Source organism: Oryctolagus cuniculus, chromosome 15, assembly GCF_051225735.1.
Source record: "Oryctolagus cuniculus isolate XC-2025 breed Fujian yellow rabbit chromosome 15, ASM5122573v1, whole genome shotgun sequence".
Taxonomy (NCBI): Eukaryota; Metazoa; Chordata; class Mammalia; order Lagomorpha; family Leporidae; genus Oryctolagus; species Oryctolagus cuniculus.
The window spans coordinates 9210387-9352915 of record NC_142881.1 but is presented as its reverse complement, the minus strand read 5'-3'; the positions used below and the strand labels follow the sequence as shown (position 1 = coordinate 9352915).

The 142529-nt window shown below is 54.8% G+C and overlaps 1 protein-coding gene across 19 annotated transcripts; it reads right to left on the bottom strand.

Moving 5' to 3' along the window:
• Positions 1 to 28836: 28836 nt before the first annotated feature.
• On the bottom strand, positions 28837 to 133397 carry FGFR2 (fibroblast growth factor receptor 2). 19 transcript variants are annotated; one of them, XM_070056997.2, is made up of 18 exons: positions 132891 to 133389; positions 129092 to 129378; positions 109137 to 109403; positions 108242 to 108319; positions 96724 to 96893; positions 84729 to 84852; positions 66814 to 67004; positions 65336 to 65483; positions 61954 to 62156; positions 52262 to 52413; positions 49165 to 49286; positions 47163 to 47273; positions 44123 to 44313; positions 37501 to 37623; positions 36566 to 36636; positions 35583 to 35720; positions 33783 to 33888; positions 28837 to 30419 (listed from the first exon to the last, which is right to left on the bottom strand). In XM_070056997.2, the coding sequence occupies exons 2-18, from the start codon at positions 129255 to 129257 to the stop codon at positions 30255 to 30257; spliced, it is 2526 nt and encodes an 841-aa protein (XP_069913098.1). In that variant the 5' UTR covers positions 129258 to 129378; positions 132891 to 133389; the 3' UTR covers positions 28837 to 30254.
• Between the last annotated feature and the right edge of the window lie 9132 nt (positions 133398 to 142529).

Genomic DNA, 142529 nt, shown 5'->3' with positions numbered 1-142529 from the left:
TTTTTTATAAAGATGAACATTTATTCAGCACCGTCAAAAGACATTTGGTGCACGGCAGTGTTCATGGATTCCTTATTTATAATAGCCAAAATACTATTGAAAAACTCCAGTGTCCACAGCAAATGAAAGGACTAACAAGATGTGGTCTATCCATGCATTGGAACAGCACTCACTCATAAAAAGCAGTGGGATTCTGACACCTGCTACAACGCAAATGAACTTTCAAAGCCTGATGCTAAGTGAAACAAGCCAGAAAGACATTATTTGAGATTCCAGTTATACAAAGGACCCAGAATAAGCCAATTCAGAGATGGGAGGCACAATGGTGGTTCCCAGGGTCCGGGAAGGGGGATGGAAGTTACCAGCTAATGGGTTCAGAGTGTCTACTGAGGATGAGCTGCCAGGTCTGGGCATGGATGGGGCGACGGTTACGCAACATCGTGGACATGTTTAGCAGCTCCGAGTTGTACACGGAAAAGATGCTAACAATAGTCAACTTATGCTGTGTACCTTCTATCACAGGAACAGACACGCGGAGAAGACACGCGGCGACTATGGGAGAGTAAGCCAGACATTTAGGTCCCTGCACATGCCGCAAGAGAGAGATGACGCGGTAACTCCCCTGAGACTTTCTGGTACCTTCCTCCCAGACTGGATGGCAGACTTCAGGGTAATGGAAGGCTCCAGTTGGTCAGAGCTTCTGTATGCTTTATGCTTTGCTCATTTTTCCTGGGGGAGGGATGCACGGCTGCACCCTGGCATGGTGGGGACACAATAGCCCTGCACGGTGGCAGTCACTCACTGGGGCATGCGGAGGTACAGGCTGCCCTGTTGGGGACACGCATTCCCCACCTGTGACAGGCCAGTGCCCCATTTCTCTAGTCACAGCCTATTGTGGGCGGAGTATCTAACCAGAGTGAATGAACCAGCTCCCTTTCTGGTTTGTTTCCAACTCTGTGTCCCAGAACCAGGCTCCCTCCTCCCTTGGAATATAAGATCCAAAGAAGCCATCCGAAAGGGCCCGGCAACCTTGCCTTCCCCAGGGTGGATCAGGTGCTGAGGCTGCCAGGAGTCGTCCCAGGCAGCTGGGTCTGTGGGGCTTCTGCCCCTAACACCCTGTAGCTCTCTGGCCTCAGAAACCAAATCTGCAGGTCTCGGGGGGGGGGGGGGGGCGGTGTGGGGTGCAGGGGTGCCAATCTATCCTCTCCATAAGGTCACTCTTTTCCCTGAGAAGGATTTCCAACACCTGTGACACAAGGAATTCTATCTGCTATAACTAAGATTTCTTCTGATTTTGATTTTGTCAAGATTTGTTTTATTCATTTGAAAGGCAGAGTGACGGAGAGAGGAAGAGAGAGAAATCTTCTGTCTGCTGGTTCACTCCCCCCAATGGCCATGACAACTGAGGCCAGGCCAAACCCAGGAGCCTGGAACTCCATCTGGGTCTCCCATGTGGGCGGCAGGGGTCTAGGTACTGGGGGCATCTTCCGCTGCTTCTCCAGGCACGTCAGCAGGGAGCTGGATCAGAAATGGAGTGGCTGGATTTGGAACCAGCATTCACATGGGATGCTGGTGTCGCAGGTGGCAGCTTAACCTGCTGCACCGTGGCCCTGGCCCCTTCTTCTATTTTTTAAAAAAATAAAAACAGGGGCCATCGTCATGCTGCAGCAGGAAAGCCACCACCTGGGACACCGGCATCCCATGTGAGTGTCAGTTCAAGCTCTGCTCATCCACTTCCTTTTTTTTTTTTTTTAAGATTTATTATTTATTTGAAAGTCAGAGTTACACACAGAGAGAAGCAGAGGAAGAGAAAGAGAGAGGTCCTCCATTCGCTGGTTCACTCCCCAGATGGCTGCATTGGCTGGAGCTGCGCCAATCCAAAGCCAGGAGTCAGGAGTTTCTTGCGGGTCTCCTATGTGGGTGCAGGGGCTCAAGGACTTGGGCCATCCTCCACCGCTTTCCCATAGCAGAGAGCTCGACTGGAAGTGGAGTGATGTGGTGGAATGAGAAGGCCATGCCAAGATGGCCACTGGCAAGCGAGAGTCAGTTACTCAGGAATGGCTTTGAAACCCACCTGGCAATGGAGCCTGCCTGGCAACAGGCTGTGATTGGTTAGGGCATAAACCGCCCCTTGACCGGATTGGCTGTCTTGGCAGGCTGCTTGCCTCAAACCCGCTTTCAGCTTTCACCTGGCTCCCGGGGTCTGTGTGGTGACTCCGCGCCTCTTGCCCCCACCACGCTCCTCCTCTCAGAAATGAATCCACTGCAACATTGTTGAGAATCAACTACAACAGAGTGGCCAGGAATTGAACCAGTGCCCGTATGGGATGCCGGCACCTCATCTACTTCCAACCTACCTCCTTCCTCGTGCACCTGGGAAAGTGGAGGAAGATGGCGTGAGTGCTTGGACCCCTGCCAAGTGGGAGAGTCAGATAAAGGTCCAGGCTCCTGGCATCCGCCTGGTTCAGCTCCGGCCATTAGGAGTGAAACAGCAAATGGAAACTCTCTTTCTCTTTCTCTCTCTGCAACTCTACCTTTCAAATAAATATTTTTAAAAATTGTTTCCAAAATTTAAAAATGCCAAATTCAAATCTGCTCATCCTGAAAGAGTTGCTCCCTTCCAATCGGACCAAGCAAAAAGTCTTCCTCTGAAAACGAAACGTCCTCTCTGAGACAAGGCTGGGCCCCTTTACGGCTGTGGAATCCTCCCATCCAGAGACCAGATGAGAACGGAAGATAGAGGACCGCGGGATAACTCAGAGTACTCAATGCATGCTTTAAATTTGGCTCGAGGAGTTATTTAAGGGCATTTTCTCCTCCTCTGTGTTTTTCTAGATGATTTGTATCTTCAAGGAAAATGCGATTGCATCGCCCAGATCAAAGATATCCCGAAGCAGGATGTCTATAAAAGAAGATCTCGGGCACACACAGGGTGTGGTGTGTGCGCTTCTGCTGGGAAAACGCGATCTGCCCCGAGAAAGGAGGCGAGTGAGACGCTCCTGCCCACGCCCGGCCCTGAGCTCCAGCAGAAGGAGCAAGGACACAGCGTGCCGGCCGGCCCCGTGGGTCCCATGGCTGGGAGCCTCTGATCACAGTGGACAAGGCGGGGAGGGACATTCACCTGTGGCAGAACAGGAGCCAGCTCATTTCCCACCACCATGCAGGGCAGAAGTGAGTCACAGCAGCTCTCCTGGGGCCCCCCCTCGAGCAAGGCCCCCCGAGAAAGCAGCAGGACTGGAGCATGCGTTAGAGAAATTTCACATTTTGTTCTTGTCCTCACTTAATAGTTAACCTGACCCCAGCTCAAGAATCCCGGACGCCGAGTCGGCTAGCATGCACCTGGTGAGAACTCGGCAAACCGTAATGACTGCCGGTCTTGGTTTCAGCAGTTGTCCCAGCCCTGCTGGCCTGACCCTCCCCATCCACAGAGCTTATCGCCAGGAGGAGACGCTCTGGGTTTTATGATTTTAAAACACAGCTTGAACAACCCTCCCTCTTATCTCGCAGCAGAAGCAGCGTCCCTCGCCCGTGCAAATATTCTAGTAAGAGTTCCCCTCTCATTCGGCCGAGGCAGCTGCTCCTCGCAGCTCAGCCAGGCTCCTGGTGAGATAAAAACAGAACTCATTTAGGTCAATGATTAAATTGGAAGTTATAATATTACCAATTAAGTTTGAGCAAAGAGGAAAAAAAAAAGGAAATTCTTTGAGAGGGTCCCAGCACCTCCCCCACACCTGTCACTTAGCATCTCCACTTGCAGTCTCAGAACAACTCCTTATTGTCTCCCAAACACGTTCTTAGCCGAGAGCCCGTGTGCATGCTGGGCTGCGGAAGAACCTTCCAGAGTCAGGTGCCCTACTCAAGCCTGCCAGCCCCAAAGAAGTTGGAAGAGAAGAGGCCCATTGGGTGAAGGCAGTGGGGAGACCACCACGTGGTAAAATCTCAGAGGGTGGTGAGGATGGGGGCCAGCTCGGAAGATTAAAATGGCTGTCAAGGAGTGTGCATTTAGCAGAGCAGTGACGATGCCTGTGTCCCACATGGGAGCACCTGGGTTCGAGTCCCAGCTCCGGCTCCTGCTTCCTGCTTCCTGCTAATGCAGACCCTGGAGCCAGCTGGTCAAGGATTCACTCATGTGGGAGACTGGGACTGAGTTCTGGGCTCCTGGCTCCAGCCTTAGCCCAGCCCCAGCTGAAACAGGAGGTATATTTTCTCTCTCTCTCTCTCTCTCTCTCTCTCTCACACACACACACACACACACACACAGAAAATAATAAATAAATAGCAAGGTAAGACACAAGGTAGGGCAGGGCCAGGAGCAGGGTACACTCGGGATAAGGAGAGAGGGGCACCTTGGGTGGACTCTGCCCTCACCCTCGGGTGCCAACCCCGCACGTGCACAAGCCCGAGTGTGAGCACCTCCTCAAGGTGTGTGTCCCAGCTGCCTCTCATCTCACCCTCGTCCCAGCTCTGGGGCCCCAGACCTCCAAAGATGGCAACAGCAGGTTCCATTCTCCCAGCCTGGCTGTGCTCAGAGCACAACCATGGCAGGGAGATGTCCCAGCACGCCAGAGCTTGTCTGCCCCAGCTGGCAATCAAGGGACAGTCTGCATACCGCGGACTGCTTCTTCCTCTGCCCTCCCCCGTGTCACCAAACACCTTCTTGTGGACTCCCTGACAAAGGAAGCCCCGCGTGGCCTGCACAGAGGAGCTGGGGCGCCCTGCAGGTCCCACAGGGCAGATTCCCCTGCAGAGGAAAATGACTCCCATTATCTCGCTATGAAGGCTGCGAGTTCTCCGTCACTAAACAATCCCCTGATGGCCAGTCTCACGGCCGCAGTGACACCCTCCAAATCCTGGTTTATGCTACTGCAGACTCTGGGGAGCGACAGGCAGTGGGAGCAAGATCCCAAGAAGGCACCTCGACTGGGGGAATGATGTGCAAATGGGGACCGCTCCCCATGGGGCAGCCCAGTGGGCGGTGCAGCAAGGGTTACCCCTGAACCAACCGAGCCACCAAACTGAACAGGCCTCCACCCAGGTCGGGCGGGGGGTTCTTTTTTTTTTTTAAGCAAGGGTGTTTTTAAAGCCGTTTTAGACAAATGATCACACAACACAAGCTTTCCACCCACTCGCTCTCCTTCTGTTACTAAATCTGGCATTAGTGGGGTATGTTTGTTACAACTGATGTGCAATGTTGACCCCAATCCTCAGCTAAACTCCACCATTGGCATGGGGTACACTCTGGACCCTGACATTGCCTGGGATTTGATACATGTATGCTGGCACGTGCCCACCAGTACAGTACCACACAGAGTCACTGCCCCCAGCTGCCCCGAGCCCACTCCTCATCCCTCCTGCCCACCACCAGGCAGGGGTATGTGTATTTCCTATCTGCTACAGAAATACGGAGCACTTTCTCATTTGTCTGCTGAAAACAAGTGGTCTGGATTGATTCAGGTCAAAGGACCACCAAAAATCTAAGCTCATGGCCTCATGGAACCCAATCAGGAACACCCAGTCCTGCCCAGACTCCTGCATGAGAGAGGAACGCTGGGGTACCCCCGGAACCGACAGAGCCTCTCCCCAGACCCCCAGCAGCAGAGTCAAGCCCAGGGGCGCTCTCTTCTCTTCTGCCAAGTGTGGCAGCATCCTCCTCTCGTGTCCACGCCGGCACTGTGGTGTGATGGGTAGAGCCGCCACCTGCAGCACCAGCATCCCATACAGATGCTGGTTCGTGTCCCGGCTGCTCCATGGTCCAGTTCCCTGCTAATGGCTGGAAAAAGCAGCAGAAGATGGCCCAAGTCTTTGGGTGTCCTGGATGAAGTTCCAGGCTCCTGGCTTGGGCCTGGCCCAGCACTGGCTGTTGCAGCCAACTGGGGAGTGAACTAGCAGGTGGAAGATCAATCTCGCTACCTCGAACTCTGACTTTCAAAATAAATAAGTGAATAAAAGTGCTGGACGGCCACGGGAGCTCTGCGAAGGCAGAGCTGAGCCAGGCGGAGCGGCAGCCGCTCCGAAAGAACGGGCGGCACCGCGGGGCCCCAGAGCTTCCCAGGGACCTCAGAGCGACGCGAGCCTCACGGCACCACGGGGAAGTCATCTGCTTTCGCGTTCTCGTCCTCTCAAAAGTCTACGGTGGGCCGGCGCCATGGCTCACTAGGCTAATCCTCCACCTAGCGGCACTGGCACACCGAGTTCTAGTCCCGGTTGGGGCGCCGGATTCTGTCCCGGTTGCCCCTCTTCCAGTCCAGCTCTCTGCTGTGGCCAGGGAGTGCAGTGGAGGATGGCCCAAGTCCTTGGGCCCTGCACCCCATGGGAGACCAGGAGAAGCACCTGGCTCCTGGCTTTGGATCAGCGCAGTGCGCCGACCGTGGTGGCCATTTGGGGTGAACCAATGGAAGGAAGACCTTTCTCTCCGTCTCTCTAACTCTGCCTGTCAAAAATAATAATAATAAAAAAAAGTATACGGTGGATTTTTCTGGAACATACAAGGCACGTGGTATCACAACTGGTAGAACATACAGGCAGATGGGGGAATCCAACCATCTCCTGTTAGGGCAGACAACCAAGAGACTCGCAACACGTGAGAAATGCCACTTCACACTTCTGCTGTTTGGGAAACAGAGTGAATTCTCATTTAAAAGCGACGTGAATGCTGAATACGTGTCGGGCTTGCAATTGTGGTCTTATGTGAACTGCTTGAAAGCTTTTCTGTTGTAACGTCTAACATACTACACGTCAGCGGATACAATCCACGTGACACAAGCTTGGGCACCCTCGGGGATCTTTAGGAATGTTAACCTTGAGAACCGCCGACTTAAGTAGAGGAGCTGGAGTCCAACCCAGTGCTGCCAATCAGGCAAGTGACTTCAGCCTCCCGCCAGGTTCTTAATCTGGTGGTGGTGTTTACGCCACAGGACGGCTGCAAACATTAGTGACCTGCGTGCTCCTGGCCTCGATGCAGCCATCAGTGAACTGGAGGAGGGGGAGGAAGAGAGGAAAAGCTTCAGCTTGGTGCCCACCCCCCAGGACATAAACATGGCGTTCTGTGGGGCACGAAGGGCTACAGGCTTAGGTTTGGGGCCGAAGCTGCCGGGTCTGGAAAGAGGAAGAATTCCCAGGGGCCGTAGGGAAGGGCATCCCTCTGCCGCTTCCTGAGAGCTTGGGCAGGGCTCACGAAGGCTCAGGAGCAGCAGTGAGCAGAGCCTTTTCATAGGGCAGACCCACCAGCCGGGTCACGCACCTGCTCGCACACGCCCACGCGCACAGCACCACGTGGGCCGAGCCTCTCCACATGAAAGCCACCACATCTAAAATCAAGCTCCCCATGCAATCCCGGCGTAGCTGACGGGACTCCGGGGCATCCCAGCCTCATGAACGCACCACTACCATCTTCTCTGACTGATGCGTGTCTGAGCATCTCCGTCCCACACCCCGCCCAGAGATCTGTACACAGCGGTGCCCAAGTTCTAGACATAAAACCGGAGGAGAGCCTTCCAGTCTGCTCTGGGCAGGCACCCGGGAAAGAACCAAGAGTTCCTGCCTTTAGGAGCTCAGCTGTAACACAGTTGGGAAGAAAGGCATGGAGGTGGCCAAGGCATCCCGCCATGATACAGGGCTAAGGGCCGGGGAAGCAGGGTGGACGGAGAAGACACCAGAGGGGAGAGCGACAGCGGAGGAGAGCGCTGTGTGTGAAGCCACCTTCAGCAGCAGGTGGCATCTTTGTGCAGGAACGAGGTGTCATATTTAAGAAGGTTGTGGGTAGCATGAGGCAAACCACAGGGTAGTGCAGGAACGGGGGGTTAACGGCAGCCGAGCCTTTCCCATGCCCAGGTCTGATGGAGCGAAGGAGGATGCAGCTACTGGGCCCCAGGGGAGCCTCAAGTCCTAAGGCCGCCCTGAGAGCAGCAGGGACCTTGGGTCACGTGGTCTGCCAGCCCAGGGTGACCTCACAGGGAGGCAGATAGCCGGGGACAGGGGCGGAAGGAAGACATACCCCAAACTCCTGCTTCCTCTCTTTGACCTGATTATGTCCATACAGGCTAGGGCTGTGGAGCAGAGGTGGGGAGTGGCGATGGTGTCGGGGTAGGGGTGGAATGGGATCTGTCAGCTGGGACATCAGGGACAATTGTAAGCAACTGTCCCTCCTCACCTGACCCCAGAGGAGGCAGCGAGCTGCAGGGCCCACTACAAGGTCTTCTCAGCAACCCGGACCTGTGTGCTGGAGCCGTAGCCCGCTGGGCTGGGCCAGGTCCTCCAGCCCTGGTGACCCAAGCAGCAGAGACTGTGGACACGGTGGCCCTTGAGGCTTGGGAAGCCACGCCCCCTGCCCTAGCAGGTGCAGTTGGAGAGGGGCCAGGCCTGATTCACACCCAGGCCCCGCACACAGCAGCCTGGCTCCGGCCATCCTAGCACGCTGCCTGCTCCCAGGACAGAAGGGGGAATCTGCCAGCCACCAGCCTCCTAAAGTGAAATAACTGAAAGCAATTGTATTCGTCAGGAGAGGTTAAGCGATGAGGCAGCGAGTCACAAACCAGCCGAGTGTTCTAGCGGATTGGCCCTGCCAGGGGACTATGCATCAGCCCAGGTAATGACTTGTCACAGAGGGAGGCAGGGGACTCTGCGCACGGCAGTGACACAGGATGCAGGGACCATGGCAGCGTACGGCAGGGGAGGAGAACCGAGCACACGGTGCTCACACACCCCTGGGGCCCAGTGCAGCTGTCCCAGGCGCCACATCCTAAGGACCTCCATGCCTTCTCTGGGTTCTTATACACTCAGTCAGGGGCCCAGCTGCTCCTTCATCCCTCCTCACTTGAACACCCCACCACCGAGAGCTACGAGGCCTGGTGTGGTTCAGAACTTCGGCGGAGACCACATGGGTAGCAGGAACCCAAGCCGTCGACCACACACCCAGTTGACGCAGCCACTGGTCTCCCATCGTTTGCTGTTTGTTCATTATTTGTGTGGGGCCTGCACAGGAGGAACGCAGGCTTACCACGGAGATGCTAAGGGCCCACATGCCCCGTCCTGGTGGCTTTGTGGGGCGGGGGTTATGGGGTGGCAGAGCACACATTCCTGTGGATTCCATCCATATGAGGTGCTGTAAGGATTTTAACCCCAAAGCTCAAATCTGGGAAAAATGCAAGACTCCAAGCCTAACCGCCCCCAACCCCTATTTAATGGGGGAGTTCTGTCCGCTGCCCCCCTTCTCCTGGCAGCCTCTGGGGGAAGCCCCTTTTCTCTCTGGGGACGCAGGCAGAACCGCCCACCACAACTTCTCTATAACTTCGAGTCCCTGGTCTCCCCAGAATTACTCCTTCTCCTCCTTGGGCCACAGAGAAGTAAGGGGCCCCTACCCATGGCTTCCTCTTTCACGTATTTGGAAAAGATCGCCAAGTTCTCTGGAGAAAGACCAGGTAGGGAGCTGGATCAGAAGCGGAGCAGCCAGGATTTGAACTGGTGCCCATATGGGATGCTGGCATCCGCTCAACCTGCTTTGCCCCAGCCCAGCCCTGGAGTCTCTTTAAAGGGAGGCAAAGGTCCCGGTGCTTCCCAGGCCAGCGACGACACGTGTGCCTGCGCCCTGGCTGCCTCTGGACGCGGTAGCATTCCTGCTTCTCTCCTGTGCCGCAGGCACACCGTGCAGACAACGCCAGGCTCTGCCGAGGGTGGGGGAAGTCACTCCACGAGCCCCGGCACTGAGATTTGAGTTATTCTGCCTTCTGTTTCTTTTTTTTTCCACATGGGTCAGCTCAAGGAGCCATGGAATCGTAACAACTTAGTGTTTGTTTGCCCACCTTGCCGAGGCTTCGCCAGCACTTTTACACCCTTTAGTTAATTCTCACACCCTTCCAGTGAGTGGGCGTCCGTGGTCTCTGCACTTAACAAACCAGTAACCCAAGGCCTAGGGAGGGTCAGCTGCTGGTCCAGTGTTACACAAGCTTTATATGAGAGAGCTGGGGCTTGACCTTCAAGTTCAAACCCACCATGCCGCCATTGCCACCACGCGCTTGCCAGGTTCCACTTTAATGCAGCAGGATCCCCACTTTCGATGATTCTAGAATGGAACCAAGGTGCTCGCTCAGCATGTGTTTACAGTGTCTGGGAGGGGGCAGTAGCCAGCAGAGGGAAATCAGGCTGGTATGCCCTGGGGGTCCTGCAGAAGGCAGGAGGGGTTCCCCTTATCAAGAGCTTGCTGGATCTTTGCTGCCTGCAAAGGGGCCCTGCTAATGCGCCGACCCCAGGCACTTTGGCCCCCATCTGCAAAGAGAGGGCCCCCAGGACAGAGGAGTGAGGGAAAGGCTACAGGAGGAGCAGGTGAAGAGGACCTCCGGGCAGGGAGATGAGGGTGAGGGTGGGCACGAGGGGAGGTGATGGGCAGAGAGGCAGCCAAGGCCCGGGCGGGAATGCACCGCGAGGGAATGTCTAAATTCACTCTTTAAATTCAAGCCAAGAACACGAGAACACACATGACCCCAGGCAGCACCCTGAACATCTACCACCCCCTGCCCATCACACCTGACAGGAAGACAAAGGACCTCAGCCACGCCTGCTTACACACCTGCACACACTCACCTGCACATGCACACACCTGTGCACACACACAAACTCTCCCCAACCCTCTACTGCAGCTCCTGTTTCAGCGTCCGTAGCTTATCCCTCTAATATTCCCGTTCCCTATTCTCAGGATGCAGCTACAAGTCCTGGGTCCTTCCAAAGCCAGAGAGGGAAAGAGGTACCAGTCTGAGTCCCCAAAGTAAAGACACTTCAGCCACAATCGTTAACTGTGGGTATTTGTCTCCTTATTTTCCCCAATAGCCATAAACTTCCTGAGTATAGGGGTGTTCCATGAGTCCTAATGTGGCTCCAGAGCCATGCATACAGTAGGTGCTTAATAAATGGTGGTTCCTAGACTGCATGGAAGGGTGGGTGGCAAACAAGGGCAGGTCAGGGAGCCTGGCGACCCTGGGTCCCCACCCCCAGTTCCATCATCAGTTCATGGTACAACCTTGGGCCCTGCCTCCCCTTCTCCATCCTCATGGGTCACCTCTCAGACACAGCTCAGCTCAGACCCTTGAGACCCTCAGGGTTTCCTTGCCCCCTCTCCATCCCAGGAGCGTTTCTCGGCAGGCCACATGCAGCCCCACTCATCACGGGTTCCCCTTCCCTGCCCAGAGCTTCTAAGCTTGGGGAGCAAGCAAGGGAGTCCCCATAATGGGTGTGAGCGGATCCCCCACCCTGGCCCTGGCTGGCACTGCTGACCCATAGGTTGCAGGGTTGCAGGGTGGCAGGGAGGCCTGGAGGGGGCTGGACTCTGAAGGCGGTAGCAGAGAGCTCAGCACGGTTTCTGTGTCTCGGCCCAGTGATCAGAACTGGCCCGTGGTCACCTTTGAGGATGGCTGGGCAGCCCCAGGAGACCCCTGCCATCAGGCGGCCTGCATCCAAGAGCACCGCTGGCCCACAGGTGCTGGGGGAGGAGGAAGGGCTCACCCACAGCCTCCAGACCAGCACCCAGGGCCCTGCGCTCTCCTGGCTTTCCGGCCTCTCGCCCAAACATCCCCTCTCCTCCCCTTCTCTTCTAGGTAGCCCCCCCGATTTCCTTTCCTCTTCCCTCTTGCAGTCAGCCCGATGGGACCACCTTTCAAGAGGCTCCGCCCCCGACCCCCACCCCCAGGGCGAGAGGGGAGGCTGAGCCCCACACAGCCGACTGCACGCGTGGCCCCTACCTCTGCAGCGTGTTGGACAGCCAGGCAGGAAGTGGCGCACGTGCCTTGTCCCAGCAGCACCAAGGAGTGGCTTTCACATCAGCGTCCCCCAAGGGGCCCTCAGGGCAGCCAGGGCCCCGTCCTTGTTGTCACACCTCCTCTGCCTTTCTCTGATGCGTCCAGCTGCTGCCTCACTGTCAACTCCCTACACTGTGGCTCACAACCCAGAAGCCCTAACTCATTCATCCTCCAAAATCCGGTCATGGGAGGCAGTGCAGTGTCTGTCCCTCCCCGTGTGCCTTCCTGGGAGTCGGGACGGCACTGCGGCACAGTCACCACCTTCCACACTCGATTTCTCTGAGCCTCAGTTTTCTCATCTCTAGAATGGGAGTGTTCACCTTGCCCTTGGCTCTGGGCTATGGGCTAAGAAAAGTGCACACTGGCATGGGGCGGGGAACGATCGCTGCCGTCATCGTCTCTCTCGTGGGAAACCTCCTGGTATCCGAGGACCCTGGTCTGAGTGTCCACCAGCTCCTGGCCGGCTCGGGGCCCGGCCGTTGTCGCACAGCTTCTCGGGTAGAGGAAAAATCCAGTGGCCAAGAGAAGCCTCCCCAAGCCCGCCTGGAGGAAGGACTCCTTTTTCTGACTCGAAACAAGGAGTCTGTTGCCAAACTGCAACAGCACGTAAACCTTAGAACCCACAGATTTGAGTGAATTCTAATCTTGGCCCAAACTGGCAGGAGTCAGGGTGTGGGGGGAGGGGAAGATGAGTCAGAGATTCCACCCTCCGGAGGGGGCAGCCTAATAAGGCACTGGGGAGCCACAAGAGCCGACTTAGGTATGCCTGGACTTCCAGACTGGAGCCACGACGCTGGCCAGCAGCCAGCCGGCTCCTGCACGCGCGGAGCAGAGCTTTGGGGTGGCAAACCAAAACTGGGGCTCAGATCAAGTCGTGAGGAGCCGGCTGAGACCGGCAGCTCAACCCCCCGAAATGATGGCAACCCGCCTTCCCCCAGCGCACCTGGGTCCCGGGTCGCCTGGGGGCCTGCCTCACCAGGCGTGTGTGGTCCTTGCTGGCTCCGAGGTCCCCCCAGTGCCGAGCCTGGGATAAGGCACAGCAGCCTGTGAGTAATGGGGAGCCTTCACCCCGTATAACCTCAGGGCGAGGGAAGCTTATTTTCAGCCCTGGAGACAGGGGCCTGGGGCAGGGGCATCAGAGGCGAGGTATCTGTCGTGAGAACTTCTACAACCTACTGAAGACACAAAGGGGTGGCTCTGTGAGGGCCCCGGGGGAAGCAGAGCCTCCTCCTGGTCCTCCCCCAACCTGGAACTGCAGACGAGTCTCCTTGCTCCGCTGCACCTCCTTCGGGTCACCTGGACTTTGTGAAGTGGGGGCAGTGGTCTTCACACTCAAGCCTGTCTCGGAATCGCCCGGGGACTTGTTTCCGGGGCCCTGGCTCAGAGATTCCGATTCGGTGGCCTGGAGCAAGGCCTAAGAATGTGCATTTCTCACAAGCCCCTGCCCTGCAGGACTGCTTGGGTACAGAAGGGAGAGTCTCATTGCCCTGCATCCCCAGCTGGCATCCCCTCTGATTGGACCGACTTGGGTCCCGAGGCTTACTCCCGACCAATGTGCTGCTGGCTGGGCCTGAGTCCTGGCTCCATCCCTGAAGCCAAAGGGTGAATCAGCTTGTAGAGAATCATATGGGTCATTAAAGCAGGGCGTGGGGCTCTGAAGGAGGGAATTACCCGTCTTGGTGGCAGCCAGTGTTGGAGCCAGCTGAGGTTTGCCCACCCCGCCCCCAGTTTCTGTCCTCTCCAGCGCTCCTGGATATTTCTGTCTGGACTCACAATTTAACAGGCCCACTCCTGGAGGTATTTGCCTCACTCAGATTCCAATGGCTGGCGGAAAGAAAGACCCCATCCGGGTCCCCACTCCCAGGGAAGACAGCACCTAAGCCGTTCCAGATACAGGAATTCCAGCCAGACCCTGCCGGATGGAGACCATTGCCCCTGTTCCCCTGACCGGTGTTCCTGGGGAAACGCGAGGGGCACACGTTGGCTAAGTGGTGTCATTCGTGCACAAACCCCTGCCCTGTGACGCATGTTGAGAAAACTGTGACCCATCTGTGGGCATGCAGGCTGGCGCTGAGTCTATTTCCAACCTCAGAGAGACTCCCAAGTAACTAAGGCAATGAGGATGATGATGATGAAGATGGAGGAGGAGGAGGAGGAGGAGGAGGAGGAAGGTAGGAGGAGGAGGAGAAGGAAGGTAGGAAGGAGGAGGAAGGAGGGAGGGAGGGAGGGAGGGAAGGAAGGAAGGAAGGAAGGAGAAAGCCTTTGTCCCTAAGGCTTTGAGACCCCATGAGCAGTTTCTTGCTAACCCAGATTTCAGGTTTTAGATAATTTTCTCCCAGAAGCAGTTTGCTCTCCCCGCCTGAGCCTGCTGTGGCTCCCGCAGGCCAAAGGGTCAAGGAGGAGAAGGACGCAGAGATAGAACCTGCGGGCCCCAGTCTGAGCTGCAGATCTCAGAGCTAGGGTTGAACTGGCTTCAAGCCCCCACCACGGCCTCCACCCCAAATCCGTGCAGTCTCAGGGTGCTTGAGTTGGGGCTCACTTGCGAGAACACAGAGCCGTGCGCTCAGGCGAGAACACAGAGCCGGGCGCTCAGGCAGCCCTCGTCCGGGTGCGTGGCCTTGAAGGACTCACCTTAGATTTCTGCACCTCTACTTTCTCATCAGCAAATGGAATTCTGGGAGCATTTTGAAAAGTAAGACGTATAAAGCACTTGAAATCTTGCCTGGTATCTGGTGAGCCCTTAACATTAGCAACGACCATTCAGGACGGAGGACATGGACAAAGCACCTCCCATGGGACAGCCACTGCATCGAGTGACAGAAATGCAGAACAATAAAGACCAGGAAACGCTCCTTCAGGGTGTTCAGTCTAGGGGAAGATAAGGCCAAGGAGAGATCAACCACAATGCATTGCGATAAATGCTATCACCGAGCTTTGAGCTTCGATAAAGGGCTAAGCCCACCTGGAAGAGACCAGGGATATAACATTCAACTCAGGCCTTGGATGAGTTTCCAAAGTTGTCAGTTGTCTAGATGCAGAGCGCAGGATGTTTTTGTTATGAAAAGGCCTGGGTGACCTTGGAGTGATGACGTCAGAGCCATGGGCACGCATGGTCCCTGAAGGCGGCTGGGCTGGGACAGGCCTGCAAAGCTGGGTGGGATGTCCTGCTGCAGCTAGGCCATTAGCCTGAAGCAGCAGCAGCCAACAGAAATGTGTAAGCCAGAGAATGGAATAGGACAAGATACAGCTTTTTTGCAACTAAAACTGGTATCAGGCTGCAGGGTGGCTTGGCTGGGGAGAGGTGGAGACAGCAGGGCCAGTTAGGAAGCTGAGGCTAAGGCCAGAGACAGTAGGGAGAGTAGGCAGGCTTTGACAGTGGACTTTGCAAGTGGACAGATCAAGATACTTTGGCCAGGAAGTGGTGGCCAGCTGAATAGTAAGAGGGGAAGGAGTGAGGGACTAGGCCAAGTTTGGAGCCCCTCGCTTGGGAGGCTGGCTGGCTGGTCTTGACCAAGTTAGGCAATATAGGAGGAGAAGCAGACTGGGGCTGGTAGGCATAGATGAAGCCAACGGCCGGGCGCTGGGAGAGTCAAGTTTGTATTCTCTGCAGGCCACCCCTTCGCACTTCTGTAATCTTAGAAAATACACGACAGGGTACATTTTCAAGTTTTTCCCTGAGAATTACATCGAGCTCTGTTTTCTGGTGATTAAAACAGTCTAGACCATTGTAAATTCCTGCAACAGCCAGGTAAAAGCAAGACCAACAGACGAAACACCGCGAAGGGAGTCGTGTCCGCTGGCTCTTTCGGCTGATATGAATTAGTGCCCTTAAGAACCACGTAGTTTAGGATTCTGCCCGTCTGTACCCCAACTGCAAGTGACAGACAAAGTCCCCTTTATGCAGCCCTCTCCTAGGAAAACGGGGAAATAGCGATCTCGACCATGGAAATAAATATAGGAGATGATGGCTTTAAAATTAATGGTTGGAAAAAATGTTATGCAGCAAAATCCAAAACCCCAAACAGGGCCTAGCGAGCCGCAAACCGCACATATTTGCACTTCAAGAGTGAAAGATCTTTTGAAAGAGTCCTTGAAATAAAGATTCCCAGGTTCAGCTGGGGCAGGCCCAATTTTCATCCGAAAAAACATCTTTACGGCTGGCGTTTCAAGCCCAGGAAAGTGTTCCTCATGGAAATGCTGACCAGCCGCTCCGCGAACCACACCGGCAAGACTCTCCCTTGCAATTAGGTCAACCGGGAAGGCAAGCGAGAGCCGCTTCTGGAAAGTTCCCATCTCCCAGCGGTCGCCATTGTGGACGGGGACGTCTCCAGGCTTTCCTGTAGCTGAAACCCAGCAAACTGGTTAGGACGAGGTGGCGGCGGCCAAACGGGAACCAGCTGCAGCCCAGATGTGTCGTCCCCTGAGCTGGGGAGCCCCAAGGCTCAGGTGATGCTGGCCAGGTGGGCGCCACCAGGGGAGCTCGTGTGCCTCGTCTGAACTTAACCGGGGCTGCTCCACCGCACGGACTGTGGTCACGTGGAGGTGTGGGCCAATGTCACAGCATCTGAATAAGAGACGCCCTTGGAGTAGGCATGCCCCTGTGGAACCTTCTCAATTTTAGCATGGAGAACCGATTCCAAAGTATTTCAGACACAACACAGGCCAAACAAAGCAGAACTCCCTGGCACCTTTTGAGTTCTGTGCTCCGCTCCCTCCAAACATCACCAAGGTGGAATTGAGGAATGGACTTTTCCAATGCAGCCCCAGTCCCCCGCAACGCCGGGACGCTCGTGTTCCCGTCCTGGCCCTTTTCCTAAGTCCTCTGTAGATCACTGGAGCCTGGCCTCCTCCTCTGAGCTTTAACTTCCCTGGGTGAAAAGAGGTGGATGGTACAACCACAGCCAATAGAAGCCATTCGCTGAGCAAGCGATGTTTTCCACACAGCTCAGCTGAAAAGCAAATCGGATGCATCTCCTTTCTCTTTGGTGGTGTGTTCTTGCAGAACCCTGGCCATGGGAGAGGAGCAGCACTGCCTAGGGACCGTGGCGGGGGTGGGGGGGGGTGCTCCTGACATCAGCGAGCAGACCTGTGTCTGCAGAGGGACGTTCCGAGAGCACCGGGCTCCTGTCTCCAGACCATGCACTCGGAGCAGCCAGAGGCAGCCCGCAAGCCCTGGTTGCCCACAGCAGGTGCACCGCATCGCAGGACTGGGTGCCCAGTGGCTGAAGCTCAGACATGAACCTGGATTAGGGCAGAAGCACCTTCTTCACGGCCAGGGCTGGCAGATTCTCATTTGCACCAACTTGAAGTCAGCCCTCCGACACATACCGGGGCTTTCCCAGAGTGCCCCGACGGCTTTGCAGGAGGAGCAACTACAATACTGCCCTTGTGTTCGAGATGACAAAGCTGCGGCCCAGGGAGACTCGGGGAGTGGCCCAGGGCCTTCTGACCGCTTAGGGCTGAGCGGAGTTGGAAGTCCAGCTTCTGGGCCCGCCTGGGCTGAGCTGCAGGCTGCAGCCCCTTCTCACCTGCACTTGAAGGTGAGGGGCTCCCTGTGGTCCCCACAGGAGGACAGGCCAGGGCTGCTGGTGCTGGCTTGGAAGCCAAATTCTACACAGAAGATCCCCCTGACCCCCACCCCCACTGTGGCCTGGAGAGGGAATCAGGCCTGTACGTACAGTGGCCATGGCCGAGGGCTGACCGTGGCAAAGGGGAAGGGGGGGGGGTGAGAGGAGGATGGAAAAGGGCTGCGAGGGACTGAATCTTGTCCTGCAGAACTCATGTGCTGAAGTCCTAGTCCCACTGTGACTGTATTTGAAGATGAGGATCTTGGGTAATTATGAGGGCCTAAGGACAGAGTCCCAACCCAACAGGACCGGTGGCTTTCTAACAAGAGGAAGCAAGAGAGCGCACACTCTCCAGGCATTCGCACCCAGGGCAGGCCAAGTGAGGACTCAGTGAGGTGGTACCGCCTGCGAGCCAGGAGGAGGCCTCGCCTACAACCCCCACGCGGGCACCCTGGTCCCGGACTCCCACCCTCCGGCACTGTGGGGAAGTGAGTTCTGTTGTTTAAGCTCCCTGGCATTTCGTTCCAGCAGCCCGAGCACTACAAGGACAAACTCGGACGAGGTGAAAGGAGGGGGACCGGACCCCGCGGGGCACAGCTCCTGCCAGCCCCTTCAGAATCACCTTTGTCCCCACAACGCCACAAGGGAGCGTGTGCCCATTCCACAGCAGCCCACAGCGAGTCCGCACCCGTCAGCTCGGGGAGACAGTTTCCTCCAGGACTTACCGTCACACGGACAGACTGTCTTCTCGTCGTCTCTCTCTCGCACAGCCTCGTCCATGGCTCTCACGAGCTGGAGGGCTTCCTCGGCCCGAGTCCTCCTCTGCCTTCCTCAGCCGGTTCTAGCCGACAAGGAGGCCACAGGTGGGTCCCGTCTCACCTGAGGCTCACCCATCCGGGAGGGGCTGCCGGGCAGGTGTCAGAAGCGCAGGTGTTGAGAGAAATTCCCAGACCTAGAATGGGGCCTAGCTTGGGTCTGTATCCCAGCTCTCCTGCCCGGCCAGCCTGTAGTTACAGAGGCGTTGATTGGCCCCTGCCTGGTCTCGTCTCAGTGCTGTGAGGAAGGCCCATCCCAGGTCAGTCCCCTTCTCATCAGGGTGGGGCAAGAACGGCTCTTACCTCTCCTGTCTAGGATTGATCCGGCACACCGGAAGGCCCCTGGATGAAACGGAAGCCCCTCTTAGTGCCGTGGCTCACTAGGCTAATCCTCCACCTTGCGGCGCCGGCACACTGGGTTCTAGTCCCAGTCGGAGCGCCGGATTCTGTCCCGGTTGCCCCTGTTCCAGGCCAGCTCTCTGCTGTGGCCAGGGAGTGCAGTGGAGGATGGCCCAAGTGCTTGGGCCCTGCACCCCATGGGAGACCAGGATGAGTACCTGGCTCCTGCCATCGGATCAGCGCGGTGCGCCGGCCACAGCGTGCCGGCAGCGGCGACCATTGGAGGGTGAACCAACGGCAAAGGAAGACCTTTCTCTCTGTCTCTCTCTCACTGTCCACTCTGCCTGTCAAAAAAAAAAAAAAAGAAAAGAAACAGAAACCTCTCAGCAAATCAGTTCATGCGTGGCAGCCTTGTTCTCTGGAACGTTGTTTGGGAGAGCCGTCAAGTTTCAAATCTCCCACCCTCTTTTGGAATGGGTTGAACAGTGACCCTAAAAAGGTATGGCCATGATCTCACCCCTGGGACCCATGAATGTGGGCTTTTTGGAAAACAGGGTCTTTGCAGATCTAATTCAGGTAAGGATCTCAAGAGGAGATCATCCTGGATTATGTGAGTCGGCCCCAAAGCCCAAAGTAGCCCTGGAGGACAAAGAAGAGATACGCATGGGGAAGCAGAGAAAACCATGGGAATGGGGCCGGTGCTGTGGCATAGCAGGTAAAGCCACTGCCTGCAGAGCCGGCATCCCATATGGATGCTGGTTCAAGTCTTGGCTGCTCCACTTCTGATCCAGCTCTCTGCTATGGCCTGGGAAAGCAGTGGAAGATGGCCCAAGTGCTTGGGCCCCTGCACCTCATGGGAGACCCAGAAGAAGCTCCTGGCTTTGGATTGGCACAGCTCCAGCTGTTGAAGCCAATTGGGGAGTGAACCAGTGGATGGAAGACCTCTCTCTCTCCCCCTCTCTCCCTCTCTTTCCCCCTCTCTCCCTCTCTTTCCCCTTCTCTCCCTCTCCCTGCCTCTTTGTGTAACTCTGACTTTCAAGTAAATAATATTAACTCTTTAAAAAAAGAAAAGAAAAGAAATCTGTGTGAAGGCAGAAACGGGTTGGAGAGACACAGCCACCAGCCCGGGACACCTGCAGCCCCAGGAACCAGAAGAGGCCGGGAGGGTCCCCCGTCGCGCCTGCAGCAGGAGCACTGTGACTTTGCACTACTGGCCTCCAGTACTACAATAGGTCACATTTCTGTTGTTTCAGGCCACTAAGCTTGTGGCAATTTCTTATAATAGCCCAGGAATGCAGCGTCCCTAAGGATTACTTCAAGAATGATCCATAACTAATACAACTTCCCATCCCTGGTGCCTTGCAGGGCCACGGTGGCTTGCTGGCTACTGGGGGGGAGGAAGAATGAGCCCAGGAACTGTGGCACAATCACAGTGTCACACATTTGCTGTGCGGCAGGCTCAAAGAGCCCTCTCTCAAAGCACTACCCCCTTCTCCTCACCCAGTGCCAGCTCTACCCCAACAGCCTGGGAACCGGATGTACGTGGGCCCTGCCAAGTGGCCAAGCACCTGTCTCAGGGAGCTAAGCGACACCCTCCCCTGGAGCCTCCCTCTACAGAATGATGGCATCTCTGCTGTGTGACATAGCGCAGTTCTTGTTCATGGCAGGGAGCTGTCAGCCAGGGCTCCAAGAGCTCAACAAGTAGGGTTCTTGAAGGGGCTCAGACTGGCAGGGTGGGGGTATCCTGTGTCCCTCCCTGCCTGCCATGCTGGGGGAACAGGGTGGACAGGAGTGGTGAGCACTTCGGTCTGGCCAACCGCTCGGGAGAAGGGCTGGGAGATGCAACCACTTGGGCTAATTAGAGCTTTGAGAAGGTGTGGTGGGGTGGTTTGGGGAAGTTGGGACACTCCCTGTTCAATCTCCAGCCCCTCGAGGTCAACCAAGAAAACCACCTGATCTGCATAATCAAGGCAGTGTGTTTGCTGTGCGAAAGCCGCTCTGAGTCAATTCCCCAGTTCCCAGAGCCCCTTCCCTGCCAACTTCAGACCCTCGGCTCATCCCCTAAGGAAATTCTGGAACCGTCCCCAGTGCCCTGGTCTATGCTGCGGGCACCTTGAATGCTCCCATTGTTCGGGAAAGCTGTGAAAGCCGGGGCTACAAGGGGGCATGTGCACGTGCATCATACAACCCAACCATCGCTTCTCGGGCTCTCGCTGGGTCTACAGGCGCGTGTAGATGAGGGCGTGCTGACAGTGTGCGCAGGAGCACCGTGCCTCCATCCTCACGCCCACCAGGGTCTTTTACAGCCATCTGGGCATTCACCCCAGGACCTTCCAGGAGGCACAGCTCCCCAAAGCAGCTACGGACATCCTGGGTTCCTTTACCCTTCACCTCATGTCTCCTGCACTTGACTAAATTTACCTGCTTTCAGGTAAGAATACCAAGGGCTTAGGGCCTGATGTATTTCAGCCGCGTTTAGAAGACAAGGCAAAGCTGCAACTGTATCCCAGGATTTTCATGAGCAGTCTCCATTCCCTGTTCATGTTTATTGCACATGTAGGTTCTTTCCCCCAGATCTGTTTATGTGGGGGAGTTGCGAGCTGATTTATGGGGCAAGTGGCTCTGTCATCCCAAGCCTTCAGCAATCGGAGCTTTGGAGACATTTCAACTCCAGTTACTGAGAAGCGAGAGAAGTCGCACCTAGCTAGTGTGTCCAGGTGAATCAAGGCAGCTCCGCTGCGAGTCCATCTTCGTGTCTGGAGGAGAGTCAAGAGGGCAGGTGTGCCTGTCTTCTGGGGCAAGACATGAGTGACAGGAAGCCAGCCCCGGCCGCCCCAGGCATGGAGAAGACCACGTGCCCCCTGCACCCAGTGTTCCAGCCCTGCACGGAAGACAGTGGCTGGGACCAAGGTGCCCCTGACCTGGTTCCCTTCCTGCCGAACAAGCGCAGCTCAAGTCTGCGTGTCACCCTCTCGCCTCCCCTCCTGCTGAAGAACCACCTTATTTATTTCACCTTTGGTCTGGAGATCCCTGGGGCAAGCTTGTTTGGAAGAGCAGTGGGCAGGCTGCAGAACCCGTGCCAGGAGAGCGGTTGAGACACAGCACCACCACGGCCCCTCGCTCACTCGAAGGCACCTTGGAACATCCTCCTGGCCCCGGGGCACTTGTCAGGACTCCCCCTGGGGTGTCTTTCAAGCAGCCCCCGCTCTGGAAAGCATCACCAGTTTCAGAGCCTTGCTGTCTGCTCCTGTCCCTGCCCGCAAGCCACCTGCACGGGCCTGAAGCACCAGTAGCTGGTTATCTAAGCCAAGGGCTGGCAAATGTTTTTATAAAAAGCCAGGGATAGTAAATATCTTCTGCTTTGTGGGCCGTCTCTCTTGCAATCATTCCACATTGCCGTGGTAGTGCAAAAGTCGCCACAGGACATGATGTAAATAAGTGGGCCTGGCTGTGTGCCAATAAAACTTTACTTATGGACAGCAAAATCAGAGTTTTACATAATGTGTGCACATCACAAAGTAGATCTGCAAAGTGTTTTTTAGCTCACGGGCAGCATGAAAGTGGGCAGTGAGCTGCATTTGGCTGCAGGCCACGGTTTGTTGACCAAGCTCTCCCACTACCCGTACCCCCTCGGCCCGCGGTGTCGCTGCCGGTTTAGTGGTTTAGTATTTTGACTTTGCTCTTTTTCACTCACGGCTCTGGCTGCTCCTGGGTGACGGCCAGCACAAAGAAGGAACTTCTGCATTTTGGTTAAACCAAAATCCAGCAAGAGGCAACTGAAGGGCTGGTGTCCCGGGGACTGAAGACGATCCCAGGAGGCAGGAGAGGTTTTTGATGTCCTGTCCTGGGGTGATCATCGTGCAGAGATGCACAGGGCCTGTTTCCAGAAGAGGCACAAGCGAGTCCCGGGACGACTGGAGAGGGCAGCTCTAAGTCTCAGCAGATGCTCCAGCCTCCTGCTGCATCACATCTGCGCCAGCAGCAACGAGATGTACCTGCAGGTAGCCGACTGGTGAACTAGAAAGGTCAGAGTTCACTTCAGCCTCTCCAACCCTGCCAAGCACCCACTGAAGATGCAGCAGGGCGGCCCCTGGGCTGCACACAGCTGCAACCCCTGGAGGACACCACATCAAGCCACCTTGGTTTTTTTCCTTTGGTGTTGCCCTTTGTCACGGTACCTATTTTGATTTGCTTGTGCTAACTCTACACCTGGAGCTGGACACAGCTGCCCTAGGGAAAGCCTTCGCAAACTTTTTAATTTGAGAGGTAGAGTTACAGACAGTGAGAGGGAGAGACAGAGAGAAAAGTCTTCCTTCCGTTGGTTCACCGCCCCCCCCCCCCCAAATGGCTGCTACGGCCAGAGCTATGCCGATCTGAAGCCAGGAGCCAGGTGCTTCTTCCTGGTCTCCCACACGGCTGCAGGCGCCCAAGCACTTAGGCCATCCTCCACTGCCTTCCTGGGCCACAGCAGAGAGCTGGACTGGAAGAGGGGCAACCGGGACTAGAACCCAGTGCCCATATGGGATTCTGGTGCCACAGGAGGAGGATTAACCAAGTGAGCCACGGTGCTGGTCCCCCTCCCGAACTTTTGCTCCTGTTCTGGTCTGCTCTCTGTACCATGGTGCTTATAGCATTCACCAGCTTGGTCTGTGCAGCTCCTACAGCATTGCATTGGCCTTTAAGGATCTCACAGGGCGGCCACTGCCGGGCTGGTGTGATAGAGCGAATGCTTGTTCTAACAGGGGGGAGCTGGGTTGAGCATTTGACTTCACGGTTGAGACACGGTCTGGGGTGCTTGCATCCCGTGTGGGAGCGCCTAGTTTAAGTCTCAGCTACACTTTCCATCCTGCTCCCACCCAGTAGATGCCCCAGAAGGCAGCAAATGATGGCTCAAGTACTTGGACCCCTGCCTGCCACCCATGAGGAAGACCGGGATTGGGTAGTGGGCTCCTGGCTTTGCCTGGCCCACCCTGGCTATTGCCAGCAGTGGGAGTAGTCCGTCTGCGTCTCTCTAGCACTGTGCCTTTCAAGTAAGGTGAAAACGGATAAAAGTAAAACAAAAGGGCAGAGGTGGACACAGTCCTGGTGGCATTCACACCTGACTGGCAGTCTCACCAGTGCATCTCCGGTAGCAATGACAATTATGCAGACGTGTTTGCACGGACATATTCCATCTTCATATTTACTTCATTACCTGCAGAGTCTACCGATAGATAAACAGATAGTAGGAGGTAGATCAGCTAATACGTGAGTGACATCCAGCGGCACTGGTGTTTCCCATGTAACATCTCATTTAACTCAGCAGTCACTTCAGCTAGACTCTGTCAGCCTATTTACAGACCAAGGAAACTTTCTCATTTTTTATTTTAATTTTTTTGAGATTTATTTATTTATTTGAAAGGCAGAGTTGAGAGAGAGAGAGAGGGAGAGAGGGAGAGGTATCATCCATCTGCTGATTCACTCTCCAAATGGCCACATTAGCCAGAGCTAAGCCAGTCAAACGCCAGGAGCCAGGAGCTTCTTCCAGGTCTCCCACGTGGTGCAGAGTCCCAACCACTTGGACCGTTCTGTTGCTTTCCTAGGCACTTTAACAGGGAGCTGGATCAGAAGTGGAGCAGCAGGGACTCCATCGGCGCCCATGTGGGATGCCAGCCTCAGGTGGCAGTTTTACCCACTAAGCCACAGCGCAGGCCTCATATCACTGTCTTTAAAAATTGTCAGGAGGGGCTGGTGCTGTGGTGTAGCGGGTAAAGCCACCGCCTGCACTGCCGGCATCCTATATGGGCACCGGTTCTATTCCTAGCTGCTCCACTTCCAATCCAGCTCTCTGCTGTGGCCTGGGAAAGCAGTAGAAGATGGTCCAAGTACTTGGGCCTCTGCACCCACGTGAGAGACTCGGAAGAAGTTCCTGGCTCCTGGCTTCAGATCGGCTCAGCTCCGGCCATTGCAGCCATCTGGGAAGTGAAGCAGTGGATGTAAGACCTCTCTCTCTCTGCCTCTGCCTCTCTGTAACTCTGCCTTTCAAATAAATAAATGTCTTTTTTAAAAAAAAAAAGTTGGCAGGTCTCTGCCAGCACTTATTACAGTGGCCCTGAGAGGACAAAGTTTCCGTGCGGTGGACCCCACTGTCCTCCCTGTCCACTGTCTTCCACAACACTCCGAGCCAGGACTGCACAGCACTTCTGCAGAGCCCATTCAAAACCCCTGGAAACCCCGAGGACAAACAAAGGACATGGGAGGGCCTCGGTCCAGAATGTCACTTAAGACGTGGAAGGCTCAGCTGTCCTTGCCCAGGGTAGACAGCCAAGTCACTTCAAGGCTTCCTGGCATGAAATGTGAGAGAAGATAAACTTTGCTTTCATCTCTAAAAACATCAGAAAATAAACAACATCAAAACACGGGCTGGATCAGGACTCCCGTGTGCATACATAAGTAATGGCGCACTCATCAGTCCCAGTGGATGGCTCCGGCTCCCTAGACTTCATTTGGCATAAAACCGAGGATGGGGGTTAGAGATGCACTCACGGACGGCAGCCACTCTCCGCCCTGGCACCACGTGACAGTGCTTCCTTCCTGTCCCAGCCAAGAGCCAAGGAGTGGGATTGATCCGTGTCTCAGCGCATCCATTCCATGAGAATCCACGGAGGGCTCTGGGCTCTTTTGGCCATTTTGAAGGTGTGAAGTTGATTAATTGAAGACCTTTCTTTTTCTGGAAACCCCAGTAAGGTGTTATGTATCTGTGACCCGAGCAGGACCTCCTCACCTACTAGCTTCTCAGGAGACACTTCACACCCACCAGGATGGCCGTGATCGACAGGACAGTGGCATGTGTCAGGCTAGGATGCACAGATCCTCAGAGGATTGCAAGTGGAAATGCAGAATAGCCCGGCTGCCCTGGGAGAGCCTGGTGGTTCCTAAAGGTTAATCAAGCTGCCGGGGCCAGGCGTCCGGGGCAGCAGTGAAGGCAAGCTCGGGATGCCTGCATCCCCCATCACAGTGCCTGGTCCAAGTCCTGCCTCCAATCCCAGCCTCCTACTAATGCCCCCCCTCCCCCGGAGTCAGCTCCTGTAGTCGTCTCTCTGCCACCCACACGGGAGGCCCTAAAGGGGTTCCCGGCTCCTGGCCCAGCCCCAGCTAGTGCAGACACTTGGGGGATGATTCAGAGACGGGAGATCTCTATGCCTTTCAAATAAAAAGATAAATAAAAATCCATAGTCCCCCAAAATATTTTTAACAAAATAAAATTGCCATGTGATTAGCAATTCTACCCTGAGGTGTATCCCCAAGAGAAATGAAAATATATGACCACACACAGGCTTAGCATGAATGTTTACAGCAGCACTACCCATAGTAGCCAGAAAGTAAAAACAACCAAATGCCCGTTAATGGATGAATGGATAAACAGAATGTAGTCTGTTCATACAATGGACTATGCTTTTGCCATAAAAACAAACGCAGGGGCCAGTGCTGGCCTGGTGTTTAGCACTCTGGGTTGGGACGCCTGCATCCCATAGTGGACAGTGCTTGGGTTCAAGTCCCAGCTCCTCTCCCAATTCCAGCTTCCAGCTAATAAACACCTGGGAGGCAGCAGGCGAAGGCCCAAGCATTGGGAGCCATGTGGGAGACCTGGATTGGGTTCCCAGCTCCCAGTGTTAGGCCTGGCCTGGCCCGGTGAGGGCATCTGGGGATGGACAAGCAGATGGGAGCTGTCTGCTTGCCTACCTGCATCTCAAATAAGTAAAATAAATAAATAAAGGCATGAGGTTCCGGGCTATGCTACATGTGGATGAGTTTTGAAAACATTGTTCAGTGAAGAGGCCCCAAGCTGTACAGCTCCATTTATAGGAAAGGTCTACCAGAAGCAAAGCCACAGGCAGAGGAGACGCGAGCCTGCCAGGGGCCAGGAGGGGGGAATGAGGAGCGGCTGCTGACTGGTGCCTCACTCTTACGGAGTAACGAGAACGTTCTGGGACGAGGGCGGTGGTGGTTGCACAACACTGTGAACATGCTAAACCACTGAAGTGTACAGAAAAGTTCCCAGGAAGAAGAGAACAGCATTGACTGAGCACTGGCTGCCCGGGCTAAGCTCCTCCAGGGACTCCTCGGGGCAGGCGTTTCTGAAGATGGGGAGATGAATGGTGACCGGATCCCTGATTTCCCCAGCATCACCGTCTAAGAAACCCATCGAGCTCAGCAAATAAGCTGCAAACGGCTTGTTTACTGAGTCCATTCTTCCAGCCACATGAGCCTCCAATCCCTCGTCTGCAGTAGCTGGACCCCCGGCCCCTGCCCTCCTGGAGCCGTAACAGTAGCCGCCAGCAGCCTGACTCCTCGTCAGAACGGTGGGGCAGTCCTCGAGCCACAACCGGTTCAGGCTCAGCCACGCTCATGCACTTGTTTTGCCGTTCTCCGTGTGTGGGGTTCAGGGGCTTCCTGCAGCTCTGGCGAGAAGTGTCCCGAGAGGAGGAAGGAGGTAGAGGCAGAGCAGCGGATGTGGGTCTCCTGCTCCCCAGGAATCCACACAGCTCTCCCGAAGGTGTCCCTTCTCCACGCTCCTCCTCGTCCCATCAGTGGCTACCCCCAGCCGGACACTGTGGGCAGCCTCTCGGACACACTCTTTCTTGCTGGAAACAGTGGGCAGGGCCCAGGAACGCCATCCGAGACACCCAGCAGGTAGAGCCACGGCTCGGGACACTCACATCCGTGGAGCAGAGCCGGTTCAAATCCTGGCTGCTCCACGCTTCTGATCCAGCTTCCTAATGTACCTGGGAGGCATACAAGTACTTGGGTTCCTGCTACCCTCATGGGAGACCTGGATGGAGTTCCTGTCTCCTGGCTTTGGACTGGCCCAGCCCTGGCTGTGGTGGGCATTTGGGGAGTGATCCAGCAGATGGAAGATTCTCTCTCTCTTGGCCTTTCAAAGAAATAAATAATAAAATCTTTTCCTAAGACTATAAATGGCCAAAGCTTAGATTCCTTGCCCTCCTATCTCCCTGAAACAAGCAAGAAGTACACAAGTTTTCCTTTCCACTATAACCTCCATGGCCAAAGCCATCAGTCTCCAAAACATGGAGCAGGCACCACTGATCCTCACTGAGAACCTGCACGGACGCCGAGCCTTGCCTGAGATCTGTTGCAGCAAGTCCATTCTCACCTCTGGGTGAGGACATCCTGCAGGTGCGTCACCAGGTGAGCCTCCTCCGGGGCTGTGGCCCCAGGAGGATTTTCTCAATCATGTCCTTTGGGGGGATCGCATCCCTGCTCTACTCAGGACCAGGACTATAGGCCACTCCCGATGCCTAATAAGACCCTCACTCCACCACTCGTGGACTAAAGCATTGGGAGCCCCCAGGGGCGGACCCACTTAACTGCCCATGACCCTGGAGGGTCCTCAGAGGAAGGCAAGTCTGGGAGAAGTTGGCTCTGGCTGGCTCCTTCCTGGCACTGGCAAGGTTGAGATGGCCCAGGAAGGTTCATGCATGCTACGTGACAGGCAGAATTCCATTTCCTGCTTCAGATTCTTGGTGGCATAAAAAAGAAATAATTCTATAATTATTATTTTAAAATTTGACCCAAGTTTGCTGTGGGAAAATGTGAGGCAAAGTCTGCTCTGTGCATCACAAGGAAACCTAAACGCCCAAAAGGTGTCCAGGCGCCCGGGTACCCAGACGTCCCGAGCATCTCCCCTCATCCTCCTGCTGCTCCTCCACCTGCAAAGCTCGCTCCTCTCGGGGAGTAGGCCGGGCCCGGGAAGGAGCAGTGACTCCCCTAAGGCTCCGGGAAGACATGGAGCTGGGGCTTAAACCAAGCATCTGCTTCTCCGTCAGCTCGACCCGCCCGTTACTGCCGGCCACCGCCAACCGCCCTGGCAAGTCACCCCTGCTTGCAAACACCCTTTCCAGCCCTGTGCATTCAACCACAGACAGGGCTGGGGGCCGACGCTGTGGCGCAGTGGGTTAAAGCCCTGGCCTGCAGCACCGGCATCCCATATGGGTGTTGGTTCAAGTCCCAGCTGCTCCACTTCCAATCCAGTTGTTCCCCGCTCATGTGCCTGGGAAATCAGCGGAGGATGGCCCAAGACCTTGGGCCCCTACACCCACACGGGAGACCCGGAAGAAGCTCCTGGCTCCTGGCTTCAGATCAGCTCAGCTCCAGCCATTGCGGCTACTTGGGGAGAGAACCAACAGCTGGAAGATCTTTCTCTCTCTCTCTCTCTCTCTACCTCTCTCTGTAATTCTGTCTTTCAAATAAATCCAATATGATTCTTTAAAAAAAAAATTGCTCAGTCAGCACCTCTGAGCTCACGAAACCATTTGGTAAGACACACGAGTATTAAAAAAATAAGCTGCGTGACATTTATTTTGTCTTGTTAACATTAATATCTGTAGAAACATTTTTATTGTCAGTATAAAAATTAACAGGTTTTATTAAATACTTTCTCCAATTCCGTAACACGTAAAATCAGTGTTAATCCGCATTCGTGTTGCACGGCTGCAGCAAAGTGAGTGGGTGTTTCAGGAGCAGAACCCAACGCTTTCAAACACCATGACGGTGCCGCCGCCGCCGCCGCGTCTCGTCCCCCGCCGCGGAGGGGCCGGAAGTAGACGGAAGCGATCTCTTTCAAAAAGATGGAGGTGTCCCCCAGACTGGCGGCAGAACGACTCACTCTGTTTCAATTCCCCGGGACAAGACCTGAAGATCCCGGCAGGCTTCTTCAATGGCCGTGACCGCACGTGCTGAAGACAGCCGGGCAGCTCGGGGGCGGTCGGCCGGCGGCCAGAGACAGAGGGATGCTGCGCGCTGAGCTCAGGCGAGGACCGTCCTCCAGGCACGGATTAAGGCATCTTTTGGAGAGGACGCTGGCACCATGTGTCTCGGGAAGTCCAGTGGGATGGTGCATTGGCCCCGCGACGGCACCCACGGAAAACACCGTCCTAGGCAGCGCTCTTTAAATACGGGCATTTAGGTCGTTTAAGAACAATCGTCTGACAGCAGAGTTTAAACACAAATAAATCAAAACTTCACTTTCTCCAAATTAGTCATATATTGTAAATATTTCTCTTTTCAAAGGATCTGATAACTAGTCAAGTCCAAGCAGATTAACTAATCCACTGCGCTGTCTGCATAGAAATGCCACTTAAATTACAAAAAAACTATAAATGATTAATTGTTTTGTATATTACCAATTCATTAATAAATTAATGTTATACCATTTTCCCTGAAAGCAAAAGTATTTTTCCACCTCTGCTCATGAAAATTAAGAAATTCTGTGTAAGAACAGCATTTAGCAAATAGCTATTAAAAAAAAAGACCAATTTTCTAGGTGCATTGGGACATCCATTTAAAATCAATACAAAAAATAATTCCTTGTAAATATATAATATATATTTATACATAATTTGAATATATTTACATACATCCAGCACCTATATACTGCATTTGTGCTCTGTAAGTGTGTGCTGACATATATTTTCTCCAATTATTACAAAATTAACAAGGAAGGCAGAAGGCGCATCTGCCTTGAGTCCCAGTGGTCCTCAGCCAGTACCACGGCGGCGCGGAGGGGCTGCGTGGCCGTCCGTGGCCCCCAGGACGCTCTCGTGGCAAAGACCACGCGCTGGCAACCGCGCCGATTACGTTTCCAATGACTCACTCCTCGGATCCACATAGGCTAGCGGAGACAGCAAGCTCTAGGAGGCGTGGCCTCCCTGCTCGGGCCGCCCCGCCTGGGGACGGACAGACGCCTGCCTTCATGTTTGCACACTGCCGTTTACGTGTGGATACTGAGGGAGGCGTGGTTCGTAAGGCATGGGGTCCGGAGAGAACACAGAGTCATCCCCTGAAGAACAAGAACTCCTTGAGTCAGGGTAACTAGGTGAGTACTGTTCGAGAGGCTGGCTGAGGTCCAAGTACTCCTGAAAGAAGGGAAGAGAGACGATTTATTTCATCTTGAGTCAGGCTAACTAGGTGAGTATGGCTCGAGAGGCTGGCTGAGGTCCAAGTACTCCTGAAAGGAGGGAAGAGAAGAGTTTGGTTTCAAAGACAGGCTCTGAGACGTTGGCATTCGCGATGCTGGGATGCAGGGGGCCGCCCCTGGACGGAGCACAGGGGGTGCGGCCCCCTGCTGACTGCCAGAGCCCTCCCCCACCCCCAGACCACCGCCCCCCACCCCAATAACAGACCGCAGGCTGCTCTAGGCTTTCCACTTAGCAACCATCATCGGCTGGCTGAGCTGCAGGTGCCAGGCGGTCACCTCCACTTACATGGGAGGTAAGCGCCCTTCTAGCTAAAGCCAAGTTCAAATTCAAGCCCCGGCAAGAGACGCGCACAACTGGCTGGGGTGGGACCAGGCCTCCTTGCAAGAGTGGAGACCACGAATGTTTACTTGAGCGACTTTTTACTATTGCAGTTCCTAGGGTAATTTAAGGGGACCGCGTCTCCATTCAGGGGGTAATTGAACAGATGTCATTCATTACTCCCCGAGCTCAAAATGTAAACAGGCCCGCACATACTCATGCATGTTAAATCCAACACGGGCTGCTCAAGGGAAGTGCAGTAACCAGAAGGGAAGTTTCACAGCCCCGAAGGTTTGAAATTCAGAGTCTCTCCTGCTCAGGATGCCTTGAACCGTTTGTAAACGGTTGGAAAAAAAAAAAAAAAGTCAAAAGAAAGGTAGTATCTTCTGGCACTAAAGCGTGAAATACAGAGACATAAATTCCAAAATTCTGGAAACTTCCAAGGAGAGGGTCGCCAACATTTTACTACAACAAAATCACATCTATTTACATACTGCCTGGTCTGCCTTCACGCTAGGATGGCCGGGCTGCAGCAGAGCCCGTGTGGCTGTCCAGGTGGGAAATGTGTATTCTCAGGGCCAGCAAGGTGGCACAGGGGGTTAAGCCACCACCTGCAACAGCGGCAAGCCACAAGAGCACGGGTTCCAGTCCCGACTGCTCCACTTCTGATCCAGCTCCTCACTAACGGCGCCTGGGAGAGCAGCAGCACAGATGGCCCGACTGCTTGGGCCCCTGCCACCCTCTTGGGAGACCTGGGTGGAGGTCCAGGCTCCTGGCTTTGGCCTGGCCCAACCCCAACCATGGCGGCATGTGGGGAGTGAACCAGCAGATGGAAGATCTCTCTCTCTCTCTTTCTCTGTCTCTCATGCCTTTCAGATAAATAAAATAAAAGGAAAACATTTACTCCCTGGCCCTGCAGAGAAAGCATCTGCTGACCCTGCCTGAAGCTACGAGTAGATCTCTCCCCTGGGACTGCACACGGTCGGGAGTGGCTCTGCTCCCACACCCGGAAGCCAGCAACTATTCTAGGACATGTGGTTTTGTGGACAGCGGGGCACAAAGCACAGCCCTTGGCACAAACAGCCTCGTGTTATCAGAGCGGAGCCCTCAGAATGTTGGCGACTCGACATCTTAAAAGGCAACCCCCGCCCCCCCTATAATTCATCCCCAGGGCTGGCGGGAGAGAGTCCCCATCCGAGAAGGGAGACGTGTCAGTTCCAACAACATCAGCATTAACCGCACAACCAGAAACAAACACGCCCACCACTTCAAAAGGAGACTTTTTGCTTACAATGATAAAAATGAAATTTTGTCCTAAATGGAACCATTTTTCTCCAGCAGATGGAAGTGATTTTCAGAAGGAAAGAAACTTCGATTTTTATATCCGTTAGACAATATGGCGTTCTGCTTTTTTATTTCAGGACACTAGATATAAATTTCAGTATGAATGAACCCACTTTAAACGTAAATACATAAATACAAAGCACTGAACGTGGACGTGGGCTCATTAAAAAGGAACTTTCGTCCTTTTCCCAGTTTCTAAATGAAGCCATAAACTTGCAGATCTGATAGGAAAACAACAGGGCTATCAGTGGATTCCAAGTCCAGGGTTAAAGGAACTTATGCTAGAAACAACAGTTTTGGCAGGAGAAGAAAGTGGTGTTTTTTCCCCTTGAACTGCTCCTTTGCTTTCAACTTCTGGAGGTCAGCTGTGCTCATTTAAAAGCGCTCTCTGCCTCCATCCGGCACAAGCAGCAGTCAGACGCACAAGACAGAGCGGCTGGGTGAAGCAGCTTCCTATCACGGCGTTTGACGAGTTGCCGGAAAAACCACTCTGAAGCTATTTTCTAACAGAAATGAGTGTGCTGCTTTCCTTCTGAAACGCGTGCCAGTTCTTCACTTGTTGTTGTTGTAGAAAGGACAACCGTGTGACTTGGGATTGTGTGTGTGTGGAGAGACACCGTCCCACACCCTCATCAAACATCGCGCCATTCATTCATGAACAGCGTCTCTCCATCCTGGGGTCTGCCTGGCCTCGCCGGGTTTATCTGTGTCTCCCGCCCACACTATGTTTTGGCCATTATGTCCAAGGCTACCTGATCTACCTGCCGAAGCCATGGTGAGAGCACCGCTCTTGTTGGCAGAGATTGTAAATCCCTCCTGGAAAATCGCTATTTTACCAAAATGCTGGGACAAGAAGCAGCTCACATTTGGATTTTTTTTTTTAATTTTGGAAAAAGGTATCTTGGGGATGGGATCCAAATCTAAGCACCAAATTCATTTATGTTTTACATACACCTTATATGCACAGCTTAAAATATTTCTATCACACCTGCATTTTTGCTGCGACCCAGCGAGGTGTGGAGTTTTCCTCGTGTGGCGTCACAGGAGTGTTTGCAAAGTTTTGTACTTTGGAGCAGTCTGGATTTTTGGATCAGGGATGCTCAACTTACACACGTTTTCACTTAAAAATCGTGTAAATCATTCATTTTAGGAAACTGAGTGTCTGTTTACATACACACAGAGAGACTATAAAGCCACAGGCCATTGCCACACGGACCCCGCAGGACAGGGTGGTGCCACACAGACGCTGGAACTGCAAAACCTCGCTGCATCCGGTCAGGCCGACTGGCCAGAGTCCATCCACAGTCACCCGAGTGACCAGGCCGCGGAATGGAACCAGCACCCCACATCCATCCCGGCTGCTTCCCACACACACCACGTGGCTGCCACGGGACCCCCTCGCCCTCCTCACACCCGGCCACGCCACCACCAGCCACCCTGAGGCCAGCCTCAAAGCGCCCCTTGGTCTTAGGATTCCTGAGTCAGAATCCAGAAAAATGCAGTTCTGAGAAAAGTCCGAATTTGAGAGGAACACGCAGTTTTAACTCTGACCACGTGCACCACAGCCTCCAGTGGGAGCCCACCCTGAATGAGCTGTGTGCCTCTCCCAGGGCCAGGCCTGTGGAAGGAGGGCCTTACCTCGTTGGTTGTCAGAGTGAGAATGCGATCCAAGTCTTCCACCAACTGCTTGAACGTGGGTCTCTGTGAGGGCACCGCGTGCCAGCAGTCTCTCATCATCATATACCTGGAAGAGGTGGATTTCCTTAAGTACTAGGAGCAGGGTGACAGCCACTTTAGTAAGCTACGTGGAGAGGTGCCCTAATGATGAAAATGTTCTAGAACTTTCCAAGCAGCTACATTAGCAGGTGGTCACTCGCGTCCCCTGAAGAGTTGGTCACTGTGCTTTCTGTGTAACGCACTGTGATGTACAAAACCATCACTCTTGCCCAAAATGCTTTAGGAAGGTGTCCAGGTCATCAGAAAGACATCTGTGAGAGCTGGCGCCGTGGCGTGGCAGGTAAAGCTGCCCCCTGCGGTACTGGCATCCCAAATGGGCACTGGTTCAAGTCCCGGCTGCTCCACTTCCAACCCAGCTCCCTGCTAATGCACCTGGGAAAGCAGCAGAAGATGGACCAAGTACTTGGGCCCCTGCACCCACGTTGGGGACCCGCAAGAAGCTCCTGGTTCTTCGGATTGGTCCAGCCCTGGCCACTGCGGCCATTTGTGGGGTGAGCCAGAGGATTGAAGACTTCTCTCTCTGAATAAATAAAATCTTTAAAAAAAAAAAAAAGACACCTGTGTTGCCACGTGACCCCAGTGTGACACGTCACAATGGCACTACGCTTTGAAGACTCTTTGGGGGCCAAGGGAAGGGACACATTGGCTTGTCAGCCTCAGGTCTTCCCTCCACAAACACTTCTGCCTAGACAAAAGCAGCTCCTCCATGATCCACACGACAACCTGGGTTTGTTTTCCAAGATTTTCAATTGACAAAGGTGCCTTGGTTAAAAAAAAAAAAAAAAAAAAACCTTTGAACATCAGAACTGTGTCAGGTTTTCATGAATTAATCTGCTGCCCCTGGGCTGCGCACTAACTTCCTGATTAACTCTTAGGTAGGCCCAGCTCCTGGACTTATCTCGATTGTGGGTTTCCACAGATCCTCCACGTTAGAAAAAGTCACAGGCGCACAATTGGTGCTTTTATTCAACTAGCTAAAAAAATGGGGCCATTCACCACACGCCTACCGTACACCAAACAGCACCCCCGAGGATTACTGACAGAAAATCCCCATGGCTCCCCCACGGGCTGCGGTTCCGGGACAGCCGCTCTTCCTGGCTAATCCTGGGGCCAAGGGGCAGACTTGGCGTCAACGCGGTGATTCAACTGCACAAGACACACATCACTAACAGCACCGTTCCACATGAAGCGTGGCGTGGAATTCTCTAGAAACTTGCTCCTGGTTCAGTAGCCAGGTCTGGTACTCCGAGGAGGGCATCTGGAGACCTTTATAATCCTTTGTGCTAAATCCGGGGTGCCAAGTGGACACCCAGACACCGGCCCATGCACTCTGGGGACATGTGGCAGGGGCCAACCAGCTCCGGAAACACCCATCCTGCTCCCGCCACGCTGGGGCCAGGTGCAGCACGGGGCCTCAACCCCACCGTGCAGGGCGGCCCATGGCCTTCCAGCCTCTTCCTGCACGCAGAGAGCAGACGATGGCCAGCACAGCCCAGCGGCCCTGGGAGAGCAGCCCTGCACCCCTGTGATGCCCTCAGAAGGGACAAGCAAGGGCTCTCAGTGTGGCTATCTGTCTCAGTGCTAGTGACTCCTCTCCTCCAGACAAGTCTAGAAAACTCGGGGCCCCAGAGAACCGAGACCCGTCAGGAGACACCTCCGTGCACCCCAGAGGCCCGGCGGGGCGGGGATGGGGGCCCTTACAGCTCGTTGGTGCAGTTGGCCGGCTTGTCCATCCTATGTCCTTCCTTGAGCAGCTTGAAGAGTTCCTCCACGGGAATGCCTGGGTAGGGCGAGCCCCCTAACGTGAAGATCTCCCACATCAACACCCCGAAAGACCAGCTGCAAAGACAGGACAAGGCACACATCACCGTCACCGAACCCTGGAGGGGCAGGAGCCCACACCGCCCACTTAGGACAATCAGCGCCCTGCTGGGCGTGACGAGGGCACCCACTGCGGGAGCACAGAGTCCAGGCTCGCCCCTTCCAGAAAGCTTCCTGCTCATGTGAACAAGAACAGCCCCTCTGGGTTTCTTTCCAAACCTTTTCCTTTGGGCTAATGAGCGACTCACAGGAGCCTGCAAAAATGGGACCTTCCCCTGCCTTGTCCCTGTGGTGAGAGCTTCTAACTCCAGATCCAGACTGCTAAGGTCGGTGGGAGCCTGACCCTGACAGCATTTCAAGTGCACAGTAACGGAAATACTGCGTCCTTTCTACGACCATTCCAGAGTGTTCCCAGGGATGCTGAGACACGCCCAGGATGCTTGTTGAGGGAACCCCTCGGGGCGACTGCATCCCACTCAGCTGCCCCCGTCAAGAACAAACCCAGGTTAGGGGACACAGGACAAGCCACCTTTGAGAGAGTGGAGTCCGTGCCAAGGGCTTGGAAACTTGGCAAACTTGAAGGCGGCTTTGCAGCTGCACGTCCATGATTGGGGGGAGGGACTTCCGCCCCAGCGGGGGTGGGGGGCGGGCATCAGTTCCACCTCCTCCGCTCTTTGAAGCCAGGCAGATTAGTAACACAGCGCTGGTTACCAGCCTACCATAAAATCCGCCCTCTCCCAGGCCGCCCACTACATCTCCTGTGAGCGTGTGAAATGCAGCAACACCGGAGAAAGAAGAAAGGGAGCAAACATGCAACCTTCTGGCACTTCTGCCAGGAAAAGCCAGGGTTCGGAGTTACTCACACATCACTCTGGTGAGTGTACACCCGATCGAACAGGGCTTCCGGAGCCATCCACTTGACTGGAAGTCGACCCTGCCGGGACAGGAGAAAATGTTCAAGCCAGCATGCTGAGACAGGCTTACCCTGGCAAACTCCATGGGGCTGTGCCCATCCAGGAGTGGATGTTTTAATGATTGTTACTGGTCAGTCCCTGGGGGGCAATAAGCTACAGTGGACGTATGCGATACACAGATGCGGGCCCCTCCACCAAGGCCAGCTCCTTGGATTCTCATGGTCATGTCTCTGTGGTACAAACACATACCCTGACCAGCCTCTAGGAAAAATTAACTCGGGAATGTCCAAGCTCTATTCTTTTCTATGAAAGCTTCTTTTATTAGAAAGCAAATTTATTCATTTGAAAGGCAGAGAGAGAAGCAGAGGGGAGAGAAAGGTCGTTCACCTGCTGGTTCACTCCCCAAATGGCCACACTGGCTGGGGCTGGACCAGTCTAAATCTGGGGCTCTGGAACTCCACCTGGGTTTCCCAAATGGGTGCAGGGGCCTGAGCACTCAGGCCATCCCCCGCTGCTCTCCAGGTACATTAGCACTGGGCTGCAAGCAGGCAGCTGGGACTGGAACTGGCGCTCTGATATGGGGGGGGGGGCAGCATCATGAGCAGCAGCTTAACCACTGTACAACACCTGCCCCCACGTGAAGGTTCTCAACACGAGCTGTGTGCAGAGTCTAGAGGCTGCGGATCCCTCTGTACATGGAGTATTTTACAGAAATTACCCTAAACACGGCCCCAGTGAGAGTGAGTGACCAGGAAGGCCAAAGAAGGACGAGGAAGGGCTGGGGAAACCCTCACCAGTCTCCTCCTGCCCTGGGCCACGCGTGACCTTCTGTCACAGAAGGTTCTGCACCCCGCCCCTTCCCACCATCACGGCCACACACTTACATTGGTGGTTTTCTTGTAATAGTCGATGTTGTTGATATCTCTGGCCAGTCCGAAGTCTGCTATTTTCATCACATTGTTCTCCGTGACCAAAACGTTTCTGGCTGCTAAATCCCGGTGAATACACTGAAATCAAGAACAAGAACTAACTTCACAATGCTTAGAACAAAAAGACAATACCGCCATTGCTTAAAGTGCAGGCAGAGGCCCATCTGAGGTCAAACACAGGTTGTAGTGAGTTACCCAAAAGACAGGACGGGGATGTAAGACTGAGCTGGGAGGCCGACACCACCTGAGACCCCCACATGTGGCACTGGCACTTTCGAATTAAAAATAAACAAAGCGAGGTGCCAATCATCTCAAAGAGCCGAGGGCAAGACAGTAACCGCGTTCTCCCTCTGCAGTTCTGAACCCTCACAGCTGCGCCCAAGTTCTTTTTTTAAAAGATTTTATTTATTTGAGAGGTAGAGCTACACAGAGAGAGGGAGAGACAGACAGAGAGGTTTTCCATCCGCTGGTTCACTCCCCAGATGGCTGCAATGGCTGGACTGGGCTAATCCGAAGCCAGGAGCCAGGACCTTCTCCTGGTCTCCCGTGCGGGTGCAGGGGCCCAAGGATGTGGGCCACCTCCACTACTTTCCCAGGCCATAACAGCAGAGAGCTGGATCGGAAGTGGAGCAGCCGGGTCTTGAACCGGCACCCAAATGGGATGCAGGTGCCTCGGGCGGAAGACTAGCCTACTGTGCCACAGTAGAAGCCCCTGCACCCAAGTTCTTGATTAGATCATCCTGAAACCGTTCATCACACATTCTCTCTTACTGGCAAATCCCCAGCAGAGGTACGAGACTCCAACCTCACATCTTCTCCATCTCCTGTTCACTCCTGCGCCATTCCGGCCTCTGTCCATCTCTGCTCCTCCCTGTGCCGATGAAGAACCCCATCCTGTGACCTCCTCAGACTCCCAAAATCTTGCTCCCTGCAGCTCGGTTTGAAATCTGTCCCTCTGGAGCCCTCGCTGACCCCCTGTCTCAGCTCAGTCTGTCTCTCCCCTTCCCCGACTTTTGTTGGTCTGCGCATCAGGCCCCCATGGTAGAGATACTGAGCCACGAAGGCTGTGCGTTCCCCTGTGTCCTCGTGGTGACAACTTTCCACGCAAATTCCCATTTCTATCCCGACCTGTTCCCCGAGACCCCTGTCCTGGTTTTCAACCAGTGGTGCAGCACCTCCACAGTGCTGTGCCCTTAGCATTGCAAATTCAAAGTTCCAGGCTCCTAACCCTTCACCTCTCTGGTTCTGAGTACACCAGTACGCTTCACACACTCGGCCTAGGCCTGTCCATTTCAACTCCAAGCACCTCCCCATACGTCCATCGCACTCCCCTCCTGCTGCGAGTCTCTCAGACCGGACAGTCTCCACCGCCCACCCTGCTCCCACGTGACCCCTCCCCTGACCCCCTTCCAGCTTCCACACCTCCCACGACACCAACCACACCCTATCCTGACCCATCTCTCAGCCAACACCACATTCTTTTTTTTTTTTTTTTTGACAGGCAGAGTGGACAGTGAGAGAGAGACAGACAGAGAGAAAGGTCTTCCTTTTGCCGTTGGTTCACCCTCCAATGGCCGCTGCGGCTGGCGAGCTGTGGCTGGCGCACCGCGCTGATCCGATGGCAGGAGCCAGGTGCTTCTCCTGGTCTCCCATGCGGGTGCAGGGCCCAAGCACTTGGGCCATCCTCCACTGCACTCCCGGGCCACAGCAGAGAGCTGGCCTGGAAGAGGGGCAACCGGGACAGAATCCGACGCCCCGACCGGGACTAGAACCCGGTGTGCCGGCGCCGCTAGGCGGAGGATTAGCCTAGTGAGCCGCGGCGCTGGCCCAACACCACATTCTTAGTCCAGTTGACCGGCAAGCTGTCTCTGCCCTGTACATGGGGTCAAAACGCTACAGTGCTTGCCACAAGCCAGCCGAAGATTCAGGCGGATCGACGGTTCTGATCCTAACTCTGGGCTCGGAAAAGCCTGGTTACTCCATCGTCTCCTGTTCCTTTCACCGACGCCGCTCGGGTAAGCTGTTGCACTTCAATGTTCCAAGAATTCATCACGATACAGGATGACCAGGTCCCAAGTCATCACCCCTATTTTTGGAAGCTGCAAGCAAGTGCTTTGACAGTGCTCCTCCTGGAGGCTAACTGTCCTAGGAAGCCCGTCTCTGACCCGCCCGATGAGGCTGTGCCGGGGCCCATCTCAGACAGGCGCCCCGCGAGACGGGCAGTGCAAAACAGAGCAGCTCAACCCCCCTGAAATATAAATAAGGACTGACTTTAATCTCTCCCACGCCCAACTACTTCCTGAGTGCGTTCGCTGCCGGGCCCCATGGGGATGGGCTCCGATCAGGAACGGGAAAGCAGGAAAGCCACCCAAGCCTGCCGGTCCCTGGCCAGACTAGGAGCAGGAAACTCGAGAGCTCCCAGCCGCCCAGAGAGCCGTCTGGGCTGGAGCCGCGTTCCCGGGCTTGGAGGCCTCTTCAAATTGAACTTCCAAGCTCTGGGCCAAACTCCGCCGGTGGTGCGCTCCCGCCGACATGCGCACTCTGCATTTGGCAAGCTGTGTGGTCAGGGAATCTGGCTGCCCCGGCACTCGGCTCCGACCACACATCAGGGCTCCACTTGGACAGAGACGCTGCTGGGGGCTCCCTCCACCATCTTTCCCAGGGTGCTGGGGACCCCCAGCGTCCCCCTCCCCCCGCTGGGTTGAGCAACAGGAGACTTGGAACTAACACCCAAAGCAACAAAAGTGACTAAAGGCGAGCCAAATCCCCATCGTCTGCACAGACCCGAGTGTTCCCCAGCACTGACAGCCGGCCGTTTCGTATCACGTGGGCCCTGGAACCAATCAGCATTCTGTTTTCCCACAGGTGAGGGACAGTGGGTGGCTAAGGAAAGGGAGACTAACATCCCTGTGGTGCAGACAGTGTGCTGGGTGCCTCTGTACGGCTGCCAGCAATTCATTCCCATAGCAACACAGAGGATAGCAGGATTATACCCATTCTACAGATGGGGAAGCCAAGGCTTGCTTTAAATTAACCCAGCCCACTCAGGTTTAACACTTTGGAGGTTTAACTGGGTTGGAGAGATGTGCTAAAAAAGCCAGGGTTTTTTAAATTGTGTAAGGCTCAAATAACCTGTTACCTACTGTATTACAGTGCTTGTTACACACCACAGTGTGTGTTTGTCTGCCTCCCCTGGCTGCCACACACACACACACACACACACACACACACAACTGACCACTCACTGCCTGAGGTCAGGCCCTGCATGCTCATCTCAACATCCCCGCACAAGCCCAGAGCTGGCCCAGAAAGTGTCCACCGAGCCGACATCACAATTGCCCCTGCTCAGTGTTCCGCAGGTCTCTGTCCTTTGCCTCACGCAGCAGGTCTCGAGCAAGCCCATCCCTGCCCGGCGGGGCTGGCTGGGGCAGGAGGCGTCTAGCCCTCCCCTGCTGCTCACTCTCCACCTCCACGAGGATGCTCTGGGTTGAGAAGCAGGCTCCTCCCACAAGCTCCACTCTTAACCTCTCTGTCTCCCACCAGTTTCAACTGATGGCACGGTGCTGTGGAGCCAGGCAATGCCCTAAGGACACATGAGTAGTCACCTCTACCCAGACCCTTCAGCAACGTGAAGGCAAAGAGCCACACTGGGCTATACCAGTCCCAGCACAGGGACCTTCCCTGCTCTCACCTGGGTCCAGGTGGGCAGGATCAGCCGAGAGCACTGGACAGCTGGGTGCAGGACCAGGAGACTGAGGTCTGGGGCCATCCACTCCACCCTGAGGACCTATGTGCCCCAACTCGGAAGCAAGGACAGGGATGCGGCCACACCTGAGCTCAAAGCAAACTGCCACTTTCCAACAGTCCACGGCCTCCTTGGCTACACAACGGGAATCCCGTTCCACCCACGTGAGAGTTCTCGGAGGGGCACGTAAGATGCTGCACGACGCACGCCTGCCCCCGTGCCTGGCCGATGGAGAGCAGGAGCAGCAATGACCGCTCTCGCTCAGCGGGAAGGGCCCTTCCTCCCTCCGCACAGTCATCCTCGGATGCGTCCAGCTGGTCCTCACTTCTCTTTCCACAGCACTGCGGAGCTCCAAGACAAGGAGGATCCCAGAGGGCTGGGGCTGGGCTGGGTTGGGACAGGGCCACCGCTGGCCGTGGCACCAGGCCCGTCCTGCTGCTTCTCCCGTCCTCCAAGCAGAGGGAGGCACTGCGGACTCTCTCGTGGGGGCCTTGCAGACCACATCCTGGGTTCGTCCACCTCGCAGACGGGGCATTCTCCGGCTCCACGTGAGGCCCTGTGCGTTTGGCCAGTCTTTTAGAGTTGTCTCAGGGTCCGACTCCAGGCTTCTTTCCTCCCTGCTCTGGGCTTCCCCCAGGCTACTGTCCACTCCCATTCCCATGGTGTGACAATGCCCCGTCCTTTGCTGGCTCCCGACAGCCGACGTGGCCCTGGAGCTGAGCCTCAGCCTTGTGACACCTCCCCTTGAGTGGCACTCAGACATTCCAAATGAGCTCTGGATTTTCCACGGAAATCTGCCCCAGCCCTGGAGACATCCGATTCCCCGCCCCGGGAAGCTGCACCACTGTCCGATTTCTTGGGCTAGAAATCCAGGAGGCATCTTGATGGCTCTTCCTCTCGTCCATCCCTTATCATCCATGGACTCTGTTGACCGTCTGATACAGAAACTTGTCCAAAATCAACCTACGGACTTCTCTTGGTGTCTTGGGACCCAATAAGCCCTGGCCCTCAACCTCATCACTTTTTTTTTAAAGATTTATTTATTTATTTGAAAGTCAAGAGTTACACAGAGAGAGAAGGAGAGACAGAGAGAGAGAGAGAGAGAGGTCTTCCATCCATTGGTTTACTTCCCAATTGGCTGCAATGGCCAGAGCTGTGCTGATCCGAAGCCAGGAGCCAAGAGCTTCTACAGGGTCTCCCACGTGAGTGCAAGGGCCCAAGGACTTGGACCATCTTCTACTGCTTTCCCAGGCCATAGCAGAGAGCTGGATCGGACGTGGAGCAGCCGGGACTTGAACTGGCACCCATATGGGATGCCAGCACTGCAGGCGGTGGCTTTACCCACTACACCACAGCGCCGGCTCCAATCTCATCACTGTCACAGGGACTCAGCAGCTCAAATCTTTGGAGCAGGGACTGGCTCTTGATACTGCCCTCGATGGCTCCCAGCACCGAGAACCAAGTCCAGGGGCCTTGTCTGGGTCTTCGAGGCCCTGCACGAGCTGTGCCTTATCCCACTGCACACTTCTCAGTCTGCACGCTTCTTATTCCCACACTTGCTGGCAGTCTCTCCTACTGTCACCCATGGTCTCTGCTCCAAGAGGCCAGGGGTTCTATCTGTCCTGACCACCTCACTGGAGGGCCTAGGCAGGGCACGCGACGTTCGGGCTGCCCAGCAGTATTTGTTGCAGGACTGAATGAGTGGTGAGGCCCGGCTCCCACCTCTTTCCAATTAGGAGCAGCTCCTCACTGGGTGCGAAAAATGCTTCCTCCATCTCCCACCCAGGAGGGCACAAAGTGACCAAGAGCAAAGGATCAGAGAGGGCAGTCTGCGGCCAGACCTCCCCTCCCAGCACTCCCTGTGGGAATGCATGAGCTGCAGAAACGGGAAAGACAGCCAGGCCTCTCTCTCCAGGCCTGCCCGACCTGCTCGGCAGTCTGAGTCACCCTCTGTCTCCACGCCCAACCTCCCCGTGCACAGCTGCACACACACCCCACATGCATGCACACCTGAACACACGCACACGCTCCCAGGCACACCCCATACACACTTACGACTGGCGGGCACTCCCGTGGCTGGCAGGCCCTTCAAGCGGCCCAGGCTCAGGTGGTTTGTGTTGGCAGAGGACGTGGCTCGCACCTGCCTGGGGACCTGAGGGACGCAGCTGCGTGTTCAGCTCTACTGCAGGGAGCAGCTGGGCCCACCTCTGCCCCAGGAGGGGCTGCAACCTTGCGGGGCTGAGGAGGGGTCCTCGAAAATGCCCCTGAGGATATCAGGATACCTGTCTGGCTGCTTTTGGAATAACCGGCATAGCTGAAGTTCCACGGGCAGTGGCACGCTTGGAATGCCAGCGATTCACCTCGGGGGACCTGGCCGCCTCCTAACCACAGAGGCTCCCCCGCCAAGTGAGACAAAACAAACCCGGACTCTGGGTCACTAAAATACCCCTTCTGTTTGATCTTCACTCTTCACAATATTTAACGTTATATCCAACTCAAAGCCCGAAACACAACACCCAGAGTCGGTGTCCAAAAACATTAACACCAAAAAGGAGGAAAAAAAAGTCATCAGGATGCCCGGGCACACTCCGCGGAGCGGCCGTTCGTGCTCCAGCCGGCCACGGTGACCAAGTCAAGGCCAGCCCGACATCTCTGCCCATCAGCGGGAGCCGAGACGGGTTCAGGAGGCTGCTTGAGTTGTGAGTAAGGCAGTAAGTATTTTCCAAGGTTGTGCCTGGCATGCCAGGGCTTGATGAGCACCTCCCAACTGCCTGTTCAAAGAGGTTTTGGACCGGCTTCCACCCCCCACCAAGTAGAAGGCAGGGAACTCACCTTCTGGGAAGCCAAGTACTCCATGCCCCTGGCCAGCTGGTAGGTGCACGACACCAGGTCCTTGAAGGTCATCTGTTCTTCGGGCACCCGGTTAATGTCGTAGGAGTACTCCATGCCGGGCGGCCTGCGGGCTCGCAGGTACTCGCGCAGGTTGCCCTTGGAGGCGTACTCAACCAGGACGTACAGCGGCCCTGCGGACAGACCAGAGGAGCCCCCTGAGCCCCCTGAGCCACGGAACCCAGCCCCCACCCCACGATGACCCAACGCAGGCCCTGTAGCTATCACTGCCCAGTGCTCTTTGTTCCTGGAGTTTAACACCTGTACACAACCAGACACCTAAGTTCTCGTCTCTCCCAGCCGGTCATCAATCCTGGGTCCAGACAGCCCCCCAAGGCCCTAAGAAATAAAACGCGGCACGGAGGAAGGTGGCCTTGCAGAAGGCACCAGCCATCACCAATGCACTCCCTCAGCTTCCGGCTCACTACGAGAGTCAGCCTCCTAATCCATGGGCTCCCCACAGGTGGAGTTAGCCAGCCCTGGCCTGAAAATACTCAGAGGGAAACATCGCACAGACTTTACTCTTGTCGTCAGCCCAGAGACAAGACGGCCCCAAGCCACTGACACTGCGTTTGCCTTGTGTTAGGCACTATAATTTACCCAGCGTGCATGGGTTGTATGCAAGCACTATGCCGTTTCATAGCAGGGACTTGAAATCTACACAATTCAGCATTTGCGGGGGCCCTGGGGCCCACCCCCCACCCTGGGACACCAAGGGTTGGATGTACTTTATGTACATATACGTAGCGACAAAATAGATCTCGTTTTTAATCATACAAATGAGTAACAAGGGGTCGGCACTGTGGCATTGAGGGTGAAGCTGCCGCTTGCAGTGCCGGCATCCCATTCGGGCACTGGTTCTGGTCCTGGCTGCTCCCCTTCCAATCCAGCTCTCTGCTAAGGCCTGAGAAAGCAGTGGAGGATGGCCCAAGTCCTTGGGCCCCTGTACCCACGTGGGAGACCTGGAAGAAGCTCCTGGCTCCTGGCTTCGGCTGTTGTAGCCAACTGGGGCGTGAACCAGCAGATGGAAGACTTCTCTCTCTCTGCCTCTCCTTTCTCTGTGTAATTCCAACTTTCAAATAAATAAATAAATCTTAAAAAAAAATGAATAACAAACTTAAAAAAGTTTTTTTTGAGAGGCAGAGACACAGCAAGCTCCCATCCGTTTGTCCACTTTCCAAAATGTCCATAGTAGTTGGAGATGGGCCAGAGCCAGGAGCCAGAAACTCAATCCAGGTCTCCATAGGGGTGGCAGGGACCCAAGTACTTGAGCCATCACTGCTGAGTCGCACGGTCTACACTGGTAGAACTGAACCCAGGTGCTCTGATGTGGCACATGGGTTTCTTTTGTTTTCTTTTCCTTTTTTTAAAGATGTATTTATTTTAAAAGCAGAGTTGGGGCCAGCACTGTGGCGTAGTAGCAGCCCCGGCATCCCATATGGGCACTGGTGGGAGTCATGGCTGCTCCTCTTCTGATCCAGCTCTCTGCTATGGCCTGGGAAAGGAGAAGAAGATGGCCCGAGCGCTTGGGCCCCTGCACCGTGTGGGGACCCGGAAGAAGCTCCTGGCTCCTGGCTTTAGATTGGTCCAGCTCTGGCTGGTGGCCAGTTGGGGAGTGAACCAGCGGATAGAAGACCTTTCTCTCTGTCTCTCCCTCTCTCTAATTCTGCCTCTCAAATAAATAAATAAAATTTTTAAAAAAAAAAAAAAGGAAGGCACAGTTACAGAGAGATGGAGACAGACAGGCACACACACAGAAGGAGAGAGATTGATTGATCTTCCATCTGCTGGTTCACTCCCCAAATGATGGTAACAACTGTGGATGGGCCAGACTGAAGCCAGGAGTCTGGAATTCCACCCAGGGTCTCCCACGTGGGCTCAGGGGCCCAAGGACTTGGGCCATTCTCTGCTGCTTTCCCAGGTGCGTCAGCAGGGAGATGGATGGGAAGTGCAGCAGTCGGTACAAGAACAGCACCCACTCGGGATGCCAGCATTGCAGGCAGCAGCTTCACCCCTGCGCTACGGCCCCAGGTTCCACTCCACCCCTGCACCACGGGTTTCCTACTAGGTTAAATGCCCACTCCCAAAGACAGGGCTTTGAAACAATGTCCGCTCTCTATCACCAAGGAACCAAGTTAGGCTGATAAACATTTCCACAGAAATACACCAGACTTGCTCCGTTCCTCTGTGCTCAAGCACGTGTAGGCTACTTCCGGGTTTTTGCCATAACAAACAGTGGTCAATGAACACTCCTTTAATTTCTCTGTGGTGTAGACTAAGGCATTGGCAAACCACAGCCCACAGGCCAAATCCTGCCCACTGCCCACCGCTCGTTTCTGTACCTAGGTTACTTCATTCCTGCAGGATTCGTGACAACGCGAGGCCCCCAGATCCTCCCATGCCCACCCTCGCCCTGCGATTCCTGGTTAGATCCAACAGAGACAGGCATTTCCAAGTTTGTCCATTACCGTCAAGTTCGTTTGCAAAGTGCCGGGAGCCCCTCAGTGAAGGAGCCCGGCCTCTCTCCGGAAGACCCTGTATTCTTCATTCTTCATTCCCTGTTCTCCTCTCCCAAGCTCTCCTTAGCAACCCAGCCACTGCTGACTGCTGAACTCAGCACAGTGTGGACTCCTCCAGCCTCACTTTAAGGGAGGAACCTCTCAACCAAACAGAGGGTCCTCCACTGCAATCTCTTAGCACTCACAAAACAAAGACGTAAGTGGCCAGCCTTGTCCACAACACTCTCCAGGTAACAGTGGGGCCCTGAGGGCCCCAAGTGCAGTCACCCCACACTCACCGGCCCCCGGCTGCACTACAGGGGCAGTGCTCCCTCGGTGTGGGGGGGGGGGGGGCAGCTTCCTAAGGGTATTTTACAAGCTCCTTAAACACACACTGGAGGTGCCCCGGGAGCAGGACCCAGACGCCTGGTTGCGTCTACGTTAAGCGCGGAGTCTTTAATGAAAGCGTTTTCCCTCCTACTCACCATCCTGCGTACAGGCGCCAAGAAGATTGATGATGTTCTTGTGTTTTCCGATCATCTTCATCATCTCCATCTCCGAGACCAGATCCGAAAGGTCCTTTTCCGTGGCGTCATCTACAGACAGGAAGTCAGTCACAATCGGGCTCACGTCCCCTCACTCGCCAGCCGCCACCAGTAGCTGGGCAGCAGCGGCCAGACACTGAATCTTACAAGCAGACTGCGCTCCACCAGTCAGCTCCTGCGTTTTATCGGGAAGGACCAAAGGCCCGGAAGGGACTGCCCCCGCTCGTGTCCAAGAGCTGGCTGGGATCAGCAGGGGCGGCGGTCAAGGGCACAGGTGCTGTTGCTAAGGCTGACTGTTCTCCAGAAACCTCGCTTGTGTATTTTCACCAATGATGAAATAATCCCACAGCAAACCTGACGGTGCCTGAAACAGCTTTGAGAATAACACCACCGGCAGAGCGGACGTGGGTGGGAACATTCCGGTCGTCACAGATGACCGAAGAGTGTGCGCGCAGACCTAAGAGTGTGTGCACAGCTCACTGTGCTGGGCTAAGGCCCATGCCTGCTACTGGCCCGTTATAAACCTCTTCGTAACGCAAGCAAGACTTGCATACGTGGGATCTGCGTAGGCTCAGCTAGTCTCGCGTAAATGGCAGCCTCTCCTTGTGGGTCCCCCAAACCTGGGTTAACTAACGGCTTTTCAAGGGACTACGTTGCAAAAAAATGCTTTTTAGCTTCCAAAAAGGAAGAACAATGAAGCTGAGCGTGTGGGAAGTCTGCACGGAGGGACACGGAGGAGGGGCCTCCTGCCACGCGGAGGGAGGCGCACCTGTGGGTGCTCAGCTCGGACACTCCCCTCCTTCTCAGCAGGCTCTTGGCCGTCCACCGGCTGGAAAAAGGACTCGCCACAAACAAGGGCTCCAGGACTAACGTCCTTGGACGTCTAAGAGGGAGGGCTTTCAGTTGCGGCGTAACCTGAGAAACGACTCCAGACCTCCTGTAGTGGCCCCATGTCATTCTCAGCCCCATTGACAAAATCAGTTCTGCAGACAGAGATGCAAAGCCGGGCTCCTCCTCGCACCTGGCCCTGGCCCACAGCCCACACCAGTGATGCCAGGACACCCGGGGGACGATGCCCAGGAAGGGAGGAGGCCATCTCAAACCACCCCCGTTGTCCTTGGGAGCCACTCAGACCAAAGGCATAAAAAAATCAGCGTCTTTGTGACTACTTCCAGTCGCCCCTTCCCCTGGGGATGGGAAGTGCTGACCATCCCAAGAGAAACCCCAAAAGGAAGCCAAAGCCCAAGTCACGAGCCACGTGCCTGGCGCCCACAGCCCGAGGACAGACTCTCTGCTGGAGGCTGGGTCTCCTTTGTGCTGTGTGATCCCTGCAGCGGGGTTTGTAACGTGACCGTTCCCCGTGGCTCTCCTCTTAACAGAGTTCTACGAGAGGAAGGAGTTCATGGCTCCGAGTCCTGCCAGCTCCTGGGACATGGGTGCAGCGCAGGGCTGCAGGGCTGCTGCAGAAATGTCACAGCCCCATGCCGACAGCTGGGGGCCCTGCTCCCTCGCACGCCCCCAGCCCATCCTGTCGGTCCTTCCCCCAGCTCCCAATGCCAATTCCCCTTCACTTGTGAGTTAAAGTTTAGACCCCAAAGCCACCGCACTGACCCCATCCACATCATCAGTGATGTGCGGGCTGACACTTTCTAAGCACACGAGAACACAGAGGGGATGAAGAATCAAGTCACCGATAAGGAAACAAGGAGCAACTCCATGGGAGACGACCACTTTCCACCCGGACCGGCTTCTCTCTTTCATAAGCACACACAGCTCAAGATAAACAGCCTGTCCAAGGGGCTGATTTATCCTGAAGACCCCTCAGCCTCGAGGCCAACTATGTGCTCCCTGACCCCGGCCATGATGGAGGTCGCATGCCACAAAAGGAACATTCTTGATAAGACCCCCAGCCCTGCCCCCGCTCTCCCGCCGTCCCACTCACCTTTCAACATTTTCACCGCCACAGTGACTGCCTCCTTGGGCTTGTCTTTGTCAATTCCCACAGCTTCGGCCATGACCACTTGCCCAAAGCAACCTTCTCCCAGGGGTTTGCCCAGCGTCAGCCTGTAGGTGTAAATAGAAGATTAGCACATGGCATCAGGCAGAGGGGCATGGCGAGGGAGATTCCAGAAATATAAAAATCTTGCAGCGGCTCGCAAAGGCGTGGAGCAGCTATCATATGGAACTAATGAGACGCAGGGCACACACGCGCTCGAGTATTTTCTTAGTGACGTTTTTGAGAATGTCAATTACTGGTGGAACAGCTATTAAATTTCACATTTGTATTCGCGATTTATTTTCTTTATGGAAGGGATCCCTGCTCGCGAGGTGGTCAGCTTTCCTAAGTGCCAACAACGAGGAGCTTTTGATCTTGGGCCAATTAAATATTTGTAATTCAGAATGTCTCAAAGAAAAACATGCAAGCCGCTCTGAGTTTTTGTCCCTGTCAAGGAGTGGCTTTAAAATCACTATTATGCAAATACCAATGGATTTTATGGTCATACTCCTTGCCAGCTTCCAGGATACGAATCTGAAATGCATCTCGGGGAATCTCTAATTTTTCACTAAAGAAAAAAAAATTCCAGAAAATGGGGGAAGTTTTTTTCTTTTTAATTAAGTTTAGAGAACCTCGTGACTACCCTCAAACTACCCATGAATAAAATCCAAAGAGAACACCACAAATTAAACTTCCAAGCTTTGGATCAAGGATGGGGAGCCTTCGTCTCCCAAGCACCAGTTGGAGGTTTAGAACATCATCTGCGGGCCACACAAAAGTATCCACTTAGAATTAGTCTGCTATAGATTTACTGCGATTGTCCCGGCAGGGCCAGACCAAACGATTCTGTGGGCCTTCGGCGGCCCGTGAGCCAAATGTTCCCCACGTCTGCTTTGAACGCTCTATGCACGTCACACAAAGGGCCATGCCTTGTCCCTGGGCATTCCAGAAAGCAACAGAATGGAGGGGTCTCTGGGATCCTCCACGACGTGGCTGCTTCTATAACACAGCAAGGACCGCACGGCCACTGGTGATGATGGTATTTACGGTAAGGACGCAACAGTACACAAGGGTTCAGCATGAGTGAGGGCAGCGTGTGCAATGTGAGGTCATTTGCTTTCTACCCAGATCGAAAATTAAATTTAACATCTTGGCAGAAAATAAACATTTGCATTGGAAAAACGGCTAATTTATGTCCTCCTGCCCCTGCTACCACAAGTCCAACAGGCCTGCCTTTGTGTAACTCCCGACTCCATCTAAGAAACTGATTCTAAAGAGCCTTCATTCATCAGAGAGCTGCTCCACCTACGGCCGTGCGGCACGCTATTTGGAAAGGCACAGCACTCAGATTTTCCACACTCAGGGCACCCCCGGGTGGGAGCTAACAGTTTGGCACATACAGACTCCCACTGTTGACTGTGGCGTCACAGCTGGCAAGCCCTACGGTCTGACCCTGCAAGCTACAATTTCCTAACCCAGGATCAAACTCCCCAGTTCAGTCGCACATGCATGGGAGTGTGCAGGGAGCTGCCAGCTTCTAGGAGCACACACGACCAGGGGGCGGGCAGGGCTCCCCGAGAAACAGCCTCCCTCGCTCTGCAGTCTGCAGCTAAAGAAGCCCTTGCCGTTTTCTCCGGTGCCTCACCAGGAGAGGTCCAAAGAGCACACTGCAAAGGATCCTCAAAGAATGAGTGAATGAATGAATGAATAAATGAATGGCCTTTTCCCTCTGGTACACAGATACACTGGACATGACTTCCATTAGCACCCTCATGGATTCCTGGACGATGCCTCAGTTCTAGCTTAGAGTTCCCATTAGAATCTCTGTTGGGTGTCAGGAAGCAAAACCGATGGGAGATTGTGTGACATCGGAACTGCGAGTGCTGGGCCAGCTGCCTCTCCCTTCCAAAGCGAGCTCGTCACGTCCAGCCTCCAGAAGAGCTCATCTCGATGCTTCCAGATGAGCAGATGTACGTACAAGAAGTGTACATTAAACACGAACATGATCTCAAGGGGACAGCACGGACGTCAGACAAACAGAGCCGCTGTTTATAAGTGCATCAAACGCTTATTCTGGTTTATTTGATGCAGAAACAGAGCGAGTATTTCCATCCTGCCTCGCTGCCAGGCTGGTCAGCTTCTACTTACTGCAAGAGGTCCTGGATACAGCCCCAGCCACCAGTGAGCACCACCCCTGGGTTCTGAAGGCGGGGCTGCAGGTTTACCATTGGTCCCGCTGACTGCCTGGCACCCCCATCTCACTGAGGGCTACAGCTCACAGAGCCCAGGTTGCCAAGGCACGAGGGGCAATGAGAGGTAAACTCCCAAAGCCAAGATCGGAGCCGAGTCCCCTGCAGTGTGTACCAGGATGCTCATTGTACGGGAACGAAGTTCACAGAGCAGGTGCCGCAGCCACGGTTGCCTAGCCCCTGCCTAGCAGAGCCCGATTCTATATGGACTGTAAGCTGGCCCAGGACATCCACAGCCCCCAACAATGACTTCAGGGGACAGTGCCTTCCCTGAACACCTATTGAAACACCTCTATACCTGCCAGTAAGAAAATGCTACGCAGCACAGACATCAAATGCCAAGCATATTTGAAGCTTCTTGGCTCCATGTTACATTAATAACCACTGAAAACAGCAACACCGGACAAAGATTTGTAAGGCAATTTATATTCTGCCTCTAATTTCTCCAAAGCAAATTAGCTACAGAAAAGCCATGGTCTAGTGGCCAGAAGCTGGAATGTCAGATCTCTCTGATAGATTGGGTAATTCCACTTTTATTCCATTTGACTGGGTTGGAATCGTATAGAAATTGAAAGAATAACCAGATACCATCATGCTTGGGAACTGGTCAGCTCTTAGTAGCTCTGGTTTAAAGGAGCTACCTTAAAAAAAAATAATTTCTGGCTATTTATAAACAGAATCTCACTCCCACTGACATCATCAGAGCAAGACCTTTGCAGTTAGAGAAAATGTCAAACCAGCACCCCACTGAGACGCGGTCTCCACTCGGGGACATGTGCCGCGGCAGAACTCACTTGTCTCTGGGGAACTCCCATTTGGGGTCCTCCGGCAGCTCGTACTCAGAGACGCCCGCCAGCATGGGGGTGTCCGCGGCGGAGGACAGGCGCGTCGTAATCCTCACCAGCGGGGTGTTGGAGTTCATGGAGGAGCTGGACTCGGCCGAGACCTGGATACAAAATGCAAAGACACACATGTAATCCTGGCTCCACCTGGGAAGGCTGGGAGTCGGCCAGGGCCCAGCCAGCTGGAAGACTGCTCCGTGGAGGGGAAGGCAGTGGGGGCGGGCAGAAGCGAGCCGCGGACCAAAACGAAAACCATCGGAGGCCTTTGCATCCTCTGCCCTCCCTCCCCTCTAGGCAGGCCTAGATTTCGGCCAAATTCTAGGTTCCTGAGATCAGGCTTTCAAATGGAAATTTTATGCAGTGTTTGATTGAAATAGAAGTCTCTTTCCTGCCCTGTTTCCTCGGGATAACCACTTGACGACATGCAGACTTGAGTGGTGTTGTGACCGCCTGTTGCCTCCACCTGCACCGAGCACCAGACAACCAGTCTCCCACACCTGCTCAGACCCTGGTCACTGCTGTGCCCCTGATATTTCACAAATACTTTGAGCAAACCAGCTCTTCCGTACTTCCTGGCTTTTGAAATATAAAGTGGGCTATCCTAAGGAAAACCCTAGGATTTGAATGTGAAAGGTATTCCAGTAGCCCCAAGCCCTTCTGTTCAAGGTCACCCAGAACGTGGGCACTGGGACCCGATTTCTGGTTCTCTCCAGGCCTCCTGGAAACTCACTGGTGCCCAGGCCGTTCGGTGAAAAATGGGCTGGCTTTTGTCAACTTCAGTTCCAGAAACCAATACGCTGAATGTGCGGGATGAAGGATCCGGGAAAAGCAAAGCGCACCCAGTTCACGAGCACGCGGAGAGCTCTCTCCCTCCCCCAGCACCCAGGGCTGCCCCGAGTTTTTTTCTCATTTATCCTCATCCATCTCAGGCTGCATCTGAGAAACGATCACCTCTGGAGTCCATCGTCTTCGGCTGGCTTCGATGGAGGAAGGCTCGGGCAGAGCCCACTGGAAGGCCACTTCGGAGGATCCCTTCCGAACGGGGAACACGACTTTGGCCCACAGGAGTTGGACCGTGAGGTTACAAATAACCCGTCTGAGACGCCCACCTTGGAGTCTGCCTCCTGAACGACTGTACTGTCACAGGACTCCCCGGGGCACTGACAAACACCTTGTAAATCAAGCTGGCAAAAACGCAACCCAGATGAATGAATTCAGCTGGGACGAACTTTCACAAGGTGACCCTGGACTCGCCTCAAAGGGAACCAGAGGACCTGGACTCCCCCAGGAATGTCCTATCTGGACAGGCTCATCCCCCCTTTGTAAACTCTGATGGCCTGTGATGGGGGCTGCAAACTCGAGAAGATGGCCAACAATGGGCTGGAGGTTAAATCCATTGTTTTCAGTATTAAAATCAAATAGAAGGGGTTGATGCTGTGGCACAGTGGGTTAAGCAGCTGTTTACAAGGCCGGCATCCCATATTGGAGTGCAGTTTGAGTCCCAGCTAATCTGATTCTGATCCGGCTCCCTGCTAATGTGCCTGGGAAGGCAGTGCGAAATGATCCAAGCACTCAGGCCCCTGCCACCCACGTGGGAGCCCAGGATGGAGCTTCTGGCTCCTGGCTTTGGCCTGGCCCAGCTCCAGCTGTTGCAGCCATTAAGGAGTGAACCAGCAGATGGAAGATCTCTCTCTCTCTCTCTCTTGCACTTATTTTCTCGTGTGTGTATTTTTCCCTTTCAGATAAATAAAACTTAAAATAAACAAATAAAACCAAGTAAACAGGCCATATTTTAACATGAAACTCCTACTAGCTTTTAAAATGTTCACATCCCTGAGTCTTTTGGCAGGAGGCAATAATTGCTAAATTTCAGGATGTAGGAGCAATCTCCGCATTTGGCACAGTAAACGTTTTATTTATTTATTTATTTGAAAGACAGAATTATAGACAGATAGGGAGAAACAGAGAGAGAGAGAGAATATTTGCAATCCACTGGTTCACTCCCCCATAATGGCCACAATGGCCAGGGCAGGGCCAGCTCAAAGCCAGGAGCCTGGAATCCGTCCGGGTCTCCCATGTGGGTGACAGTGCCCATGACCTTGGGCCACCTTCCTCTACCCAACAGCTGGGACTTGAACCAGTGCTCAAAGAATGACAGCATCGCAGATGGTGGCTCAGTCTACTAAGCCACAACACAGGCCTCCAGCCTGGCCATAAAAAGAAGGAGCTGAAGAATCATGAATTTGGAGCTGAGAGCGTCACACCCGCGTATCCAGTTGCACAGACAAGCAGCAGGCGCAGGCAGGGAAAGACAAGAAGGCAACTGTGTGAGCTCCTGTGGAAGCCACCGCTGCTCCCCAGAAGCAAAGCCACAGATGAGCAGTCAGACAACTCCCAAGCCCCGCCCAGAGCCCCCGCGTGTCCAACCTCACGGCAGTGAGCCGGTCCCCTCTGCAGGACACAGAAGGGACCAGGAGGGCCCTCAGGGAACTTCAAGGTTTCCAGTTTGTGACCACACAAACATCTCGGGTTCCGGCCCAGAGAGATTCAGGACCGGATTTGGTCAAAGATGCTTCCCCAAATCTTTTCATCCACCCAAACTCATTTGGCATCAGGGCCGTGTGCTATGAATGAAAAAGGAGCCTGGTGTTTTCAAAAAATAAAAAGGCCTTCTGGAATGTTCCGCCACACAAACAGGTAAAGCCACCACTCGCCGCAGTGCGGACTCCTACTTGAAGCTCATGGCAGGAAGAGTTGGCACCCAGGCCCTGGACGGCCGACCTCTAGGGGATTCTGCGGCCAGGACACTGCACGGCCAGCACCACTGCCCACCACAAAGAGTTCCCTTATGGGAGAGCGCGGGGTGCTGTGGTCATTGCGGGGGAACCTGCTTAGGTGATACTGCGGGGAGGGGGGAGGCCCGTCCTGGAGGAGGCTCGGGGCTTGCCCTGCCAATCACGGCTCTGTCAGTGAGGCTCACCAAGGACGGTGGGGGAAGCAGCTTTCCCACGCAGGGTGCAAGGACACAGGCATTTACAAGTTCCGGATAGGACACAGGAGACCCAGTCCTGCGGTCACCTTCGCAGAGAGAGAGCAGGTGTCGGGGAGGGGGGAGGAAGTGTCTTCTTCCAGAACTTTCTAGACCATTTGGATTTGATTAATATGTATATGTATGTTTTTAAATGGAAGCAATGTGCTTTAACAAAAATCACTTTTAGAAGGATCTAAACCAAGGCATAAACAGAGGAAGAGAAGGAAGGGCATGAGACTGAGGTGACAGACAGACAGACAGAAACGGTCCCGACAGAGTTAAGGAGGTGAGGGTGCGGGGAGGGACAGCAGTCGGGTGCTCAGGGCTGAGCCTGGCACTCAGGGGCAGCCAGTTCGGTTTGCTCCCAACACAACAACACGGGCTCGGAGCGTCTTTAGGATCGCTTGCTGCCCAGGGCCGAGGGAACCTGCGAGCGCCCGTTTCTCAGGACAGCCGGAGCTCAGGACCCTGGGAATGCTCCTCGTGGGCGGCACTCTGCAAGCGCCTGCAGACAGGAGGAAAACCCGGGGGTGAAAGCAAGACAGGAAGTGCCTCAGCGCGGCTGTGGAGGACAAGGCTCTGCTCAGACCAGGGCGGCTGGGCTCACCAAGCCCAAAATAAAGACACAAGGAGTGAGGGGACAGGCCCAGGGCGGGGACAAGAGTGTAAAGAAGTCCTTCTGACAGCTGTGGCTCAGAGGTGACTCCAGACCAGAAAAACCGACATCCATCTGAAGGGCCTGCTCTGCAGCTCACCTGTGCCCCCCCGCCCCTCCCCAAAGCAACCTGCAATCCCCCAGGTCCCCCAGCTGAGGCCTTAGCCAGGCCTCACCTGGAACGCCTTTGAAATGGAAAGCCTACAGAATAAATACAGAAAGCCTTTATAAACCCGTGCTGTCTTAGCCATCACAATTAGAAATCCTGTTTACAAAAAGGATGCTTGCTGGGATTTTGTTCAAGTGAAACACAGAGATTCTGATTCAACCTATAAATCCAGAAAATACTTCTATAAAAACAGGAAAACAGGTAAGAAAACGGCCCGGTGTAAGCAGCAGGGATCAGAGCGCTCTGTCGGCTGAGGTACATCTTAATTTTACCTCCATGCATTTTTACTATGCTTTTAAAATCCCCGCTGGGGCTGTAAAACACAGGCTGCTTTCTCTGCACTCTCGCTGCTCTGAAAGCGAACTTGTTCTGAGGCTGGGGCGGCCCTGGCAGCTGAAGCCCCCGGGAGACTCCCGGAGGTTTCAGGGGCTCCCTGCCCCCGAGTCCCGCCCCTCCAGGAACCCCCGCCACCACCCCCTCCAGCAGTCGTGGGCTTCCCCACCAGCTCTTCCTCCGTTCTAGAAACTTCAGCTCCAGAACTCTGCTTACCAGTGAGAAGCTACACACACACAGTAAGTGCTAACATCCCAGGAAACCATTTTCCCACCCCCAGAGCCTGGCAGAGGCGCCCCCCCCACCCCCCACCCAGCCTGAGCATGGACGTCCACAGCCTCCAACTCAGCTTCGTTACTTCCCCGAATCTCTTAACCAGGGGCCATAAATCAAGCTTTTAACCAAAAGCGCTCTGTGTCCAGGGGGAGACCTGGGGAGGCAAGGTGCTTTCCTGCTCGTTTTAAAGGGCCACGTCTTTAAAAGACACAGGGTTCTCTCTCCACACCAGGCGAGCCCCAGCTCTTGGAAGGCAGCTCACAGAGATGGGAGCAGCTCAAGGGGACTGATAAGATGCCCTTGAACCTCAGCCTGGCAAATAAACCCTCTGCTTCCTGCGCCGCGGGCCCACCTTCCCACATGAGAGCACACAGCCCCAGGTTCACTCCCTCTGCAGGAGCCCGGGCCGCCCACCCACCATAGCCAGGAGAGACGCTTTGTCCACCTACATCAGGCAGAAACAAACTTCAAAGCTTGGATTGCTTTTTTCCTCTCCATAATCAGGCGAAGCAATTTATCAGATATTCTCTTTTCGTCTTTATTAAGAAGGCTTGGCCTGCCCCCCCATCTCCCCCTGGGACCCCAGGAGTAAACCTATCAGAACAGGGGAGCACCAGGCCCCCAGGGTCTGCTTCTGCTTAGACGTCTTCCCGAGGCTGGGAGCAGGGGGCGGCCCCAGGCGAGCAGGAAGGGCAAGGCGCCCGCACCACAGGCGGATTCCAGGGAAGCCACCCGTGACCACTCTAATTACCAGAATGTTCTCAGGAGGCAGCGTTTCATTAGCCCACTTGATCCACCAACACACACAGTCTACTCCCAGATTAGGACGTTCGGCTGCCAGACAGCGAGCAGCTTCTGGATGTCGACGTCCGTCGACGCGCCGGCGCGGGGTCTGCTGTGTTCAATGACCGCTGAGAGGCCCGAGCCCTCCCTTCCCCCTCAGGCGCTCCTCGTGCCCCCAGCAGTGCCCTGGTCGCCTTTAAAGGGAAGGTTACAAAAGATGACCTTGAGGGTCCTTGTTTTTCTCTGGTTTTCCGTCCACCTACATCAGCAGCTGAGTCTGAGCGGCCCCTGATGGTGCTCACAGAAGACGGGAGACAAAGTATCCGGCCAGAGCCAACCAGGAGCCAGTCGGTCTCCATCCAGAGGAAGACCCGCGGCGTGCACCAAAAACAGACTCAACAGACCCACCACGCATGCTGCCCACCTCTGACTGATCCATGTAAACAACAGAGGCGAAGCCCTCCCTTCAATGCCCAGGTGTGCTAAACGGGCCCTACAGTGACCCCTGGGCTGTGTGCAAAAGGGCCCCACGGTGACCCCTGGGCTGTGTGCAATAGGGCCCCATGGTGACCACTGGGCTGTGTGCAAAAGGGGCCTCACGGTGACCACTGGGCTGTGTGCAATAGGGCCCCATGGTGACCACTGGGCTGTGTGCAAAAGGGCCTCACGGCGACCACTGGGCTGTGTGCTAAAGGGGCCTCACGGTGACCACTGGGCTGTGTGCAAAAGGGTCCCATGGTGACCACTGGGCTGTGTGCTAAAGGGGCCTCACGGCGACCACTGGGCTGTGTGCAAAAGGGCCCCATGGTGACCACTGGGCTGTGTGCTAAAGGGGCCTCACGGCGACCACTGGGCTGTGTGCTAAAGGGGCCCCACGGTGACCACTGGGCTGTATGCTAAAGGGCCCCATGGTGACCACTGGGCTGTGTGCAAAAGGGCCTCACGGCGACCACTGGGCTGTGTGCTAAAGGGGCCTCACGGTGACCACTGGGCTGTGTGCAAAAGGGCCTCACGGCGACCACTGGGCTGTGTGCTAAAGGGGCCTCACGGCGACCACTGGGCTGTGTGCAAAAGGGTCCCATGGTGACCACTGGGCTGTGTGCAAAAGGGGCCTCACGGCGACCACTGGGCTGTGTGCTAAAGGGGCCCCACGGTGACCACTGGGCTGTATGCTAAAGGGCCCCAGGTGACCACTGGGCTGTGTGCAAAAGGGCCTCACGGCGACCACTGGGCTGTGTGCAAAAGGGGCCTCACGGTGACCACTGGGCTGTGTGCAAAAGGGCCTCACGGCGACCACTGGGCTGTGTGCTAAAGGGGCCTCACGGCGACCACTGGGCTGTGTGCAAAAGGGTCCCATGGTGACCACTGGGCTGTGTGCAAAAGGGGCCTCACGGCGACCACTGGGCTGTGTGCAAAAGGGCCCCATGGTGACCACTGGGCTGTGTGCAAAAGGGCCCCATGGTGACGACTGGGCTGTGTGCAAAAGGGACCCCACGGTGACCACTGGGCCTCATGATGGCCCTGGACCACCACAGACCCTGGTGAGGAGCAACAGGCTCACCAAGACGCCCTCCCGGGGTGGGTGCTGCTGGCCCCACGGCCTGTGCTGCGTGGCACAGGGAGGAGCAGGTGAGCCTGACCCTGAATATGGATGAGTCCCTGACAAAGGAGACGGGGAGGGGCCGCAACACCTGCCTGCCCCCAGCACCCAGGTGCGTGAAAAGTTATCCAAAAATCAGGTTACTAGAAAGTGACCACAAAGATTCTCTTCTTTAGCGCTAGAAAAAAAATTTTTTTATCCTGAAAACAAGAAGATCCTAAACTGAAATGCCATCTTGCACCACTAAATCCAGGGCAGATCTGTGAGTTTCAACAAGGACAAACTCACAACAGCATCAGAAAAGCCACCGTTCTCCTTCCAAACAGAGCGAGATGCTGAGTGCACGGTGCGGGGGAGGGGCGGGGGCAAGGGGCACGGCCAGAAGACGAAATGTGGACACTGAGTGCCCCCTGGGAACACCCCATCTCCAGACATCTGATCAGCAGCTCACCTGTCGCCAGGTGGAGGCACGCTCGGCATCCCCGTGGCATTCACTCTGTCATCACCGCATCCCTGGGGGTTTTCATTCCAGCTGCAGCCCAAGAACCCTCTTTTATCCACACCTCCTGATAGGCATCTCCGCACCCGAGGGGGCGGGGCTTACCGAGCCTCCGATCTCTGGGAGCCATCAGCCATGCTCTCCGCTTGGACTTAGGTGAGGAACTGAGGTCCATCAACACCCTCCCCAGGGGCTGGCATTCCCACGGGGACTGGCGCTTGTCCATTTTCCTCTGCCCCTTATACTGCTGGGCTCTACGGAAGCACCAGACACACTCAACAGCCCCCCAGCAGGCGTGGAGCCACTGGCAAGTGCACGGGGCCCGGTCTTACACGGAACGTGGTTTAGACCGAGCCGTTAGTGAATTGTGATGGAAAAAAGGAAGGAAGGGACACAGCGTTGGGGACTCCCAGGCTGCCTACGGTCACACCAGGGAGCGGAGGGCAGCCACCAGCGAGGGGGCGTGGAGGGAGAGGCAGGCAGCCAGAGAGGCAGGCACACAGGGCGTCCGTGGCTGGGTCAAGGGGGTCGACGGGCAGCTGCCTCTTTGATAGGAGGTATAAAGACGAGCCTTTCACCGGGTGCAGAGAAAATGATGATGAAGTAATCAAGGGACAAAGGCCCAGCTACGCCAAATTACAGGTTTCCTCCAGAAGGTAGCATTTTTCCTACTAGAAAAAAAAAAAATACAGCAAGGATGGGAATCTTGCTCTCTTTTTTCAGCTCCCTAAAGCCAGGTACTTGAGAGAGCGGCTGTAAGAATGGCCTAGAGCTGATAAAGGGGGCTGGGGGCTGGGGGCTGGGGGCTGGGGGCAGCCAGAGCACCAGAGGACCACAGCTGAAACTCACGCTCCCAGAAACAGGCGGCTGGGCCCATCACACTCCCCTGACCCCAAGCACAGAGCGCTGCCACTCAAAGCAGCGGCACCATTCTTGGTGGCAGAAGGGACCCGAGGGGCCGCTTTCTGTCGGTGCTCCGAGCACAATTTGGTCGCTGGTCTGTATTTAACTCGCTCCAAATCCTACCCTCCGCCTCGACGGAGAAAGGCCTGCTTGAAACACAGCTTCAAAGATGTTAACAAGGACCCATTGAGCCCGGAGTTGGGAGCTGGGTCGGGAACAGTCAGCTCCTTGCCAAAACCGCTGCTGACCAACTGGTTCCGAGTCCTTCCGCACGCTCATCCAGAAAATGTCCCTGCTGCCCAAGTCCCAGGGGAGGCAGGGCTGGGCTGAACCCAGAGCTGCTCTAACGAGCCTGAGAGCCACCTGGGGACTTGTTTAAAATGCTGATTTCTGGCCCCATCCAAGAGCTACTGCCCAAGAATCTCCACAGGCCTGAGACGAAGGAATTTGCAATTTTAACAAGCGCCTCATAAATTCTACTAAAATACACACTGAAACAGCTGGTCAGTTAGCCGTCTTACTTGTTATTTCCAAAAAATACCTTCATTGGAACCAGGTTCCAAACACTTCTGTACACACCTGGCCCCCAGGTCTGCCCCCCTCCCATCTCCGAGAGCAGAGGGACAGTCCGAGCTCTTCCCACCTCAGCAAGGCTCCGCCAGTCGGCAGAGGTGCAGCATCTATTGTGCACCGTCTCCCCCAAAGCAAAATTAAACCCAAACACCAGCCAGAGGTAGGCACCACAGACCAAGGCTAAAGGCAGATCTCTGCTGCTTCCACGTAAAAATCACTAGCACTGACTCTGCCCCGGCACCTGTGAACTACAAACAACATCTACATGCGGCTCTATTTTAAGAATGAGCGCGTCCAGCCACAGCTCAGCTTAAACCACACAACAGCTCAGATGCGCCTGGGGGAGTCGCTGTCTGACCTTGACTTTAAAGTAAGTAAGAGAACTTGAGTCTCTTTCCTACCAGCAAGCACACGCCTCATCTGAATATTCATGCTTGTCTCAAAAAAAATAAAAATAAAAATAAAAGAAATGCTCATAGCAGAGACCAGAGGAGACCAAAATGGCCGAGGCTCGGAACACTCTGCACTTCAGTCCCAACAAGCGTGTGCAGGGAGAAGCGTTCCAGGGTTCTCTGCAGCCCTGCTCATCAGCTCGCTGGCTCCCAAACCACCCTTCTTGCCCTCGGAACTAGACCCCATTCGCTGACCCCAGCAACACTCCACGACCTGACCCTCTCAGGCCCAAACACCAACGGGGGACCAGCCAGGAACGTGTCGGAACCACGCACACACAGCGGGAGGCACCCAAGCAGGGGCAAGATCCAGGAGCTGGCTGGCTCATGGGGCGGGGAGTACGTTTCTTCAAACTCTTTATCTACTTTCTGTTACCTGTCTCCGCAGGGGGATGCGCTTGGTTAGCTTGTGCACCGCCGGCTGGCTGCTGAAGTCCGGCTTCTTGCTGGTGGTCTTCATGCGGCACACGATGACGGTGATCACCATGCACACGATCAGGAAGACCCCTATGCAGTAAATGGCTATCTCCAGGTAGTCTGGGGAGGCTGTAATCTCCTTTTCTCTTACGGGAGCTGGAGTGTGCAGCACGGTCGGGGAGGAACAGATAAGCAGGCCACAGGGTTAGGACACCAGCGCGCAGCTCAGTGGAACGTCAGGAAACAACAGGTGACGGTCATTCTCAAGGCAACATGGGCTTCCCTGAACCTCAGTGGGGCAGAATGGCAAGGGCCAGAGGCCTGTGCCTCTTGCCCGTGGCTACCCCAAAGGCCAGGGAGTAACTATCTCTGGCCTCAGTGGGCAACTGCCGCTGAGTTACAAAGAACAGGCTACGGGGCCACCTTGGCTTCAACATTTGGGCAGAGTAAGACAACCAGCTAAGCCCAGAGCAAAATCACTGGCATGGCGGTCTCTGGACACAAACCACATTACAAATCCTTAAATGAGCCGACGTTTACTTCAGCTTCTGAAGCGACAGTGAGGCTGCTTCAGTCCTCCTGGGACAGGCCCTTCCAAAGGGAGCTTCGGCAAGATGGCCGGGCCCAGGTGAGCACCAAAAATGAGCGCTCACCTAGCAGACGGGCCTACGAGCTTCACAGAGCCCCCAAAGCCCATACAGTGATTTCATTACACAAATCAGGGCGTTTAATACAAAGACTGAGCTGGCTATGATGCAGAGCCATTATGCCCGTAATATATAAAGACGGGACAGGAAACATCGAAATTTCTGTTCAGTCACTACAACCTTCCTCTTAAAAACAAAACAGAAACGTGACTGCATGTGAAGACACAGACAGATGATCAGTTTAGCACTTTTTTTTTTTCTATCAACAACATCTGCTGTTCCTTCCTTAGACTTCAGTGGGCAATCTACAAGCAGTGTGCTTCCAAATTATATTTTTCCCAAACTGCATTCTTAAGTTAATGTGCTAGTACTGTCAGGCAAATCGGTTACGAAGTGCCAATTAGGCACTTGCAGAACACAGCACTGCAAGTAAAAGCAAGCTCAACACAACAGACAACTCAAGGTTTCAAAGCAAATACTCACAGAGCAGACTCACAACAAAAGGAAAATGGATGCAACAGTATTATTTAAAGCTTATACATTTTAATCAGAAAAATACTGGCAAGACGGTCAAAACTTTCAGCCGCACGGCACACAATGAAATGATCGAGTTATATTTTACTAGATATAAAATAAGCATGCAGGTAGGCACTGTACTCTAACAACACGGAATTAATAACGGCAGTGGGACATCAGGAGCTGGCAGAGCACAGCTATGCGGTTTCACAAAGCACACAGACAAGCAGACGCATCCGGCAGGCAGTGTTCACCGGGAGAGGCTGGCCAGATCAGAGCAGTCGGTTAAAGACGCAGCAGCAAGGTTTAGGCAAGAGGGCTTTGCTGATGCTTATTCCTCTGAGGGCAGAAATAACATCAAGCCCACGAGCATGCTTCGCGCTAAAAGCAGACTGACAGTCCCTTCCAGGGCCGCATGCACAAGCCACCGATTCCCAGGTCAGGTCGTGACACTGCTTCTGTACCGCCACACTCACAGGTGCTTCTCCCAGGCCCCTCAATGCACACCCATCGGTTTACTACTAAGGGGACCAAAGTAATGCAGGCACACGTGGGATGGTGGCAAAAAGGAATTTGCAATGAGAAAAAATTACTTTGAATTTCACAAAGTAATTTCAACTCCTTCCTTAGGAGAAGTGGGGGGATGGGCACGATAATTCATACGTTGGCTGGATGAGTCACAGAAAACAGGATCCCTTCAGGTTTTAAGGGTGAAATTTTACTGGATCACAAGTGAGTGTGGAATCTCACCGTGAATGAATTTCCAAGGGTCCTTTCTTAACCCTGGGGGATAACTTTTTTAAAAAATCTTTATGCAAGGATAAAAGGGGCCATCTCTGAGAACAGAAGCTGTGTTAATTTTATAGCAATCAACCAAGAAAAGGGAAAAACCCACGGAGAGAAAGAGCAGTATATACCTGGCAGAACTGTCAACCATGCAGAGTGAAAGGATATCCCAATAGAATTACCCGCCAAGCACGTATACTCCCCAGCATCCTCAAAAGTTACATTCCGAATATAGAGAACCTCAATTTCTTTGTCCGTGGTGTTAACACCGGCAGCCTAGAAAACAAGGAAGCAAGAGAAGAGGCTAGACGACACAGGAATGGCTGTGGAGGGGGCCGTGGGACCAGGAGGCGTCGCACCGGCGGCCCCGGGAGGCGCTGGCCACCGGCAGACTCCCACTGCAGCCCGTCCACAGAACCCACAACCGAGCGACACCGGCCAGGTCACCTCTGCAGGCCCGTCACCACCTAGACATGCATGCAATCAAACACATGGAAAAATCAGCCCAAGCAGGTCCGCTCTCTTGGCCTGTGCTCTGGTTAGGATTTAGGGGTCGCTTTCCCAAAGTCTGGTGCCCGAGAGGCTAAGCTGCACGCTGGTCCTGCTGGCTGCAGACTCCCAGCTCGATGAAGAGATGGTTCTGTCTACCCTGCTGTGTCGTCAAGCTAAATACTGCAGCCAAGCCCAGGTGGTCGCCTCACACGGCCTCCTGGCCCCAGGGGACTCAGGGTAGAAGGTTGTCATGGCTACCCGGCTCCAATCACTTTGACTCCTGCAAAACCATCTCGCCTTACGTAGCCCTGGAAGAAAGCACATGATCTTGGAAATTGGAAAACTGGGCTTTTTTTTTTCTTTTTTAATATAAACACGTGCATATGAGTCATGGCCAACTTAGAAAGTCAACCTGCTGCTCTCAGCAGCATCCAGCAATGCATTCACTCGGCAAGATGAGCCATCGCAAATCTGCATCCAAGGAGGTGATGTTCTGCTGGAGAACTTACACCCGGCCGACAGCTCTCTAAAAATTTGGAGACGTGGATTCTGCTGCTGCCGGTGTGTGTTTAAACAGGCACGCAGGTGTGTGTTCACAATGATGTGAGTGTGCAGTCACAGTTGTGCAGCCCCGACGGGATCAACCAGAAGGGAGGACTTAAAACTGGGTGGCGATGGAGAAATCGGAGCAGGCACTCTGAACGTTGTGGGCATTTTTCCATGGCTGCTGGCCCCACACCAGCTGCATCACCAAAGGAAGATTATTGTCAATATACCAAGGCCACAAGAGTTTTCCTATAAGCTGCCTGCAGTTTCCCAAAGCACCAAGTCTTTCCGGCGTCTACATCCAGCTTCCGTTTTAAGAACAAGAAACAGAAACAGAAACGTTGTTACCTTGCTGTTTGGGCAGGACAGTGAGCCAGGCCGACTGGTTGGCCTGCCCTATATAATTGGAGACCTTACATATATATTCCCCAGCATCCGCCTCAGTCACATTGAACAGAGCCAGCACTTCTGCATTGGAACTATTTATCCCCGAGTGCTAGAACAGACACAGGAGAACAATATAACGGCCAACCAGGAAGGACGCAGCACTGTCTATGGTCCCACCACCAACACACCACGAGCAAACCACCTCCACGATGTCTACACAGCCGCTTCAAGGGCTGTAGGTTCAGGAAGAACAAAGGCTGTCAAGTGCTGGACAGTGGACGTGAGCAGATGGAGAAGGGGAGGGTGTGACCACTGGCTAGGGCCTGGGTCACCTCGCCTCGGGTTGGTCACCCTCTCCCAGCTCTTCTGACCTGGGTACTGTTCAGCTGCGGGGGACACCTCATCGGTTGGGAGCTCTTAGTTGAGCCCCTGTGGGTCCACTGGGAGACACGGGAGGCGGTGGGCTAAGAACTAGCTGTGCAGATGTGACTATCCCGTGCTGACACCATCCTTAGCAAGCTAAGTCCCAAAAGGACAGAGGCTGAGGCCGATGTTACAACGCAGCGCGTTAAGCAGCTGCCTGTGACGCCAGCAGCCTATATGGGCACCGGTTCTAGCCTTGTCTGCTCCACTTCTGATCCTTCTCCTGCTAATGAGCCTGGGAAAAGCAGTGGAAGATGGCCCAAGTCCTTGGGCCTCTGCCACCCATGTGGGATGGAGTCCTGGGCTCCTGGCTTCCACTTGGCCCAGCCATGGCCTTTGCAGCCATTTGGGGAGGGAACGAGAGGTGGAAGATTCTCTCTCTCTCTCTCTCTCTGTAAATCTGCCTTTAAAAACATATAAAACTGAAAAGGAAAGAGGCTGATGCTGTGAAAATGGAAGTTTGCAAGGAACCAAATGAAAAATACAACGGAAAATAAAATGTTCCTTGCTCCACATCTAACTAGTACAGCATAGATATTTCCTAAGGTTTACTGTCTAAATCACACACGGATTTCAAAGGGGAATAGATCTTTGAGGAAAAATCATCTCTCTTATTTCTAAGAGGTTGCTACTAACATGTGATCCTAACACCATCTTAACAGAAAGCAACAACGAACACTGGTCCAGTGCCTAGGGCTTGGAACACTGTTCCCATGCACTCCATCACACTGTCCCTGCACGGCTGCTGCACGGGAGGTGGCACCGTGATCCCAACTCTTACAGAGGTGCAGCTCAGCCCACGAGCCGCTTCTAAGATCGCAGGGCTGATGGAGAGCTGAACTGTCTGCCTCCACGTTGAGCCATTCTCCCCTCACCCCACAGCTTTCCTGGCAAGCACAATGACTCGCTGGCCAAAGGATACAACAGGAAACTAAAGGACCTGTCTCTGGCCCTGCCCCTCAGCCCCCAGGCCCCGCCCCCTGCAGTGGGTACCTTTGGATCCAGAAAGTCCTCACCTTGAGTACCTTGAGGTAGGGCAGCCCGTCGGGCCCGTATTTACTGCCGTTCTTTTCCACGTGCTTGATCCACTGGATGTGGGGCTGTGCGTCACTGTACACCTTGCACACAAACTCCACGTCACCTCCCACCACCGTGGAGGCATTGGCCGGCAGCCCCGCCTGGAGGATGGGCCGGTGCGGAGACCGCTCTGCAGAGAGAGGGGGGAGAAAGGAGGGGCGGGGACGGGACGGGAGGAGGAGAGACCGATAAATAAGCTGTGTCATCCGGAAGGCGGTCAGTGGGCTCAAGCCAAAAAGGCCTCGAGTCTGCTGGCTGACTCCCCTGGAATAACAGGGAGGCCCCGTGCATAACAGAGACGACTTCAAAGGAGACCTCTGCAGCGCGACCCTCATAAAAACAAGACTTATTTTGGAAATCTAGAAAAGAATTTATTACATCCCGAGTTATTGCTCATCTATAGCCACCTAACAAGCAAAGGAAAAGATTCAGGGGATCCAGAAGGCAAACAGCAAGCTGGGTGGGGGCGGGGCCTCTTCGCTTCGCCTTACCACCCCAGGCAGGCGACACACGGAGGTCCCCGGACACAGCGTCTCCTGGAGCATTTCTCAGATGCTCTGAGAAGCCTGCATCCCTTGAGTCAAAGATGGACTCTAAGCTAAGCCCAAAGTTAGCAACAGACCAAATTAACAACTGGGTTCATGTCTATTGTGGAACCTGTCCCATTCCCTCTCCATTATGCACCCATTGATTTCTCGGATAAACATGAAGTGTCACTCTATCCAGGCACTAGATGTGCGTAGCCATTCCTTAGCTTATGGTGATGCGGCAGTGACGGAGCCCTAGGGAGAAGCCAGTTCCCAAACCCAGGTCTGTCACTGACAGTATGAAAGGGGGTCCATGCCCTTGCTTGTCTTGCCTCTCTCCCTAGGAAAAAGAATTCTCAAAAAAGCAGAGCCCCTGCGTCTCGGTCCTGGGAAGGTTCTTCTCTGGTTACGAGGTGGTCTCTACAGAAATCTAGAGGCAACCACATGAACCTGGCAACAACACCCAGTCTCCCCAGGCATCAGCTCGCACACAGCTGCAGGACAGGCTGAGAAGTCAACGGGCATCTCTGTTAAGAAGACACACAAACGGCCTACAGTGACCCAAGAGGATGCTCAGCACCAGCAATCACTAAGTTTACAAGGAAATGCAAATCAGACATAACCCCATACCTATCAGGACCTGGTGGGATAGTTATTTTCAAAGAAAACATAGGGGCTGGCATTGTGGTGTAGTGGGTTAAGCTGCTGCCTGTGATACCAGCACTGCATACTGCTCCACTTCCGATCCAGCCTCCTGCTGATGCACCTGGGAAAGCAGCAGAAGATGGCCAAGTATGTAGGCCCCTGCACCCATGTGGGAGACCCAGATGGAGCTCCAGGCCCCTGGCTTCAGCCTGGCCCAGCCCTGGTTGTTGTGGCATTGGTGAGCCAATCAGTGGACTGACTCCCCTCCCCCGCCCCCACAGCTCTTTCAAATAAATAAAATTTAAAAAATAAATAAATATAAAAAATAAAAGTGTTGGTAAGGAAGGATGGGAGAAACTGAAGCCCACAAACTCTTCCTGAGAATACAGAACAGCACAGCCACTGTGAAAAAGCCAAACGGAGGTTTCTTTAAAAACTGAAAATCTAACTACCACACAATCTGGTGAGCCCATGCCTAGGTATCGACCCAAAAGAACTGAAACCAGATCAGCGCTATCAGCACTTCCACGTCATTGCAGCATTTTTCACAACAGCTAAGATAAGGAAACAAACTAAACATCCATTAACAGATGAATGGATAAGAGAAAGAACGAGGCGTATCCAGAAGAAGGAACACATTTGGCTTTAAGAAGGAAGGAAATCTTGCAATATGAGTGCACCTGGAGGGCAGACACACACACACACACACACACACACGCGGTGGGGGACTGAAGGTCCATCTGCTGCTTCACTCCCCAAATGTCCGCAAAGGCTGGAGTTGGACCAGGCCAAAGCCAGGAGCCTGGAACTCCATCCGGCTCTCCCACGAGGGTGACAGGGGCCCAAGCACTTGGGCCACCAGCTGCTGCTTTCCCAGGCACAATAGCAGGGAGCTGATTCGGAAGTGGAGCAGCCAGGACTCATATGGGATGCTGGCAACGCAGGTAGCAGCTTAACCCACTGCACCATAGGCTGGCAGATTACTACAAACTTACCGGAACCCTCCTACACAACAGCTCTGTCAAGAGCCACACAAAACCCAATCACCAGTCCACTCACAAACATCTCCGTCCCTAATGCCTGCCAAGGCCAGCCATCCTCCCTTGCCTCCTCGCCCGGTGGGCACCACTGCCATTAGCCTCCATCTGAACAGCAGCAAGCAAACGGAGGAGACCCCAGCCAGCCTAACACACCCAGGATGTCTCCACACTGCACCAGGGAACCCTCACGTGCTGGCTTGGAAACGGCACACAGACAGATAGCTCTCTGAGCTTTTCTGTATTTGGCCTTTCAGATTAAAATATCATTTAGTGGAATTTGCTGGACAAGAGCCAGACCATGTGCAAATTGATTTTACTGCACAAGCCTGCTGCTGGCCTTTAAAACTTTTTGAAAAGAAAGAAAAAGTACTGGTGATTACCCTTAGCACGCTGCACTCTGGAATCGCCCAACACGTCACAGACACCTGCCTTTCTGTGTTATAGAGATAAGGACGTCAGAGCCCCCAAAGAAGTCATTTATTTGCCCCCCTATCACTCACGGAGCCTGGGAAAAGAACCCAGAAAGCAAGGCTTCTTGTTGTGGGCAGAAAAACCTCAAAGGTGGACTCTTTTGCAACATCATCCAAAACCCTCACTCTTTGGTTGCTATGGTGTCCCAAAGATGGCCACGGGGAGCCTCCCGGTCAGGTCTAGGAGGCAGCAGGTGCCAAGTGTGCTGCTGGCAGTGACCAAGCCCTGCTTTGATCCCACTTGGTCCATTCACGTGGGAAGGCCACAGTTAATGTCGCACACCCACCCGGCCTCTCCTCTGCTCATCAGGCCTCCTACAGAGAGTTTCAGCAGCGTGGGGGAAGACTGTCCACTGGGCCAACCTTGCCAGCCAAGTTCACAGAATAAGCTCCTTTGCATCATCAAATATAAAAGTTTACTTCTTCCCATAGGAAAAAAAAAAAAAAAAAAAAAAGCGAAAACCAAAATGGTCTTTAGCTATCAATTGCTGCCCTGGCTTGGTTTTCCAGTTTTACACCGTGTGTGTGTGTGTGTGTGTGTGTGAGAAGATAAATATTTACAGTGGACCTAAAGGTCTTTTCTTAGAAACAAAAGCCCTATAAAACCTTAAATGTCATAAGCCAGATCAACTGAATTTCAAACCAAGTCCTCTTTCTTAAACATGCTTGTTTCTAATAAATCGTTTCACAAGCAAACATTGTACATGTAATACCAAATAACGATGCTCCCCAAACAATGAGAGCTTTCATTCCGCCCGACACTGCTGGCCTGCGCCAGCCGTCGACAGGGAACTTAGTCACTGGGGCAACACTGGCAGGGCCCGGCACAGAGCTGCAGTCTTGTTTTACTTGTGGTCACAGTGCTGTTGAGCTCCAGTTATTAAGTTATTCCATTGCTATCCGGACTATTTTCACGGGAAGAGAAAAAAACCCTTGTGCAATGGTTTAATGTTATTGCATGTGCAAATTACAGCACGCCCCATGCTACCCACTTGCAGGCTTGAATTCATCTGTCCAAATTTTCTCACCTTATTCAAAATAACCTCTTAACCACCCCCTGACTCCCCCTCGGCCCTTTCTCACTTTGGGTACAAAAACTGCAAGCCTGACCCTCCCAGCAGAAACCTTACACCGCCTTCCAGAACTTATTACAGCTGCCTTCGGTATACAATGAAACCTTAGAGAATGTTATTTAAAATGTTTCTTAAAAGTCAGCCGGCCTCATGTTTCCTCTCTCCACCTCAGGCTTTGATTTCCTCTGCAACCTTAGTCTCTGCCCTTACACAAGTCATAGGAGGGGGCCCACAACGTCTCCTAGAGGCTCCCAGGATGCCAGCGTCAGCCGGCGCCCCGCTGTCACCTCCTCTGCTTTGGCCACCGGGCTCCCCTCGGTGTCCAGCAGAGCCTTAAGAACAGTGACCAGGATGAAGAGGACAAGACTGGGACTCGTGTTCCAACTTCTGAAAAGCGGGATGAAGACCGGGCGGGCACAGACAGCTGAGGAGCAAGCTGCTGGCTTCCCTAGCGGGCCCCGGGAAGAGGACAGAGACAAGGGGGACGATGACCCCAGCGGCAAATGGGCACTGCCCGGAACCTTAGCATGCCCTGGGCAAACCAAAGCCCTGGTGTTTGCAATGTGTCTCGCAGCAGGCCGGTATATAAAGACCCGGCTGTGAACGCGATCCGTGCACAAGAGCCAGAGCCCAGTGCTGGCTCCGTTCTGCGTGATAACGCAAAGCACATCTTCCCCAGCAAGAAGGATTTACAGCGCCAGGCAGGGTTCTCTTACAGCGTGTTTAACTCTCACATATTATATAAACCAGATTTTCCTTCTCGTAGGAGGCCTGAAAAAAATACAGGGACAGCCGAAAGCTACCCAGCGGCTCAGCTCTGCCCCTGGGCTGCGGTTTGAAAACATTCCGAGTTCAGCGGGCGGCAGATGGGGCAGGACAGGCCACGATCGCGACTCGCGGGGGTCCCTGGGTGAATCGCGTGGAAAGCCGTCCAAAGGGTGCGGCCGCTGCCGAGGGGACAGCTGGCTGCGCGGCTGGAATGAGGCTCCACCAAATAAATGCGTAGTAAACACAGACTGAAGTGCTTTAAAAAAACACGTTCTCTCCCCGTGCCTTCTCCCACTCGGGTGCTCTTGCGCTCTTTTTTTTTTTTCTAAGTGGCCACTCTTGGAAGCCCACTCAGAAGCCTGGCTCTCCAAGCCCCCTGGATCGAGTCCTGCCATGCAGCTGGGGGGCCACAGCCCCACTCGACACGGCAGGAGGAAAACGCAGCCTGCTTCTTCCTGGGGGCAGGGGCGGGCAGAAACTACCTGAGTGACAGAGAATAAATCTTGGTTAATTGACCGCTGCGGCTTTATAACATGCCAGTCCTCCTCTGGCCATCATAATCTGCTTGTTCATAAGAGATCTACAACTCGCACTGCAACATAGCAAAGGCCATAAAAAACCTCCACCCACTGGAGAGGCCTCAGTCAACATGCATCCCAGGGATCAGAGGAGACGCAGGCTCGCCAATTACACCTCGAAGTTAATCAAGCCCAGAGTCGCGGCTCTCCCAGCACATACCGGCCTCCTCGAGATTTCTCCCCAAACTTCAGGGACACTTGCCACAAAGAACCATTTCAAAACCGCCATGTCCGGCAGCCGAGCTGGGGGTGTGCGGGCCCACGGCACTCCCAGGACGGAGCTGGAAACGGCTCATCTCCTGCTCTGGGGCGCCCGCTCGGAGCGTGGCTAACCTTGCCGGCACTGTCTTTAAAATAAAATCGAAATTGAATTGCCCGTCCTCCAACAGGGCAGTTTCTTAGCAACTCCAAGGGGTGCACTGCGGAGGACCAGTGAGAAGCCCCGAGATGTCTTGTATGGTGAAGCCCAGCCCAGTGTGTTTCTAAAGAGTAGGCGGTGGCTGGTTTGTTGCAGAAAAAACACACTAAACCAGTTAGCAGGAGGCACGGCGATTAGCAGGGGGGCCCAGGAAAGCTCTCTGAAGTTGGAGGAGCCCAATGAGTCGCTAAAGGCCTCACGCTAATTACAATTAGTAGAATGAGTTCATTGCCTTCTGAAGATTCTGCCTAATGGGCTTGAGTCAGACAGGCTCTGCTGAGTTGGGCACTGTTGGATTTTCCCTATGCTTTCTCCAGCTCTGGAGACCAGCACAAGAGTCCAGGTGCCCAGAACAGATGAGTGGCCTGGGACGCTGGGCTCCCTCAATTACGCTGACATTTTTTTTTTTTTTTTTCATTTTTTAAACTTTGTGTAGAAAGCGACTGGTCCGCTGCTCTTTCTGGGCAGTGCTCCTTTTCTCCTCTGCTGCCCGGTGGCCCAGGTGCCCACATTGTCAGCCTGGACCTCTGAACTGGCCTGCGGGGATCCAGCTGCCTCCAACACAGGGCCGCCGAGTCTACAGAATGAGCCGGTTTGGGGAAAGATGAGCGCCTTCTTCCCTCCAGCTCTGAAGTCACAAAGTGACTTATGGAGGCTGCACCGTGTGAAACCGTAGAAGCAAGTCTTTGTGCTTGCTCGCTGGAGTGGAGAGGCACGGGGCAGTGCTGGCCGGGGCTCCGGCCTGGGAAGAGCCAAGCAGGTGGGGACAAAGCACCTTCCCCAATTAACGTCACCGACTCTATGCTTTGGCTTGGGGTTGAGTGGCTCCTACCAGCTGGGTGTCAATTTGGATCTTCTGGGGTGAATTACAAGGGCAGATCTGTGTGTTATTTACACCCCAAACGCTGAAGGTACCCTGGGCTCTGTGCCTTCCAAACAGTAAACCAGAACCAAAGACTCTCTGCTGACCACAAATTCACGCCCAACGGAGGTTGGAGAACATCGTCCCTCTTGTGAAAAGGAAAGCTTTGGGATGGTGAAAGAATTTTGGAGCCAGACTCCACTCTGGTCACACACTGTCAATGTACTTAATGTCCCTGACCCTGATACTCTCAAAACTGGCTCAAAGACGGAAAAGCTCCCAATTTTCCTTAGACCACAATGTTGTTAGAAGGGAGACAAGGTAAAGGTGTCCCCACTCCAGATATATTTCCAGGGCCAAGGAAAACCGACCTGCCTGGTCAGCTAAGTGTACTTATCTCGTCCAGTTTACTAAAGGAAAGCTTTTCTCTCCCTTAGCACAGACTTCGCACATGGTCCCTCCCTCCACTGTGCTAGGGCTTTGACTCTGATGTAAAAGGCAGGTCAGCTCCCCAGCACCCTCCTGAGGTGCGGGGTAAACACAGCTGAGGGCCGGGCCCGCAGGGGATCGCATCAGGGCGCTGCCATCCCACCACTGGCCCCGGGGGCTGGGGTGCCCGTCTCTCAGGAATGCAAGATGATCTGCTGGGGTCTGCACAGCGGGGCGCCCCTCACAGGAAGAGTGTGCAGGAGTTTTACAGAGTGTTCTGGAAGTAAACACACCCTTTGTCACAAAGGCTGCACTCTGAATTAGCGCGTCTTCTCTCAAATAATCTACAGACGCTAAAAACCAAACCACTAAGGAGACCCGGTCAAAGACAGCACTGCTCAAAATGAAGCTCCTTGGGCCCAAAGTAAGCATTTTAGTATCTGCCGAGAAGGACCCCGTTAGCCTACCTCTAGAAACTTGTCCTAGCAAAATACTCACACAGGTGCCCAAACACTAGGTGTGCACCACATTTGTCATTGGAGCGGCTTTTGTAATTAGAAAACACAAGATGTGTGCAACCTCAAAAGGATTCAGTAAAATCTACCGGGCCCACTGAGAACAGCACAGGGGCCACTAGCAAGAATGAGGTAGCTGGGTGTGGACAGACACAGAAGGATGTCAAGGGTGCAAACATTAACCGGCTTCATGAACTTTCACCATCTAAAACGCCGCTCTTCTAGAAAAATCCAGAAAAATCTATCATGCTGATCTTTCCAAGGCCTTGTTCTGCTCCTGTGGTGAGTCCCGCTGACGTGCATGCCTTCAGCCCATCTGAGCAAACAAGAAGCGTCTCCTTTGGTACACACAGCGTGAGACATTGAACTATAAACCCCTCTGTTTCCTGCAGATGGACCTCAGACACGGAAAATCAGCTGTGGGTCTGGACACTCCTTGGCACAAGCCATCACCTCAGAGAAACTTCACAGTGGTCGCCCAGGTTACAAAAGTCGGATATCCCAGCTCCACGTCTCACTGGCCAAGCGGACGGAGACTCCGGGCAGCCTCCCTGACGGAAGCTCAGCAATGGCCTCCCGTTCTGACCACGAGGTAGAATTTAAAGAGCTGAGTCTTTCACCTTTTAGTCCTGCTCCAGAGGCGCAGACAGTAAATGAGAGCTTCCTTCTTCAAGCCAAGCAGACGATGCTTCCAGAGTAAGGAGGGCCGCTGCCTCCCTGAGACGCCGGCACTGCCGTGCAGATCCGTACACTTCCTTTAGGTGAGGACAGAACTCCCACAGGCCTTGTTTGAGATCATCCGTCAGCTCCCAGGAATCGCCACTGCTGTCTAGAACTGTCTCATGTGACAGGTCGTGATCTTTTGTCCAATGAAGTGGGAACTCCAGGAACGCAGAGTCGACGCCTCCCTCAAGTGACGCTGTCCTCGTGACCAAGTACAGACCCAGAGACATTCTGCATTCCACAGACAGACTGGGTTCTTCACAACGACGCAACACGCACGACCCTGGCTAGAGTGTTCCACCCTGTTCTCTCCCTCCCAACCAAGGCCACGAGGTTCTCGCTGCTCATCTCTGTCTTCTTAGAACAACCTCCCGCAGCGACACAGCACCTGCGGCCAACTGGTCCCCGTGGCCACCTGAGCTGCTGGTGTGGAAAATGCATCAGCAACTCTCAGCCACCTTCAGAATCAAACTCGGCACGAAAATAAATCACACACGAAGGCCAGGAATGCAAGAGCGAGGTCTGCTAAGGGGCAGGGTGCCGTGACAACCAGTGGGTGCACCACTGAAAACTGGGAGGTGACAGTGGCACGTCCACACTCACAGCCTAATGGCAGTTTGCGCACAGTTTCCCAACTGGAGCTCTTTGGTTTATATGGGCAGCTTGTGATTAAGCTGTGTGAGTTTAAAGAGCAAATGCAGAGTTTCTGTCTCAGAATTTATAATACCTTAAATATACGTAACTCATTAAGCTGTCTTTCTATCACAGGTTGAGTATCCCTTATCTGAAATGCTTGGGACCCAACGTATTTTGGATTCTAGAGTTTTGTGGTTGTTGTTATTTTGAAATATTTGCATAGACTTTACTGGATAAGCATCCCTAATCCGAAAATCCTAAACTATTTGAGTGTTATGTTCAAAATGTTATAGATCATGGATTGGCATGGTGACGTTCAAAATCTTGTATTTCAGAGCAGAGCATTTTAGAATTTTGAGGATTTATTTATTTATTTGAGAAGCAGAGTTACAGGGACAGAGGAAGAGAGAGAGAGAGAGAGAGAGAGCGAGATATCTTCCATCCACTGATTCACTCCCCAAATGGCCACAACAGCCAGGGATGGACCAGAAGCCTGGAACTCCATCCGGGTCTCCCATGTGGATTTAGGGGCCCATCTTCCACTGCTTTCCCAGGCACAACAGGGAGCTGGGTCGGAAGTGGGGCAGTCGGGACTTGAACCAGTGCCCATATGGGATGCTGGTATCACAAGTGGTGGCCTAACACGCTGTCCCACAACTTTGGAATCTTGCATTAGGGCTGCTCAGTCAGCACACACTGACAGGAACCTTGCTAAGTTCCGGCCACTGCTATACATTGTAAGGCCCCTCCGTGAGGTCACAGCTTCAAACTAAGCTCACTTATCCAAACAGCCTTCTCTCCGCTGCGTCCCCTTTCTCTTACGCAAAGCAGTAAGACATTAACCCAATCACAACACTTCTATATCCTCTTTGCCCATACCCCAGGTTCAATGCCAAAGATTAGACAACAGACCAAATATTGGCCCTCTCTCCAGCCACCTCAGTGAGGTCCCCTGCCAGAACCGACACGATCAATAAGGCTTCCTTTGTCCACTGTGGTGCAAAGTGCAGTCGATGGGCAGGTGTCACTGTGCAGGGGGGTAAGCTGCCTCCTCTGACACTGGCATCCCCCATCATAGCTCCAGTTCAAATCTCAGCTCTCAGCTTCCGATCCAGCTTTCTGCTAACAAGCCTGGGAAGGCAGCGGAAGACGGCCCGGCTGTCTGGGCCCCTGCCATCCATGTGGGAGACCAGTATGGAGTTCCTGGTTCCTGGCTTCAGCCTGGCCCTGGCTGTGGCAGGCAGTTGGGAAGTAAATCTTTAAATGGAAGATCGATCTCAATATTTCTCTCACGCTCTCTCTCCCCTCTGACACTGCCTTTCAAATAAATAAATAAATCTTTAATAACGAAGTGCAACTGACAGCTTGCAGAGCACAGGGCACAAATGCCAGCATCGCAGGGTCTAACAGGCCCCATGCGCACTGGCGCGTGTCTACTCCCAGCCCAGAGAGCTGGCGCCCACAGAACACCACCTGCTCCCGGCGCCGGGAAGGAGTGCTCCTCGCTGGTATCCATCCTGCAGGAAACTATTTATTTGCCATCAGCACACTTGCTCCCTGGCCAGCCTTTGCCCCCTGGAATTCCAGTTGTGAAACAGGAATGGAAAGCTGCTATGTAGCAATCAGAGCTCATTAAACAGTAGCTACCCGAGGAAGTGTTGAAAGCCCTGTGCCGGGGGAAGGGACAGGACTGACCACTCTCCAGGTCAGGGACAGAGGAGTGGGGATCTCAGCCTGGAGACACAGCAGGAGGGCGGCCACTCGACAGCAGCAACTGACCAGCCACGTGGCACCGTCATCCCCACATGCCCCTTCATCTCACCTTCTGAATAGGGCTGCCAGAAAAGTGGGCCATCGCCCGGTTACACGGATAAGGGGACTGAGGCTCCCACGTTCCGGGACTTTCCCAGGGCTACCGAGCAAAGAATGGAAATAGATCTTGAACCCCACCCACCCCACCCCAACTGTGTGATTCCCATCTGAACCTTCAGGGACAGGGTCTGGGCAGGAGTGGGGCCCCTGGAGGGTTCCCCTGGGTAGCAAAGGTTTGGAAGCAAAGAAAAGGCGGCTGCTGGAGCCACAAGGAAGCCCTGGAAGGTGCTTCGCACTCAATCCCTGCTCCAGTGCCAGAACTGCGTGTTAACCCAACAGGCACAGCTGCCACCTACTACCCGGTGGTGCCTCCTCAATCCTTTCTCAACAGAGGGGCTTCCTGCCTCCCTCAGCAAGATTTCACAACCCTGGAGCTGGCGTGCACAAGGCAGGATCGGGAGGAAGCACCACATCTTACGCGTGGAGCTGGAAATGCAAGAGAATGCGCTGGCAGCAAGATCAGCAGCACAGAGGATCCAAGGAGCTGAATGAGGCTTGGCCAGGCCGTTGCTAGGTCAAGGGGCTTCAAGTTCAGAAACCCGCGGAGCTCCCCGGGGACGAGGCTCGTGAGCTCTGGGGAAAAGCAGAGGCAGCACGTGGCAACGTGGTCAGGTGTTCAGTGTGTGGAAATCCCCAGAAATCCACAGAAACGCATCACCACCACGGGCAGCCCTCACCTCCCTGGGACACAGCTCTGTCCAGAAGCCAAGTGAGATGGAGACCTGTCCACCAGGGGCCAGCGAGCAGGGCCGAGCCTACTTCGACAGCTTCAGTAACCCAGGAAGCAGTTAGTTAACGACCATGGCCACCACCTGTCAATCTACTGCACGCTACCCGTTCCAAATGCACCAGAGGCCCGGCTCCCTCCGCAGCTGTGTGGCTCAGGGTGCTCTCACCGGCCTCGGCCCTTCACCTCGGCTCGGCGATCACACCGGTGCCTCTGCCTGCCACGGACAGAGGCTGCCCCAAGCAGTGAGCAACGTGCACCATCTCCCTCTGCCTGGGACGGGCCGCCAGCAGCTCAGGGCCAGGTGTCGACTCCACGGGCATGCCTGCCAGTCAGTGCTCAGAACAAGAGCCTCCGCCTTCCTCCCCAGCCCACACCCGCGGGGAGCGCGCGCCGGGGCAGATTCCCGCTGCTGCAGGCTGTGTCCCGTCACGTCCAGATGCACGTGCAGGGCTGGACGACAGCGCCCATTCCAGTCTACCACTGGGCAAGTCAGGGCCGGCCGGCAGGGATGCTGGCGCGGGCTGCAGCCAGCCAGGAGTGAGGTGTGGCCCCTCGCAGCCCCCCAGCATCCACTCCCTGCCTGCTGCCTACGACTTTCACTCTGGCCCTTGGTGGAGGGGGCACTCGCCTGGCCTCAGTGACTCAGAGGCCACCCCATGGCCACTGCACTCTGCCACCCAAGGAAAGCTCGCAAGGAAAGCTCCAATGGTCTCCGGGGATGCAGGAGTTCCTAATGCAACGTGTCTAGAAGTGAGGAGGAGCGAGTGGTCTTTGGAGTTCCTGCCATCTCGCTCTCATGCAGGGTTTTGTTTTGGGGTTGGAGCGGCACCTTTTTGGAGTCTCACTGTGGGGAAGCCCTTGTGGGCTGCAAGGAGGCCCCTGGCCAGTGCCTCCACCATATCACTCCTCCCCTGCACACTGGCGTCACCACTGGGGGCGGGAGAGGCCACTCAGGGAACCCCAAGCACTCAACTCCACCACCTCTTCTGCAACTCCAACAGCGAAACCGGTCCCAGGACAGCCGTGAGGGCAGCGGGAACCAAGGGTGAAAACCTCAGCAGGAGACGTGACAGCCACTGCACCCAAAGCGAGATTCAGTTTGCTAAGGAGACTTCTGATCATGGCTAACAAGGGATTAAAGGTGCCTTCTAACTGCGAATGGGTGCAGGCTTGGATGGGAGGAAGCTGGCATTTGTGCTAAGTTGCTGCCTATATGTGCTAACCCCACTGATGCCTCGTGACTGTTGCAGTGAGGTCGGCTGAGACCCCCCAGAAACTAAGCCCATACCCCAGACCCTGGAACCTGTCCATGTGACCTTGTTTGGAAAAAAAAGAAAAAGAATTTGCAGATGTAGGTGAGTGACATTCAGAAGCAGAGCATGCCCGATTCAGGTGGGCCCTACACCCGACGGCAGGTGTCCTCGCAAGAGAAACACAGGAAGGCTGGGGACGCGCAGAGAGCCTGGTGGTGCGGAGGCAGAGATGGGAGCGGGGGCTCCACGCCCAGCAGCACCGCACACGGCTAACGGCACCGTGGCGGGAAGGAACGTGAACTCACCCACACCTCAACCTTGGGCTCTCAGCCTCCAGACCCGACCGAGAATAAACGGCTGTGGCTCTGCCCAGAAGCTCCAGGAAACGAACCCCCATCACAGGAGTGAGGCAGCAAGTATACGGCTCCGACTGTTCTGAGGATAAAAAGGCTCAGCAAAGCTAAATCCTCCGTAACTCTGCGTTTCCAATAAACAAGCCTTTCAAAAATATGGTTGAAAAACAGGGTTAACGTCGTGGTGCCACCGATTAAGCCGCCGCTGGTGACACCGCAGCCCACATTGGAGCACTGATTTAAGATCTGGCCACTCCACTTCTGATCCAGCTCCCTGCTAAAGTGCCTAGCAAAGTAGCAGAAGATGGCCCAAGTGCCTGTGCCCCTGCCACCCACGTGGGAGACCTGGATGGAGCTCCTGGCTCCCGGCTTTGGCCTGACCCAGCCCCAGCTGCTGAGGCCATTTTGGGGAGTGAACCAGAGGATTTAAGATTCTCTCTCGCATGCGTGCGCTCTGGAACTTTTACAGATAAATTTAAAAAATAATTTTTTAAAGTTATATAGCTTGGCCCAATTCACTTGTACCCCGGGTGTGTAGCTGGCGTCCTGCTACTCTTTCTTCCCACAAAAGCCCTAGGCTGCTCTTCGGCTGCCACTCGGGAATCCGGGCTCCTTCAGTCTCTGACACAAGGGAAGGGAGCAGTCAGGGGCTCATGCCGGCCTGCAGCTGGCCAGTGGCAAGGCCCTGGGACCATCACGGTGAACTCCGCCGGGGCCGACCACCCCCTGAGCCAGCGATCTCAGGGGAGCCCGCTTTACGATCACCACAATGACCGAAGTGTAGGACTTTACACTGATTTTCCCTCACGGTCCACGGCTACTAAGTAATGGTGTCCATTTTAATGAGGATCAAGCAAAGCCCCTCAAAGGGCTCCCAGAAACGAGGCACGTCCCTCATACAAACACTCACTCGCTGTTTAATTCCAGAACACAGGAACGTCACTTAGATTACACGGCTTTTACATTCAAGTGCGTATGGGAATGCCTTTCCAGGGAGGAATTTCAATAAAAGGATCGCACCCATTCTGATGCTTCGCAGTATCTCAACCACAAATCTATGTCTCATAGCAACAAAAATAAAACCTCAGGGAACGAGAGCGGGGCCTGATCCTCACCGCGAGAGAGTTTCAGACTTTCTGCGAAACAGACAGGGAGCTTGGAAGCTGTTATCACCCAGCGACATCAAATCTGCGGGCGACCAGAGACTCTTCCCTTAAGCCTGACTCCTTTCTGTTTCCACTCGCGGAGATGTTCAGCGCCACTGCCAGCCGTGCCAGTCTACAGGAGACGCTTCAGCCGACTCAATCCCTATCTCACTGGTGCCTCGCAAAGCAATTCAGGGTTCCGGGCACAGATCGGGGGAGTACTTCACACCTCCATCTGCACCAAAAACGTCTTATACTCCACTGACTCTTGGCTTCTATTTATAAAGAAGGTTCAAGGCTTGGAAAATTATTGGAGCTGAGCTTTAATGGATATTCCCAAACAGCATTGTGTCATTATTGGCCCGCGTTTCGCTGGGCGGGTTCCCAAATTTGTGACATAATCAGGCCTCTCTCTGCATTACTCCATACACACCACGCTCCCTCCACGTTACACCACTGAATCATCCACTCTTTTCAGCAAGGCTGACTGCCAGGGGATTAACATTAGACAGCACAATTCCATTATTCAGCAGCCGATTCAATCCCAGCCCTAAACTCCCAGCGAGATCCAGATCTCAGGGCCTCGCGGAGAGGGGCTGCCAGCAAGCTGCAGGGGGAGGTGGGGCGGGGGCTTTGGGATGTTTTACATGACAACTCAACCTCAAACCTGCCTCGGCCCAGCCGTGACTCCGCGATTCCTGGACTGGCCCCAGCCAATCCTACTGACCGATTAGGCCTGTATGAAGCCATAACCCCACAGGACTGCTACAGCACAATTTTTTTTTTCTCCAATAATAAATTATTTAATTTTAAAATTAGACATTTAGAACGTTTAGCCTCAAACTTCACTTACTCTCATGAAATAGAAACACTTGCATGTCAAATTCAGTATATGGAAGGCCCAAGGTAAATCCCAAGCCACCTGCACCTCGGTGCCCAATTGCTTGTCACCCGTTTTGTTTGTTCTTCTATTTGAGCTACTCCTCTTTATGTCTGTTTTGTAAACTTCCTGAACATAATAATTCTCATTAAGAAATAGACTGCAAATATCTCCATGAGAAGAGAGAGCTGTCAAAGTCACTTTCTTGAACATCCAGAGGATCAACATTAGACAAAGACCTACCAGATTTCACCTTGAGATTTCTGAATAAAAAGTGTGGAAACACCAGTTTCACTGAATGTTTATACAGAAATGGAGGTAAAGACTACATAAAGCTTTCTAAGGCAGAATGTCCCATGGATTTCATTACATTTGGTTTATTAAACTATCAAAATGGTTTTCTGTCTAACTTTCAATGAACTTAAATTTTTAACTAAGCAAATCTAGGCAGGGGCTGGCGCCCTGGCTCACTTGGTTAATCCTCCACCTGCAGCACTGGGTTCTAGTCCCGGTTGCTCCTCTTCCAGTCCAGCTCTGTGCTGCGGCCCAGGAGTGCAGTGGAGCATGGCCCAAGTGCTTGGGCCCCTGTTCCCGCATGGGAGACCAGGAGGAAGCACCTGGCTCCTGGCTTCGGATCTGCGCAGCTCCGGCCATAGCGGCCATTTGGGGGGTGAACCAATGGAAGGAAGACCTTTCTCTCTGTCTCTCTCTCTCTCACTGTCTAACTCTGTCAAATAAAAAAAAAATCTAGGCAATTAGGTTGATCAAGTTTATGGAAAGGTTTGTAATGGCTCTTCGGGCAATTCCAATACCGGCGGCATCCCTCTCTTCAGAGTTTGCATTTTATCGGAGACGAAATCCTCACGTGTGAGGTGACAGCAGGGGAATGACCTAGGAGCCAGAGCTCGTTCACGAAGCACGGTGAGCGGGTGTGGAGTTACCAGCATTAGAGCGAAATCAACCAGGGTGAGCCTGGAGTTGAGTCCTTATCAGAGGTCGGCAAACTACGTGTAACGAAGGGCAGACCAACGAGGTAACCCAAAGGCGGCAGCCTGGCTGGGTCACGGTACTCGAGCAAGACAGAGAAGAGCCGGGACCCTGCACATCAGAAATCTTAGCCCGTCTTCCTCGCGCAACCAGACGTCTTGGGTGTCAGTGGTCCTCCAACAAGGCAGAGAAACACCCTCTCTCCATCAGTGACGACAAAAGCCCACCATTGTAGGCAACACTTGGGAAGAATTCGTGGCCTTACAAAGCTGCGTTGAAACGGCCTCATCTGTGCACTCTGACGAAGAAGCTCACACACGTGTCTCCGTCTTCACAAAGGAAAAGGCTTCAGGACAGACACTGAACTGGTCGCGCGTACTGACTTTCTGCTTAAGGAAGGGCAGGTCCCTTCGACGTGAACCGGGTTCTAGCTGGCCACAACGCTCAGCCGTGGGACCCTCGGTCACCCTGCAGCCAGCCTCGTGCACGTGGCCTTCTTTGGGCTACGTCGCCGCACTTTCCAAAACAAAGTTCTCTGGGCATTTGGTACAGCGATTAAGTCACCACTTGGGATGCCCGCTACCACAGGGGAGTTCCAGTCACTCCACTTCAGATCCTGCTTCCTGCTAATGTTCCTGAGACGCAGCAGGAGACAGCCCAAGAATTTGGGTTCCTGTCACTCACAGAAGAGACCCAGATGGAGTTCCAGGCTCTTGGCTTTGGCCCATCCCAGCTTTGGCTGTTGTGGGCATTTGGGGAGTGAATCGCCAGGTAGAAGATCTCTCTCTTTCCTGGAACTCCCTGTGCCTCTTAAATCAATCATTCAATCAATCTTGTTTAAAGTAAAATAAAAAACAAAGTTCTCAGGACAGGTGATTGACTCAGCAAATTATATGCTGCCTGGGATGGCCGTACCCCACACTGGACTGCCTGGGATGGCTGCACTCCACACTGGACTGCCTGGGATGGCCGCACTCCACACTGGACTACCTGAGATGGCCGTACCCCACACTGGACTGCCTGGGATGGCCACACCCCACACTGGACTGCCTGGGATGGCCACACCCCCCACTGGACTGCCTGGGATGGCCACACCCCACACTGGACTGCCTGGGATGGCCACACCCCACACTGGACTGCCTGGGATGGCCACACCCCACACTGGACTGCCTGGGATGGCCGCACCCCACACTGGACTGCCTGGGATGGCCGCACCCCACACTGGACTGCCTGGGATGGCCGCACCCCACACTGGACTGCCTGGGATGGCCGTACCCCACACTGGACTGCCTGGGATGGCCGTACCCCACACTGGACTGCCTGGGATGGCCGTACCCCACACTGGACTGCCTGGGATGGCTGCACCCCACACTGGACTGCCTGGGATGGCCGTACCCCACACTGGATGTCTGGGTTCGAGTCCCACCTCTGCATTCCATCCCCATTTCCTCTAATGTGCACGCTGGGTGACACCGTGATGCTGCCACCCGCATGGGAGACCCACGTGGAGCTTCTGCTCCCTGGCGTCAGACTGCCCCAGCCCCGGCTGTGTTGCAGGCATCTGGTGAGTGAGCCAGCAGGTGGAAGATCTACTTCTCAAATAAAAAACCATAATCATCATATAGCTGATCTGCACCCTTTTCCCTGCACATGACAACATTCTCCAGAGCAGCCTCGCTTCCCACGGCCTCAGAGTTCTCATACACACCAGCTCACAGAGGACAGTGCTCGGGACCAAGAGGACTGCGCGAAACCTGCGAACCCTGCTACAGAGCAAGCAGGACACCAACAAGGACAGAGGGATCCTCTGAAGAATGGCTTGCACGTGGGACGAGTGGAGCGACCAAGGCTCCTGAATCCTTGGCGCAGAAGCACACCCACTTTTGTGGTCGCGAATGGGCCAACCCAGAGCAGGCTGTGGGGCTGCCACGCAAGCAGCAGCAGACTCACCCACGACGTCGAGGTGGTAGGTGTGGTTGATGGACCCGTACTCGTTCTCCACCACGCACGTATAATTGCCTTTGTCGGAAGGGACCACGCTCTCCATGATAAGGCTCCAGTGCTGGTTTCGCACCTAAAACGATCAAAGTGCAGGTGGTTAGTCAGCAATCCTAACACAGAACACCAAATGTTGCGGGTGGCGTTGTAGCACAGGAAGCCGCTGGCATACCATCTGAAGCACCAGTTCGAGTCCCAGCTGCTCCACTTCCAATCCCACTCCCCACTAATGTGCCTGGTAAGGCAGCAGAAGATGGACCAAGTACTTGAGCCCCTGCACCCAAGTGGGAGACCAGCCTGAGCTGTAGTGGCTATGTGGGGAGGGAACCAGCAAATGGAAGAAACCACCCCCCTCTGTCGCTGTGCCTTTCAAATAAATAAATAAATCATTTTTTTAAAAAAGCTAAACACACTTAAAAAAAAAAAAAAAAGCTGGAGGAGGCAGAGAAGGTAACGACCTGAACTCCACACCTTCCTCACAATAACTAGTACTCAGACCAAAGAAATGATCACCGTCCCCATCATGACCACCTACGAAACAGATACCAACCCTGAGATACACAGGGGGACTGCGGGGGTCTCGTGCTACCCCCATCTGAGGGACCCCCAGGAGAAGCCCAAGGGCCAGGGTCTGCATAGGATCCCATATGGGAATCCCAGCTCAGGTCCTGCTTCTTCCACTTTAGATCCAGCTCCCTGCTGACACACCCAGGGCAGGAGAGCCACCAGGTCTCCCACCCACTGGGAACCACCGAGAGGCAGCAGTAGTGAGCACCTACTGCGCGCCAGGCACCGCTCAGAGCCCTTCCTCCAGGATTAACTCATTCAGTTCTCCCAGGAGCCCAGGAGGTAGGTGCCCCGACAGTTCTGGGCCTTCCGGTCTGAACGCGCCTCATTTCTTTTCCCAAACTCTCCAGCAGCTCCAGCCGGGAACTCGTCCACCCCTCCCACCTCCAGCAGGGGCTGAGTAGATGCTTCTCAGAGGCAGACCCAGAATTCCAAATATGGGAGCAGCGAGTCCTCGTGAAACTCGAGTTTCACATCCATCTGCTCAGGCTCCTCGAGACTTCTCAAAGATAAGCAGCACACGTGAAAAGAAGCTTCTGTGGCTCCTGGCCACAGCTCTCTCAACAGGCACACGGACTCGACTCCGCTGTTCTCGCATCGCTTGCAAAAGATGTCAATGGTCTCAAATTCCCAAACGAGCATGAGTTTTCCTTCCCAGGACAAAACACAAACTCCTGAATTTTTTATGGTTCAAGGCTTTACTATTTCTATCTGAATCCAAAGTATTCTTGATAGTTATTTTGGACAGGGCATTCTGGGGAAACGGAAATAAAAAATAATAAGCGGGAGCCCAGTGATCTTAACAATCGGTTCATTACTGTCACTCAGCCTTCGGAATGACCCCCGAGTCTTCACCGCCTACATGCCGATGGTGCAGACGGAGCAGGAACTCAACTAGAGAATAAAGAAGGTCGCCTCCAAACTTCTCTGCGGTAAAAACAGGGCAGAGCACTGCCCACCGTGCCAAGCAGAGCCAGCGGCCAGCGATTAGGGAGCCTGCTGCGTACCGCAGCTGTGCCACAGCCACTCAGCCTCCGGCGCGGCTGCTGCTGCCGAGTTCCAACGCAAGGGCGGTGCTCAGCCCTGCGGTGCTAGGGCAGATCAGCGGCATGGAGGCCCAGCTCCTCCGAACAGAGCCCCGCAGTCCCGAGCTCCGGGCAGTCGGCTCGCTTGGCCGTCAGTGACCATTTCGTTTCGGAGTCTGGAGGGCGGGGACATGGACTGTCTCTCCCTGTGAAACACCTGCTAGTACGACAACTCTGAGGGCACTGAGGCTGGACTGGAGGACATCCGCACTCCACATGGGAGAAACGCCCGCTTTCTGCTCTAGGCTGGGCCGTGCCCTTACAGGAAAACCAAAACAGGAGGCGAGGTCTCCCCTTGGGAGAGACGGGACCTGCCACAGTGGGGAGACGCGGATGCTAAAGTATGCAGGACGGGGAGAATTCCCACGGGAACCGCAGCCCTTGGGTGCCACGGCACAGTTGCAACGCTAAGCATGTGGGGGCGGCAAGTTCTAGCTCCTTGACTGGGCTTGAGGCAGGTGGGCCCACAAGGAGAGAGACCCTCCCTCACCCCAAGCCCTCCAGCGCATCAGAAAGGGCCGTGTGCTTGCCTGAAGGACCAGTCCCGTGGAGGGTAACTTAGGGATGCAGCCACAGGCCCCAGCGTCACCAAGTCATGTAATCCAGCCTTGAGCCCTGCTGTAAAGGCTCAGTGCTTTGAGCCCCGCTCAAATGTCACGCCCGTAAGCCCTTAATCACGCCTAGTGCCTGTCTCTGGACCCCATCCAAACTGTCAATGTCTCTCTTGCGCTTAGATCCAGATTTGGCACATGGCGTATTCCAAATGGAACTGAACCCGAACGGTGCGGGGAGGGGTCACCGCCTGCCTCGGCCCAAGACATTAAATCTTGGCGCAGGCAGCTCAGGATGCCACTGTTTTCTCTGAAGCCAGTGGGAGCCTCTCACTGGGGCCGTGGCATTCCACGCCGGATCCCTCTTCAAGGTCACGTGTTCCCCAGTTACTTCCCGGCCACGCACTACCAGTGCGAGCAGGTTCACTTTTCTGCAACGCTTTGATGGTAAGTAGCACAGTGAGCAAACAGGGTGCTTCTGCCCTTTCAGAGGCCTTGGTACTCCATCAACATGGCCCCATGCAGCGCTGTTACTATTTATCTTCTTACACCATCGCTTCTGTATTTGATTTCTTGAGACACTGCTCACCCCAAACTTTATGAGCTGTGGCATCTTCCAAACGGATGATGTGCTGAGGAGCTGCCGACAGTGGGGATCCTGACGCTGCTGTAGGGGATGTCCTGCCCTTAATTAGTGGCTGCTGAACAGCCGGCTAAGAGCCGCATCAGCAGCTCCGACAAGTGGGAAACCAAGGCCCCAAATGGCAGAGGTGGTTTTGCAGGTTTGCCCTTCCACGAATTTCTCTAAATTCCTCAGACTTTCAGTGCCACAAAGATTTTGGCAGTTAGGGCCAATGTACCATTTCTGCTTTCCCCAAAAGAGATGTAAACACCCAATAAACATATGAAAAGATGCCTCAGCTCATTAACAATCATGGAGATGCAAATCACAACAATAATGAGACACTGCTATTCAGTGGCTGATTAACAAAAATTAGAAAGATCCACGTCACTGGGTACTAGGTGAGTAGGAAGCAAAACAGACACTAAACAGCAAGAACAGAAATTGAGAAAACCCTTTCTGTAAAATAATTTGGTGGCATCTATTAAAAAAATAGCAATGTACTTTTTTATTTTTACCTAGTTAATCCCATTTCTAAAAATTTAGACCACAGAAAAGTATACGATGGGAGCTGACATTGGGCTGTGACAGGTTAAGCCATCGCTTGGGACACCCACATCCCATATGGGAATCCCAGCTCAAGTCCTGCTTCTTCCACTTTGGATACGGCTCCCTGCTAATGCACCTGGGAAAGCAGCAAAAGATGGCCCAAGTGCCTGAGCCCCTGCACCCACGATGGAGACCAGGAAGAAGCTCTTGGCTCCTGGCTACAGCCTGGCCATTGTGGCCATTTGGGGAGTGAACCAGCAGATGGAAGATCTCTGTATCTCCCTCTCTAACTCTGCCTTTCAAATAAATAAATAAATCCAAACACACACACACACACACACACACTCAAGGCACATGGACAAAACCACTGCTTCAAGCACTGTAGAGAGCTGAGCTCCGTCAAGAAAAGAGGCATCAGTAATGTCAAGTTCATTATCTACAAGAAGAGATCAGATACCAATCAGTATAAGAGACTGAACACAAATCAATACAGCTGTGATTGCGGTTTTTGTTTTTTTATTTGTTTGTTTGTTTGTTTGTTTTTTGACAGGCAGAGTGGACAGTGAGAGAGAGAGACAGAGCATAAGGTCTTCCTTTTGCCATTGGTTCACCCTCCAATGGCTGCCACAGCCAGTGCACCACGCTGATCCGATGGCAGGAGCCAGGTACTTATCCTGGTCTCCCATGGGGTGCAGGGCCCAAGCACTTGGGCCATCCTCCACTGCACTCCCTGGCCACAGCAAAGAGCTGGCCTGGAAGAGGGGCAAGCGGGACAGAATCCGGCGCCCTGACCGGGACTAGAACCCAGTGTGCCGGCACCGCAAGGCGGAGGATTAGCCTAGTGAGGCGCCGGCTGTGATTGCGTTTTATATAGAACACACACACACACACACACACACACCACCCTATAGATTCACACAGGCCTGAAGCGATCAGCATGGCTGTGCAAACACAGCTCAAATCAGAAAGAAAACATACAAAATTAGAAATAAATATACAAAATTATTAGCAATGCACTTTGTATAATTAAGTGGTGGGACTGTGACTGCTGTTCATTTTATTTTTTTCTCATTTTCACTCTTCAAACCTGAACAAAACTCTCTCCCACACCCATTGAAAGTCAACATGGAACAATTCCTTGGAAATCCTCGCAGCACCAGGTGCCGGGCTGCAGAGCAAACCCGACAGCCAGGGAGAGGAGAGACCCTCCACCACCTCTACCAGCCTACAGCACCCGCACCTTCATTTCCATCCCCGCCCACAGCCAAATCGTGCTGGAATTCTTCATTATTTTTCAGCTACTAAGTAACAAATTAGAGAGCTCAGGGCTTCAAAACTAGGTTCACCAAGGACTTTTTAATACAACATTTCAATACGGAAACAAAGCACGTGGCACAAGCATCCTAGCCCTGGCCCTGTGGATGCAGAGACAAAAGGTGGCCCAGACAGGTTCCGTGGATTTTTTCTTCTTATCTAAATCTCCCAAGGTGCCCATTAAATCCCCAGCTAGCTTCAGGTGACAACTGGGAATGTAAATTTATTTTCTAAGATACCAAAACACCTAGGTCACAGGCCAAAGGTCAAAGACTCAGGCTGTCACCTGGATGTTTGGTTTCCACATTGCAAAAAGAAAGGGAGACCTTTCCAAACAGCCAGGTGTTCAGTAACAAGTGGAGTCAACGGCCAGAAGCTGCTCTTGGTGCCAGCTCGCACGCTGTGCCCATGCGATGACAAATACACCCCAGACCGCCTTCGACCAGTCAGGTCAATTTGCCTGAAGACAGTGCTGCCTTGTTACCCTGGCCTCAGGAGGCCCCCCACCCACCCCACCCCAAACGACGAAACAAAGACCCGCTGTCCTGAAGGTGCAAAACACTCCTGTCCCATCCCGGCCCTCATCTCCAGCAGGCTCCTGGGGACCCCAAACCACGCCTCCCAGAAGCATTTGCACAGACTAAGCCTTGCGTGTTAAGGACTGTGGCCCTAGCTGCTGCTTATCACCACGCAGCTGTGGAGGCAAACACCTGTTAATGCTTAAACTCCAGCTTCAATAGAAGGAGTTTGCTTTTCAGGAGGTGTCCAGAGAACAGGGCTGGGCGACCCGACCCCCGAGGACCGAGGACCGGTGGCAGAAGCTCCTCTCTGCTCGGTAAACAACCTCTGAAACCTTCCGGTGAGCCACACACGGCCAGGCCTGTCTCTTAGCTGCTTGCGACGGTGGCCTCCAGCAGCGTGTGTGCACTAGAAAACTCCATGACCCTCCTCGATAAACCAAGCCGAACTGCCCCACGAGCCACCAGTTCCACTTCCAGGTTTATACCCAAAGCAGCGGCAAGCTGGGACTTGCTCACCGCAGCAAGGCAGGAGCGACCCACGTGCACGGGCACAGAGTGCACAGAGCAAAACAGTCTACCCCTGCAAGGGAACATTACTCAGTCATAAAAACAAGTGGAGTCATGCTTCAGGAGGTACGGACAAACCTGGAGCACATTAGGGTAAGGGACACAAGTCACAAAAGGACAGCTACCCTACGATCCCACTGACACAGGCACCTGAACAGGCAAATTCACAGAAAGCAGTGGCTACCTGGGGCTGCTTCATGGTACTGAGTACTTTCTGGGGATGTGGAAAACATTTCTGTTGCTGGCCGCACACACAATGAATGTAATTAATGCCCATTCAACTCTACGCTAAAAGGTATTAAAGAAGTAAATTGTATATTATGTTTATTTTGCCATCATAACAAACAACTCGGGACCACAGAAGTTGGGAGAAGATCATCAGACCCCCAAGTCTGCCCTCAATGCTGCGCCGAGGGCAACCCATCCTGCCGCGTTCTTGGCAAAGCGATGCCTGTGTCATGGTTCCCATGGTAATGGAGTATTCTAAATACCATGGAACCACATGTGAAGGAAGTAGGTTAGCAAGAACACCAACTCTGGGGTAAAACTCCCTGGGACCTAAACGGTACCGCTGTCACCTTGAGGGCAAGATAACCAGACTGCCTCTCTGGGAACGGAAGGACTGAGTGACGTGACACCCAGGGGCACCTGGCAGTCAGGGCTCAGGTGAGCAGTCAACAATGTTGGCTTGTACCAGCACACACTGTCTCCTCATCACCAGATGTGCGATCTGGAACTAAAGCCGTACAGTCGGGGCCAGTGCTGTGGTGTAGCGGGTAAAGCTGCCACCTAAAGTGCTGGCATCCCACATGGACGCCGGTTCCAGTCCCAGCTGCTCCACTTCCGATCCAGCTCTCTGCTATGGCCTGGGAAAGCAGTGGAAGATGGCCCAAGTGCTTGGGCCCCTGCAGCCACATGGGAGACCCGGAAGAAGCTCCTGGCTCCTGGTTTTGGATCAGCTCAGCTCCAGCCATTGTGGCCAATTGGGGAGTGAACCAGCGGATGGAAGACCTCTCTCTCTCTCTCTTTATCTCTCTCTCTCTCTCCCCCTCTCTTTCTTTCTCTGCCTCTCCTTCTGTCTGTGTAACTCATTCAAGTAAATAAATAAATCTTAAAAAAAAAATATGCTGAACAGTTCTAGCTAAGAGAATCTCCATAAACTATAAATATATTATAACTCTAAATATAAAATAACTCTAAACATACTTGCAGGGCAAGACTAACATTGACACCCAAAAGTCTGTCGATGCATAACTCACCCAGAAAATCTCAACCCCGCTGACCTACGCGGTGAAGCAGCCAGCTCGGGAGTGACCACCAGGGTGTTCTACCGTTGTCTTACGTCTGAAACACACCTGGACACGAACGGCCTGTGCTCACTCGTGCGCTGCCCTCCCCTGAGGGGGTCCGGGGAATGCTAGCCCCGAAGGCAGCTGGCAGGCTTCCGTGCTGATGTCACAGCCCTGTGAGGAAGCCCTGTGTCCCGTGGTCTCTCTGTCTGCGTTCTCGTGCGCTGAGAAGTGGAGGGAACGAGGGTTTCTGCGAAGCCCTTACGCCTCCTCATCGCCCACGAACGAGCTGGGACGGAGCGGCCTGTCCCCAATCTGGGCCGGCCTCTGGCTTTTCTGCAGGAAACTCCAACGACGGCTCAGAGTCCTGAGACATATCTTGCCATAAAGGTCACCTCTTTACAAGAAAAACAAAACAAAACAAAACAAAAAAAAAACTGGGCTATGTTTAGGATGCAAAATGGCCGATGCTGCATCATGGCTGTATTATTAAGTCAGGGTTTTCAGAGATGTCCCAGATTATCTGTCCCACCTTCTCACTTCAAGGCAGGGCTGAGGCACAGGGAGCTTAAAACACTCAGCCGCGGTCAGGCGTGCTGTAAAAGCTCAGAAATCCGCACAGAGAGAAATCACACCTTCAGCCTCGGCAGACACCCTGAAAAGACCCTCACCACCCCGGGAGGGCTCCGCCTCGGGGCCCTGACGAACAGACAGACCACAGCACACCCAGCCGCTCTGGCCACTTCCATGAGATGAGCTCTGCGTTCGTCTCCATCCGTCCTCCAGCCCTTGGCCACAAGCGCCTACCATCTCAAAGCAAGCGTCCCACAGTGGAGGAGGGCCAGGGGCCTGCCCGGCCACAGGCTAAAAGAGCCAGCAAACACAGCCAGGTTTGAGGGAGAAGAAAAATGGCAGAAATAACAAACACTTGTTTGCGGAAACTTTCAGGCCTTCGATTTCTGGAAAGACACATCATGGAAAAGTTGACACTTGGCTGCTGCGTGGAATGAAGTGTGCCGGTGACAAGAGTCCGAGCAGTGGGACACCGAGGTCGGGGTCCCCACACTACAGCCAGGCTCACGCTCCCTGTGGGGAAGTCCCGAGAAATGAGAGCCACACGCTGTGCAAACGTTCACGGAAAATGAGTATTATGAAAAAAACAACGTGCATGGATTTCACAATCTTTTTCCACCAAAATAATCTTTTAATCCCATTTTTCTACAAAATTTTTGAAGTACCCACATACAGCTCCCTCCGGTCCAATGTTCAGAAGCATATTTCTATAAAAGTCCATGGACACAATGAAGAAAATATCAGAGGGGAAAACCCAACACCAGGGACCAGGCTCCCCAGAGTCTGCCCCACCCCTGTGCTGTGGACCAGAGCCAGCCAGGGGCTCAGACCCACAGGGCACTGCATGCCGGGACCCCCACCACCTTTGTCGGCTGGGCCTCTGGGGCTGGAGTCACACATCCTTAGCACGACTGCACGTGAGGTAACCGCACTGCTCCCAGGAGTCAGTCCTGGTCTTTGCTTTTCAAGTCCCAGGAGGCCCTGGAACTGGGTGGGATTTCTAAGTCTCCAGCATCCCCTAAACGATGTCCAACGCTGCCGGTGCTGCGAACACCCCATCCCCAGCCTCTGCAACCTGACGGCTGGCCAACCACGGCCACAGCCACACCAGACAAACCCAGAAGGGCAAAGAAACACGACCAGGTCACCCACCAGCCAGGATGCCACATTCCAAAGATGTAGTACTCTCCCCCACCCCACCCCACCCCCTTTTTTTTTTGGTAAAGCAATATATACACATATATTTTTTCAGTTTTGGTTTCCGTACAAATTCCGCTTCTCTTTCCCTCCAGGAACAGCTCAAATGTAAAATGCCCCCGAACACTCCCATCAGCCGTGCTCCACGGGGCAGGCTACCACCTTCGGCTGAGCCCCCCTCCCTTGGTGGAGCGTTGTCGTAACTCATCAGAATGAACTGCACCTGCTAAAAATCAAGCAGCGTCTCCTCATTAGGCGCCCTCGGTCTCCCTGCACATTCGTAATCACTAAATCAGATTTGCAAAAAGCTCCGTACCCATCACGATGATGCTGGCCGCGTTTATTTTGAGAGCCGCCGTCCCGGGAGACCCGTCAGCTCTCTCTGTACTTATTTACAAGGCTGTCTGCGTTGACGAAATTAGCTAATCACCAGGATTTTGACCACCATTCTTACACTAACATTGTGTTTAAATAAAATGTTGGAACGACATCAATTAGGTGAGTTTTCAGAGAACATTTGCTGGTTAGAATAACCCCACGGGCCCATGTCAGGGGTTTAACTCTTTCTAACCAGCACCACCTACTGAAACATGTCTATTCATTATTTCTTAGTGTGCATTGGCCTTTATTTCTTTGAAATACAGAGAGAGAGAGAGAAACACATGCCATCTTCCATCTGCCAGTTCACTCCCACAATACCAGGACTGGGCCAGGCGCACGCTAGGAGCCTGGAACTCCATCTGGGTGGCAGAGGTGCCACTACCTTAGGCCATCACCTGCTGCCTCCCAGTAAATGCAGTAGCAAGAACCTGGCCTGGAAGCAGCGGCAGGACTCGCACTGTGCACTCCAAAATGCGATGTGGGCGCCTCCACTGCACCACACAACACCTGCCCCTGGCTTGTTTTGTTTTTAATCTGTCCCAGGGGCAGCCCTCCAATCTGTAGTACCCGGAAGAAGAACTGAACTAAGAGCAAAGGACAAACCAGCCCCTGCCTCCCGCCCCCAGCAACCAGCAGTCTCCCAAGGACAACCACAGTGTCCTTGCTTCCCGGGGGATCTGCCTCAGCCCCGTGCCCACTCCCTGCCCTCCGCGACCTCGTTCTGGCCTCTACATACAAATTTCTCTCTGTTCAAAGGGCAGAATCTTTTGCAGAAGCAAATAATCCTCTAAATGCCAGGACCTGTGTATGCGATGTCGACAAAGGGGTCCGGGCACGTTCAGGAAGGCAGGAGGTTGCACACAATGGCGGAGTCCAGCGATGCTGGCGTGGAACATGGTGAGACCCGGCCTTTGCAGACATCCCACTGCTGCCACCGAGAACCCCGCCCCGTGTGGCTGTTAGAAACCTGGAGTCTGAGCTGAAGCTTCCTCTCCCTGACCCACAGTGGAGGCTTCTCAGATGGGTCCAGCCATGCCTGTAGCTCTTGGCAGTCTCTGGGATATGCCCTGAGGTCATCGCCTCCCTTGTGACACAGTGCTGGGATGTCGCTCCCACGACAAGGTGACAGAAGGCTGTCACTGACTCCTGTGTCCCTCCACCCTTTCTCTCTGGCTCCCCACTTGCTCACCCTGGCGGAGGCAGCTGCCATGTTGCAAAGCCCATTTGGAGGGAAGCATGGGCGGCCTCCAGCCACGCCGGGAGTAAGGCAGGCCCTGGACTCAACAACCTGCGAGGAGGAGACTCCTGACAGCAGCCACATGAACACTGCCTTCCCCAGTTAACCCCTCCAGAGAGAGCACCGGCCTTCACAGAAATCCTGGTTACAGGACCAGCACACAGGAGACCCAGCTAAGCCACGCCATACCTGCACGCCAGACGCGCACAGATGGCAAGACAGTAAATGGAGATGTCTAAAGTCACTTCATTCCACAGCAATAGGAACCAGCATTCCAAATGCACCCTAGAGTTCCACTGGAAGGCTGCCGTACGTCCTCTTCATACATCAAGTTCCGGAAGTTCTCCCTTCCGCACTAAATCATCTGGACAGCCCACTCTGGCCCTGAAAAGCCCTCCCTCCCCACTCTGCCCAGCACCCTCTCCTGACCACCCTCATCCTGTCAGCACCGCTTCGCCGCACAGATGTGGGACTTGGACTGCACGGCGCCCTCGGGTCTCCCTCCACTGCTAGACAAGGGCCCCTCTATGCCGGGAGCGCGCTCTGCTCTACGGTTTCAATGCCCAGGACGCTGCCTGCAGAGGGTGTGCCGTGGATTGGGAACAGCTGGAGTGCACCCCCCAGGGGTTCGTGTGCCGGAAGCTCAGTCCTCAGTGTGGCAGTGCTGGGAGGTGGTGGGGCCTTTAAGAGGTGGGGTGGAGTGGCAGGCCCTCGGGGAGGACCCTCAGAGGGGATTAAGGTTGTCCCAGGGAGACAGCTCTTTAAGAGTGGGTCCACTCCGGCTCCTGTTCTGAGATGCAACCTCTCACTCCCAGCGCAGTGCCCGTGGGTCCTCCTCACCAGAGGTGCAACCAGCAGAGACACCTGACCGGGGATCTTCAGCCTCCCAAACTTGACCAAAATCAACTTTTTTTCTCTATGAAGTTAGCCTGCTTCAGCTTCCTGATTGCGGTAATGGAGAAGCAGACTAATGCAGGGTGTTCCCCCACGATGGCCAAACGGACGACCTGAGGCTTCGGGGAGCATTTGCAGGAGTCTCTGGGGAGCCAGCAGGTCCGTTTCCAACTCCCTGGAGGGATGAGACTCCGCTCCACGGCGATGGAGTCTCCAGAATCCAGGGAGACAGAGGACAGAGGCAGGGGGACACGGGGACGTTGAGCTCTCTCCTAACAAGGAGTAAATATCTCGGAGACGCCAGGCGCTGGCCCAGTCTTGCTCACACAGGCGACTGTTCTGACGACTCGAATTCTGCACCAGCCTTACGTTTTACAGACCATACAGCATACAGAAAACAGACTCTCAGCTTTCGACCCCTCTGTTACGAAAGCCTCCTCTTACAATGGACACACATGAGGCCTGAACTCGAAAATGCCGTCCGGTGCAGGGAACAGCGAACGGTGACCACACGACCAATCCCTAGCTCCCGTGCGCTTTCGGGACTCTGAAGACGAAATATGCAAACGTCAGCGGCCAACCTGGGACGTCTCAGCCTACCTTATAGCCTCCGATGCGATGCTCCTGCTTAAACTCCTTCCCGTTCTTGAGCCACCGCATGGTGGGGGTCGGGCTCCCCCCCGCCGGGCAGCGGAACTTAACGGTGTTGGCGGCCGGGACGGCGTGCAGGCGTTTCTCCATCTTCTCCGTGTTGGTCCAGTAGGGCGCTCCTGTTTTGGAAAACAGCGTTAAAACGCACAGAACAGACAGCCTCCCCTCTGTGAGTGAGCTCCAGGCAGGTAGGATCGTTTTGTTTTATATGAGAGAGGCCCGACGTGTTCCAAATCCCTGGGAAATATTTACATTGGGAAACGCTTTCAGAAGCCACAGCCAGCTGGCCTAGCAGAGGGTCCCTGGAGAAGGGCCGCTCGTTGGTTTATGCCTATGAACGGGAAAGAAAGCATTTAAAACACCTTCTCTCTCTTGTTCTTGGTGCCAGAAAATTATTTCATGTCGAATCATGTTTTAAAACGCTACTTTAAACTCACAGTGACAAAACGCATAGCAAGAATGGCTGAGTCTTCCAAAATCCTATCCTTTCAGAGAGCCACGCCCACTAAATGATCACACACACATACACACACACACACACACACCAGTGAAAACAAGCTGTCCACAGAAGCCACAGCAGTGGAACCACCCGAGCTTTACTTTAGCAGGCAATCAGCAGTATAAATTACCTCCCTAATATGAGAAAACAACCCAGCGAGGCCTCATTAATTTCCCAGCACTTTACATGACAAACCAAAAAAAAAAAAAAAAAAAACCTGTCGCTACATAAAAATTTTAATTTTTTTAAATAATTTTTTTTTCTCTCCAACACTAATTGGGAAAACTCTAATCTCGCCATCACGCGTGAGCTGATAGCAGGAGCCTACCAATTAAGTGTTGTGATTCTCAAAGTCATAAACACAGAGATTTTTTTTCAGCTCGAGAAGAGGAGTTTTTCACTCGCCCCGTTGAGCACACGTGACTCCCAGGAGCGCCCCAGCCTCCATCCCAAGACTGCGGTGAATTCTTCACCTCTGCGCCTAATGGCCAGTGAGCACTGTTGACTGAGTGCACTGTGTTTGCCAAGCACTGCTAAGAGCTTTGCATGCCCAACGCATTAATCCTCACGACAATGCACTGAGAAAGGCGCTGTTCTAATCCCTGTTTGCAGGTGGGGAGACCAGGACCGAGAAACTGAGCTACCTGCCAAGAGCCACGATGCTCTGAGGAGTGGGGCTGGGGCCAAATCGGTCTGACGCCAGAGCCCACGGGCCTCACGCCTCCTGCCCATGGCTAGGGAGAAGCCGCTTCCCCAGAGCGTCGGATTCCACCCCCAAACCACTCTCACGCGGGAGAATGGAGTCTGGACCGGCCAGCCCGGGCCAAGGCACACACTCAACCTCCACGGCAGCCTTGTACGGCAATTTAACTGTTGACGTGTGTGTTCCACCAAATCTGGGCTCCCTTAAAGCACCCATCAGCAGGGCCTGGAACATTCCAGAAGAACGACTTGTAGCTGGGCTCCTTTCTGGGGCAGGCGAGCCCCGAGTGACTGCACACACACTCTGCCACCCACAGGCTGCCTGGTCTCCGGAGGAGCTGTGTGTCTGATGCATGTTTCAGCCGCTCCCCTACTCTGCGGGTAACGACCCCCGCCCCGTCCCTCCTACCACGGCCCCCAGCCAACACTGAGCTGTGGGACTCTCACAGAAAAATCAGGAATGAGAGTAACTGCTTCCAAAACACACACCCCCACTGGCCCATGCTTGCTCTCGGAATCGCGGTGAAAAGCGGAGCTGCAGTGTCTTACTGCGGGCGTTCTTATCTTCTTTCTCCTTGAGCATCTAAATGTCAAGGTGGTGCACAAAGCCAAGTCGCTGCCAAGAGCGGCAAAGACCACCGCTGGGCACCGCACAGGCCAGCAGGGAGGGAGGCAGAGCGAGGAGGGCTGGCTGCATTCTTCCCTCGGAGCCCAGCTGCCTGTGCAATGGGCAGGCAGCTCCCGGAGCCACTTGACTTTGGGTGTCAAATGCCACAAACACAACTCTTCTTTCCCAGGTCCACAGGGAGAACTTGACTCCTATTTATCACAAGGCTCCCAGGGCCTGGCATAGACTGAAATGGTTTCAATAATCTTTCATTTTAAAAGCTTCTACTTAGGGGGAAAAAAAAAAAACTCCACCCACATCCACAGTCCCTAAAAAGAAGCCATTGAGAGCACAAAATAAATAATGAGCTTTGTGGCTACACAAAGACTTTCACAAATCTGACCTAAATGAAAAGCATACCTCATGCTGTCAGGTGTCTGTGTTCATGTCATTTGTTTAAGTAAACACAATGGCCCATTCACTGGAATTAGCTAAATATTAATGTAGTAACTCTTTCAGATAGCATCAATTACCGCGGAGCTGGTCCCCTGGAATGCCTTTTCTTTTTTACAGAAAAGAAAACAACAGATATGGGCTTATGTACCATTAGTTCAAAAAACGTGATTTTTATGTTCTCTAAAACGTCAAAAAGTGGTATTTAGCTTAAGGCACAGGAATGTTCTTCTTTTCCTAAGCCATCTTGCTAAGCCATCGCAACCAGCAATGGAACGGCCCCAGACCACGTGCACGTGTGCAGCCGTGGGCCGTGGCAGCAACACACTGGCAACCAGCACCTTTGTCTTGGTGCCTAAGGAATGATTTAAGGACGAGGGTGACAGAATTTTGCTGGCATTTCTGGCAGGTAGCCACTTCCCCAGGGTAAAGTCTCAGTCATCAGACAATACCCATGACATACGATGGTGCACGGCAGTCGGCACGTGGCAGGACATGGACATCTCGTCCAAGTCCCAGAGCACCAAGGCGGGTGGGGGCACCCAACAGGAATGGGGCACCAACGGGGCCAGGCCTAGGAACCTGGGTTTCACAAGATTCCCTCAACAACTGTCCACGGTGACTGAACACAAAGGGCCAGAGCGCCAGGCTGCGCGGCCTCCCCACGTGGCAACGAGAGGCCACCCCCAACTCTGCCCAAGCCCTCTGCTGTTGTCCCGAGGCCTGCCTTTGCCACATCACGCTCACAAACTTTTACAATGAGTGTGATGCTGGAGGCAAGAAACTATTAACTAACAGTGGTTTGGTTTTTTTTTGTTTGTTTTTTGTTTTTTTCCTGAAATAAGCCAGTTTATGCAAAACTGGAAGAGCCTGGACGATGACACTGCAGAAGAACGGCCTGCAGTACTGGCTCCAGTGTAGCCTTGCTCTCTCCTCAACATCTCCCGCCATTCTTGGTGGCCATCCTTGCCACCATGCAGCCCAAGAACAACACAGGCCAGGCACCTTTGCCAAGTTCCTCTCCACCCAAGGAGGCCTCTTTCCTCCCTCGGAGAGGAGGGAGAAGGAACTGGTTGAAAACCTTTAAAAACCTACACACGCAGAGATGATCTCTGGACACAGTAGCTGCTCACGACGGATGCTCGCAACAGCCTTGCTCAAGATGCACCTGCACACCCAGGCCACATCAGACGGGGTGAGCCCAAGTGTGTGAGCATCAGTGTAACTAATCCACCCTTCCTGGAGTGGACATGGAGGGGCAGGAAGTGCAGGGCTGTGACACAAACCTCGGATGGCACAGAAAATGAATTCTACTCCATCAGCTGGACACACAATGGTCTTGGGGACAGGTATGGCCCCTTCAGCTCCGACTGTCCTGGCCCTTCATATGGAACCTGCAGCAACAGAGCCACGTTCCCCTAGTCACTAGATACCAAGGACGGGCAGAGGGAGGCCAGCGCCCATGGACGAATGCAATCCCATCCTCAAGGCAGACCATCGCTGCTCGTCTCCTCTTCCTGCACTGGGGCAGTCGGTGTACAGCAGTGACAACGCGAAGCATGCGGGACCTCTACTTTAATACAGCAGGAGTCTCCTAAGATGTGGCCGGTTAAAGGCAGATTTATAACCCTACAAAACCCCCCGCAAAGTCCTCCAGCACAGGCCACAGCGAGGATTCCTCATGCTTTCCCTAGATCACGTTGATTGGCATGCACTTCCAACATCTGTACTGAAAAACAGTGCTTTCGGTGTCTGGAAGGGTGCTGCGCCCAGAGGGTCTGGAGCACTGCACGGATGGACGGACAGATGGACGGATGGGCAGATGGACGCGGGGGTGAAGGGATGGATGGGCAGACAGACTGACGACTGTTAAAAGCTTCAGCTATAAAACCAGAGATTGCTCTGATAAGGTCCCTCCTGTTCTAACATTGATTCCAGGTATCTATGTGCTGGGCAGGTATCGATTCTGTTAACAAACGGTAGGGTTATAAGGTTTCTTTGGACCTGGCAATTTAAACTTAATGAGAAACCATGGGCTGCGCCGTCTGTCCCTTGCATATCCCAACACTGGCATCTAAGGTTTATGGTCCACTCTCTCTGGAACCAAAAGGCGAGAACGCAGCCCAATGGTTTAAAGGAGAAACATGGGCTCGTATTACAGCGCTGCACCAGAAGAGACCTTGGTGGCCATCTGGCCCAACGGCTGATGTGACCAATGTCATCCAGAAAGGTTAAGTGATCTGATCGAGGTCACACAGCCAGAGGCCAGGCCCGGGCCAGACCCAAGTCTCCAGCCCCCTGAGCAGTGCTCTTTCAACCACTCCAGGCTGCCCTTTGAACTCTCCCATGGTAATTAAGTCAAAAGTTCAAGATTTATGTGAGCTGTGCACGCTGATGACTGCCAACTGTATTTTTATTGATGCAAAAATAAAAAAAAAAAAAATACAGCCTGTTTCAGCTTCTAGATTAAGTCTCCCAAACTCCCTAAAGCCCCACTAAGGCCTGACTTAAGTCTATAATTAGGGCTTTTAAAAATATCACTAATCAGAACATTTGAATGCTTTGACCTCTGATGGGAGGGTGGGGGGAGAGTGTGTCTGGGAGCAGCCCACAACCCTTGCAGTAGGCTGCAGTTCATCTGTCCTCAGCATAAACTAAGAGAAAACAAATCTACCAAAATATGGAGACGCGAGTGAGGGGCGTGAGAAATCCCATCAAAACCACAACTCACTGGCCAGCGAGCCATTCCATCAAAAACACAGCTTTAGAAAGCAGTGGAATGGTGGAGCCTGCTGGGAGACCAGGAACCTCCTTCTGCCTTCAAACAAAACTCTCCAGCCACGGCTCAGCTGCCCGCCCGGGGGGAAGGAAGGTGCTCAGGGGAACACGGACACCCAAGGACCCAAGTCAACCTTCCGATGAGCTTTTGATTACAGCCATGTCCAACCTGTAGGAGGCGTCTACTTGTGTGTGTGTGTGTGTGTGTGTGTGTGTGTGTGGTTGCTGTTGTTTTGTTCTCTTCACTTTCTGGAAACTTCAGTACAACTGAGAAATCTCCATGTCCCAGCTCAGATACAACCTCTACCAAATAAAGCCTCCGGTGAGAAGGAAGGTGGTGGAGAACGGTTATTATCAGCAGGTTCATGGATGACATGTGCCTTTATCTTCCCAGGTTGCTTCCCAATAAATCGCCCCTCTTTCTCTTGACACACAGCATGGGCATCTGCAGGTGTCAATGGGAATGAAACCGAAATAGGACAGTGCCTTGTCTCTCTCTCCATGCTGGCTACCACTTCCCTCCAGGCTAACAATGGATGCAGCCTTCCAGTCCAGCATGGTCTTCCCTGGAGATTCGTCTTTAGCTGGAGGTCGGGAAAATCTCAGGAACAGACACACGTGTCTCACCTGCAGCCAGGTGACCACTAAGACACCTGGTTCCCGCAGAACGCAAGGACTAGTTGGGTTATATTTGCTATACACAGGCACAAATCCTGAACCTTTCCAAACCTTCAACCTGGACACATTCCAAACATTAGCATCTGAAATGGCAACTTTCTATCCAGAGGGGGCAGAAAAAAAAACAATGTGTTTCACTGCAGGGCACACCAGTCGGCAGTATTTCCTGGCATCCAGACCTGCGATGACCTCACAGGATTGTCCCGCTGGCTTGGGGAACGCCTTCTGCAGGTAAGGTGTGAGGTCATCAGCTAGTCGGCTGCTAAAATACGGCCGGAGCATGCCCTCCACATCTGGGATGCAAGAACACGCCTGAAAGGCGACGGGGGTGGTGCTTGGATGAGTCACAGCGGCCTGTGTACCAGCAGCAGGATGTTAACAGACGCTGTATTTTAAAGGGGGCCTCGTAGTGAGTAAGCTTGGAAAAGGACAAAATAAAACAGATGTTTGACTGTACAACGTTTCAGAGCTTGCATTATGCCGATGGGCACTGTGAGTGTCCAAGGAAGGGCCACAGCCTGCAGTACATTCCAAACTTATTTCAGAATATAACTCACTGTGCACAAGACGTTATCCTGGACCAGGCTCCAAAGAACAATCCCCAGGAAATGATGGCTTGTTTTCTCCGTGTACAGACCAGACCTGAACACCACTATATTTTTAATGAGATCCAGGTAAGACGCAGGTGAGAACTGTAACCCCACAACACACTCCTGCAATACCCACGCGGGATCTTACCCTCAAGAAGCGAGCTGTTGGGCGGCACTAAGCCACTCCCTGCAGTGCCCGCATCCCAGCAGTCCCTGCCGCTCCACTTCCGATCCAGCTCCCTGCTATGGCCTGGGAGAGCAGGGGAAGATGGCCCAAGTGCTTGGGCCCCTGCAGCCACGTGGGAGACCGGGAAGAAGTACATGGCTGCTGGCTTTGGCCTGGCCCAGCTCCAGCCATTGTTTGGGGAGTGAATAAGAGGATGGAGGATTTCTCTCTCTTTCTCTTTTTGTAATTCTGACTTTCAAACAAGTAAGTAAATAAATCTTTAACTAACAAGCAGCAGTAGTGAGCAGCCCCCGAGCAGCCCCCTGGGAGAGGCAGGCCTGAGCTACAGCCACGGTGCCTGTGAGGCAGCGAGACACAACTCATGAATGCTGAGACAGGCGCTGGCCCTACTGTGCAGAGGCGCGCACAGCTCAGCTGGATACGGCAGGAGGGGTCAAGAGCGGCCGGAATATTGCAGACTTTCTGTGAGCATCAAAGGAAACCTCACCATGCACGGATACCAGTTTCATGGCCAAAATTCAACAACCCCACCTTAGTTCGTGACTGCTGTTTCCGCCATTGTCCTTGGCGACCGCGCTTCGTAGACTCAGTTCAGAACCTAGGAAGAACCTGAGCTTGCCTTCTCACACTCAGCCCCAGAATCAGATCTGCAGGAGTCCAGCACGCAAGCAGAGGGGACCACCTTTGAGCCAGAAGATGGGAAAGGCAACCTGCAATGTAGGAGCCCCAGAAAAGGGACGAAACCTCCCCCAGAAAAGCCCCCAAACATCAGCGTCGTCAGCACAGGATCACGGGAGCACACTTGTTAACTGGCCGAGAAAAGAACATCCAACACGCCCCAGGGCCACTCCAGGCCATCAGAAGGCACCAAAGGAACCAATTCGGACACATGGGTGTCTTCCAGGTGGCGGAAAATGCAGAAGGCGGCGCTTCTGCAATTTTCCCTTTTAATCAGGTCAGGCGTTTGACACTCGGGGGGTGGGGGGGACAAGAAATTGCTTTAATGGCAGCATCCCCTTTCCCGCCTTGCCAGTTACCCCAGCCACGGCATTCCTGCGTCCACACAGGCCACAGCTGCTTAATCTCAGCCGCCCCAGGCTGCACCTGTGAATCAGACCAGCCTAATCACACTAACAGATGGCAGAGGCCAAGTAGGCAGCTAAGAACCGCTATCACTTTAAATAGCATCTAATGTTTCAGCGGCCCCAAGCGGAGGCCCCTCCCGCAGCAGCGTCCCCTGGTACACCTAACACCAGCCCGTAATCACCACACAGCACCCACTTCGGGGGCAGAGTCACTGTTATTCGAGAGCTAATTACAAGGACCGTGTTTGCAAGGTGAAGGCACGGCAAGTGCACTGTTGGCTGGCATTCACCAAACAGCGTGCCGCCCCGCCTGGCCCCTGGCAGCGGGCACTGGGTGGTCAGCCGGGGGGAGAGGATGAGACCCAGAGGTGGGGCACGGCAGGGGCGCCTCGGGAATCGTCAGAGATTCGTTCACTGAGGGCCCAGGCTGTGACTTAACCTGTACCCTCCTTCACGTGGGTTCCTGCAAACGCGATTGCTACCACCAGCACAATACAGTTGCCAGGCAGGCCGACGAAACCAAGCTGGCGGAACCCACACGCAGAGCTGCAGAGGACTCTACGGCGTCCCCAGCCCCACCCCCACCATGGCCCCGGGATGTCCACACAGCCAACAGGCCTGCGGCTGAACGGCCACTCTGCCTTTGCACCACAATTTCTGGATCCAGAAAACAAGAACACCTCCTCCTCTCTCCATGGCTTATGGGTGTGCCACTGAGCCACCAGTCAGCCACAGCCTGCTCTGAGCAGCTCCTCAACTTCCTCGCCCCCAGCTTCACGCCAGAGCCACAGAACTACAGAAGCCAGCTGCACGCCGTGCAGGCCAGTGCTTTCCTACGAATTCCTAAGGAGCTCGTCAGAGGCTGCGTAAGTCACGTGGACAGCGTCACTTGACGAACACAGGCACTCCTGGCTACCTCCCGCCCCGCGCAGGCCCCACGTGCAGACCCTACGCCAGTGGCTGTCCCTTGCATCACAAGCAGCCCAGGGCCTCCGAGTCTGTGGCCCAGGGGACAGGCCCACGAGTGTGCACTTGCAGCCTCGTCCCAGGCGACACTGACACCATGGGTCCAGGGACTGGGCTTTGATAACCACCATCCTCAGCCTCCTCCTGCCAAAAGGGAAAAAAAATCACACAAACCTGAAGAGCTCCCGTCCACCTAAGCCGCTGGGAGAGTCCAGGGCAGATCCACATCTCCACCCAGGTGACACACTCAGCACCCATCTGCTCTCCTTCCTTACGAAAGCTCTGACCTAAAAGTCTTTCAACAGTGCCGGGACAACTGTGCATCCCTCCCCCCCCACACACACAAAAATTCCAAACATGGACCTATGCCGGTCATAAAAATTAACTTAAAATACCCCACAGATCTAAATGCAAAACATAAAACTACTAACACCCTTAGAAAACAACGCAGGAGCCCATGTTGCGCAGGGATCAAGCTGCTTCTGTGACACTGGCATCCCCTGCGGGGTGCTGGTTCGAGTCCCAGCAGCTCTGCTACCAATGCAGTCTCCTGTGAAGGTCACTGGGAAGAGAGCAGAGAGTGGACCCATTCCTCGGTTCCTGGACACCCACACGGGACATCCAGATGGAATCTGTGGCTCCTGGCTTTCAGCTGGCCCAGCCCTGGCCACTGAGGGAGTGAACCAGCAGATGGAAGATCACTCCTCCCACCGCCCCCCAACTCTGCCTTTCAAATAAATTTAAAAATCCTCTTAATACAGAAGCTAACAGAATAATCTACATATGCTTGGGTTTGATGGCTTTTTTTAGATACGACACCAGATTCATGCTATTAATCCATGAAAAAATTGACAAATGGGGCTTCATGAAAATTAAGACTTTCAACTGTGTGAGACTGTCAGAACGAACAGAGAAGCCAAGGACTGGACTTTGCAATTGACATAGGTGACAAGGAACTGTTATCCAAAGTATACTAAGAACTCTTAAAACTCAACAATAAGAAAACAACCCACCCAATTAAAGAACCACAAAAGCTCCCAAGAGATACCTCAACAAAGGTACCCAGATGACAATGAGGCATACAAAAAGATGCTTCATTTCATATGTCACGAAGCAAACACAGCGAAAAACAAGATATCGCTGCCTGCTCACTAGGACGGCCAAAACCCAGAACGCGGCCAACACCAAAGGCTGGCGGGGAGGCGGAGCCACAGGAACGTCCATCCACTGCTGCCGAGGACGGAAAACGACTCGGCGGCCACTCTGGGAGGCGGCTCAGCGATGTCCTACGGCTCTACACATACTCTTTAGCACACAGGCCTGCAAGCGCACGGGCACTCCCTGGTACCCACAAAAAGGAGCTGAAAACCGAAGTGTACACAAAAACAGGCACACAGATTATTTATACAGCTTTTACCGTAATTGTGAAAACTAGGAAGAAACCAAGGTGCTCTTTAGCAGGCGAGCGGAGAAACATCCAGACCGTGGGAGATTATTCAGGGCCAAACAGAAACGAGCTATCAAGCCACGAGAAGACGCAGAGGAAAATCAAATGCATCTTGCTACGCGAGAGAAGCCAAGCCAAAAAGGCTGCGTATGCATCCATTCGGCGACGCTCTGCCAAGGCCAAACTATGGCGATGATAAAAAAACAAGCAAAATAATCAGTGGTTGTCAGGGGTCACGGGTGGGGGGACAGGTAGAGCACAGATTTTCAGGGCAGGGAGGCCGTTCTGTATGATGCCATAATGGCGCACACAGCTCATTATACCTCTGTTCAAACACAGCCCAGGTACACCACCGACGGTGAACCCTAACGGAGACCAGGGGCTTCGGGTCACAATGTGTCAAGGTAGCTTCCTCCATGGTGACAAACGCTGACCCAGGGGAAGGCTGTGCCTGTGTCGGAGCAGGGGCTTGATGGGAAACCACTGTGCCTCTTACTTTTGCTATGAATTGTAAACTGCTCTAAAAAGTGCTGTGGTTTTGTGTTTAAAGCCTTAGGTCTTACTTAATAACTAACTGTCTCAGGATTTAGGCTGTCTTTAAAGTTCTAAACTGATAAAGATCCATTTGAGAAAATACAGAATATATCCCATAAGCCAGGGACCCAATGATCACTGTGTAACCCCAGTCGGGCCGTCAGGGGACGCTAGTCATACAATGCTTTCGTTTCTTTCCAAGCGTTCCTGGCACTCATTCTTCTGAGCCCTGTGCAATATTAACTCACTTAATCCTTACGACGGCTCCGTATTATTCCTTTCCCCTTTTACAGTTGAAGAAACTGAGGCACAGAAGTTAAGTGAACAACTCAGAAGTGGTGGAGCAGGACTCGGACTCACTGGCCAGCTCCGAGGGGCCACACCACGCGCTGGGGCACCACGGAAACAGCCCATTAACTGCCCTCAAACAAGCGCACAACCCTCAGCTCCCCCCAGCCCCAGCACCCACGGCACCATGGGCCAGACCACTCTCACTGTGGGGGCTCCGCTGTGCCCTGCGGAGGGGTTTATCAGCAGCACCCCTGTGGTGCCACTAGCGCCCCTGCTGCGACCACCAAACACCCCCAGTGTCCCGGGGGCGGGCCAGGCAGTCACATCCGGGTCTTCACACAAGCACAGTCCATGGTTACAGAGGAAATCGGGGTTCTACCATTTGTACAGCTCCCAACAGCGAGAGACCGAAGGGAAAGGGGAGAGTAGGGAGAGAGGAGGAGCAGGTGCTTTGACACGAGAAGAAAAGACAAGCAGTAGAGCGAGGTGCACAGAACGCTGGTTTATTGTCAGGTCTGAAGGTCAGGAGGGAGACAGAGCCAGAAGGGGCAGGGGCCCTGGGACACAGCAGGGCGTCGAAGAGTGGACAGAAGGCAGGAGCAGACCAGGGCTCCCTCCACGCGCTGCTCTCTCGGCGGGCGGCTACTTACTCTTGCTGTTACTGTTCTCACTGACAAAGTCTTCGGCGCCGTCCGTGTCGTCCTCGTCATCTCCAGAAGAGATGGCATCTGCATTGGAAAGAACAGACCCATGGGTGTGTTTTCGCAAGGCCAAAAGTTGCCATTGGCTACACCGCGAATCCGGCAACCCAGGAGCCCTCACGTGAAGCCGAGACCGTGTTTGGTTAGGACAGTTTTAATGGCTTAAACAGTCTCTCCAGGATGACAGTCTCTAGGATGATTCTCAGGGCTTTCTGCTTTTGCGGGATTTCAACACGCTAGAAAATGGGGTAAGTGAACAAGCAGTGGTCAAGTCCCTGACAAATCTACCAACTGTGTAACATCCAAAGACTTCTGTCCAGTGTAGCCTTGGCGTTCAGGGTCCACTTCAAGAAAGGAATTAGACCCTGTGAGGGCTGAGCCCCCACGTGGCCCTGCTCACTGCTGGCTTCACATCCTGCGAGCGAGACTTTAACTCGGCCTCAGGGTCTGCTCAGAACCGCTCTGCAGGTGAGGGAAACCCAGGTCTTAACGAGTGGACCTGCAGTATTGAGCTTCCACGTTTCAATCCTGTATTCTAAACGCCAAGGATGCAAGGGGTACTTTGGGGTGTGTGTATTGTGGGGGGTGGAGGGGCGGGGGGAGTCTGCGTGCACTTGCACAAAAGTCTTAGAAAACAAAAACGCTGCTCAGCGCACGAGATCTCCGTCATTCTTAGTGACCAGCCTCTCAGTGCACCAGGTCCCACGGAAGGATCTCAAGCAGATCCATAACGCACGAGGAAGCTGGGGGCTGACATCCCAGGAGCACATCTTGGCCAAAAAAACATTTCAACAGGAAAAACGGCTGCAGAGAGGAGAGCGCGTGGTGCTCGGGGCCAACTCACCTGTGACATTCACCATGAAGTACCAAGTGTCACTGTCTACAGTCCTAGCAGCAGTACAAGCATAGAGGCCGGAGTCCCTAGGCGTGGCGCCTCTTATCTGCAAGTACTCCCCAATAAGCACTGTCCTATTGTTGGGCCCCAAGTGCACCCCATCCTTAGTCCAACTGATCACGGAGGCATCTTTCAACAGGCAGCGCAACTCTAGCGACTCCCCTGGCGCGGCCACGTACACTTCCGGTTGAGAGATTTGGTATTTGGTTGGTGGCTCTGCAGAAAGGCGGGAGAGAGAAGACAGAGACAGATGGGAAGGAGGGAGAGGAGAGAATGTCCAACACAGGTCAGCGGAGGCCCCTTGGTCCCCAACAGAAGCTGGCTCTGGTTTTGCAAACGGCCCCAGGAGGGCCCCTGGCTCCCCACTCCCCGGGCAGCCAGTAAGCAGCTCTGGCTCCCAGAGCAGACTGAGCACCAGAAACAGCGACCGGAGGCCACACCCAGAAAGGCCGCCCGCCCTGAGTTTCCACCTCGGTAAGGCTTTAAAAACAAACCAAAACCCAACTGGAAGAATATTCCCCAAAACAACATTGAAGTCCATTGCCAACCCAAAGTCTGTTTGCTAAACACCTGGGAAACCCACAGTGGCACTTTTGATTTGTAATAATGTTGCACTTTACACACTTGTTCCTTGAACCTGACTGTGTGTCACAGCCTCTCCATCAGCTCTTTGTGCTACACTGGGCCCTGCCATCACAGCATCAAGTTTCTTAAAATGAACCGTCTCAAACCCAAGGGAAACCGACGGTGCCTGTAAAAGCCATCTGCCCCTGCCGCCTCCAGGCGCTCTCTCAGATCCAGATCAGGAGGCGTCATTCTGTGCTGGGTGAGCTGGGACACGCCGCTTTTCTCAAAATGCTAACATCCTGGAGGCCTCGACCACAACCAGCGGAGGGGCCGTCTCCAGAGTGCGCTGAGACACAGCCCTAAACCATGCACCCCTCGCCCCGCGTTACAGGATCCGACCCTGCCCGCCACACAGGTCTGGGGCCCCTCAGCCTTCCTCCTGCTCTTCCCTGGGTGACCCAGGTCACCGGCAAGGCTCACACCAGGAGGAGGCGCTGTCCTGCCCCCGCACCACTGGCCACTCTCTCACTCCTCTCCCTCCCCCCCAGCACCTGGACCACACTTCTTGCCAACAAAGCCCGCCCGTCTCCCAGAGGAGACTCCCAGCCCTCCATGGAGGTCTCCCATCCCTGTGCGTCCCCCGCTGACACAGGTCTGCTGACCTCAGCGAACATCAACTCAGACAACAAATGCCACGCAGGGCAAGATGGACCCAAGAGGATCCAACACACGCAGCCCCTCCAGAAGAGGCCCCAAGAGGCACAGCCCAAGCTGCTGGCTGGACCCATCGGCCCAGCAGCAACTTCCAGCCCTATGGTGAGAACCGTGCATGGTACGCAGAGTCCCGGGGCCGGAAAACAAGGAACTGCCCAAGGCTGGGACAGCTCCCGAGCGGAGCGGCATCACAAGGCGATTGTTCTGCACAGCCTCCGTTCAGAACAAGTGGCCCACAGGACTCCAAGCTAAGTCAAGTCTTGCTTCAGTCCCCACTGTCCACCGAGTGCATCTGGTCCCCAAAAGCCCTGGGGACAGGGCAGCTGACAGGGCACCCCTGCAGGGGCACGCAAGCCAGGAGCAGCCCACATGTCAAACAGAGCAAGCCACAACCAAAGGGACACACACAAGCCCTGACACAGGTAGGCCGCATCTCCGAGCGGGGATTTTCTTTGCTCAGTAAGAATTTAATGAGGGCCTACTTCATTCTGTATGCTCTGGAAGCAGTGGGGGAAACGCCAAGGCCCTGTACAGGTGGAGCTTCTATGCAGAGGGGGCGACAAATATAAAATAGCGCACAGTCTCACTGCTTAGGAAGAACAAACCCGGCGAGAGAGCGGCACCCCCACAGACGACGGGCAGGGGCTCGCTCCGGGGAGCCAGATCGGCCTCTGTATAAACAACTTCACAGGAAAGCAGCCACGCGCCTCCGTTTACGGCTCGTCCAGGGCCGCTTGTGTTGCAGGGCAGAGATGGGTCGCGGCAACGCAGCCTTCTGGCCGGCGGAACCCCAAACACCGACAGTCCTGACTTATGGAAAGTGTCTCAAGTGCCATCGTGGGAGGTGACCAGAGAAGGCCTCACCAAGAGCAGCCAGGGCACAGGGCACGCAGGACCAAGTCGGAGAGACGCTGGGGACTTAGTTGCCAGGTGCTCAGACGGGTGCTCCCAAGGTTGTTTAAGTCCTAACTGGACTGAACGGAACAACAAACAGAAATATTCTGAATCTTATCTGGAATAGAAAAGGGAGAGGAAGCGGCTGGTGCTGTAGTGTAGCGGGTTAAGCCTCTGCCTGCAACACCAGCATCCCATACGGGCTGCCCCACCTCCTATCCAGCTCCCTGCTAATGGCCTGGGAAAGCAGCGAAAGATGGCCCAAGAGCTTGAGCCCCTGCCACCCGCATGGAGACCCGGAAGAAGTCCCTGGCTTCAGCCTGGCTCAGCCCCAGCCGTTGCAGCCACTTGGTGAGCAAACCAGCAAATGGAAGACGAGGATCACCAAGAAGCCCCCACCACCTGCAACATGAGGCAGGAGGCTGAGGGATGCTGTAGGGACAGGACGGCTCGGTGAGTGAGTATCACCCTGGATGAGAAGAGGATGAAGCCCAGAATCCCAAGCCCCCTCCCCGTTCCTGTTGACCCACCACCGGCCTCTGTTTCCCCCATGGCCCCGGGATTTGCATCTAGGCTCCAAGGAGCCAGGGAGGAATGCGAGCCTGATAGGGCACAGTGGCTGTTGCTCTCCAAGGCTGACAGCCTCCCCAGGAGGTGAGGCACTGCGAATTTCAAAGGCTAAGCAGGGAGGGTGTGGATTTCTAGTTCAAGACACAAAACCACTTTCTCAATGGGCTCATGTCTATTGGACAGTGAAGATGACGCTGTAGGAACCATGTGTTTTATTTCCAGGAAGCCGAGTGAAAATAGTCAGCCGCTTTCCAATGAGATGCAAAGCTTCAAGGATGGCAAACAACACCCCGTGCACAAGATAATGATGTGTGTACAATCGAGCCTCCAGCCAGTCACCACCACCCCACTCTCCCTCTCAGAAGTGGTCATTTCACAAAAACCCCCACTTGGGGGTCAGTGGTTCTTCAGCAAACAAAGCAGCTACATCCCTGGCGACGGCTATCCAAGGAAGACCTGGAGCACGCGCCAGGGAGAGGGGAGAATGGGCGAACAAAAGCAAAAGAAAGAAGATACAGGGAGGAAGAAATAAGAAGAAGGGAAATTTTTGGAGAAATAAGAAGGGACGGATATAAGGGGCTGGGGAGGGGTGGGGTCACAAGTCAGGCAGTGACAGAAGAGCAAATCCACTTCCTCCAGGACCACCCAGAGGCCCCCCATTTATGGGTTCCTGCACACGGGCACACTCAGAGATACCAAGAACAGGGAATCCCACAGCCGGCCCCATGCCCTGAGGCCATGCACTTTCCGGTGCCTCAGGGGACTGTACTGCCTGTTCCAGCAACCGCGGTACCCAGGACACTGGCCACATCGCAGTCAAGTTCACTGCACGCTGCTCCATCGGGAGCCCGCCCATCTGCCCACTCCCTCTGACCCCAGGGATGCTGCGTCTGGCCCACCGTGCCACCTCCCTCCCTGCCTAGCATCCTTCCCCTGGCCTGACCACTCCCTCTCCCCCAGCTCCCGCAGGCCGCGTGTGTGCGCTACAGGGCAAAGAACTGCCTGGGAAACCCAAACAATCCCTTTTACAGTAACAGGAACGTCTCCTGGGTCAGCCCTCCAGGGCCACAGCAGCCTGCTCACCTTTGCAGAGACGCCTCCTCTGCTCCCACCACAACAGCAGCAGAAGCTTCCAGATGCTCTTCGCTAAGCGCCAAATGGTCTCGCAGAGGCCTCCACAGCCAGACGATACGTTTCTCCCACTTACCACGATGTAAACTCAAGCCCAAACAGAAGCCAAGCCAGCAGCAATGCAGACACACATACCAGTGCTGCAAGGCCCTTGTCACTGCTGCCGAAAACTGCTAACCAAACAAGCTGACAAGTTGACTTTCTGGAAGGTTCTGCCTGCTGCAGCCACACCACAGGGTCAACACGGGCAGGTCGTGGTGGGCAGGTTTCCTCGCACCCACTCGCATTTTCTCTCGCAATTTCACACCCGTGAGTGCTGGGATATGATATTCTGGCAGCATGGACAGCTATGTAAAACTATGTAAAAAAAAAAAAAAGGCAGGGGTTCTTCCACAGCTGGTCACAAACTCATGGCACAGACGAGTCCCGTGCCCAGAGCCTGTGTCCAGTCCCTGCCCTGCCCTGAGTCCCTGTCCTTCCCCACACTCCCTAAGACATTACCCCCTGGGAGCCAGGAGTACTTCAAAAAGTTCATGGAAGATTGAATTATAAGATAAATGTATTCTAGTGCAAAAACTGTTTAATCCATGCATAGTTATCTCATAACATGGATTTTTATTTACTATTTTATTTATTTGAAAGGCAGAGAGAACAAGACAGAGTCAGAAAGAGAGAGACCTTCCATCCGCTGGTTCACACTCCAAATGCCCACGATAGCCAGGGTTGGGCAGGGTCAGGCCAAGTGGAAGCCAGGAGCCTGGAACTCAATCCAGGTCTCCCACGTGGGGGGCAGGGACCCAGTACTTGAGCCACCACCTGCAGCCTCCCTGGGCGCACGTGAGCAGGAAACCAGAGCCAGGACTGGGACCGGGGACCCCAATCTGCAACGTGGGCACCCCAAGTGGTAGTACAGCCACTGTGTAAAATGCGCACCCATAACACAATTCTTCACCAACTTTGTGAAAACCGCTCACAGACATGGAACCCAAAATTCTGTGCACCAAAAAAACGTATCTTTTAACTCAGTTGTCCATGCACTTTTTGAAGCCCCCTCATACAAATTTTTTTAGAAGTTTTATTTAGTGATTTCAAAGGCGGAGCTACAGAGAGAGAGAGAGAGAGGCAGACACACAGAGAGAGAGAAGTCTCCCATTCACTGGTTCACTCCCCAAATGGCCTCAACAGCTGGGGCTGGGCCAGGCCGAACCCAGGAGCCAGGAGCTTCCTGTAGGTCTCCCATGTGGGTGCAGGGGCCCAAGCACTTGTGCCATCTTCCGCTGCTTTCCCAGGCACATTAGCAGGCAGCTGGATCGGAAGTGGAGCAGCTGGGACTCGAATCATCACCCATATGGGATGCTGTCGCTGCAGGCAGTAACTTAACCCACTGTGCCACAGCACCAGCCCCACCCGCACAGAAATTTAAAACTAAGGCAGGCTAGACATTCAGCACAGTGGGTAAGACACTACTTAGGATCACAGGGCCTGGGTTTGAGTTCTAGCTCTACTTCCAATTCCAGCTTCCTGCTAATGAGCGCCCTGGGAGACATCAGTGATGCCACCCATGTGGGAGCCGTGGATCGAGTTCCCGGCTTCCTGGCTTCAACCTGATCCTTCTCTGGCTGTTGCTGGCATAAATAAAATAAATGGGGTCTCCAGCTGGAGAGAGGGGGAAACTGAGGCAGGTGAGGGTAGAGGTCACGCTCCCACTGCGTCATCACGCTGACGTCACTCTCTGGAAGCTGCAGGAGGTTATCCCTCTGTAAATAAACAACGCGAGGACTCCCTGCCCTGTGGGACTTCACGGGCGCGTCCACAGTGTCGCCGGGAGGGCTGGGAACGGTCAGCTATTTCAGGTAACGCTCCGCGTTGCCAAACCAGCGATAGCAGCACTTCAGGCTGTCACTTTTTATAATGTTTGCCCATAAACCTTTCCCGTGTGGTTTTTGAAATGGCGCCCAAATGCAAACAGAGAACAGATGGGAAAGCCGAGCCTTGCCCTGTCCGATGCGTTGCAGGGAGAACGGGTGACAGATTTCAAGTGCGGAGCCAGGAAGAAGCCGGCTGTGCCCCCGGCGCATCCAACCAGGTCCAGTCTCACCAGGAAAGTTGGGGACTTTCGGATGCCGAGACAGTGCCGGTTCCGGGCATCGAGGGCTGGAGGGTTGTCCCATTCCCAGACACGTTCCTCCGGGAAGAGAGGGAAAAGGAAAGAAATCCCCAGACAGATTCCTCCAGAAGAAAGCAAGGGGAGACAGGACAGGCGAGGAGGGCGGAGAGGCAGGTGGTGATGGACACAGCAGCAGCAGGGTCTCGGGGCCACAGACAGGGCTCCCACGCACAGCACGAGTAGTACAATGGCCGTGGGTTCTGGCGGCCTCCCAGACGTGCTGCTGCTAAGTATCACGGCCGTGGGAATGCCAGGTGTCCTGAGAAGAGAAACCGGGGCAAACGTCCCGGCAGTCACACCGGAAGCACAGCGGGTGGGTGGCAGTGTCCTGCCCAGGGCCCAGGAGCCCACCCTGGCCCTGCTGGCCTCCACGACATTCCACAGTGGCCACACAGGGGTCCTGGTATGAAGTCACCACTGGCTGAGACCCACTGGGCATCCACAGGGACAGGAGGCAGAGGCCCTCGGACACCCATCATGGCAGGAGGAGTTATTAAAAACCCAGAATAGAGGGAGTCCAAGCAGACAGACAGACAGACAGATGACACCTGGCCTGTCCAGGACCAGTCTTCAGTAGTCCAGCTGCACGCTCAGCACAGAGATGGAAAGGCGGGGTGGCGCCCACAATGACGTCACAAACAACTGACTTTGACCCTGACCACGGGGCTCGCACGTGGGCAGAAGGACGGTGGCGTGTGAGTGGCGGCTGCAGCTCAAACACCAAGCTTCTCCCTCCTTGGAGGGAAACAAACTCCTGACACCACACGGAGGCCTTACAAGGCCAGGGACCGCTTGTCCATGTTGGGGAGGAGTGGGTGGGGATACTCTGCATACAGGGGACAGAAAGAAGCCTGTGCCACAAAAGACAGGTAAGTGAGCAGCCTGAAGGGCCGCAGCGGTCTCCCCAGGCCAGCCGGCCAGCTGTCCTACCCACGCACGCCCTGTCACCAACACAGGAGCCGGTGACAGCCACTAACAGCCACCTGTGCAGCAGCCTGCCTGCCCCAGAAACTCGAGACGGCCTCCCCTTCCTCTCCATCAGAGGGGATCAGGGCTAATGCTTCCAATGTGGGAACCATTAAAAATTATAGAGGTAGGCACACCCTTCATATAACTCGGGGCTGTCCTGGAGAAACACGGTGAACTGCTCTTTGCATCGGAGAGAAATTACGCTGTTACCATGAGAAAAAAGAAATGTCAGAAAAGTGCCCGAGAAAGTGGCCGAGTCCCCGGGATCACCCGATGTTTGGATCCAAAGTGGAAATCTTCACTCCGTATGTTGTCCACACCCCCGACCTCGATCCCGGTGTTTTAGGAGGTTAATGACAGCGCTCCCCAAAAGAGACAGAGGCTCACGGGGAAAACGCTCTCCCTGGTCACATGACTACATGCAGCTCGCACCTCCCTCACCACAGCAAAACTCCACGGGGCGGGGCGGGGGAGAGTGGGGGCGGGGTTAAGAAGCCACTTGGACACCTGCATCCCATGTCAGAGAGCCTCCGTCAGAGCCCAGCTCTGCTTCCACCCGGCTTCCTACTACTGAGCACACTGGAGACAGTCATGACTCCAAGGACCTGGGCCCCTGCCACCCACATGGGAGACCCAAAGGGAGTTAGTTCCTGACTCCTGGTTGTGGCGGGGCCCAGCACTGGCTATCGTGGGCATTTACGGAGTGAACCAGCATATGGAAGATCTCTCTCTCTCTCTCTCTCTTCCCCTGTCTCTCTCTTCCAAATAAAATGAAAATACTGAAAACCTCCCACTGGACCAGTAAGACACAGGCATGAACTCAGCAGCATCTGCACAAAATCCCTAGATACTGGCTGCTCCGCTTGAGCAAGAACTGCGAAACCGGGCCGCAGCTCCAGGGACAAGGAGAGTCTGTGTCCACGGCGCCCGCTCACCCAGGCCCTGCGCCTCCTGCCTCCCGCAAACGCACCTGCCACACGCGGCAGAGAAAGCTGGTACTTCCGCAGCCCTGCTGGGCCCCTCGCTGCTGCCGTCACGGCGGCCCTGCAGGCCCACGACGGCTGGGACCATCAGAGGCCGACTGCACGTAAGCCTCACGACACTCAGAATAAAACCAAAAGAGCAGCTCGGCACGAGCGCGGGGCTGCTCCAAGCCACAGACGGCTCTCTCCTCCCCCTCGCCCCTTGCCTCACCTGTCCTCACACACCCCACCTCCCCCAACACCCCTGTCCTGCCACTCCGCCTGGCAGGCTCCTATTCGGGCTGCAAAGCCCGGGTCCCTCTGGACAGCCTGGCTTTGTTTACCCCTGAGGTCCTGGCCAAGCTGAAGCTTGCCTGCCCCACCCATCCAGCAGCCGCTCACTGAGCCTCTGGAGGGGCCGCTGGGCACAAAGACCGCCACTTGGAACCTGCGGGGTCAGCAGGCTGCGGCGAGGGCAGAGGTTCTGCAGGGCCTGGGGTTTCTAGGAGAGGCTGACGTGCTGGCCCAAGGCCCTGGCTGAGTAAAGTTCACCTCCGGGAGGGTCCTGGGACAAGACTTCCAAGCCTGTCTCTCCCAGGCCTGAGTCATGGTTTACGGAACACAACGGCCCCTCAAGGTCAGCACAAGGACAACAGCACAGGCTGGCTGGGAAGGCCTCTGTGTAAGCTCTCGAGGAAGGGGCTCAACTGAGAGAAAGCACCTGCCACCCAGGGAAGCAGGTGCCCCTGCGGCTCAGCCACCCAGGGCCCTGTCGGCAGGTGGCACCTCCAGGCGGCTTCTCCCAACCCCACGAGAACCTCAACTGGCATTCCTTGGACTACAAAACAGGATTTTCTTTCAGGTGAACAATCTGTCACATTGCATACCTGTCAGTTCCCTAGGGGAGGACTTTTGGAAACTCCCACGGGGGCTAAACATCCAAGATCTCGTGAGATGCATCATTATCGGCACCCATGGCCGCACCTGTTTGATTCATTTGGCGAGGGGCGTGGTCTGGGGCTCATTAAAATACCAGCTCCACTCATCCTTCCAGCAAAAACACAAGGGCCTGGCACAGGCCGCATACATGGGGCCTTCAAAAAGTCCCTGGAAAAATGGAATTGAAAGGTGGTGCAAAAAAATGCTAATCCATGCATGGACTTCTAACACGCATTTTTCCTGATTCCTCATACACATGGATTTCACATTTTTTTTTTGCAACCAACCAAACTTGTCTTTTAATTCCATTTTCCACGAACTCTCTGAGATCCTCACATACTCATGGTGCAAGGCACAGGAACACCTCATAGAATCCCCAAGACGCCAGCAGGGCTCAGGGCTTCAGTGACTGACACAGCCCCAAAGCATGCTGGGAATAACCCTGCAGGCACCAAACCAGAGCAAGGAGGCTGAGAGTTGTGCCTCCCAGGGTCCACAGGCCGGAGGCCAGCCTTCCGGTGAGCTGAGTACATTCCAGAAGCCGTGTCCAGGAACAGCCACCCTTGCATGGGTCACATTACCTGCAGCTCCCAGCACCGACCCGAGCCTGATACAACTCCCAATAAACGGCCCAGCCTCCAGTGGGTACATTCGCCCTTTACGTCCATAAGTTCAGATCGATGTCCAAATCCTGTCTGACATTTTCCCAGGCCCTCCCTGCTAAGTACTTTCTGAATAAAGAAATACTTTTAAAGTGGAAGGGGGTGGGAGGCCAAGAGTCGCTCCAGGAGGGCAGGGCTGCCTCCAGCAGGGACCTTCTGGGGGCATTGTTCAGCAAGTTTATTTAAAGGCCTCGGATCTTTATCCTCTCAGCAGGACCCCAGGTCCAGTGCTGGTTCAGAGGCTGCAGATGCAGCGCCCCAGCCACTTGCAAATGAGGGACAGCAGCTGGAGACTGGGCGACAGATGGCCCTCCTCCCCTGAATGGGTTTGGTCCTGCTGCCCAGGGCTCAGCGAGCTGGGCCCGGCCAGGGGAAGCCGGGCGGAGGCTGAAGCCCTGCTCCCTGGCCAGGGGAAAGGACCACGCACAGAGGTGGCCCCGAGTCCCTCTGAGGAGCGGCGGGGAGTCTGAGGTGGGCGGGCCCCGGGCCCAGCTGCTTTTGCACTGCAGGACAGGGGGAAGGCCAGCCAGCGCCACAGGGATCACTTTTCTCTGGTGTTTCGCAGAGAACCGAAAGCCTCCCCTTCTCGGGCTCCTGTGCCAGAGGAGTGAAACCCACATCAATTCAGGAAATTCCAAATTAAGACCCGGGCGCCACCACAGTTAACCCCTCTCCCTTGTCCTACCCCGCGTGTGTGCACGGAGGTAAAAGCTTGGACAAACCAACCAACCCTGAGGAGCTCCCTGTCCTTGGCAAAGCCTCTTTCCAACCCCACCCCGCCACCCCGCCCTGAGCATCTGATCTCAGTGAGGTTCCCAAGCATCCTGGCTACCCACAGACCAGGCGGGCTGCCCTGCCCAGGCCTGGCCGCCCAGCCCTCTGGCCATATCCAGGCAGTGCCACGAGCAAAGAAGTGATGGTGAAGGAGCCAGCCAAAATGACCCAGCTCAAGTGCAGGCTGGCAGCCCCTCACTGGCCACACCCTCTCAGCAGCGGAAGTGGGCTGCACACCTTCACCCCACGGCCAGGTCCACCTCCACTGACAGGTGAAGCCAGCGACAGACCAGGGACAAGCAGGCAGGCAAGAGGGCTGGGCCCAGTCAGGCCACACGGGTGACCTGGCTGCAGGGTCAGGCGGGTGCCCCGCTCCTGATTTAGAAGCGCAACCTCAGAGGCATCACAGCCAGGGCCTGGGAAAACCCTGCGGGTGCCGGCGCCCTGCAGTCCACCTCTGGGACTCAACCTGTCTGCCTCCCAGCACCTCCTCTCCACCCAGGACTGGGCCCTTCATGATGCGGTTATTTGCCTGAGGCCGGCCTCCCTGGCTTGACGGGTCTGGCCACTGTCCTCTGCTTGTCATTCTGTCCCCACACAACCAGCACGTAGCACGGTCTTAAAAAACTGGGGATAACGAATGAACCCACACCCTAGGAAGTCACTGCAGTTTCCCTGTGATCCCGAAAGCGCATCTGTCCCGAACCCTCTCGACTCTGCCAAGCGCCAAGGCGGCATCACACCCAGGATTGCAAGTTTAAGGGGAAGTGGCCCTGTCTCCTTCCAGCCAAAGTTTCTACAACTTCCTCCTACTTCCAGCCCCTGGGAGACCCCCTGTAGGTGACCGGAGCACAGTTCAGTGACTAAGTCAGACCCCCACGCACCCCTGCAGCAGCTGGGATCAATCATAGGTCGCTTCAAAAAAGAAACAACAGCAAAGTGAACTTTGCTTTCCTTAAGAACGGGCTCCACTCCCCTGGCCTCCTTTTCTCCTAGGGACGCCCCTCCCGGCCGGGGCTGATGGAAGAGTAGCCCTTTTCCTTCTTGTTGTCCCCCCCACCCCCAGGCTCTCTGAGTCTCTGCAGGGAGGCGAGCCTCAGAAGAAGGTGGCAGGCCTCCAGCACGGGCACGCCGGGGGCACAGGTCCGTGCCAGGGCTGCAGGGGGAGATCTCCCACTCAACTGCAAATCAGAAATGCCAGGAAGATAAACTGGACGGGATATCAAAGCAGCGACCAAAAGCGTGTGTTTGGTGCCGCCCAGGGCAGTCCTCCAGAGGTGGTGTACACACGGATGGGCAAAAGCAGGCCGGCCGTCTCATCCCCACCTCCTGCCCACGGTCCCGAGTCACCACCTGGGACCCAGAGCGGTTCCCACAGATCTCTGGGGCAGCAGAGGGAGTCAGCTTCTTCTCCTTTTTTTTCCCCAAAGATTTATCTATTTATTTTGAAAGTCAGAGTTACACAGAGAAAAAGAGGGAGGGTGGGGGCATCTTCCATCCGCTGGTTTACTCCTCAGATGGCCACCATGGCCAGCACTGGGGCAGGCAGAAGCCAGGAGCTTCATCTGGGTCTCCCACGTGGGTTACAGGGGCCCAACTCTTGGGCCATCCTTTGCTGCTTTTCCCAGGCCATCAGCAGGGAGCTGGACGGGAACTGGAGCAGCCAGGACAAAAAACAATGCCCCATGGGACGCCAGCATCGCAGGCAGCAGGTCTACGTGCTGTGCCACAGCACCGCCCCAATAAGACACGTATCGTGACAGTCCACTCTGGGAGACTTGCTACCAAGGACTTTACTGCCCAGGATTTTCTTTCCAGTGACCTCAAGGGGACAGGCGCAGACGTGTGCGGAAGGAACAGAATGAACCAGCAGTAAATGACAGTGTCCCCAGGGTCAGGTGACAGGCGAGAAAGAATGAGAATAAGGAAGGAGGAGGAGGAACCACCTGGCAGCTCATCCTTGGACCAAACAATCCCCCAAAGGCCTGGGTCCACTTATCTCCAAGAGCCACAGCTGCCTTGTCGGTATCATGGCAACAGCAATACTTGGGAGCCTCTGGATTACGGGATTCGAGATAATCCACGTCCAAGTACCCAGCGCAGCTTCCAACACATGGCCGGCACTTCATCCACAGTAGCCAGTCATCACCATCGCAAGCTCAAGGAATGGGCTAAGGGCACATGAGCTCATCCCCCCTCACGGTGTTCATCATCATCCCAAAGAATGGCCTCCGGGAGGATGACCTCAGCCCTCTGGCCTGTCCACAGGGGTACACCAGGTCAGCTCCTCCCCACTCCCGTACCGCAGGTCCTATCACAAGGAGCCCCCACCAGGCAGGCAGGAAGCCCCGCTCCCTGTGCACCCGGAACACCCTGCAGGCTAGCCAGGGACGTCACGGCAGGCACACCTGGTGCAGGCAACCCCAGCATGCTGACCCCGACAGAAGCAGAGCACCCTCCTCCCAAGCCGCCTCCATCCAATCCATCAGCTTCTCCCCACAAGGCACAGGGCCTAACGACAACCCTTGGAAGCCCCACACAGAAAACTCTTGCCAAACTATGTTGTGCGTCGTGACATTTGCGTCCCACTGCTATTACATGGCCACAACTGAGTTTTTTCAACAAAGGAGAAAAAAAAAAGTCAACTCTGAACCATTTGGACTGCAAGCAGCAAGATGATCCCATTTCTAAAATCCAAGGGACTTGCAAAAGCCCAGGATAACAAAGAGGGTTGGATAATAAATCCAGGGCCTAGAGCCCCTTTTCTATCTTAGCTCATGTAAATGCCTCCCATCAGAAGACTTATCACTGTGTACTGTGGGGCAAACATCTTATCATGTGTGTGCCACACTGACTTTAAATTTACTTAGACAGTGGGGCGGGGCAGGGAAGAAACCAGCATTTGCTCAGCACAGAGCCTGTGCCACCATTTGCATAAATCTGCACATTCGCCCTCCAGATAGATACTATCTTTGAGGCTCAGATAGGTTATCTAACTTGTCTAAGGTCACTGCACCAGGAGATAGTAGAAACAGACCCAGCTCCCCAGGCCAGGTTCCCAAGGTCCCTCTGAATTCTTTGCCTCCAGAAAGCACACCGTAGGCCATTCGGAACAACGCAATTCACTTCTGTTTAATTTGATTCACTTTTGGAAAACTAATGCCACGTGCGGAATTTGGATTCACCGTGTAGGCGATCCTTGGTCTTGTAGAGAACGGAGCGCTTTCACAACAGCTAGGATATAGATTCGACATGTGCCTACTGCAGCCAGCTAAGAATGCGACACGTCCTGCTGGAAATCCAGGAGGCTTAGCAGGACCGGAAGCAGGCCCCTTGAAGGCAGTCACACGTCTTTGAGGCAATCCAACTGTCCACTGTGTTTAAAGAGCTGAGGCTCGCCACTACCAAAATTTTAAACCTACTACACCCCAGCGCACTGCACACACACACACAAGGTCACCTTTCTCAAGGAGGTCTGCATACTTTTAAGACATTACAATTGGTCACCTATGAAAAAACTTAATGGTAAACCATTAGGTGTAAAAATAGGTCAGGTGGACCAATGTAAGAGTTCTTGGTGGAAAAATATGACAGCTTACACAGATGTACCTTTATGACTGCTAGAGCTCAAAATTGAGCTGTTTAAGGAGAGGTACTACATAAATCACACAAATAAATGCATCCCTTGTTCTCATGCCTGAATCTATCAGCATTTGCCTTATAAGCTATTTTTAACCTCCTCATAAAACACGCTCACCATAACCTGAAATTCTATATGTGTGCATTCCATTCACAAATGACTTGGAATTCACCATTCGTGGTTGGACAGGGGGTTAAAAGGCAAGAATATGCCACAGCTCAGGTCCCTAACTCAGCCTAGTCAAAAAGAATCAGAGATGTTTAATATCCCCGTGATGAGGCAAAAGTCCACAGTGGGGTGTAACCACTTAGGATATTCCGCAGTGGAATAAGTAACACCTTCAACACCTCAACACCCCCTAGGAAACCCAGCTTCTCAAACCCAAATGACCAAAACCCTACAGGGCGCCCATTCTCGGCACAAACGCCTCAAGCATGATCCCAGTGCTCCCAGTGGTTAAACCATGCTCCGTGGGAATATCTACATGGCAAAAACTCAAAGGTATACACCCGGAGAGCCACCACGCACTGCCGACGGGGCTACCATTTGGGATCTTCTATCTCACCCTAATAAGGGGAAGAAAAGGATCAGAGCAAGGGAAAAGAACCTTGCAGACAGTGTGACCTTGGTTAACTTCCCTAGGAGACGTCCCCACAACGGGAAGGCCGTCACAGCAACTGCTCAACCAGATTCTCCTGCCAAGAACTTGGCCTGCAGCCCTGCCTCACCCCCTCGCGTGCCCTAATCCAAGAAGGCCAGTGCTGCAGTCCATCTGGGCTAGCAGGAGGAAGGGGTGGTTCATGGAGAACTTGAGGTTTCCCATGAAGGTAACCATGCACCCCAAAATGGAACTCGCGTCACACAAAGCTTCGAAGACTCAGGTTCAAGCGCCCCAACAAGTCAAGGCTGGGTTCACAGTGGTCCGCTCCTCCTTCTTGGAGTCATTATCACGCGGAGCCCAGGTTCTCAGAACTCCAGCTCTTCACAGAACAGGCAAGGCTGAATGCCCAGGCCTCTCAGTGGGCTCACTCGGCAGCCACACACTGTCTTCCACGTCATCACTACTGGCTGGTGCTGTGGCACAGTGGGTAAAGCCGCCACCTGCGACATCGGCATGCTGTTCATGAGCGCCAGTTCAAGTCCCAGCCGCCCACTCCCAATCCAGCTCCCTGCTAATATGCCTGGGAAAGCAGCGGAGGGTGGCCCGAGTGCTTGGGACCCTGCCATCCACGTGGGAGACCCAATGGGGCTCAAGGCTCTTGGCTTTAGCCTGGCCCAGCCATGGGCATTGCGGCCATTGGGGAATGAACCAGCAGATGGAAGATCGTCTCTCTCTCTTTCTCTCTCCCTCCCCCTCCCTCTCTCTCTCCCTCCTCTCTCCTCTCTCTCTAACTCTGCTTTTCAAGTAAATCTTAGAGAAAGAAATGAAGGGAGGACGGACAGATGGACAGACACTGAGACAGTGAGTCGGGGAAGAGTATGATGAGGGGCGGTGCGGTACCAGACACCAGGAAGGGTGAAAAAGTCCAGAGCCACCTCCCAACCTCCCTTGAGACACAGAGAAAAGATGAAAACCATGCCAAAACCGAAGGAAGAACAGAGCGACAGACTACGGACATTTTCCACACAGCTGCAGAAATCCCACAGGCTCCAAATTATAATTTCGGAACTGCCTCCCACGGCAAATCACCCCGCTAGGAATCGACTCAGGGTGGGGGGGCACGGCTTCCTACCTACTAACACAGCGGCACCCAAAAATCAACTGCCCACCTTGTCCCGTGGAGACTAAAATGGCTTGAATGGAAAGGTAAGAGACAGACTGGGGGGAAGGGGGCGGGCAGAATTCTAACAATCGCCCCCGCCAGCCAGGCAGCCGAACAGCAGTCAGCAAGCTAGAGGGCTTGCGGGATAGATTTTATTGAGAATGTGAACATTAAACAAAACTCTTCCTGTTTAAACACCACCCCAGTTATTCCATAACCATGTAATTACTCATTAAGTCTGATTTTAGAAACTTCTCGTATTGGATTGCTCTGGTTATTTGAATTCTCACCCTCAACTAAGTCAGAAGCATGTAAAGGAACAAGTCTCCAGTTTTGGCCTGGGGGAGGGGGATGGGGGGGCCTTTGGGCAGAGCAGATGCTCAGTGTTTCAACTGGTTAAAATAAACAGGCGGAAAACACACACGTACACACACACACACACACACACACACGAGTCCAAACTCGGATCAGAGGGAGCCAGTATAGAAATTATACAAATACCAGTTCTCTGGGCTTGCCAGATTTTTGCTCTAGAAGTAATATTAAACACAGCTCTTTGTCTACAAATTGTGAAATACTTTATATACTAATAAAGAATGTGTACTTCATTGTGTATTTAACTGCATAAGCCTGCATTTGGTTTAATTGGCCAAGAATAAGTCCTTGTTCCTAAGCTAACTATCAAGTTACAGTCAACTCTTAAATATTAACACCCATATTGAGGGAAAAGATGCCGATAATATGAAACAGAAGATTGGTTTAAAGCACTCACTCTTGGTATGTGGATAGGTTCTTTTTTTCTTCTCACTTGCAATTAAACGCGTATGGCTGATAGCACATTTGCAATTCTTCTAACAAAGGACTCACTGGAAAAACCAGACTCAGGGAGCATTCAACACAGACCCCACACTCCATTTCTCTGTTATCCAACTTCCGACCAGTTCAGACTGGCCCAGGACAGCACCGCCTCTCAGGAGATGGCCCCAACATCGCTTTAAGAAAAAGGCAGGCAAACTACTTTTCCCCTCTGGTTGTTCCTTGCTCAGAATCACGCGATGCGGAGGGTGGGAAAGTAATTAAGGGGTTGGGATTGGGAAAGCCCTTTTATTCCAGCTCCTACTGGGCTGGTGTAAACAGAGACACTGGCAAAGCAAACAAGGCTTCATTAACCATCCTAGGTGACAACAGCAGGAAGAACCTGAAAGTAAGAGTTGCCTCCTCCTGGAGGCGACCGGGCTTGCCTTTGCCTGGAATACCCATCAACAGAACAGACCTCAGCACTGCAGCCTGCTCCCCTTTCAATCAGTCACGGCCATCTACACCCCTGACAAGGAACCAGGAACCTCGGCCAACAGAAAATAATCACTTTCAATCTGCAAGACAAACAGCTACAATCTCCCCAAGATGTTCTTCTTCCGTCAACTGAGCAGACCCAACCTCACTGGCCCCACTTCAGAAATGGCCAATGACAAGGTGTAGGATATGCTAATGTATTCTAATGTACGATAAGGTAGGCTCTCTGCTCTGGTATCAGCACAGAACCACTCCCCAGAACCAAAACGGCCAAAGGAAACAGACCCTGGGACCCAGGCTCCTCCCAGAACTCCTTAGGCACCTTGCTTTCTGGTCCCAAGTGCAGGATCCGAACTGAGCTTCCCAATTAGCAAACCAAAAAGTCTTCCAAGATAAGGCTTTGCAAAGTCAAAGTTGACCTTAACTGCTAACGGAAGGAAGGAAGCTATAGTTAGACTAACGTGGAGTTCAGACAGATAGGGACAGAGGAGTGGGGGACAGATGGAAGGAACACGCACGCGCGCGCGCACACACACACACAGCCCAACCCCATCCAGTCCCTGACACTCCTATCTCATCTACAGTTCCATCACCTTCCTTATCTCCAAAGCCACACTCTTCCAGGAACAAACCGGTCTTAGGGCTCCAATCTCCACCAACCCTGGGTAGCAGACAGGGGGCCCTAAGAAGCTCAAACACAGTCGCCTGGAGACCCCAGGCACAGAAAGGGCTTCTCCATCTTCTCCATGTCCCCCAGAGCCCACCCAGGGACACTGATGACAACAGCCAGCAGGGGGTGCGCCCCGGATGCCAGTGCTAACTGCCCCTTGTGTCCAGGTGACACTGAAACCCCAACAGCCCTTTGGAGGGAGGCAGTCAGAAGACATCAATATTCATCAGATACCAACGAAGAGACCCTGAAGACCAACACCACACCCTCGGGTGACAGACAGAAAGGGAAACAGATCCGGGGGCTCCCAGGCTTGTCCAAAACCTCTCTTACGTGGGGGTTTCCGCTCCCCTCCAACCCTGTTCTGTATTTAGTGCCTCACGATTCCGGATGCAAACCTCATGGAACTCAGGTATGATCCCAGAAAAAAACACACAAAGGACACTGGTGAAACACGGCCTAACATTTCAGGGACGTCTCGGATTTCCTCCGCTTGGGAAGAGCTGCTCCTGACACCACGCTGTCAGGTAGCAGTTCTGACCCAAGGCACCGTTCGGGGGCTTCCCCTGTTTCTCTCTGCAGGTGCTCGCCCACCTTGACCCTCCTTCAATACTAAATTTGGCTGAAGAAACCCTCCAGGACTAAAACCAAGTGACAACAAGGCCGCCCTGACAATCCAAATGAAAAATGACAGTGTCCCTAACCTATCTGTAGGAAATCCCAGCTCAGCTCCCTCCATTCTGCACTGGAGGGAAAAGCAGCAATTACGGAAACATCCATTTTAATTATTAGTGAAACTGAAGAAGCACAGTGATGATTTTCAGAAACCGGGACCTCCGCCTTCCCACTCGGCTCTCTGAAGCCGACTCACTGCTGCAAACCCTCTGGTCTCGAAGGCACAGCACAGGGCACGGGGAGGCAGCTCCGAACCCGCCCATAACTGCAGCTGCACAAGCTGCAGACCCAAACTCCTACCAGGCTCCCTTCCTGGGGATGCTGTGGCGGCGGAGACGTCACTGCACCTGCTCATTACAAAGCCGCCACGCTTCTCCGGGACAGAAAGTTCCCCAAGCTCACTCTCACGCTCTGGTGACAAGTGCCTGGGTGCTTACCTCTCCGGATGCCTGCACAGGGGCGCCCAGGGAAGACAGGCACCTTTCAGAATTCTCAGCTCAGACAAGCACAGCCTTCCTTCCTCCCCGGACTGTCCTGTCGGCCACCCCCGACAGAGCGAGCCCGGTGCCCGCTCACCCCACGCACAGCAGCTCGGCTAACCCCAGACACCACACAGCTCGGCGCGGGCTCCCGAGGCCCAGCAGGCACCAGGTGGGCTCTCAGTACACAGGTTCATTAGGTGGCGATGAGTGCCGGGATCTGCCGTTTTATTCTCGGATTACCACTCGAACACTAACTCAGCTACCAATATTCCCTGCTGATGACAGATTCCAAGGCCGCACCGAGCAGCGGCTTGGCTTGCACTGTCTCCCAAGAACCCAGGAGCAGGGTCCAAATCTGCCCGGCTGAAAACTTCAGCCCTGCAGAGTCCTCGCAACTGGCCTGGGGCTTTCACAACGAAGCCTTGGACTGCAAACACCAACACAGGCCCGGCGAGGCCTGGAAGTTCTCACGGAGGCACAAGACCCCGCAACAGTCACCTTCAAGTCGCTCTACAATAGAACCCGCCACTCTGTGATGCATGGCTTAGGAAGTATGAACTATAATGACATAAAAAAAAAAAAAAAACGAAACCAGTAAGTCAAGCTTCTCCACGCTCAACTTCAGAACCGTTTCTCCTTAAACAATGAAAACAAAACGTCAGCATTTCGGATGTAGGCCACCTTCCCTTAGTGGCTCCTGTTGTCAGGAAACCAGCAAGTCTTTACCCAGTGGGGACGGATCTGCAGGGGCTGCAGAGGCACAGCGCTGGCTGCCACTGCTCTCCCAGGCATCGCCTCCCTCACCCAGCACAGAGAAACGCACCACGCGGCCAGAGACCACCCAAGCGCACCAGGGTGCCTGCCGCCTGCAGGGCTCCCGCAAAGAGCCGACCCTCCCGGTCTCTGCCTTGGAAGACTCGGTCACAAATACAAGGGCAGCTGACTCTGCAACAGGCCTTCCTGCGAGTGCCACTTCCCACGCGAGTCCCCGAGCCAACTGGGCACCCCCGAAAGTGAAAGGACGCAGCTCACCTTCCGGCTCCACCGTGGCGTCCTCAACCAAATTGAAGGAGGGCCTGGCCAGGGACACGGTTGCCATGGTGACCATGACCAGGCAGATGAAGCGGCCCCAGCTGACCATGGTTACGGTGCCAATCCCCGGTCCTCGTCCATATCTCCATGTGGACGTGAATCCCATCTGCACACTTCCTCCAGGAGCATGGACTGCGTGCAATGCCTTCAGCCTGTGGGGGGCTCGGGAACCAGGGCGCTGCTGAGCTGAGCCTGCACACGCTGCCGCCGCCGCCGATGCCGCCGCGCTACAAGGAGAGTGGACGAGTTAGTGCAGCCTCCCCCGCGCCAGCTCCCTTAAACCCAAGAGGGAGAAAAGCATTTCTCGGCCTCTCCACGGTGTGCAAACGGAGCTCTTTCTCATGATCTGCCAAAAATACAAAACAAAACAAACAAACAAACAAACAAAAAAACCAAGTGCTTCCACAGGCCCGCTCCACAAACTACGCGAGGCCAAGCTTTGCAAAGGCATCCTTTGGAGAAATACAGTAAAAGGAGCCACAGGACTCAGCCAGGCGCGGCCACTTCAGTCAGGCAGAGTACGTTCTCTTCCACCATCCACCGTCGCCTCTGCCACCCTCAAAGCAGGGACGGCGCGACCTCAGTGCCAGGGGCACCCCAAAAGCAGTCCCCCGGCGCTCAGCCTCGTTAAGCGCTTCCCGCCGTTCCGGAAGCTGACCAACCACCGCCGGCGTCTGCTCGCAGCCCAGGGGTTTGTTCCACTCCCTCTGTGGTGCTCCGGAAGACAGGGATCCCAGGAAGCTTACAGAGAAATCCCCACCAGGTTCCACTTGTCAGGACTCATTTTCAAACGCAGAAGTGGATTTCAATCCCTCGCCAGAAGACGGAACAGAATCGGAACACAGTCGAAGCGGCTATCCAAAAAGGGGGGGCAAGACCAGAAGTCCCCTGCACCGACCAAACGGCAGCGGACGGCTAAACGTCTCCAACCTCAGCAGAGGGGTGGAGAAGCGCAGACTCGGATGAATAATGCAAGAGTTTATTAATGATGATGATGATGTGTGAATTACGCTGACATGCTGGCTCGGCCAATAACCTATTTATTTCTATTTATTTTAAATTTGTCTTTGACACAGAGACAAGAGAAAGACACAGAGAAAGACAGGGAAGGAGCTCCCACTGGCTGCTTCACTCCCCCAGATATCCACAAAGCCTGCGGAAGCCAGGAGCCAGGAATGGAATCCAGGTCTCCCACGTGGATGGCGGGAACCCAGTTACTTGAGCCATCACCACTGCCTCCCGGGGTCTGCCCTAGCAGGAAGCCGGAGTCCGAAGCCTGAGGCTGGTACCCAGCCCAGGTACCGGGATGTGGCACACAGGAGTCTCAATCTATCTATTCTGTTCACCCAACGGATACCAGGCAGGGACTTTTCCCAGGAAGTTTAAAATATTCCTAATAACTTTAAACTCATTCATGTCGTCAGTGACAGAGAATTTGATTCAAACAGTCCCACAAAATGATACCCCAAGTTCAGGCTTCAGACCCCATGAACCACACTTCCTAAGGCTGGGGGGGGGGGCAGGCAGGAGCGAGAACTTTAATACAAAAATCTCTAACCCGGGCTTGCTGCGTGCCAACTTGATGTTTCAAATTATGCTGAGGAGATTTCCACACCGCTGGCACCTCCCTAAAGGTCTACCATAAAAATTGTTCCTTCCAGTCCTGGGGTTCAAGTGGGTGCAAGTGAAGAGGTTCCCAGAGCAGGGATAAGGAAAGCACAGGTGACAGGCTGCCATCCACAGCAAAGGCAGGAGGAGAGCGCGTTGTGCACGTGTCCGTGTGCGCCTGTGCAGCTCCAGGGACTTCCCTAACTTCTCTTCCCCTTCAAGTCAAGAGCCTTCAGACAGGCTGTGTGTATCCCTACAGCCATGTGGGAGGGGAGCACAGAGCATTCCTGTGCATCTACAGAATGCAGGGGAATTTTCCGCCTCTAACGCTTCAGGAGCAATCTCACATCCCGCAGCGCAAGGACTGACCCCAGGCTGCTCCCCCGGCCGCTCCACCCACCTGCACAGCCAAGAAAGGAGGACAGTGGCCAGTGCCCGCGGCAGACCCCAGGGAAAACCTGAATTTCCGTCAGTCTCCAGGTTCAGGCCCCGCGGCGGTCCTCCGCCCCAGCTCTTTGCGAGGCCCAGGCCCCCGGGGCGGCAGGTACTGGAGTGGACACCAGGCCCAGGCGACCCCCCGGGCAGGATAATGAGGTCCCGGGGCTCGGTGTTGGGAACACAGGCCCAGCATGCCGCTGGCGGCCACAAGCCCGGCTTCCGGCCTGCACAGCCATACTCCTTCCCGGGGTCTGAGCCTCAGCGAAAGCCTGTTTATTTTTCCCCTTGAAAGGGAACTCTCTGCTCAGCCCGCGCGCCGCTGGAGCTGTCACCCTCCCTCTGATGGATGGCTCTCGTCCACCGCCGCCGCCCCCCCAACCCCGGCACAAGTCTGCCCCCCCAAGACGCGAGCTGGGACTAGCGCAAAGAGCCCCGCGGGCGCCTGGCCCTGCTCCGGGAGCCACAGCTAACAGCCCCAAACCCCAAGCCCACGCGCCCCGAGAGGCCGATAGAGGGGCCACCTGCCCCTCCGCTCCTGGGCGGACTTCGCGCGGGAAAGTCAACAGCGCCAGGGCAGGGGCGCCTCCACCCCCAGCCCCCTTGCTCCAGGCCTCCCAACTTCACCCCAGAGCCGAGGAGGACAGGCGATCCGCCGGGGAGTCCAGCCTAGGGGAGCAAGTCCGCAACACGTGGAAATCCCAGCAAACGCGGCCCCAGACCCGCGCCGACTCCGCATCAGCGCCCGCAGCCCCGGGCGCACGCCCCCAAAGCCGCGGCCCGGGCGCTCCCCGCCGCCAACCCGCTCCACGGTCGCGCAGCTTCCCCGGCACGGCCTGGAATCTCCAGTTTTTCTCGCCCCTTCTCGGGGCGCTAAAGAGCTTGGGGAAATCTGCATTTTAATTGACATTCCAGGGAGCGGGAGAGGGGCGCCTGATTGCTTTTCTATTCAAACTAAACAGGCTTTTCAGATGAAAATGAGTTCGAGGCCGGGGGAAGATTTACGGGGATTTGGGACGCGGGGGACAATGGGGTTTTAAGCGTGGACAGCGCTTCACGCCCGCAGTGCAAGGGGTACCCCGAGGGGGAGGTCCCCCCAGGTGGGGAGCGAGGAGGCACCGTCCCGGGACCAGTTCGCGAGGCCCGGCGCCCTCGGCCGCGTCCCCGGCGCCGCCCGGTGCTGCAGGAATGGGCGCGCAGGTCGGGACTCGCCGCGCTGTCGACATCGGCGGCGGCGGAGCGGGCGGGCCGAGGGGGAAACGTCGGTCCAGGTCGCCCCCTAGCCCCAGGAGCGCCGAGCTCGCGCAAGGGCGCCCCGCACCGAAACCTGGGAACCCGAAAGACGGCCCCCGCAGGCGCCACCCCTCCGGGAGGTCGCCAGCCCCCCACCGCCGCCGCCGCCGCCGCCTCCAGAGGCTTCCTCCCGGGGAAGGCTTCCCTCCAGGACCTGGATGGGACGGGCACCCCGAAGATGCGCCTCCGGAGCCCCGGCCTGCGGGGGTGGCGCCCGCCCGACTTTGACAGCGAAGGGGTTGTCAGCGCCAGAGGCAGCGTCAGCACCTGGCGTGGGTGGTCCTCGGGTGCCAGCCCTCGGCTCGCACCCACCTCCCCAGCACCGACGCGGCCCGGGGCGCAGGACGCGGAGTGCCCCCTGCCCGCGCTCTCACTTCCCCGAAGCGCCCAGCGCGCCGATTACCTTGAATGGCAACGCTGCTCCGCGATCCGGGCAGTCCCCGCGCACGGCGCGGCTCGGGATGCGGCCGGAGACGCGCCCGGGAGAGCCTCCAAAGCCGAGCAAGAGGAGTCCCGGGGCGGAGGAGGGCGGTGGGCCCGGCCGGCGCGGAGGCTCCGCGGCTTCACGCGCACCGCAGGCTGCGGAGGCGCGCGGGCATCACGCCCGCCCGCTGCCCCTCGGGTCCGGGGAAGCGCGGTGAAGAAAGGGCTCGGCGTCCGCTCCGCCAAACTTCGCTCGCAAGTTGCAGGCGCCCGGAGAGCGCGCGCGAGCTGCGGCCTCGGGGCCCCCCGGTGCGCGCGGGCCGCCCGCCAGCCCGGAGAGCGGTGGCCGCGCCGGGCCTCGCACGCCGCAGGCAGCCCCCGGGCGCCCGAGCTTTGTGGCGGCCGCGCGCGCTCGCCGCTCGCCGCTCGCCCGCCGGTCCGCTCCGCTCCGCGCCCGCCCGCTCGGCTCTCCGCGGCGCTCTCCGCGGCCCCGCCGCCGCCGCCGCCGCCGCCTCCTCGCTGCGGGTCACGCCCCCGCTGAAACCCGAGCCGCTTCCTGGACGGCGGCGCCCGCTCTGCCAATCAGCGCCGCGCGCCCGGGCCGCCCCGCGCCGCGCGCGGCTCCCGACGCCTGCGAGGCGCCCGCGACGCCCGGCCCCGGTGGCCGCGGAGCGGTGCCGCCGAGGCCCCCGAATAAGGCCTGCTCCCGCGGCGCGCCCGGGCGAGCTGGCCCGCGGCCGGCCTCACGCTGGCTCCGGGCGGGATGGAAAGCCAGCGACACGAGGTGCTGCCCCTCCGAGGCACGGAAGCCTCGCCCGCACCGTGCGAGGCGGCGGAGCGCCTCTGCACCGTTTCTCTGGCCTTGCGCACAGAGGGCAGAGCCCTGGCCGGGAAGCTCCCGCGGAGCCCCGCGCCCCACTTCGGGAGAGGCGTGAGCGGGTCGGAGAGGTCACCCCGTTGGGCCGGGGTCACCCGGAGGACCCCGCAGAGCCTGCCCTGGAATCTGGCTCTTTTGAGAAAAGGCCCCAAGCAGCAGTAGCAACAGCAGCGGGCTGTTTCGTCACCCACGAGCATATTGGGTTAATAAACAGAAATGCGAAACTCTCAAGGCTGCCAGGAACAGCCTGACCCTAAGCAGACCCTAACCTGCCTCTGAATCTCAGATGCTTTGGCGGCACCAAGCTGTCACTGATTAAAGTCCGGGTTTTCTGTGTGCCCTTTCCGCTAGGCCGTGTCTGGGGATAATTTGTTTTTAAATCTACTTTCCCAGACAGCTCCTGAGCCATCTCAAGACCCAACAGATAAAACCCTTAATTATTTGTTCTTAGAAAAATGTCACCTAACCCAGAAGTCCCTGAAAAGCCTCTTGGGGGGGAAGGTGGACGGGGCAGGGAACAGCCGACCCCCACACACACACCCCGGGTGCACCCCACAGCCAGCGGGAAGATGTGTTTGTTGGCCAGGTGATGAGACAATCGGTTTCATTCAGCTGCAGCCTTGGAAACTTCTATGCAGATGGCTTCAAATCTGGGAGTGACAAATCCATCTACCTGCCTCAGGCCACAGCTGTGAAATTGTATTTGGGGAGGCTGACAGCAAAAACAAGAGCTGGGCAAGTCAAAGGATCTGTGTAGATGCTTGTTCGATGGGGCGTGCTGTTGGCAAAGTCCTCTGGCTGAGCTGGCCTGTCCCAGCCCGGCTTTGTCATTAGCAGGTGTCTCAGCCAGGTGACACCCAGCCTCTGCCCTTACAGGGGCCGCTCAAGCCAGAGATCCTGGGAGAGACCAGGGACCGTGGCCCAGCGTCTGTCTGAGCGGAGGCTGGCGCTGACGTCTTTATGTTCCCCACCGATGGGAAACAAGTGGCTCAGGACGAAGCCCGTGCCCAGGAAAGGCCACTGGCGCATTCTCACATAAATTACCCATGCAGGAAGCCGCTGTCCCCACCGGCCAGCCGTCGGTAGGGCCCGGCACTCTGAATGCAAACGAAGCCTGGCACAGAGAGTGACACAAGACGTGTACGCTCGTGTCCAGACGCAGCCTGCAGAATTGACTCTTTATGGAGGTGCAAAGACCAGTGCGTCAGAAGCGCCTCACTCCCATTAGGAGCACTCATTTCTGGGCCAGAGAAGCCCAGAGCCTGCACCAGCAAACTCCGCCGTTTTGGGAAAAGAAAAAGCATGTTTGGAATTTTTTCGAAAAAAATCAACTCTGTCATCATACTGAGGCTGCGAGTGACCTCAGACGGTCCGGTCCAGGAAAGCTGTCACACCAGCGAGGCTCTGAATGAGCGAATAATCTCTTGGTAGCTCGCTCTCGCTCTCGCTCTCTCTCTCCCTGTCTTCCCACTTCAAGCCGCTGGAACTGCTTTTGTCAATGACCTCGTGAATGGTGTCGCTAATCAGCCCATTAATGCGCTTCCCCAGCAGAGTGTGAATAGGTAAATAAGCCCCAGTCTGCGCAGTGCTGGGACCAGGGCAGCAAAGCCAGCGAGAACTAAAGGTGACAGTTGGAACTGCACCAGGAGCACCCGCACCAGGTCTCGCTGAAAGCCCCACCAGACAAGGCCACTTTCACAGTCCCTGCACCCCCTACGAGGCCCCTTTCTTCCCATTGTCCCCCTCGTTCAAAATGTCTTGAGTAGTCACCCTTTTCTCCCCCGAAGCCCTTGCGAACGATACATCAACGAGGAGGAAGAAAGCCCAGGACACCAAGCGTGAGGCCCCGGCCCTTCCAAGGAACAAATCGCGCTGCCGACCCGGCGGTGGCAGAGAGACCAGGGAAGGGGGTGGGGGCAGCCTCCTGGCCACAGCGAAAACGCTCTCCTTTCAAGACCCGGAGTTTCTCTTTCCCCTCGCTCGCTCGCTTGCTCACTCTGCACCAGGCAGCTGTGCCTTCCCTGTAGAAAAGTCCGAAGCCCGAATGCTGCTGGCCTCCCGGCGTGGACCCGCGCTCCCTGCAGAACCGCGCATGTCCTCCTCGAAGCGACATCACAGTGATGTCCACGCGCACAGCAGCGCTGGAGGGGAGAGCGAGCACTAGCCCGGGGGCTCTGTGCGCACAGATGCCCTGGTGGCCAGAGCCCAGCTGGGGAGCTCGTGCTGTTGTTGCTGAACAGCGAAGTCATCGCATCACAAGTTGGGGCTGGGCCTGGGCCTCAGAGCCGAGGCACTTGTCTGCAGACAGAGTCCTTCCATTGCTTCTCGTGGTGACAGCCTTCAGTGGACAGCTGTGTGACCCGGGGCTGGAGACTGGGTTCTCTGAGCCTTCCGTTTTCTCAGCTGTAAAAAGCAGAATGCAGTGTGGGTCTTAGCAGGGCCTCTGAACGGATTAAGTGGGACATGTGCATGTGAGGAACATGCGGCGCATCTAAATAACAACCGGCCCTAGGCCCCGCCCCCCCCACTGGTTTACTGGATGTCACCATGGCGAGTGGTGGCACAGGTCTTCCTCAAGAGATGGGCCCCAAAGGTGAAGGTGTGCGTGTCAAATCCAAAAGACACCATCAAGTTTGAGCCTTCAGTTGTACCAGGGAGGAAAGCGGGTGCAAGAAGTGACGGGTTCATGCCCCCTGCCCCTCCTCCCCTGCTGCCGAGGGGCCAGGGACACTCAGCAGTGCGTCCCAGTCCATCTGCCTGGAGTTCACAGCGGCGCCCATTACAGCAAGTCAGCCGTGCCAGGACACCGTCACCACCCACGCCAGGACATGGCACCACCCTCCACGCCAGGACACTGTCATCCCCCATGCCAGGACACCGCCACCCTCTCAGCCAGGTGACCCTCACCCCTCCACGCCAGGACACCCTCACCCCCCATGCCAGGTGACGGGGCTCTTTCTCCATGACTGCTGCAGGGGGAGCTGAGCTGCTTGGAGCAGAATTCTTTGGCTGCCCAAATGCTGCTATTCCCAGAGAACAGTTACCCCAACACCGCCCACCACAGGCTCAGCTCGCTTCTCTTCCTTCAAGTACTCCAGGAAGGATTTGCATTAGTGCTGTCAGTTATCTTAAGGCTGCAAAGACCCTCACGTCCAGGTCCATCAGCAGGTGCCTCGGGAGCACAATGAGACTGTTAGGAGCTCACACACCTGTCTTCCCACAACTACATTTGCATAGTCTTCAAAATAGGGGAGAATTAGGGGCTGCTTTGTGTTTCCTTGAATGACTCTGATCGTTAATGTGGGAACAAATGTAAATGGATGACTTGTGAGAATGTCCAAGGATCGCTAAAGCTTGCCTTTACCATAGTACAGCTTCAAGCATCGGCCACCCGCTTGTCACTCACAAACGGAAAACTGGATCTGTTGCCCAAAAAGCAACAGACAGGCCATTTGGGAACCTTGATTACACTGTGGTTCAAAAGATAGATAGATAGATAGATAGATAGATAGATAGATAGATAGATAGATAGAGACGTAGATGATTGATAGGTGATAGATAACTATAAAAGCTAGGGGATAGTGGGGCACATTTTAATGTGGTTCAGATATGAGACAATACTATGGATTGTTGTTAATTCATTTAGGTAAGGTTATAGCAGTTTGGTTTTATAGGAAAATGTGTCTGAGGAAATGAGGGGATTCAACGTCTTGATGTCTGCAACTTACTTTCAGGTAGCTCAGAGAAAGAGGCAAAAACACAGATAAGCAAAAATGGCAAAATGGCCTCTCTCTCTCTCTCTCTCTTAAAGCTTCTTTATTTACTTGGAAGGCAGAGTGACAGAGAACAAGGGAGATATTCCACCCACTGGTTCACTCCCCCAAATGTCCACATTAGCCAAGGCAGGGCCAGCTGAAGCCAGAAGCCAGGAACTCTGGGTCTCCTGTGTCGGTGCCAGGAACCCAAGTCCCTGGGCCATCAGGCACTGCCTCCCAGGTGTATCAGTAAGAAGCTAGATTGGAAGAGGACGCGTGACCCAAACCCCGCACACCCTAGCAGCTGCCTAACCTGCTGTGCTACAGTAGCACCCAAAATGTCATCTCTTGGCATTGCACGGTGGAGAGTACACAGCGCGTGCTGTACCATTCTTCCAGTTTTCTTACCGTTTGAATGATCTCAAAATAAAAAGTCGAGGGAATTCTAGTGGAAGACACTCAGGCCTTGGCCTCTACACTGTCCCCATGTGCCACACACCCCCTATGGCCATGAGCAAGTCTCTACCTTGGCTCCTGGCCTCTGCCAACCTGAACTTGAAGAGAAACTTACTGGTCGATTAAAACGGGCTGACCGGAGCAGCCAGAGTCAATTAACCATGATGCCCAAAAGTCCCAGGTATTTGACGAGCGCCCCAAGACCCGGGTTCTTGCCTCAACACGGTCAAGAACGAAAAAGCCACTCAGCAGGCCCCACCCTCAGCCCCCGCTGGCTGAAGAGAGGAACTTCCATCCTGAACACTGCCTGAGGTCCAGGCAGCTGGAGGTGGCCCTTGCCCGTCACCCAAGCCAACTTGATATCACAGGAAGTCGACGTCCACTCCCAACATTTTTGGAAACCCTAGTCCAGACACTCTGCTGTTGACCCCTGTCCACTGGCTGCAAGTGTCCACCACTGCCTGGTACCATTGAAGGGCCACTTATGGCTACCCTTCCAACACCCCCACTGCACGCACATCACGACCCGCGATGTTGCCACAGCACCTCCTGGCGGACCGGAGGAAAACTGTGGGTGCTTCCAGCAAGCCGGGCCACGGGCCACGGGTGCCCACCACACCTGTGCCTGAGCCCATGGTGTTACCTGGAGCTCCACAGTCCAGTACGGCAGCCGCCAGCCAATGTGACCGTTTAAAGTCAAACGGAAGCTTGGGCTTCTGGGAAGCACCAGGCACCCTGGCGGAGAGGGGAGAGGCTGTTCCCGCCAGGCAGACCCTACATTGGCCTGTTAGACACTGTCCTCAAGAAGCCCTCCTTCATCGGAGGGGTCCCCGGGACCTGCGCTGTGCCCCGCCCCCCCAGATCCCACGCCCTCGCCTCCTCCGCGTGGCTCCCAGGCTCTGGACCTCGCATCCTGTGTTGCCGGTGGGGTTTTAGCCGTGGACGCTGGTCCTTAAGAGACACGCAGGGTGAGTCTTTGTCAGACGGCACAATGCTCCCTGTTTGAGAACAATTTGGCCAGTACCGCCTGTCCTGGGGCCCCGTCCAGCAGCCCTTGGTCTCAGAGGGGGCTGCCAAAGCCCTAGATTGCTCCCTGCAAGGATCCTGCCCCCCTCATACCCTCCCAGCAGAGCCCCCACGCTGGGAGCCCCAAGGGAGAAAGGCCTGGGGAGTCCACCAGAAACGCACCTTGGACAGCAATGTTGGGCAAGGGGCTCCAGTGGAGACCCCTGATCCAGGACCCCCAGTAAGGCCAGCCTGCACCCCTGGCTGGACTCCAGGTCTGGTGGGCCGGGCTTGCTGAGGGCCACTCGCAGAGCTGCGTCTGGCCCTGCAGGCCCTGTGTGGACCCCTGTGTGCAGGCAGTGGCTGCAGCCTGGCCGGAGCTTTTCTAACCGGAGACATCTGGGCAGGAGCAGGCCAGGGCTGAGGGCCTCAGACCCGCGTCCGCAGAGCCCACCCAGCTGCATGGGGAGTGGCCTCCCCTTACAGTGACCCCACTTCCACGTGCGTCACCCCTCCTTTCTCTCCATCTCTGCGTGGAATTTCTCACACGACTTCCCGTGGCGGTGGCTGCGAGAGTGCAGGGTTTATTAGTTCACCTTAACGAGCCAGAGGGGAGAGAACTGAGTAGCCCAGGTCCTGGTGGAGTCGGGACAGACCCAGGCACCCTTTAAGAGGCCCTGAGCGCTGTGTTTTGTCCCGTCCTGGGGAGCGAGGCCATCAAGGCGGGCAGCGATGGCTCCCCCGCCTCGGCAGGGCCGGACGCTGGCTGGGCGCGGGGGCCCACCCGGGAAGCAGGTGGCTCCAGGTGCGCGAGGCGCGGGCTGGGCTGTCCTTTGTTCTCCGGCTCCGGGAGGCGCGCGGCGGCGGACAGCGCCCCCGTGTGGCCGCGGGCGCCCTGCGTGTGCAAAACGCGAGCGGAGGAGGGGTGGTCCCGCCACCCCCTATCCCTCCACCCCGGCCAGCCCCGCAGTCGCGGCTGTGGTGCAGATGATGAGGGTGGAGGCCGAGGCGCGTGTGCTGCGAGAATCCAGGCGCTGGCCGAGCTCAGCCGGCGCGGTCGTGGGCTGGGGATCCCGCAGGGCTGTGAGGTGACGGCGGCCTCCAGCCTGGCCGTCGCCACCTCCGGCTTCCTCTCTCCAGCAGGCCACCCACATCTCCAGTTGGCTGCGGTGTTCCTCCACCTGGATCAACAGCCACCCCTGCGGCCTCCGCCTTTAGCGAGTGTCCACGTCGGGTGGGGTGGGGGGAGGCCCTGTTAGGGCCCCGGGCCCAGGGTCCACCTGCGCTGCTCCCTTCCAGGCGGGGCCGTCAGTGCCCGGCGGGGGGCTGTCCTCTGCCGAAAGCCGCTGCACCTGCTCTGTGCAGGTGGCGGCAGGTCCCGGGCCACCCTCTCCTCTGCCAGCCGCCTTGGCCAGGGGAGGGGTCCCTGCTCTCAGAGCAGGTGCTTTGTGGCTTCCCATGTCCCACGCCTCTGTGACCTCGGCCTTCAATGGATCATCACCATCAATCACTATGGCCTCCCTGATACAAACCTCTCCCTGGAAACCAAGAGCTCGCCAGGTTCACATAGGGGTGGGGGTGCCAGGCCCCTGAGGGAACGGTGAGACCCTGGGGCAGGGGCTTCAGCCGCAGATGGGAACACAGGCCACGGGAGCTGCCCAGAAGACCCCTGGATCTTTTCGGAGGAGCCGGGCATTCCAGCCACGGATGCCAGTTGTCCCAAGCCTCAGCTGTAGGTTCCTTTGGAGTGGGCCTGTGGGTGTGCAGGTTGCATCCTCCACTGTCCTGTAGTGGCTGAGCGCACAGCGCCCAGAGTCCAGCACCTGCGCGCCCTTGCGACACTTGCCACTCCCACTGTAAGAGGAAGGTACAGTCTGCCCTCCTCCTTGGGGGACCACACCCGCTAACCATGGGTTGAAAATGTTTGAACAGAAAGTCGCATGCATTGAACCTGTACAGACTTTTCATGATCCTTAAAAAAAAAAAAAAAAAAAAGACTTAGTTGAAGTCAGAGCTACAGAGCTACAGAGAGAGAGAGAGTGAGATCTTCCATCTGCTGGTTCGCTCCCCAGGTGGCCACAGCAGCCAGGACTGAGCCAGGCCAAAGCCAGAGGCCAGGAGCTTCTTCCAGGTCTCCTGCATGGGTGGCAGGGGCCCCAGTACTTGGCCATCTTCCATTGCTTTTTTCCAGGCACATTAGCAGGGAGCTAAATCAGACGAGGAGCAGCCAGGGCTAGAACCGGCGCCCATATGAGATGCCGGCATTGCAGCCGGAGGCTTTACCCTCTGTGCCACAGCGCCAGCCAGCACAGGACAACTATCTCACAACTTTTCCATTGTGTTAGGTACTATATGCCATCTAGAGATAATTTAAAGTGCACGAGATAAGGCGCGTAGGTCCCAGGAAAATGCTGCGCTATTTTCCATAAGGGACTTGGGCCTCTAGGGAGCTAGGTCCCCTACAGACCCAGCAGGATGGCAGAATGAGTAACACCTGCTCTGCAGGGTGGGCACAGTGACAGGAAGACTCCCAGTGAAGTGGCTGATCAGCTTCCTGACTCGGGCATTGCGACCTCCCTCTGCTGACCCTGGCCGTATTTCCTGCTGCGTCTCTGCTCTGCGATCTTGGGCAGGGGTCCCTTGGCCTGAGCCGTGGGCTGTGAATATCAGATTAACGCTGCTCAAAGTTCCCCGCTGATGGTATCCATTCTGGTAGCCGCTTAGGCTGTCTCGGTCAGGGCACGTGCCCTCTGTCTCCTAAAGGCCCCCGCAACCTCACAGCCCTTCCCGGGACTGGTCCAGCCCCACGGTCCACAGGGCCTTTGTGTCATGCAGCTGAGGCTCGTATGCCTCCCACGCCCATTTGTCCCACAGTGGGTGGACAGGCAAAGGGTCTGTGTGTCTTTGCAAAAATCCTCTGTGTGTGAGACAGGAACTAACGTCACTGTTGCAGGTTGACACCTTGTTATGCGTCACGTGCCATTCACTCGCCTGTCCTCGCCTTTGGCACAGAGTCCCTCAGCCTGGACTGTGGTCACACCCAGGATCCTGGGGCAGCCTCTGCACTGACCAGCTCTCCAACCCTGGACGAGGTCACCTATCTGCCTGTGCCCACGTTGCCACCTGTGTCTTATACAGGGCGTGGGTTTCCTGTGGCCGCTGTAGCCAAGCACCACCCCATGAGGGCTTGAGCAGTGTGTGTGCACGGTCCCACAGCTCTGCAGGGTGGGGTCTGGGTGGGCTTGGTCCCTCTCAGGGTCTGAATGTCTCCAATTCCCCCTCCCTGGCCCTCGTCTGCCCCCAGCTGGAGGAAGTAGTAGTGAGGCCTATAGTGGTTTTCTGTACTGATCCCAGATGGACTTTTCCTGTCGTTATTCCCTACGCAACGTGGTGGGGCAGCCGTGTGCCCTGTGACGAGTGCCTGTGTGACGTGTGCCTGTGTGACGTGTGCCTGTGTGACGTGTGCCTTGTGATGAGTGCCTGTGTCACACGTGTCTGTGTGATGTGTCCCTTGTGACATGTGCTT

Bases quoted from the DNA above. Each gene is read 5' to 3' on its own strand.
- FGFR2 (XM_089313369.1), bottom strand. From the start codon at position 129,935: ATGAGTCCTGACAAGTGGAACCTGGTGGGGATTTCTCT. The intron at 129,379-129,897 runs GTAAGCTTCCTG...CTCTCCTTGTAG, and splicing joins AACCTGGTGGGGATTTCTCT to CGCGGCGGCATCGGCGGCGG. The intron at 108,320-109,136 runs GTGAGTTGGCCC...TTTCCAATGCAG, and splicing joins CTTCATGGTGAATGTCACAG to ATGCCATCTCTTCTGGAGAT.